The 144,179-nt window shown below is 41.5% G+C and overlaps 1 protein-coding gene across 2 annotated transcripts; it reads right to left on the bottom strand.

Moving 5' to 3' along the window:
• Positions 1 to 672: 672 nt before the first annotated feature.
• On the bottom strand, positions 673 to 67,889 carry LPAR1 (lysophosphatidic acid receptor 1). Of its 2 annotated transcripts, none has more exons than XM_058044467.1 (4): positions 67,834 to 67,889; positions 43,471 to 43,641; positions 31,595 to 32,342; positions 673 to 1,701 (listed from the first exon to the last, which is right to left on the bottom strand). In XM_058044467.1, exons 2-4 carry the CDS (start codon positions 43,528 to 43,530, stop codon positions 1,400 to 1,402), a joined length of 1,110 nt encoding a protein of 369 aa, XP_057900450.1. In that variant the 5' UTR covers positions 43,531 to 43,641; positions 67,834 to 67,889; the 3' UTR covers positions 673 to 1,399. The 2 variants fall into 2 exon arrangements, with proteins under 2 accessions (XP_057900450.1, XP_057900451.1); XM_058044468.1 differs by lacking the exon at positions 67,834 to 67,889 and adding an exon at positions 67,271 to 67,365.
• Positions 67,890 to 144,179: the final 76,290 nt, after the last annotated feature.

Raw genomic sequence — 144,179 nt, forward strand, 5'->3', positions numbered from 1 at the left:
CTGTTGATATATTTTACATTGTTAGGATAACACAGAGTTTCCTGGAAAGAGGTCCCAAGTTTTTTATCAGCAAGATTCCACCTTTGCTGACATGTACCCTTCTTGATGAGTTTTGTTTACTATCAGTGATTCTTGGTAACTGATATTCACATGAGTGACATTTCTCTTCAAAACAGTCTCATATGGAAAAAACCCACCTGTTAGCTTAGGTACTTATAACAGTGTACATGTGTAGCTATTATCTGTAATATGGTCCAGTCATTTGGATTGGATGACTATCTTATAAAGTGTTGACTTCACAACACAAAATTGTGCCTTGGTTCTTAGTAGCCCACTGCTTTTGAAATGAAGGAGGCATCATTTGAATGGTACCCTACAAATACTTCTCAGTGCAAAAATGCCGAAGGTGTTTTGTTTTCAGTTATAGGAAAGGTTCCATAAAAACATACCTTTTCTTTTTTGCCATTAAAAATTCATATGCTTTTTGCCATGAACAAGAAAAGCATTCCAAGAATATGCCATAAATACAACTTTTGCAATCTACCAACCTGACTGTAGCCCTTTAAGAGCCTTAGGGATGTATCCTACTTTAAGAACTTATCCATAAAAAACTTGGTACCCCTTACATATTACAAATTTCATACTGTACTTCAAAGAAGAACCTTATATACATTGTGACTAAAGTACTGTTTATTTCATAATCTAAACAAACACTGGAATACAGTCTATGTTTTTCTACTTTCCGGCAGACTTTACAAAGAGATTTTTTTTTCATAATTGAAACAATCTGCATACACACAGAACATGCATTCTCTAACACCAATAATGAAGGTAAGAAGAGTCAGTTTCCCTCATCTTCCTGTTGCCTGTGTTAGAAAAAAATACTTTTCTTTTTACTGTAGTTATGACAGTGTGGTTAAGGATACAAAGACTAGAGCACAGTTTTACTCCCTGCACAGAAAATGTTCATCACAAGCATGCTGATGGTGATACATATTACATGTCTATTAAATGATAGGCATATTTTTATCCCCTTTACTCCCTTTTTAAAAATACTAAGTGGCTACATGTAAATGCAGTGAAGCAGGTATAAGCTTAATTAATCAGAGTTGATTCAGACTGGCACCAAGATGCAGCAAAGTCCAACAAAGTCTCAGCAAGGCTTTCTGTGGATCACTGATGGCCTCTTCTGCAAAGCAACCATGTTCTAATTTTTCAAAGCAGAAATCAAAGGCTTTGCAGCACGGCCAATCCTGTGGGCAGGGCAGTCTGCGCCGGTCTGCCAGGCCCCCTGGAAAAGATGCACTTGTAGCCCATTAGTGTTTGAGAAAACGTGAGTGGGTTACCTTCCCCGGGGCCACGCCTGCTGCTCTGTGTGGGCCAGGGGCTGGCCGTGGTGTCACACCACGGAGTGGTCGTTGCTGTGCACGCCAGCCAGGATGGTGTGGTTCAGGGACGAGGCCGAGCGGTCCGAGCCCTCGGTGGGGCCGTTGGCGCTCTCGCTGCGCTGGCAGCACAGGATCTGCTTGAACGTCGCGCTCATCTCCTTGTCCCGGTAGGAGTAGATGATGGGGTTCATGGCAGAGTTGAACTCTGCCAGGAGCAGGAAGAATTTTTCATAGGCCAGGACATTGCACTGGGGACAGCAAACGTCGAGGAGCAGCAAGACTAATCCTGGGGTCCAGCAGATTATGAAAGCACCTAGAAAGAGAAAGAATGGACAAAACACAAAGTCTACAAATATACTAATATACCATTACTTGTCAAAATTCCACAAGAACCATCCAGACAGAAGCAGCAATGGTTAATTTTCTCTTTCAGGATCATTGTTCCCACACTCTCTTTTCACTGACCCAATGAGAGGGATGCCTTTCAAAGATCTGTAAATGGTTATGGGCAGCACATCAAAAGAGCAAGACACGCCCCTAAGCCCCAGTCCCAGCCCCCCCACCATCTGAAACTCTGCTTGGCAAATACATTTACATTTAAAGTTGATAATGAGGAACATTTTTTCCCTTCAGCTAGAGACCTCTGACTAATCAATCTCTTGATCAGAAGAAACAATACTGCAATTTACTTCTCAAACTAATAACAACAAAGAAAACCTTTCTGTGAGTGCTGAAAAAGAAAAAGAGAAAGAAAAAGAGTGGTGCAGGCAGCAATTCTCAAGAAAAAGAAAGCCTGGTTCTTGTTAACCCATTTCAGCCCCATTATGTAATGGAAAGTCCTAAACACACATCCTTCTTGCACTGAAATGCCGTCCTTCAACGGATCTACTTCTTTTCTTAGGGGTCTATTCAATCAAAATTCAGAGGCTCATCAGGCTTCAATAGTGTCAAAGCCACAGAGTCTTACACAGATTAAAATGCTTCCCCCCTCCTTTCTCTGTTTTCCAAAGCTCTGAGGAGAACAAAGCCCAGAACAAAATTCAGAGCTCAATGCAGAAATTAAGTCAAATGCTTTGTATTTTATTGGGAGTACTGAATTAAAGGAAGATTGTAACTCCTTGCAGGAGTTACAGGAGGTTAGAGAGGCTTTAAATGTAAGCTCTGCTGGGGAAGCCCTTACACACCAGTCATGTCAGAACAAAGACAGGGCTCCTGAGATTTTCCAGGCTGCTTTACTGAGGTGGAAACCAAAATCTTATCAACACTGAGCAGGATTAGCACGGGCAGCAGCAATAAGGACTTCCCAGCACTACGCTGAGAGCGCTGTTTTCAAACTGGTTCTCCCATCACTGTGGTATTTATTTGTTTATATACTGCTCCTGTTTTTATTACAGTGATGGCCTCTTGCAGCACTAGCACCTAAGTCAATTCCCACACCAGGGAGACTTTGCCATGCCTCCAAGAAGGTGCCAGCAATTTCCAGCTTGCGCAGTGACAACTGTAAACTGTGCAGTTTGGACAGCAAACCCAGGTAGATCAAATAGAAGAAGATTTTCCAAAGGGTCTGCAAGCCTACAATACACACCAGGGGACAGACACAGGAAATCACACACACAGGCTTTTTACACACCAAAAAGCATCCCTAAACTGAGTTTGCTTGCAACTAATGGTGCCACTCAATGCCTATCGCTTTGCTGACCAACAGTGCTCGTCAATGGAAAGAAGCTGGGGGATGAATTGCCAGTTGCCAGGTCAAAGCATCGAGCTCTCTCACCAAATGACTTTTTTAGGGTCCCTGGCAGCAATTTGACAGCATGGAGATGAAACTCTCCCAAGCTGAGGTGGCATCAAACACATGAACCCGCTTCATAGCTTTTGTCTTTTTGCAGCTCTTTTGGATTCCAGCAGTCCTAGAAAAGAGTACTTGAAACCCATGCAAAGGACTAGAGGCTTTTGTCCCTTCCTTTTACCTGTTGCCATAAGAGTAGAAAACTGCATTTCTTTATTTGCAGCATTGTCCATGCTGATAGAATCTGCCCCCTGCACAGAAAAGCTCTGCTGAGCTGCTTTTTGCAGAAACAAAGTCATTAATTCAAATTCAACAACTCACTGTTGAAATTGTGCATGTTCTGTTCAGCCTCCTAGCTAGTAAGGCAGCAGTGCACTTTGTTTTAGCTTAAGCATGTATTTTCTTCTCTATAGGCTGCCTTGGGAGAACAGCATCAGAGATGGGAACACTGCGAGTCATGGGATCTACAGTGAAGGACAAAAGACAATGACAGCATCCTCAGAAGGCCTGTAGCAGAAAAGTGCTATGTGGAAACAATGGAGCTAGCAGGAAAGCTCTCATAGCATTGTTCAAAGTTGCAATTGAAGGCTTCCAATTTTCCATTTTTTTTTAATCTGTTGCTAAGGAATAACGGAACGTTCTGTTGGCATAATTTTTGATATGTTAGAAACAGCCACAAAGAGCTCTATGGTGAGGCAGATAGGAATTTTCTCCTGAGAAAGTCTCAAAGTCATCCAGAAAAATCCACATGCACTGCACTGCACTGAACACTTGTCTCAGATGGAGTTCCTGAGCCTCTCTGGACTCCTCAGTATCTCAGGTCTGATAACCTATGTGCTGAGGCTTGACTGGCTGCACTCAGGAAAAAGTGGACTGTGGTTGAGCAACCAACTAACTGCTCTGTGCAGCTCAGGCTACACTGAAAAATGATAAAAACAAAAGTTGCCTTCCCACCCAGCTCTGGAAGGAAGTCACCATTGTGCAAGTTGTCACCCTTCTGCTCCTAGCAAAACATTCCCCCCATGCTAATGGCTCTGGCAGCTTATGAAGTGCTTGTAAATGGTTACACAAAAATGCCTCAGCTTTGCTCATTTTATTTAACTGTTGGTACACTGGAAAATACTGAGAAGCATCACTCAGGTAAGGATATGTTTGAACTAGGTACAGAGGAAAACATAAATCTCAGACTCTTAATACCTCAGATTTAGGAAACTTCATCTGGTTAAACATAGAATTCTTTTTCTGCAAGGAAAACAAGGATAGATTTTTTTTTCCCCTCTTACTTAGAATATTTGTTGAAGTAAACTGGAAGTGAAATTAAATTCTTCACCTCCCAGAAATCTGTTGTGAATTGACTTCACCAAGAATGAGGATCTAAAAATACCACATTTAATAAAACAGAGACATCCAAAAGCTTCCTGCTGCCATATACTGGAAAGCCTTAAGCATACACCGAAATACTGATGTTTTTCTGCTCAGAATCAGAACTGAGAGCAGTCTGAAGTACAGTATTAGTAATTTCCAGGTGCATCTTTACATTTTACAAACTTGGTCAAACCTAAATTACAATAACATACAAAGCAGATGTGTTGCATTCAGTTACTTGAACCTTTGTGGATATGCCAGAGTCGTACCAAATTTATGTCTTTGGCACTAGGAGAGCCCAACACATTTGAAAAAAGCTGCAGACTTTATGTCTTTGGGTGGCTGAAGAGCACTGTTCCCTCGACAGAGAGCACCTTGCGATATTACCTCCAGCCCTGGCAGTCCTTCAAAGGTGATGGCACTGCAAGAAGCTAAATGAGCTCTTCAGTTGCAGCAGAAGGAACTTTCCCATGGAGCACGGCTAAGGTCTGTCCTGTGGGTCAGGCCACTGAGGGCTGGGTGAAGAAGGAATGCCAATCAGGCTGAATGCCCATCAGAGGTGAATGGCTAGCCATTAGACAGGAAAGCTTGAGGCAACCAGAAAAATAGCACATCTTAAAAGATTGAAGGGTCCCTATGGACTGAGAAGCATGTTTTACAGCAGGAATGAGTTACAAAAAAGCACTTATCTAATTTTCTGCTGAGGTGTGATACCTCTTGTCACAATAAGAAATGAAAGTCTGACTCCTTGTGCATTGTCTGTCTTGCAGAGCTGTGGTAGAAGTCCACTGGAGGCTTTCCAGTGTCTGTGATATGACTACATCTCATCTGTCTTGAGCCCTTGTCTGGTGCATCAGCACAGATTATGTTTCCATGGTAGCTGGATGTTGGAAACTCTTGGGTAAATGAGAAAAGGCCTCACAGCAAGGTTTGATTGCAAGACACTAGAAACTATTGTAGGCAGTAGGCATATGAAACCAGCCATGATAAATCACACAAAAATCAGTGAGAGCAAGAACAAAAGAGAAAACAACTCCAAAAACCAGCAGCAGAAAACAAATAAGCTACAAAAGAATAAACACTGATGAGCTAGTCACTCATTACTAGGATACCAGACTGGATGGCTACTCATGAAGCTTCTTGTGTTAGCAGGCAAAGTGTTTCCTAAGCAGCACTCTTTTTTCTTTTTTTTTTTTTTTTTTGTCTTTTGCCTTGGAGAGCCTATGTCTGTGTTTATTCTATGAACATTTGTTTTCCTCTAACTCAAAAAAGCAAAATAAAAGAAGCACTTCTGCTTCTGCCAAGTCGTACACTGCTGTCTTTCAGAGGATCCAGAGGGATGTAGCTCTTGTCAATGCACACCTATTCTGAAACACCCTTCTTCTCTGCCTTAACCACACTGTGTCCCTTTCATGTGCTCTCTTCCATTCATCTTGTGTGTTAACCCTTGTGTGATATCTGGCATGGGCTCACACTCACCCTGCAAATTCCTCAGTCTATGTGGAGAGGAAAAATGTTGAAAGGGCCTCTTTTAGGGAGTGAGAGAAGAAAAAAAAAATCTCTCCTGTATTTGCAGTTTTTTAAGGATTACAGGAATAGGATACGGAACTAGCATATCAAAGACAGAAAAGCAGAAAAGATGCATTCCAGCTGAACTGCAGGAACGTTTATAATCTGCTGCTGTTGCATGTCTACTCTTGTCCATCTGCTGTCCTCTCCAAATCCCCTCCTGCCCTCAGAGTGGTACTGGTGGCAGGCAGCTGCACCCCCTCTTCCTCTGGGACTACAGTGACTGAGAGAGGAAAGGGCATTGAACGTCGCTGTTATCACTGTTACCACAGCTACCAGCAGGGAGAAGAGTCCTTCTGCACTTGGTGCAGGCTAAATGCAATTCTCTCAGAGAATGATTTGTTTTAATTAACAAAACCATAGCCAAAAAGGGCTGCAGAAGTGCCTGGCATTTTCGACATTCTGATTTAATCCCACCCTCATCAGGGAAAGCCACTTGCTATGCTAGCTGAGGTGCAAGCTCATCAGCTGCAACACAACTGCACTTCTTCATGTCCTAGCCATCTGTAAACTGTATTAATAGTCCTTCTTATCACACTGAGCATTGTTTTGTGCACGGCTTGAACAGAGATGAGTACTGCAAGTATGCAATAGTGCCTATTTACAGCTGTGTACTGTTTTCCCCTGACACAAACATGACAGCATGAAATCTAAAATGAATGAATGACCATAGATGCCAAAGATCACAAAGAGCATTTATCATGCTCTAAACATACAGAGTGTAGATGCGATTCTTCTAATTCTAGTCTGAGCTAATTTTTCCCACTTTTGACACAACACTATTACAATATATGCTAATAGCTCTTGGTAGATGAAAACACTGTCGTTGTTTTTTGTATTTTTTGCTGGAAATATTAACATAGAGGTAATGTTTGCTTTGACCCATGGAATTTTCATGTGAAGAGATAAAATGTGACTACCACATTTTGACCAGATTACTAGATTTAATTGTTTGCTAAACTTGAAAAATTCTAAAGAACTTGATATATGAAAGGCTTGCCTCTCGATCCACAGACTCCAAAAGACTTGAGAAGGATGACAGTGAAGGAAAGTCCTTGAAAAATACCCCTGGTGGGAGAGAGCTGCCTACAGGGTAGAGGTAAGGATGGCCATGCTGAAAAAGGTGCTATCAGAACAGCTTCATTTATTGAAGGTGTCTTTATTTAAGAAAGCTGTATGAATTATGAAAGAGTGAGAGATTCATAGCACACTCCTGCAGTTTTTGACTGATTGTAAAATGCTGCCTTCTCTGACGTGCCTCTGGGAGACTTTAACACTATGGGTGCCTTTGTGTTTCAAGCCAAACCTTCATCTTGTGAGGCTGTGTGTGAAAGAAAGAGGAAACATCTCCAGAAAGAAAGATGTAAAACAGTGTAAAACAGGAAATGAGAAACAATGCAAACTTAAAAAAAATCTACATTAATATTCATGCAACGCTATCTACATATACTTTCCTAAGATGATTTGAAGCAAAAGGATGTGAGCACATAAGAGATAATACACAACTAGAGACCATATGAAAGAGGCTGTGTGATACAAGTTACTATCTTGTCTTTCATGACAGTATATATGCCCCATCCCTAGGGATCTGTGCTCTAGTCTCCTGGGAGCTGAGCTGCTCTAAATGTGCAAGTTATAGATAAAACCCTATCCTCAGCCATATCAAATATCTTAACTCTGCATGAATTCTGTAACTGTCAGGTTTGGGAGATTTTTCCATCTACTGTACCCACGCTTTGTAAAGAGATTTTAGAATAAACTGGTTAAGCTAGTATTGCATCAGATCCCTGATTCCCTACTTCTCCACAGCTACATGCACATGCACAGTCCAACCCCTTACTGAATCTTGTTTTGGGAATTTCAGCTAGCAGGTTTGACCAGACTTTGTACAAAACAATGGCAGGATTGTGTAGGAATAGAGAAATCATGTCTTGCTCAAAAATGTGTTTCCTCTTCTCAGCAGGAATTCAGAATGTGTCTGCTTCAAACATTTGTTCTCACCTTTGAAGGTGCACAGAATTTTTGGTGTTTAAGGCATGGCTATCTTTGTCAACAAACCATCCCTTCTCTGAAGAACCCATCTGCTTCCACCTTCACACATTTGTCTGGTTTAAAACATGTTAATGACTTAACATGAAAGCAGCCTTGGGGCTCTGCCTGTGCTCTGGCTGAGCTGGGAGGACCAGCAAGCCTCGAACCCAAAGAGTTAAATCCTGTGTATATTACCATCACCTCTTTCTGGGCCTTAATATGTAGTATTTCACGTGTGTCTTTTCATCTATCCAGTCCTCATCACCTTATTTCATTTCAGAAAAAATAAAGTAAAAAACTCTTTCTAGGGGGACACACCATCTTGACTACCAATGATATTTCTGCTGGCACCTAGACTCCTTTGCTACAGGCTGGCCTCTGCTCTACCTGCTCTCTTCCAGCACTCACATCATCACATTTCCCCTATTGAAAAAGACATAAATACCTTGGTGAAATCTTTAGGTCAAAGTCTTTCTTTTAAACCAGACACACTTTGGCACTTAAACCTGCTACACAAAGGGTTAACTGAAGAAACATCTGACCTAATATGGTGCTACAGCATTAGCCAATAATCCCTCTGGCATCACTGGCTGCATGGCCACCATCTCTGAGCAGCATGGAGATACACAGACACAAAATGCCTGTGGTCAGTAGGGCTGCATCTACATTGATCATACCTTCCCTTACTCAGAGTGAGCCAACATCTTTCATCTTCTCTCCCTGCTTCACTTTGCAAATCCAGACCAGAGGTGATGAAGAGCAGCTTTCCCCTCAGCCAGACTCCCAAGTGGCAGCTGTGGGGATGTTTGTGACCTTGCTCTCTGCAGCACCTTGTGCTTACTGCCCCGAGTGCTCACTGGCACGTGCTGGAGGCAGGGTAGGCTGACATTCAGACTCCTGGCTTTCCTTCTGGAGATCCTATCTGCTGCATGGCTTCCCACCTGGACACCACCAGGTGGTCCTTCCACAGAGCCTGGCACCAGATGCGGATGTTTCCCATCCCGCACGGTCCCCAGGCACTGTGGTATCCCTGTAGCATCTGCAGCTTTGACAGAGTCAAACAGCAAAAAGACAGAAAAGACTGGTGAGGACCAATAACTAAAATAAAACTAACTGAAGAGAAAATGAAACTTAGCAGTAGCAACCCACCAGAAGTGATCTGCTTATTTCATGGGTACTTGCTAAGCTCTAGCCCAGGTTAACACCTGATGTAATTCCTCACCAGATGCTTGCAGTCTTGCAAGTGGGTGTACTGGTTTGTGGCCAGCTGATCCAGCTGCCCTCAAGTATTCCACAGCTGACATCTCCGAAGGAGAACTCCAGTGCTAAAGCAAATGGAGGAGACCAGGAGGGTTTCTCAATTGACATCTGCAAACCAAAGGTGTTTGAATAGCCCTCTTTTAGAACGCACTTGTAATGGTTTTAAACAACAAATTGCACAGAGGAATGTGCAAAACGTATTCTAAAAATAAAAGCTTAATCCTGCTGTGATTTATCTGTATCCATTTGAATCCCTCAACACAAGAAAAATGGAATTTGCTCCTGACCTAATAACTGCAGGAGAGAGATGGTGCACTGTCCCTCTTAAAAGGGAGAAACTAAGGCTTTTATCTATAGAAAGCATTTTAGACAAAAACAGGAAGTCATTAAATGCCAGTGGTCAGCATTTCAACTGATTTCTAAATCCATAAAGATATGTGAAGCTCATGTCTGAATAAAAGCTTGGCTGTTGCCTAAGCAATCTGATTATTTATCTCTGTGTAAAGAAAAACAGTAGTCCTCATGGAGTTTCTCTGTTGCCAAAAAACCTGACACACAGAGGAAATTTTGGTGTCTCTTTCAATTTTCTGGTGTTCTAGACAAGTCTTTATGCTCGAACTTGAAAACAAATACTCCTACAGTCCCAAATCAGTGCTGGTAGCTTGGCTGGAAAATGAACACGTAAGCCCAGCTGATAACAGGCTCCTGGTACTGGTCTCCCTAGATTGCAGGAAAAAGAAAAGCAGGCAAGAGATATCTGGGGAAAGCTAGAAGCAAGAATCATAGAATCCCAGAAAGACCTGGGTTGGAAAGGCCCTTAAACATCCAATTCGAACCTCCCACCATGAGAAGGGATGCCACACATTTCATCAAGTTGCTCAGAGCCCTGTCCACAACCCCTTCCAGTGATGGGACAGTCACAATTTCTCTGGGCAAACTTTCCAGTGCCTCATCACCCTTATAGTAAAGAATTTAGTCCTAATTTCTAATCTTGATCTACTTTTCCATTTAAAGCCATTTCCGCTTGTTCTATCACTCCATGCTCTTGTAAAAAGTCCCTTTTCAGTGTTCTTGAAGGCCCCTTTCTGGCACTGAGAGCTGCTATAGGCTCTTCCCAGAGCCTTTTCTTCTTCAGGCTGAACAAACCCAATGCTCTCAGCCTGCTCCAGCCCTCTGATCATCTTGGCTCTTCTCTGAATTTGCTCTAATGGGTCCAATAAACAACCTTTAGCTCATACCTGGCGACCTGTTTCCACCCCCTAGTCCAAACTCGGTTAGGATTCTCTTTAGGGGCCCTGATTGCTCATAGGAATGACTTGGGACTTCAGGTGGGGGTCACCAGGTCTCCTGAAAGATGAAGATGCTTCTGCAGAAGTGAAGGCTCACTGCAAGAGGTGGTGCGAGGCCAGGGCAGGACAGCTGGCACATGCAAGCAGGGCTCGCAGACTGGACTCTCCTCTGCCTGCTTCTGCAGGGTACATTTAGTGTGCTAGGGACTTACTTGGGTGTTTCACTGCTGTTTTAGCAGCTGCAGTTTCCAATCACAGAAAAATAATTCACAGCCATGTTGAAAAAGCCCTGTTCTGCCCACTTTTCCTACAGAAATCCATATAACTTCTGTGGTACTCTGCTACATAGTCAGAATGCTATGCTCAAACAATACAGCATATTTAGCAGATATCAAACAACTTTGCTATGTGAGATTGTTTAATTGTATTTTCCTTTGTTGTTAAGGACATTAAGTGTTACTGGTATTATGTTTGGATAAGCTCCAGTTGCAACACAAGATTCCAAATGAAGCCTGGGTGGATGCAATTTAATATGTAAAGGACTGCCTTGATTCTTACATAAGATTAAACTAATAATATTAGAAGAAAAACATTAGCCTCTGTTGGTTCCCTTAATAGGAATAAAACTATTTTATTTAACATGCTAATACTGGACTCTGAGTAGGAGAAAGTGTTACCAAGTGTTACCAGCTCTACCTCAACTGCAAGAAAACTGTGTGTGCTTTTAATTTATATAGCCATACTAACATTTATCTGATTATAGCTATCTGGTTAAGCTGTGGTAGACATCCTTTGAGAGAACTGCATTAAGATCAGTCACACAAAGTGATTTTAAGAAGCAGAATCCATGCTGACAGCTGTGCTTTTCAGAAAACGAAGAGCACAAGCTCCAAATTGAAATGGGCAACAGGGTAAGCCCCTAAGGATAAGGGAATGCCACTCTCGGATAAACCTGCTCGGGAAAATCTGACTGCCTTTGGACAAGTTAGAAAAGCCTTTCTAGTCCTCACCTGAATATAACAAATCAAGCTACTGCCTTAAAGCAAAAGCAGCCTTGGACAGACTGCACATGAATGGCACTATCACCTGAGTTGTCTGCACACCTCACCATCCAACTGTGTTAAGGTAATGCAGACATTATTCAGGCTATCAGGCCATCAAGGAGGCACCTACAAATGGCACTGCTAAAACAGAGGGGAGCAGACAGATGTGGCATTGCATATCACAGGAGAAGCACTGAGTAGAGAACCTGCGTTTTGATTGTGGGAAGTATATACTTACAGATTGTCAAAAGGGTAAATTCTAGGTTTTGGCACTTAATTCTACATGTACCTGTTAAAAATTATCTAGATGAGGCTGGTATCTAGGGCAGAAAATATAGGTTTTGTTCTGCATTTCCACACTGTGAAGATGAGACATTGTTTAAAGGGATGCAGCTACCTTTTGGCCCTCACAGATTTCTCTGGATTCCCCATTAGGATGCTTGCTGTCTTGCTGCATAATTTCAGTGTGGTAACAACAGTATTTTCCATACTTCAAATGAGAAATTCAGTGAATAGGACTGGAAATGTTTAATTGCTGATGGATTCCAGGGGCAGCTTCTCTGATGCTTCTCTAATAATTTACCATATCAGAATCTAGATTGATTTAAGATTTTCAGACAAATATAGAAGAGAGCTCTAATAAAACCTAGTCTCTCTTTCATGTCATATCATCAAGAATCACACTCCCATGCATTATCTGGGGGGAAAAAGGTTTATCTTCAGCTAGCTCCTTCTCTCAGCAGAACACACTGGTGTAAAACCCTGAGTGTGTGGCTACACCCTCATGACGACAAATGAGGGCATCCCAGTCTCATCCACTTAGAGGATTAGTCACTAAAACTGCTCCTGGGTTAGACAAGGGATGTGCCTTCTCCCTACTCCTTCTCCCTTCCCCCTACAACTAAGCTTCCCCAAAATCACGGCATTTGTTGGAGAAGTGAGCTTGATTTGGCTTACAGAACAGATCATTGTGTTTCCATTGGCTTATAGGAACAGTCTTCTACCTTTGGCAGTCTGCTCTCCTGTTCTAAATTTAACCTCTGCTAAGAAAAGTATGGCACCTAAAAGTACCCAAGAGTAGTGCTTGGACTGTGCTAGCACCACATCCTTGGTTGCTTGGCTTAAAGATTGCCATATAAATAGCCTCTGAAACCACAAAAAAGCACACTATCGTGCTTTTTTGAAGGTTACTCAGTCTGCGTATTTCTGAGGATGTGACTCCTTTGACCTCTGGCAGACAGTTTGCTCCAGTGTCCCTATAAAAGACTGTAGGTTTTGGCTATATATAACAGGGGACAACAATGATGAAGTTTAAAAAAAAGAGGTGCTAAGTCTCTTAACTTTCAGTTCCCTTACTCCTACCCTCTTATGAAAGAGCAATTGAATAGCAACAGAAAAGTGAAATAACTTGTCTGTGCCAAAAGTGGGCTGACTCCCAGCCACCTTCATCTCTTTCAGGGGTGTTCATGAGAAGTGCCAGACAAAGGTCATTTAGATCCAGCCCCTCTCTACCATGAGAGGTGAAAGCAGAGGTGTTAACACTGGTGCTTTCTCTGCAGCATGCCTTCCTTGCTGCTTGGCTTTGTCCTGGGTTTTCTGCTGCTGGGCACGAGCAGGAGCTCCCACTGAACTCTTGGCCTCTCTAATGAGGCTGTCAAAGACAACAGTAATCATTCTCTTCTGTCACCTGTCTTCAGCCCAAGGGCAATGCAAACTTGTTTCTCACAGTGACACAGAGAAGAGATGCTGCTGCCAAGGCAGAGCTCATGGCTGTGCTCACACAGGGGCTGCTCCCCGCGGATCTGCCAGTGAATGGGCTGCTTCTGCAGGGCAAGAACTTGAAATCTCTTCCCTTTTAGCACTCTGTTTGCCATGGACTTCAGTCCTCAAGCGATGAGGGATTTATACGCCATCCAAAGTAAAATCTTTGCCAGCTGAAAATTAAACAATCCAGAATTTTTCAAAACAGAAAAGACAGTTTAAACAACTCTTTAAGATGCAGACCAAGCTGATCTGGTAAAAAAGCAGATCACCATTATGTACAGTAGGGGTAGAACTCTACTTTTAAAAATAACCGCTAATAACAGTTCCATCAGATGTGGCAGATAATGACATACAATGCAGATCACACCATGGCTGCTAGAGACAGAAAATACTTGTGAAAGCATTTGCTTCACACTTGGAATGCCTGAGACTTCATGCAGACAGTGATGAAGCATCCAGAAAGCAAGCCTAATACGTTCTGTCTCATCTGATGGCCCTTACAGCTGTCTAATCCCCTCCGGCTGATCCTGTGCCATCCCCAGGCATGTCTGTGGAGCATTCTGCCCTGACCCTCCGTGTGAACAGGCTCTAGGTGCAGGGCTGGGATGTTGGCTCCAAGGGAGAGGACAGCATACAAGCAGGGAGTCAGCCATCAAAGACACTGCAACTCCACTAACTCCCACAAGCAATTGCAAAAACAAACAACTGCAATCACCACAGCTGCACTGAAAGCTAGCCTCTGAAAGGAAAACAAAAGGCTCCTCCACACTCTGTGGAAACCCACAAGAAGTTTTGGCATAGTTATCAGTCCTCAAAAGAAGGTCTTAGTATGCATAGGCTATCTACTGTATTGTGCCCTGCTTTAAACAACACAGTGGATGCAGGATTGTGAAATAGAAAACCGAACTAGCACACGTCAGTTGTTGTTGCCTGATGGAAGAAGTAGTAAAGGACCAAGACTGCTACCAAACCACAAAGACCATTTCCACTTGCATTACATTCAGCAGCTGCACATTCAGCTGCAGCCCACCTAAGGGGCTGAGGAGGCAGTAAACTGACAGAGTAGCAGAAGGGGTGAAACAGGATCTAAAAGCATTTTGAGAGGATCAAAAAAAAGACACCTCCTCAAATCCCTGCTCCCAGCTTTTGTATTGCTCCATGTTAAAAAAAAAGCACCACACCAAGCAGAAAGGCTGTGCCCACCAGCACTGCTCAATATTACCAGCACATGTCAGATTATTTTGGGACAGACATGCTGATATATGAATCTGAAAGACTTCTCCAGGATTGTGGTTTTTTATTTTGTTTTAGCAGATACTTGTAGGCTTGTGCCTAAAGTAAACAGGAAACTGCATGAGATAAAATGAGACCTTCCAGGCAAAAAGGCCCTCCACTGAGGAATTTTTGGGTTTAAAATAAAAAAGATAAACAAGCAATTAGTACATTGAAAGAAAATCGCTTGCAAAATCCTTCTATTCAGCAAATTAATTGCTTCTAAGAAGTACCTCTGCTGTTCTAAATGAAATACAAAGCTTTTTTCCTTTTTCAGAAAAGATTAAAACTCTCCTTACTACTCAGCAATGCACTGAAGGGCACCACTCAGGGATGACTTTATTTTCTTTTAAAATGTTTTAACAATGGAATATTCAAGCAACACTGAGGTAAACTCCCACAAAGCAGCAGTGTGTATGGAAGATGCATAAAGAAAAAGCCCTGAGGCAAACTCAGATCAGCTTTTGCTGGACTTCATTTGTAGTTCCTGGTGATACTTGCTGGCTTCTCCTCATTTTTCTACAGAGTTCAGAGCAGCGGCCACACCAAAGTCAGGCTAGCTAAATGAGAGACAAATGCAAGGCAGAGGGGCCATTTCAGTGCTGTAGGAAAAGCCCATGCTTCCAGCTCCTTCTTATAAACTTTATAGCCTGGAGATTGATCACAGCTGTGCCTTAAATAATGAGCTAAACCAAACACCACTGCAAGCTTTTAATCTGCTGGGCTCTAACTGTTCTGCAAGCTACAAGGGGAGAAAAGGAGCAGGGATTTCTTTGTCCCTGGTGTTTTCTAGGAGAGAAAAGCAACAAGGAATGAGCCCACTTATTTGCCCTTCAAAAGAATGAGCACTCAGTTTCCTTAGGCATCCTGTGACATCACAAGCATTTTACTGTCATTGGTGTTCTTGCTGTTGTATGCTATCCAAACCCTGATATTGTAATCCTGCTCATTAATTATCTACGAGCATGAGAATACATAGCCATGAACAGTCTGACCTACTGCAAATTTGTTGATTTCACATTATTTCCAGTACATATTTTTCTGAAAACAAGCACTCACTAATTATATTTTTCTTTGTGTGTTCTCTTGTCTTTAATTGAATTTATTAGAGAAGGCTCATTCAAGTTTCACCACCTTGAAGTCCCTTAAGAATGCAGCATCAGTGGCTAAGTTACAGGTACGGGGCAAGTAACATGGTCTGTGCAGGACAGTTTTCACTCCCTGACACTTTAATCCACTTTTTGTGGGGCTCATGTGTGAAGCTGGCTGAGCACTCTGCAAAGCCTGCAGTGTTGGGATGCCACAGGAGTCTCTTGGGTTGGTGAGTTCCATGCCCCAGTGCACAAGAAATCATCCCGGTTACAGTCCAGCCACCCTTCCCCCTTACTGACACGGCTTTTAGGTGAACTTTGCTCTCATCCCACCTGACCCATGGCTGGAGAAGCTTGCATCAGTTCCTGAACTATGGGGTTTTGTAAAACCCGAGGCACGTGTGCTTGGGGAAGGGAATGAATGAGAATGGAGATAAGCAGTACCCAGAAGAGAGACCCCTCTTACCCTCCCCAAACACGAGAGTTTTGTTCCAGTAAGTTATAAACACTGTTACTGTCTCAAATGGTACTGGATCTCATCTTTTCTCTGTGGGCCACGGTAGGTCCCTACAGATTAAAACCGCAACTGTTGAAATCCACCTTTTGGATGTTCACTGGCTGTGATGTGTTCCATGTTTATGCAATTATGGCAGCATGTTTCTGCAGATACGGCTGTATGTTTCATTCATAGAAGAAACAAACAAAAAACCAACAAAAAAGGCACCTGTAACTGACCCACAGCCTCCATCTCTTCATTATTCTGCATGACAGACTAATTCCCATATCCATAAGGGTTACTTTGTGCAGGAGTTCAGGGCTGATGGGAAACGGCTGAACGCAGAGATCTCGCAAGGCTCAGTTGTGGCTGTAAAACACTGCTGCTAGCTGTGAAGTCTGAGCTTGAATGTTGCTGCAATGCAAGCTTTTTTCAGTAGAAAATTCACATGTTCAGAGTAGACACAGTGCACAGGCAAGAGCAAAATCATCAATAAGTAAAGAAATGAGTTGGTTAGCTGATTGCATTGTCAGGAGGCTTTGAGATAAGCAGTGAGATGATCATATCACAGGGGTCACCGTCTGAGTACTGTCTATGAGCACAGAGAAAGGGAGAGGCAGAGGTGGCAATGCCAGCAAGAACAATGCATATCACTGCAACAGACACATGTAAAAGTTTATGGACACAACAAAAACTCAGTCTTTTCCAGAGAAATGTTGTGTTGAGATGTGTCAGCCAGATGGAAAGAGACACACCCAAGAGTTATTTTATGGCAGAAGAGAGCCATTTCTAACTTGCCACATCTCCATCTTTATTTCTAGCCGTCCTTTCTCAACGTATCCAGGCATGGTCAATGGGCTGTACATATCTCCTCACCCACAGAAGCACCTATTGGGTCAGACTCAGCTGTACTAAGTGTTATACTAAGGGGAATTTCAGAAATCTAGCTTATGGTGTCATCACATTTCTAGCACACGTACTCATCTCACAACTAAATGCATTTTTTGTCACCTGCATTATTTGTATGATAAGCATTCAAGCATGCTTTCACAGAGAGTGTATTGATTATGAGCAATCCAAGAAGAATTCGCATCTCTGTTGCTCATGAAATGAAACTGTTTTGTACCTGGTGGTGAGTGCTATTGAATGCCACCAGACCTTTTTGTTCTGGCTGTGAGGGCTCACTGGGCATGACTAGGCTTACAGTTGCATGATATTGTTCTACCCGTGAGTCTGTAATAGGAGTAGTGCTTATAGGACATTGCTGGATTTAGAGTGCTGCGTTGCCTCTGCATTTCTGTTACTTAGTATGGACTTGTCTATGACCCAGAATCCAGGCCCAGCCACCACCAGCCCCTTTGACATCTGAGGACCAGCTGGAACACAAGGGCGTTTATTTCCCTGTTAAATTTCTTTACTCTCCATGTGTCAGAAAGGTTTGCCTTACTCTTAATGTGACAGCAGCATAGAGGTGTCTTTATCAGCTCTTGAGTGCTTTGAACTCCAAGCAAGTCCTGGAGCCAGAAGACACTGCCATGAAGAGGGCAGCTGTGGTCACAGCAATAAGGGGTCTCCTGGAAAACCCTCATACCAAGGGCACAAACTGCAATGTGCCTACACACCCTTTAATCAAAAAGGGTGAAAATATTCTAACACAAGTCCTCTATCTAAATTAAAGAACAATTCATACATGAACTGAGCTACTGAATCATTGAATATTTCCAGATATTTCTCTTACTGATACCTCTCATGTTGGTTCATCAAATTTCCAAACAGTTATTACTGCTAGCCTAATAACTGTTTTCACAGGTCTTAAAAAAGCTGGTAATGTGCCTGGTGTTTCCAATAACTCTGTGTTTCATTTTTCTGAGGCGTGAGAAATAGAGGTGTTTAAACAACAACAAAAAATACACTACCCATCTTCTAAGTATGTGGACTTCTCTCGTTTTTTTGAAAGCGGTCAGTCTGTGTCACAGAAGTGGAGGATATTGTTTCAAGATGTGGCAACAAACATCTCTTACTATCACAGATGTCAGCACACACAGAAGCCCTACCATAACACGCTGCTGCAAAATGCTGCCTTCAAAATTGCCTACATGCAGATATTTAGTCAATTCTATCAGGGTACTAGAGGCTGTGCACTGTACTAACAGTACTTCCTGTTAAAAAAAATCCAACTTAACTCTTTACAACAGAAGCCTTCTGCTTGGGCTGGCATTTTTACTTGTGCTTTCTGCTTTCTTACACACATCTGAGGAAACGCTCAGTGAAACTGCTGCATCTGTTAGACATTTATCTCTTCTGTTTGAACACAACTGCAGCAAAAAAGAGGCAGTGAACTTAAATTTCAAATGAAAAGCATGTCAAGCTTCTCTAATAAGGGCAAATATAACATTTTCTTTGTTATTTTGGGGAAAATCTGCACTCAACAGTGCAATATGCAATGAAGACATCCCGTAAGAGACACGTGGCAAGATTCCCTCTACTGTAGGAGTCAAGGGTAATTCTTGGTAGTCTCTGGATGCAGGAGACACTCTGCAAACTTTGGGGAGAAAGGTGAATTGCTTTAAAGTGAAGTGCATAAAGTACAAAGCTTATGAACACTTTGTGGACAAGGTTTTAATGTGTTTCATCACTGGTTTCAAGGTCAAGGCAAGGTTTGAAATCTGGTTCGTGTCCCTGCTAAGATTTCAACAGTACACGTGGAGAAATCCATGTGTTTATACAGACAAATGCAGAACTTGCGCTTCAGCCATCTCTCTCAGCTCATTTTAAATGCAGGAGATTTTGGAATTTGAGGCACTGTTGTAGGCACTGCATGCTAGAAAATTGCTGTGTCTCTGGGTGTACGTGCCTCCCAGGTGCAATTTCCTTATGAATCAAACCTTAACTGGCCATTATTTCTGGGCAATCTACTTTTTGAATTACTGATGATCAATGAAGCCCTGGACTTAGGAACTGAAAGTACAAGGCAACTACAAAAATGAAATGAAATAAAATGAAATGAAAAAATAAAACAAAAATAAATAATAAAGAATAAAAATAAAGAATAATAAAACAAAACAAAATAAAATAAATAAAATAAAATAAAATAAAATAAAATAAAATAAAATAAAATAAAATAAAATAAAATAAAATAAAATAAAATAAAATAAAATAAAATAAAATAAAATAAAATAAAATAAAATAGTATATTTTTGATGTTGAGTTTCCCAGGGCACTGAGGAGAAGTTATAGCCCTGGAATGTCATGTGTCCTCTACACCTTTAACCAGAGGATGTGTCTCAGCCCCAGCTGGTTTCTCCAAACTCCTGTGGGATGCAGAGGGAGCTAGCTAAGAAAAAAACCCAAACCTTATACCTCCAAAATCTCAGCAGCAGTAGTAAATTGACTTGTGCCTGGCCAGTGGCCAAAGACAGCAGGCTCTTTTGCATCCTGGTGCCCCCCTTTCTTGGATCAGCACAGTCAGGGAAGCTGGGAAGCAAATGGCGGCCTACCCAGCAGACAAAGTGCTCAGGACTCCTCCCACTGAGGCACTTCTCTCCTACAGTCAGAGACATAAATCAGTCAGAGCCTAAATGGTGAACTGCCTGGGTAAAAATGGAACAGATGGGCCTGCCGTTTCACAACCTGGTTCCAATAATTCAGGAAAGAAACACATTTGTTCTTTCTTCTAAGGGTAAATCTCTATATATGGGATATTTATGCCTATGATAGTGGTTTGCAGGAAGGTGGCTATAATTTGTTTTCTGGAAATAGGTCTGGAATTGCTTTTCTATGCCATGCCACAAGGCAGGACAGTCTGGCAGCCCAGTCCAGCTCAGAGGCATGAGATATGGGGCACCAGTGCTCCAGGACAGGGTGGTCTCTACTGTGAAGGCCCCAGAACATCCTTTGACAGCTCCAGCTCCCACAAACTACCCTGGCAGTAATGCTGGCTGTCAGAGGTGCTGCTCCTGCCTGCCAGCCAAACAGGGCCAAGGCACCTCTGAGAAATAAAGAGAGCAGAAGAGATGGGAACAGACGGAAAGGTGAGGCAGGAGGGTGAAGAATAATAAAAAAATAAATAAAAGGAAAATCTCATGGGAAACCGCATCAATCAGTACTGTGTTCACTGGAATGTGCTTAAAAGCTAGTATTTCTGGAGTGCATATGGCTTTATACACATCTCTCACTTTGCTTGCTGGGGCCAGGCCAGTGTAGCTGAACACCTTCTGCTTTATCACAGGACTACACATGGTGAGTGCAGCACTCAGGTATTTAGTGGCTGTATTGGCTGAAAGTTCTTCTAAAGAATGCTACATTACTTATTTCAAGCTAAGTACTTTGCTTACTTAAATTGATCCCTCCTCCCCATAGAGTGAACCAAGCCAAGCTTTTCTGCTGGAAAGACAGAAAACTACACAACTCATCTTGTGCAGAACTCAGGCTAAATAGGCAAGGATCAGATGCAGATCACGCTCAGTGAAGGACCATTTTCAGCCCCCATGGTTTACAGGGGCATTACAGTCTATTAACCAATATGCATTCACTTCACCTTTTCTTTCTGTGTGTGTGGGTAACAATAATAGGAAAGAAGTTAAGCTACAACATACTCAGATATAACACTCCTTGCTGAAGGAGGGTGAATACAAAATGCAACTGGAAGGCCAGATGTGTTCACAAGGCTGAGTATCAGACAGCAAGCAGGCTGCTAGCAATGATCTCTGGGCACCCTGCACCTTTAGAGCTATGTCCCCCAACATGGCATCTCTCCATTTTCAATTTTAGTCTACAGAAAAAGTAGCAACCATTTTACAAAACCACAATAGATTTACACAGTATTTTTTTACTCTCTATATACTGAACTTTTGCTTAGAAAATTCATCTATAAATTACTCCTTGTACTTTTCCAGAAAACTAAAAAATGAGCACCTTAAAGCAACATAAAACAAGGGAAGATGAGAATTATCAATGCCATATGTTAGAGCAAGTTCTTTCTAAGGTTATATCAATACCAGAAGATGTGAAACAGTTCCCTTAAAACTGCTTTTAGAAGAACGAGAAAGGTACTGAATCCAGGAGAGCTTGGCAGCTTTTCCTCCTTTTAACAGCTAAATCCCCTCCCTTTTCTTCAGGAGATGACTTCTTTAATGAAGGAAGGTATTTCAAAAATCTTAACTGTTCTCGCATATCTATGGTTATATTAACAAACTTGTAATCAGATACCAAGGACTTTATTAAAACAGAAAGACCCAGGCAGATAGCTCTTACTCAAACACAAAAATGGCAACAGAATTACTCTCTCACTTCTTCACTTCTCTCAAACATGTCTCAACCTTTTTTCTTTATAGTAACCTCACAGTCTTTTAATGCCAACATCAAGGAATTAATTACTTCAACCTCTGCAGCACACAAGAGGCTACTCTCCCACCAGCAGCAGATGGCCACCCTCATGGCAGATAAGTCTGGGGCAGTTTTACAGACCAAGTTCTCACTTTCCCAGTCGCAAAACTCTACATCACCCTATCCACAAACTTCAAAGCACTCATCCCTGTTCAAATTCCTCCTGTTTGCTAGTGGGTTTGCTAGCGCAGACTGATGGACAACACCAGAGCATGCAAATTAAATACCTCAGATTTACAAATGATGTCATAGCTTCCAAAGTCTCATCACCTTCCATACAAACTCTGAGCCCTTGCTGTCCTCTAGGCATTGATGGGAGAGGATATGTGTCCAGCAGTGGACTTGTCACGCTACACAAGCAGCACACTTGGACATAATATCAGCATTTGTCCAATGGATAGAGGAAAATGAACTTCAGAGACATTATCTTATGCTGAGGAAAGTAGAAGTGTGACACAAAGTTTTCCCAAACAAGAACTACAGAAAGGATGGGGATCTTCTGCTGCGATTGTTGCTTCCAGCTTTAAAGAAGGGTATCAGATGTGTAAGTGTTTGAGAGAAACTTATGGTGGACCAGCTGGGAAAAAAAAAAAAAAGGAAAAACCCTAAAAATATCTTTGAAAGAAAAAAAAGAAAGTAAAAGTAGTCCATCAATGAGCTCAGTGACAGTATCCCCATGAGTAAGAAACATGCAAAGACGAAGCTGTTCTGCTGCCACCAGAAGAACTCAGAATCATATCTTCCTTCCATATTCAGATTCTAAATATCTTTATTTTAAAAAATTGCAGAAACTAAGCCTTTTTGATAAACATTTTTTATGCTGAGGCTAGAAGGATAGAACCATGGCTGCTGTCTGAAAGCTATCAATCACTGCTGACCATTTCCCGCTGCACTGACTGGCTGCTGTACCTCAAATGTCTCAGCAAGTTTTGTCAGCAGCAGTAACTCTGTAATTTGATGTTAAGAGCCATAGTTTCACTGAAACTATAAAGGAAAAAGTAATATTGAAAATTGAAATTGAAATTTGATATTGAAAATTGTTTTTCTTCTGTTTTCAGAGATAATCCCATAAAAAAACAAGCCTAGAATACTTAATCATACTGCTCATGTGCAATGAAGCAATGCAGAAGGAGGACCACTGCTTCTCTTCCACAAAACAGTCTGTTGTTGTCGGTGCTTTCTTTCCACTGGTGGAAACAAACAAGAGTTCAGTGCCTCATTGAATGCAGTTTTACAATGAGACTATTTAACGGCTGGCATTTTTGTTCACAAAATTTCTGAAGCTGAGGTCTAGCTGTAAATTTGACTTAGCACTTGGGTGGTGTGCTGAAACACGGGAAAGACAAATGGTATCACAAAGGTGGAAACAGAAGCCAGTGGGTGGACAAGGACCTTACCCCACACCTTCAGACTGCAAATGCTTTCCTTTAGGAGTTGCCAAAGATGTATCAGTTTTAGCTGAGGGGGCAAAGGGTCCATGAACAAAATAAGCAAAACATTTAGAAGCAATTTTTCCACGCAACCATGTGCTTTCTAGAGGACAAAAATGTTACTTTGTGAGCAGCCATTTTTTAAAAGTACTATTGTTGCCTCTTCTAAAGAAAGGATGGGTTGCCATCTTCTCTTCCAAAAAATTAAAAATTCTCAGATTTTGAGAGATCAGCAGGACTTGGCCATGTGCTGTCATTTCACTGTAAGCCTTCTTGTACATGCTGATTTTCAAAATTTCTTCTTGGTAACAATTTCTGACCTGGGCATTCAGCAAAGTTTACCAAGGCCTCTGTTTTAGGGCAAATGTCCCACAAAACATGCCCATCTGCATTGTTTTGCAGAAGCCCTGGTTGATGACTGCTTACTCATGGATGGAGCACTGCTAAGTGGAGTCTGATATCAGAGCAAGATAAGTTACCAATTAATTTTTGATTTTGGTGTGGATTTTCAGTAAGTGAATATCACTCCTTAGTCAGCATTTTGTTATTTTACCTGGATCCAAGTGAAAATCTTGGATTCTACTTTTCAAGGTCAAGGTGTGATTTCCAAATCATATTATCAAATTAAAGGAAAATACAAATAAATTCTCAAGGCCTGTTGAGAAATATCCCTACTTTTGCCATTGCAATTAATTTTTAGAAGCTTCTTACAAAAGGTCAAAACCTATGCAAGCAAGAAGAATCAGTTTCTCATTTATAATTTTTTTAAAATCAAAATGTGAAGTGTAAGAACTACTTAAGGCTTACTCCTTTCTGGCGATCCCTGGAAAAATGAAGAGATCTTTCATCTGCCCTTTAAATTTATTTTTTATCTGAAAAAGTAATAAATTATACTGAAGTCAGGGGAAAGAGTTTTGTTAAACAAGGCCTCATTTTCATCATACTTAAAGGAATGTATTTACTAGAGACATTTTTCCCTCTCAAGAATAAAATAAAATAAAACCACATTCCTGTCTTGGGAAATGATGGAGGGTCCTCAAAGTGCATTTTCAAAGGGTTTTGAATGAAAATAAATAATTCTGATTCTTAGCTGAAGGGGGAAAAAAGGAGAAAACTTCTAAATGGATTCTCCAGGGTGAAGCATTGAATGCTGTAGGGATACCTGGAATACTTTAGAGAAAAGACATTTTCCAGGGATGTATCAGTTTTAACTGTGAGAGGCAGTGAAGAAATTGATTTTACAGTGAGACTTCCTACACATCCAGCCATCCTCTGGGTCCAGTGAAAGTTGCCTGGACAGAAGGCATCAGTAACTTCTGCTTCATCAAGTGGAGCTTGCACGGGCTTGTTTTGGAAAAGAAAGCTACTTATGAAGTTTATCACACAAACAAACTGACCTCACTCTAATTTCCAGATCCTGTGCTTCCTTATTATTTTTGTTTTCAGCATTCTCACCAGCGAACCAGTAACTGGTGAAGGAAGAGTTTGGCTTGGGAATACTAGAAAAAATTCAAGAAGATCCACCAGAATTCATTTGCTGGACTATAAATGACAATAAAAATGATTAGTGACTGAGATTTTGAGACAGAGCACACATAGTACTGCTTCTACCAGCAGCATGAAATATATCAAGCAATCAAGAAAAATCCTACAAAGGGTGTTAAATTTAAAACACACTACAATCACTGTGTAATCACATCCATATTTTACATAAATCCTTGGCAAGTTTTCATGCCTCCACTATTTTAACTGGAAAAAGAAAACCTAACGGATTTTTAACAATTCTTTGTGAAAATTTGTCTTCCTGTTAGAAAAGAGTGCTACACCTGTCTAATATAGTGATCAAGAGGTATTTATCAAGAAAACAGAAAACAGATATTTACATTTACAAACATAAAAATATTAGTACACATATGAATCACCAACTAAAAGTTAAAGTTCTTGTTATCAAATCACAATGATTTCACAATTAAACCTTCTAACAAATATGAACGAATACATTTTATTCCCCTTCATCTACTGGCAAATTGTAAGTACACTGTTACTTAAGTCAATACCAAAATGTCATTAAGATGCACAGGGGAAATAAAAAAAATACAACAACAAAACCAAAAAGATTCACAGTAAGTGGAAATGGCAAGGCCTGGAAACCACAGATTCTCTAAACTGCATGTTTTTTCCCTCAAGGAGGTTTTGAGCAGCAATCAGAACTACTCCTAAGGCCAGAGGGAGAAGAGGAAGAAGACAGAGAGGAGGGAAAAATCCAAGTAATCCAAAATCCAGTAGTATAGGTAAGGTGTGCTAAAATAATAATTTTAATAAAGATTTCACTTTTTCATGCAAATATTTGATGATACAGCTTGAGAGTACTGCTGTCACACTGCATCTCTGAAAGCATGTTACAAACCTTTGCTCTCCATACTATGAAACAAGATTTTATCCTGTAAACTTATGAGCTCTCCATTTAGGCTACAGTCATCGGCAACAATTTCCCAGATTACTTGACTGTAGCGTTAAATTCACAGTATATGCACATTTAAAATATACTGATCTAAAAACACTGGGAATGCACATAACTGCAACCTCTATGCTAGAACAGAAAGTCATTGATGCTCAGACTTGTACTGCCTGCACCAACTACAGAGTTTATTGCCCTGTTTTTCTGTCAGGATTAAATCAATACACAAGTGACATTTCTGTGGCGCAGGGGTCAGGCAGGGTTGGTGACTCTGAACTGGCCCCCTGTGCAGACCACAGGGTAACACAGTATTTATGGCTTCACATTGCACCAGTTCCACACAAGAAGCTGTGAAAAATGCTGCTCTCATCTGAACTTCAGCATGATGTTACGGCCCAGCCCAACTCTCTGTAAAAAATGTATTAATTACAAGGAAAAACACTTGACTGGATGCTGCTCTTCTCCCCACGAGGCCACTGCTACCTTGTGGAAGGACATCTCCCAGCTGAGACAGCATCCTCAATTTCAGTCATCTCAGGAAAAATGCTGCTGCAAAGCTCATCTCTGCCAACAGCAGCAGGACTCCTCAAGGAGGAGGTAAATAGGTGAAGTTGTCTTCTTACAGTCACTGGGCTCAGAGTTAAACCCTGGCTTCTCCAAAAGATCATCGTATAAGCTGCACTGTGTAAGAGGGGTGATGCTTCCTGCGGCCCACAGGATTAGTGTTCCACAGGCGGGAAGGTCTGTCAAAACTTGAGAGATGCCATAGCCAAGCTCTGTCTAGACATGATCATCTTCATCTCAGTCCAGGACCACAGCCTTGGTAACTGATGAAATGTATTTCATATTGTTCAAGCCTTAAGGCCAACAAAGATAAACCATTCCAGTTAATTACTTGACTGAGGCTGCATGAGGGATATGGAAATAAAGACATGCCTCTGTCAAGACACCATGTGCTTTGCTGTCAGTCAGGTTGTAGCATTATTTCATAGTCTTTTTATATTTTACTGATAATCAAGTGCTTTTAGTGCATGAGAAGGAAAAGGAAGTGAAGATGCAGACTGCATGTCAAAACAACCATTCAGAAAAGTTAAAGTTATCAATAATGTACTTTATTTTCTTCAATGGTGTAGCTACAGCATATGTGAACACTCATGTGCATTAACAGTTTTCTTTTTTTGCTGTTTTCCACTCCCATTTGGCACCTAGATGTGAAAAAAAAGCTAGAAAAGTTAAAAAATAAGTCTCATGCAATTCATAACTGCTGTAGAGAGGGCAGGAAAAAAGCTGTTGCTGAGCAGTTCTACCCTTCCAGATGTTTATACTGAACTTCCAGATGTTTTTCTTACATTTAGTTCTTCATTATAATAAGTAAAAGACCATCTTCAAACACTGTGAGACTCCTTTAAATCAAAATTTATACAAACTCAGAGTTTATACAAAAAAAAAAAAAACTTCAGCTTTTTTATCTGTGCCCACATTAATGTCCCAATTACAGAGTAAACCACATTTCTGCAAACAATGGAGATGATTCTACAGACAGGAAAGTCCTAAGTGTCTTTTTACTTCCCAGGAACATGAAGGGTAAACAATTCTGATTTCATTGTTTGGTCTCCCTACATCCTGGGGGCTAGCTGTGGTTCTTGGCTCAACAGGCATGCCTAATTTTGGCCAAACAACATTGAGAGCTCACCCAACATAGAAAGTTAATCCTCAGGATTAGTAAAATACAAATAAGGATTGTTGGTATCATGCTTATTTGAAATTCAGTTATAAACCCTCAGTATCACAATCTCACAGTCTAAATTCTAAATAGAAATGAATGCCCAAAGATGCATGTGGAGGTATATGGCAGAGTTATCCACACTGTAAAAATGAGAGGTGACAAATTAGGATGGATATTTAATCAGCATTTAGGCAGGAGAAATAAAGACTAACTTTTCAACAGCAACATTCTAAGCCAGTACTTCTCTAGAAGTATGCACCTGAAAATTTCTGAAAGACTCTAGCCTTTCATGAGTGATTCCAAGCCAGGGAAATCCAGACCAGAGCTAGTTTATCTAGGCCTGGGCTCTGAAATCCTTAATTTGGTGCTTTCACTATTTCTTAAAACAATAGTTAGATATTGTCATCCATTTTGGGCCAAACTGGCCCAGACAAATGCTTTCAGAGTCTAACTATGATCCCCAGCAGAAAAACAGCTGAGCTTTGTCTTTAAATGTAACATGAGAAAAAGTGGAGAACAGAAGAGAGGATGCCAAGTTTCAGCTGATGTATCTGCTCAGTTTCTGCCTGTTCCCTGATCGCTCATTTAAAGGGAACACATGGTGGTGGTGAAAGGCAAAGTGTCACTGAGCTGCAAGCCAAACCAGACATGATTTTATGGCTGTGTGCAGTACACAGATCAGTTCTTCCTTAGTTCCAATGCAAAGAAAAGGCATGGTTTAGAGAAAGAGCTTTATGTTCCTTGTTACTTTTGAAAGATTTCAAAAGCAGCCTTGTTAAAAGAAAAAAGGGCTCAGCTATGAAATCACTTCCTTCTGTTTAAACTATTTCACTCAAGGAAAAAAACAAGAGGGCATGGAGAAAAAGAAAAAAAACAAATCTGTTCTCTGCTTTTGACTTGTTCCTAGGACTCAGCATCCCACCCGCTCTGTGGGATGACGCAGTGTGCCAGATCCCGACCGCTCCAGTCGGTGCGTCAGGCGGCCATAGCCCTCCCCACACAATCACCCTCTTGTCAGAGGCAGCTGGCACCCTCCCTGCACATGCTGACAGCATCGCTGCCTGGAGGACTGCACCCCTTTGGGGCAGCTCTCCTCCTCTTGGAGCAAGGCAGCAAGGCATGAGGAGGCCAGGCCGTGTTAGGCAGCTAACAAACAAGAAGCTCTTGTGTTATTCCCTCCCCCTCCTGCCTCCAAACACAGTGAGAATGCAGACAGGGCAAAAGATGCTCTTCTGCTTGCAGCAGCAGCAGCATGGCTGTGCCTGGGAGTACAGCCAGCAGGACAACTCCAGGACACCCGTTTATGGAAGTTTAAAAGTCAAATGAACAGTTCACTGCTGCCCTTTTCACAATGGGGTTACTTACAGCCGAGCAGCTGTAATTTTAACAAAGATTCTAAAATGAGGAATGGTTTGCCTCCCTCTGCCAATGCTCACAGGTTTACCCAGAGCCCCAGTTCTGTTTTCCTTTCAATCCCAGGGCACCCTCCCTCTCCTCCAAAATTAATTGTCTTCTCCTGTGTAAAGCAGGCTGACACAAACCAGCTCCCTTCCCCACTCAGCTGTGGGGAAGGAGAGGAGGGAGAAGCATCTTCAGAATAAACTACTCTCCTTCTCAGCTTCACTTCCTGCAGAAAGTTAGTTTCTGCCTCAAACCTCATTGCTCAATGTATTGTTGAGCAATGTATTATTACTCTGATCTGCACCATTAAAGAAGGCAGGGATTCTTTTCCTGCATGTTTTTGAGGTTCACCGATGTAGAAAAAGCCAGATAACATGAGATAAATGTTCAGCAAATTGCTCCATGCAGACTAGCACACTCACCTTTTCTGTCCTTCCTAAAGCTCCAGTAGATAAACGTGAAGCACTACCTTTTCAAGAAGGCACTCAGAAAGTATGACCCTTGAAATTAAATCTGCTGCCTAAGAAAACTTTAAGCCAGACTTACAAGTAGACTGCAAACACTGATAGAGCATCACCACACCTGCCTGATCAACATGTTGACCACACTGTTTGCTCAAGAGATACCTGCTGATATCTGCGATATCTGTTGCCCAGAAGTCCTTTGAAGTGATGCTTAGCTTTTCTTCTTTAGAACCACAAAACAATCCTCCCCTGAAGTGCAAATTCAGCAATATGGGATGATACTCCCAGCTGATGGCAACTAATGAAAATTTCTCATGGTGTACATAGCAGTCTGGTAACACCCTGATGCACAAATATTTAACTCCCTCAAAGTCTCTGTGGTTACCCCAAAGCCTAACTCTTGACTTCAGTCTATTCTTTATTTATTTACTTCTTAAATTAAAAGAATTTACACAGCAAACCCACAGCTGTTTCCCAACCATCTTTATCTTGCAACTGTGTCTCCCAGGTGGTAAGGAGGTGAAAGCACTGCTGCTTCTTTACACTACAGGACTATGACTGACCTCCTCTAGCTTTCCTCTAGAAACCACATTGCTTAGGGAAAAAACCAAACCCCAAACCCTTTGCAAAAGATACCAAGGTGGGAGATGCAAAAATGATAAAGAGAGTCTATGAGCACTTTTGTTTCCTTTGAACAGATTTAATAAAATAGTAAGTTATTTAATAAAATAATAAGTTATTTAATAAAATAATAAGTCTAGTACCATACATGCTTGGGATTAGCTGACATTTGCTATTTATTCAGTGAATGTTTATTGCTACAACTCCACATTGCATTGATAGAAGTGCCTACTATTTTCCATCCACTGTTTTTAGTAGGTGTTTTTGGAGTCTTTTGCCTTAATTTTTTTTTTAGGTCGGGCCAGTCTTTCACCTCATAGGAAATACTGTATGAACAATAATGTCTTCAGGAAGGAAAACAAAGAGCTGTTCCCTAAAAGAGGACTGCAAAACCCAAATTTTCTTGGTATTCTTAACCTCATCTTTTTTTCTTCCAGGAGAATCGTGGAGATGGGAAAGGACAGATTTTTGAACCACCAGGAAGTCAGGAGAGGTTTCACCAACCACTACAGTCTCCCTTGGAAAACTCATATATAAGTTCCTTCCTTGAAGAGAAGAGCAGGACATGACAGAATACATCTTATCAATGGTTTAGCAGGTTAGTTAACTGCATAATTCATGTTCTGGTTGGAAAGCAAATTACTAGGTCAAAGTACAACATGTAAATTCTTAACCTAAAAAGTGAGTTGACACAGTGACTCACACCCAATCTCTGCCACCATTCTGCTAGTTGTGATAGAAAGATCAAGTCACAGCATAGACCTACGGGAACCATAATGTCAAGGAGAGAAATGAGGCTAAGTTTTGGGCTTTGTAGACTGCATAACAATTGCATTTATGAACTGTTAGGGCAACCATCTGATGCAACAGGCTACTGGGATACTGGGAGACACATGTACTGTACTGGGAGACCTAATGGGTGAGAAAACATACTGGGCAAGGACACAACCTGCACCATCACTATCATCTGCAGAAACAAAGAAGGGAACAAACAGCAAAGAAGATCAGCAGGAAATGGTACTCGGCCTTTAGGCTGTGCTTCTGCATAAGGAAACTGGGAGCCCCAGACAAAACCCTAGTAAAACTATACGCAAAATTACAATAACCTCCTGAATCCAAAATGTGTTATGGTATTTCCCTCATGCCAAACACTGAAGGCTACGCACCTCCTGAGCAGTGTGCTGAACACCAGTATCTCACATGCTACCTTCCTGTATTAGCAAATGCACCAAACACTATAGGACTGGGTACATGCAGTCCTGCTTAACACACAATCTTTTTGTGAATAGCCTGAGGCTTCTGAGGTGTTCTCCATATACTGGAATTTCACATGAATGCACACAACACCTTTTTTGGTGGCAGAAAGGAGACGACAGATACTTCAGTGGAATACCAAGCCTTCCCTGTACTATTTTAAGTTGGAAGCCATTTGGCATCTTCAAAGGCAAAAGGACAAACATTATGTAATAGGTTGCTACAAAAGATTGTAAACACGTGTTGCTGCAAAAAACCACCACATTACATTTTCATTGGTTTCATGTTACAGGGCTGAGTGACCACGTCACATCAACTTCCATAAATAAGCTCGATAGTCCCAGTGGTCACAGTAGTGAACTCTGGGTGCTCTTATTGTCTGCACCTCTTCCAGTGTCTTCCAAATTCTGCTGACCCCCAGGAGCTGAGCATGCATTACTGAAATCACCTGATAAGAAACAGAGCAGGGAGAACAGGGTGGGCAAAGTAGGCACTTACCAAGCACAATGACCACAGTCTTCAGGAGGCTCATCATGGTGTCCCGATTCCTGCGGGGTCCAGAACTGTGCCTGGACATTCTCATAGTCCTTTGGCGAACGTACCCAAAGATGTGAGCATATAGGACCACCATGACCACAAAAGTGACCAGGTTGAAAATAGCCCAGAAGACCAGGTAGGAGTCACTATAGAGCGGTGCCATGTTGGAGCAGTGGGTGATATCACAAATGCAGTTCCATCCGACACTCGGGATGGCCCCCATGACGATGGCCATAGTCCAGATAACAACAATGACAACGACCACCCGGCGGTTGCTCATCCGAGTGTGCAGCTGCATTCGGAAGACCGTAATGTGCCGCTCAATGGCAATGGCCAACAAGTTGGCCACAGAGGCTGTCAGACTGGTATCAATGAGACCCTGACGGAGAAGCCAGGTGCTTACAGTCAGTCTTCTAGTGTTGGGTCCTGTGTTGAACATTAAGTAAAAGTAGGCCAGCCCTGCAAAAAAGTCCGCAGCAGCTAAGTTGGCCATTAAGTAATAAATAGGAAAGTGGAACCGGCGATTGACATAAATAGCCACCATAACCAAGAGGTTGGCCAGCATTATGAAGATGCAGACGGTAATCCCCAGTCCCATTACAAGCTTGCTGACAGTGTTCCATTCAGTGGCTAGATATTTTCCACTTCGGTTATAAAAGAAGGCAATGGTTTCATTGTAGTAGCACTGTGGTTCACTCATGGCTGTGGACTGAAAAAAGAGAGAAAAAAAAGAGAGAGAAAAAAAATCCAGAATGACATCAGAACTGAAAACATATGATTGCCTTCATGGCTAAGACATACACAAAGAGAGGGGAGGGGGACAGGAAAGGAACATGCTTCAGAACAAATTAATTGTTTCAGACCAAATGGTATTCCACAACTCACAAACAATTGCTCTGAGGAATCTAGTAACAGCAACCAGATTAGAAACAACCAGAAATGGTTCCATCTGCTCAGGGAGCCAGCATGATTTCTGATGTAGTTATAAACTGCATAGAAAAAGAGCTTCTGGCCAAGCAGTTCTGCTGAGAGATTCAGTTAAAGGCATGAAATTCATAATTAAGAAAAATTAACTCTGCTAGACACCTTATTTATGTTATCAGTGTACAGAACTGTTGTTTGATTGTAGTGGAAGACTACTTCTTCGAAGAGGAGGAAATGTGCATTACGTTCCCAAGCAGGTTTTAACTCATTCCATTTTCCATCATGGGTATTCCTTCTTGTCCCATCTTAAAATGTGGGAAGAACACCCTAGATAATGATTGTCAGTATGTTCTGAGACCGTGAATTATAAGGGATAATGTATGTCCGTAAAAAGTGCTTTTTATGAACAATAAAGGAAGCATGACATAGCATTTCTATAAGCACCAGCCATGTTTCTAGAAATGGTTTGAAATACACAATGCTTTTAAATATAACTCACCAGAAGTGACTTATTCCAATTTGAAATAGGAGTAAGTCAAGAAATAAGAAAAGAAATATTTGGCTTAACTAGTGTTAAAAGCATCCACCCTTATTTCCTGCAATAACTATTGTCATGGCTATGTCAGAGAACAGATGATTAATTTTTTTTTTGCAGAGTACTCTGCTGAGAACAGCTAGGGGGGCAACAAACCAGCCCATGTTCCACTAGAATGTGGAAGTTTTGGGTAAAACTGTTGGCTTATAAGAAAATGTCTAAGGAGTTTCCTTTTTCAGTTCCATTTAATTACTCAAGGTGCAATTCCCAAAAGGCAAACCTTAGGAAAAGCAACCCCTCTGAATAAAATCTGGTTTCTTGTTTAGCATGGGTAAACAACAAATATGTAAAAATAATAATTAAAAAAAAATCAAACCAAGAAACACATGTCAAAAAAGTCTTTTTCTATATAAGATCTGCCTTTGCCTCTCTGCTTTTATTGTTCTGGAACTCTATCGACTAAACTTGAATTTTTACAAAAATAGAACCAGTTTTAATAATGCAGGTAAGAAGCCAAATCAAGGAACAGATCAACAACACTAAAAGATGGCAATTTCTTCCCATTAAAACATACAAAGTGAACCATAGGTTTTGGACAGCTCCAGTTACTCTGCAGGAAGTCCTAGAGCCAGCCTAACCTTCTTGTTGAAAACAAAAACATACAGAATTGGGAAACAGAATTCATAGCTTGACTCAAGTGAAAATAGTATCTGATAAAGATCTCCTTAGAATTACCCCAAACTGTTTCTGTTTCTTTTCATTTCTACATTTGTCAATGCAATTAAGCCAATTCCGATAAAGCAATATACAAAACTTTCCATCTATATCCCAAACGGACTACATGATGTTTAAATTTATGTTAAAGAAAAAGGTCTTTTAAGAAAGATTTTACCTCCAGCCTAAACATTGACCAGAAACATTTGCAGTCCCAGGATAATAAAAAGTTAGAGTAAATAGTATTTCTCAGCAGAGTGAATATAATGCTTTTATTGCTCCTCTAGGATACATCAACCCTTGGGTTTGAAGCCTTTTAGCATTAATTACTTTAGAAATTTTGAAAGTTCTCATGTAGGATCTGTTGCATATAAAAAAAAATTATTATAAGGGATGTTTAACAAAAGGAGACCTAGGTACAAGACATCTGGCTTTAATTCTTTGGTTAAAGACCTTGTAGTAATAACAGGTCAAGTATAAGAACCCTTGAGGGAGAGAGGAAGTCATATGAATTAATTAGTGGCCCATATAAAAGCTTGCCAACATCTGCATTAATTATGTAATGCACAGGATTTTTAGTCTCTGTAGGAATATCTGGATGCAGGATCTAGTGGATACTTGTGATCTTGAATAAATTCTCTTTGCCTGTGTATTTGTCACTCTGTTTTTTTCTTTCAGATGTCTGCTGCCCACATGTAATGATCCCTGCTTCACTGTTGCTCCTATGGAAAGAGGCGTGCTACACCTGGAAAAACATGAATTTTTAATTCAGAAATTTAAAATGTGGCCAGTATTATGCTTTTTATTTTCTTTTTCCTTCGTTTTTTCCTTGTAGTTTTGTTTGCACATGGGCTTAAAATGTGAATTATTCCCTGATTGTGCAATGTTCTCCCCTACCTTTTAGTTTGAAATCTGAAACAAAGTATGACAAAAAATATGACTTAATCATGAAATGCCAAGCCAAGGTGGAATGAACATACACACATAAGGGTATGTAAAATGCTACAGAGCCAGACTTGTTCCATTTAAGACTATGACAGCACTTGAGCAATCTCAGAGAAGTTAGCATGAGGCTCACTTGCTGCTTCTCTCATTTGGAAGACAGAAAAACAAAATGCTGTGTTCATGTAAGGGATTTTGGAGAAGCTTTGTTTTTAAGGCATTCTAATCTAAAACCTAGGATCTCCTGTAAAAGTAATCTTTTTGTGCCCTCCACACCCCCCATCTTCCCAGGGGGAAGAAGAGAAGAAGATGAGACAGTTTGCTGGCAAAAATTCCAGCAGAGGACTTCCAGATTATCAGCTTTCTTGGATGCCACTGTATATCTTAAAGGAAGGTTTTGACCTCTCAGGTCACAAACATAAAAATCCCAAGGCACACATTTAACTGGGATACTGACTAGAAAGGCTCAAGCAGGAGAGAAATGCACTGTATCCCTCAGTACTCAAAGTGTTAACATACCACAAAGGCATATCCAAGCAGGCAGACCCCATCCCCTCTCCTGCCCCTGCAGGAAAAGGGGCAGGGAAGTTTATATTTTAATTTCCTGAAGTTTCACTCAGTGTGTTTCACTGCCTGTGTAAGCCAGATGTGTGGTGCCCGGAGATTTACCTCATCCATTCAGTATATCTCAACAGAAGTTTAAAACAAACCGAGCTGCAAATTGCCCATGTTAACTAAACCTCTAGGATGAATCTGTGTGGAAGAAGTAAACATTGAGTTATAAACCAACAAGACAGATAAAGAAAAATAGAGTAAAAGCAGGCTAAAAGCAAAGTCTCCTCTCGCTGTATGAAGACGACCCAAGACACATTTGTCCCAAATCAAAGAAGAAGAAAATCACAAGTACATGGAATTCAATTTTTTAATATCATGAGACACAGTTATAATCACAGCACAGTGCTCACAAACCAGGAAATTTGGCACCAGGAATTAATAAATAAAAGTCACTCTTCTTCAGCAATGGGTCATTCAATTCACCTTGGCACTGGCCTTTTCAGGCACTATTTGCCTGGTTGTCTCCTCTCCTCTGGTTATATGGGATCACACCATAGGGGTGCCAGTGGCAACACTGGGAAGAAGAGCCCATGTAAGCTTTCCCATGTGTTGTGCCTGATTCATCTTGCTGCTGTGCCACCTCTGCATCACACCCTGAAGAACAGGATGAGGATTTGGATCCACAATATCCACAATCCTGACCACTGGATGTCCCTGGGAGAGCAGCCCATTACTACCTGCCCGTCCTGGCGCAGAGACAGCAGTGGAGAGCACACAGCCTGCCTGGAGCAACAGGGGAGAGGGGATCTCTGCATCCTGCCAGCTCACCCAGTGAGGGCTGCTCACCTGGTAAGGAGTGTGTATGGAGACATGCTTGGGGTGGGAAACAAACATCAAAAAGTTTTCAAATACCATTGACTGATCCTGCCTAAACAAAGCATTAATTAGCATGGGGTGCCTGAGGGGAAGATGATCAGTTTACAAACCCCTCTGCAATCTCAGAGTTTGAGAGTTCCTTGATTCACAAAACAAAAAAAGGCAGGTTACTCTCTCCCCACCCCCAGTACCCATGGGTGCACCTATTTCTTGTCGAGAGAAGCAGAGTGGAACATTCTTAGAATACTAATGTCTGACTTTTACAGCACTTTTCAAACTTGTAAGCCACAAATAAAGAATCCATATCCAGGAAATCTCTTAAAAATATCTTAACCCTAGACTCTCCAAACACACTCTGCTCCTCTCCTTATTGTCGTTTGCTGAATTCTGAACCCAGAACACAGAGGAGATGAAAAACAAATTTTCTAATATTGTTGTGGTAAACTAAGATTAAAAAACCATTATAACTCTCTTATATCTTTGCTTTTTGAGCAGCAGTGAATGGAAATCAGTACCCCTGCTTTCAGCTTATGTAAATATCTTAAGGTTATCAACATACTGAAAGGGGTCAAGCTGCAAAACCTCAGCGAACTACCAACTTCAAAATCCCCAAAGAAGGGTATAAATTAGGAATATGTTTAAAATAAGGATAAGCAAGTAAGTATAGGCATAATTGAATCAATATGTAAATACTTCATCAACCCACAACTGCTAAGCATGGGGTTTATGAAAGTAAAGTTGCAACAGATGAGGAAAAAAATCCAATTTGCAGAAACAGTTGTCCATTACCTAATGAAAAACATAGACTACTTTTCAAACTGCAGAACATGAAAGAAAAGCTTTAAAATAAGGCAGAAAAGATGTGTTTCCTTCAAAGATAAAAGTAGAAGTAAAAAAAAAAAAACAACATGAAGTCACAAGACAAGGGTCCTGATTCATTATAGCCCTATGCACAGACATATTTTTCATCTGCACAATGGAAGTAGGAAACCCTATCACCAACACAGAATGGCTCCTCCTCTTCAGAACTGCATTTCCCAAAGTAACCATACAACAGACTTAAAGATAAATCTGTATAATAAGATGGGGTGGGTCTGTCACAGCAGGTTACTTCATTTCACTAGATTCATTTTGGCATTCACAAAGGTGACAAGAGAGGAGCAAATTAACCTCTCTCTTAATCTCTAAAGGGGATCCCTTTGATGCTATAAAAACATCCTAAAGCATAAAGTTACTTAAGGATTGTGTGGCAACAGCTAGGGCATTCAGTAATTTTTAGGATGCTTTCGTAGCAGACTGTATTACTACAGACTCTCAGAGTTTGTCAAGCTGACAACTACTCGAAATTGAACTGAGAATTTCTCTGTGTCTTACAGTTTATACCTGAAAAATGCAGCTTAACATTCTAGGCACTCAGTGTATTAAAGAGACCCAGCCCTCAGCAACAGTGAGAAAACAGGCAGTTTTACTCTTGGAAGGTATAATTCACAAGTGACAGAGATCCCATTGATGAACTAGGATTATACAGATTGGCTAAAAAACCAGTGAGGTTGTTGACCTTCCAAAATTCTGCAAGTAAAAGGAGATTTAAGAAATTAAAAGCTAGAATTAATTAACAAGAACTGAAAAAGAAAAGAGTGGCCTCATCCATCCACAACTTAGCCAGCAATTCACACACTGTTGTATTACTGCTCCTTTTCCGCAGAACCAGAATTTTCATTTTAATGAGCTGTGTTCCTCCCAAGTACATAAATGTTCATAGAGAGTTTTTCAGTAGAGGAGGAAATGAAGACTGTTTGAATCAGGGCATAGTTCTACATCATCACACCCTCACTTACATTCCTAGAATGGCTTATATATGTTGATTACTAAGGATTTATTTTTTTCTCTGCCAGCCCTTATCTGTCTTCCCAGCTTAAAGGGAGATCCTCACTGTAATGTGGAGATACTTGCAAAAAAAAAAAAGTTGGCTGAAGGTAGAGCATAAAAAAATAATTGGGTGCAGGTAGGGCATATTGAGCCCAAATTGGGCACTTAAGTCCAAATGCTCCAAAGTACAGAAAGGGCTTCTGCAAAGCTCTTAAAATTTCTTTTCCTTTGGGGTAACTTTCATGACAAGCTAAGCGTCACAAAAACTAGCCAAACATGGGCACAGGCTCAACACTTCGTGGCTTTGTGGGAGACACAGGAAGACAATTATATTCAATCATCTCATTTAGTGACTGAAATATTCCACCTCTTATGCCTTCACAAAATGTCTTTGCCATGGTGCTGATTGGGCTGCTCCACTTTTTGCCCAGCTCACCCCCTGCTGCCCTGTTGCAAACAGCTGTGTGTCCCTGAATGCTGCTGTGAGGATGAGTGCAGTGCAGGACAGACCTTTATCAGAGACCCCCACCTTGGGACCGATTTTCTGGAGAGAGGTGCAGCACAGAGTCCTATCTGAGCACTGCGACAGCCACAGTGAAAGCAGTTGGAGGGGAAAAATGTCTGCACCTATAACATCCCAAATGAGTTTTCATGCATAAATCATTTCATTATTTACAATGTGCATCCTTTAAACCCAGTTAGTAAACCAAGCTGGGAGTTAATTATTGGCTACAGCAGCTCAAAGACAGCAATTTTATGCTGAAAAAATACTGTGGGCTACACTGGGGCTGCTTCTACCTCCAGGGCACACCTTCCATCACTCCTCACCGAGCAAACCAGCAAAGTGAACACTTGGGAAGGTTTAACCTATAAGCAAAATGCTAGCAAATTTCATTTTGGGACTGGAAATAGAGATTTACAGATGGAAATAATAAGACTGTTCTGTGTTTACAATACAGTAAAGTAAAACAATTACATTTATTTAATGAAATATATGTTAGACAATATGAGTTTCTTTTGCTTTGATATATTGAGATATTTGTGAAATATATAAACAGAATATAGAAAAATCTTTGTCTCAAAACTTTAGAAACAATGGGGTCTCTATAACTAACTTGCACACACTTTACTGAGCAGTTGCCTTTAAGGCAGTACTGGTCTACTTTAAACAAAATGGAGATGCATTTTGAACCTCCAGTAATCTCATCTAGTAAAATAATTTTTGAAAAAGGTGTACTGGTATTTTAGTTTTTCTTATGATGTCTGTAACTGGATGGATATACAGCTAATCACAAATTGTTTCTTCCAGCCCCACCATTTCCTTTTGTTCTGCTGTTTGCTGTATTTACCACCACAAGAGGTCTGTTTTGGTAACAAGGCTAATTTGTTTATTCAGCTCAAGGGGGACAAAAAAATCCACACACTTGTTGACTGCAGAAACTTGGGCACCAAATCCAAAATGCAAATTTTGTTGCACTTCTTTGGGGAAAGCTCACGGCAGACAGTTCTCGAGCACATTATGAGAAGGATAACCATTCTGTGGCAATGATAGCTTAAATCCCTTTCACCCCAGTTCAAACAAAATGAGGAGAAAATAGAGATGTTGTGTTCAATGGCACCGAGTGGGAGAAGTGGTTTTGGGCTCTGGCCATGAAAGGCCATTCTAATAGAAACTGCTCTGGATTTCTCTTTGGAACAGCTGCAGGGCAGTTATTTAAGGCAGTACTCATTTGCTTCTAGTATTTGGCTGGTAGGATCCACTGCTGGCAAAAGCAAAGAGAGAATGATGAATTTTTGTTGTTTTCTTGTTTTAAGCATTTCTGAGGCACTGTCGGAAGTCCTTGGTTCATTAAGTAACTGGAGCTCAAATCATTACTTCTTCAAAGCTTTTACTGCAGAATTCATCTCATGCCATTCACAATGAGAGAAAATACTAATTACTTCAGAGAATACTTTAATCAGTATGGGCCACCACTTGTGATGTTTCTTTTTTTTGCAAACAGCAAAGCCCTCTGAGATGCTAAATAATTCTTACAGAATTATTTAACTTTGTTTAAAGCATTATCAGACTAGTCAGATTTCTATGAGATCATTTTACTTATCCATATTTGAGGTATGAAGTCCTAACACGTATAAAAATATCTCCAAATTAAAAATCATAAATTTCTGTTACATTTTATTTCTCTTTAAGAACAGAACAGCTTATCTAATCAGAAATCACAATAGACTGTGATTTATTGTGATTAATTTGAGATCATTTTGCCTTACAATGACATCCTGTGGCAAAAACCTCAAAGCATATATGGGAAATTTTTTGTTTCATTGACTTCTTTGACATTTTGTGAATGCTGTCCCCTAACTATTTTCTGTTTCAGATCACAGCTATGGACAGGTAAACTGCCTTGAAACTTTACTTATCCTTCACTTTTACACATGACCAGGATGCCTCTGCTCTCACTCACCATTTCTTGTGTCTGGTAAGAAGATTCTGGGGGTGGAAAAGAAGAGGGGGGATTTGAATAAATTAGTGTGGTGAGAGGGTATGAAGAAACATGACTGTGGCAAATACATTGCTTCAATAAAGGGTTGTAGAGCAGCACCAGAAGCAGGCCCTATGTTGACACACTAGCTGTAAGAATTATTTAAGACAATATTAGCAATTTCACATCTGGTACCCAGGAGTGACTTTCAAAATCTTTTATAAAATGTGAGCCTTTTGTTACCTGACTCAGAGGACACAAATCTTGGGAAAATGCCATTTGCCACTAAATTAACAGTAACTTCTCTTATCGTGGTGCCACAATGAGTAGCTCTAAGACTGAAGTCTGAGCAAAAATCTATCGGAAGGAGCTCTGGCTTAAAAAAAGGTCTTGCTGAGGTCTCTGAGATTCTCTCCCAGGGGAAACAAACTTGTTTGCCTGGTGGAGTTAAAGGACTGATCATAAGTAATGGAGTATTTTTTACTGCAATGTGTAAACATGTATGCCTATACATATATAGGTATGAAAAATAGGTAGTATTTCCTTCGAGTCTAAATTGACCAAATGTGAAGGAAGCCAACTATGCTGGCAATGTCAAAGGAAAGTTTAAAGACAAGGATTAAAAAAAAAATAGAAAATGAAAAGTAAAGTCGCAAAACTCTTCTTTTGCAACTAAGATGCTGTCTAGCTCATGCAAAAGGCATGCAAGGTTATTTCCAAGTTTAAAAAAATCCTTCCTTAAAACACTAGTCTCTAAATTACTTCTGCAGCACACCATGGCATCTCCTCAATTTCAAAACGCAAAATAATGTCCTCTGGGGGGGGAAAAAAAATTAGTCGATGTTGTTTTCTAAACTGTATCCAAAAATTCATTCCAAACATGAAAGGCAAAAGCTGCCCAGGCAGCAAGTATAAAAAGTGCTTTACTTCAATATTTGATCTAGTAATTGTCTCTTTACATATGTATCTCACTATGTCCTTGTGTGTTAAAAAGGTCTTCCTTACTCTCAGAAACATATAGATGGCTCCCAGCAGATTGTCTGGAGATGCTTGAATATGTTTATATATGATTGAAGACTTTTATATACTGTCATATCCACAATGATTTACTGAAATCTTTGGGAATTCATACATTGTCTTCTTGTACAGACACCAATTTTGAGCCTACTTTTGCAACATAAGGATGAGGGAATGGTACTTCTTCTACCACAATCTCCTACACTGAGATACCAGTCTTTCCTCTGCTTCTTGTTGTCATTTATTTTTGCCTCCCAAGTCAAACCTCATTGAAGCAGAGTTCCTAAACCTTGAGTGTGGAGAGAGTCCTCTCTATTACTAATCAATGAACCTATTTATTTCTAGTCTTTGGCCTAGTGATCTAAGTCCTGGCAGATTTATTCAGTGAAAACTCTCTGTAGACCCAGGATATGTGCATTTATACAACACAACAGAAAGGTGACCATGCTGATCATCAAGTCCCTTACAAGTGATAGTTTCCCTTCTGCTCATTCTTACACTACAGCTGCTCTTATTCTCCTCTTGAGAAGGCATTTGTCTTGAACAACAATCCTTAGATACACGCAAATATGAAACATGCTGCAATCGAGCAAACTACATGAGTGAAATCTCCTTGGAATAGAGGGTGGTGGCTGGGTTCCCAAAATGGTGAGGGCTGGCAAAATGACTACATTGTGCCACTGCCATAAACGCACCAAAGCAAGACCTGCATATTCACCATGGCAGAGGCAACAACTGTCTGGCTGTAAGCATGCCCTGTAAACCATTGCCACTCCTTGGAATGCCATCTCAGGCCTTGAGGGACAGATTTTATAGTGACATGGTACACCAGAGGGAATCGAATCAGACAATGGGACTCATTTCCAAAACCTCAGAAAGTCTTGGGCAAAGAAACACAGCATTGAATGGATTTATCACATTCCTTATAGCCCAGGAGCCTCTGGGAAGGTTCAGAGGTATAATGAAGACCACATTAAGAACATTAGGGAATTGGGCATGGAAGCACTGGGATGCAAATTTAGCAGAAGCCACTTGGCTGGTAAACACTAGGGGATCTGCTAGAAAATCCCTTCACACTGTGGGAGAAGATACAGTCCCTGCAATACACAGGGAAGTGGCTGGGGAACTCAGTGTGGGTTTCTCCTCCCACTAAAGCAAACACATTTGTGGGATTGTCTTTGCCCAAGGACCTCGGTGTATCTGGTGGGTAATGTCTTGGTGGGTAGCGTGGACAGACAGGGTGTGTGCTTCAAGGAGATTTAATCCTGGTGGAGAAAACATTCTGTGGTGTAAGTTGTATGTTGCAGGAAGTAAAGTAGCAGGAGTGACATGAACTGATGAAGAATTAATTTTGTGAGGAGCAAGGAGAATGCAATGACAACCCAGGCCAGGATGGTGTTGGTGTTCAATGATCAAGTATACCATTGGGTCCTGTCCTGACCACTCATCCCGATGCACTGGAGATCTGGAGGGATGCATCAGTGCTGCACTTTGCACTGATAACTGGAAAGGTGCTGATAACACACCGCTGTTTTGGCTATTGCTGAGCAGCACTGGCACAGCACCAGTGCTGTCTCTCCAACATTCCTCCCACCATCAAGGGGGCTGGGGGTGAGCAAGATCCTGGGAGGGGACACAACCAGGCCAGCTGACCCAAACTGACCAAAGCCATATCCCATGGCACATGGTATCAGCTCAGATATAAAAGCTACAAATAGCACTATAACACAGCAATGTCATGTCTCAAAGTATAACAACAGTCTTAATAAGTGATGAGTGTCTTTAATATAGTATTTCCAGAAAAGTCCCCCGAATACCCAAAATAAGAGAGGAGAGAAAGATAGGATTCAATGAGGAAATAAAAAAAGAGTTAAATAAAAAATAAAAAATCAGTTCACCTGCTAGTTTCATCTTGGTGTACTCACCTCAATCACCTCAGGTTGGGACATCATGGACGATGGCACTAAATCGGTGGGGACATCCATGGTAGCTCAAAATGCCCCTGCTGCTCTCCTTGCCTGTTCCTCTGCACCAGCAAGCTTTTGGTAGGAACACAGAAGCCCTTCCTCAGACTCTAGTCATATTGATATTTACTCCTAAAAGTAAAGAAAAAAACCCTGTTGAGAATAACAAGAGAACTGGGTAGGCAGTCAACACCCAAGATCTTGGGCTGCTGCAAAACCAGTCCCAGTTTGTACAGCCCCACTTGCTGACATGACCACTCACAATAGATTTTCAGAGGTCTCAATAGGTATACTGGAATTTGATCCAGAACAGGAAAAAAATTCACTTCACAACACAAACTAGACTCACACATACTGAAATCAGCAAGAAGGCAGATGCACAGACTTCTTTTCTTTTGCAAGGAAATATGGTTACTACAGAACATTGTAACTGTGTTGACTTTTTTTCCCCCACAACAAAACGAAAAAAGAAATCCCCACAAAAGAGTACTCATATAATTCAGGAGACATTTATTCCCTCAGTTAAGTGATCACATGAACTTTTCTTCTTTGTTAAGGAAAACAGCTTACATATTATGACTTAAAAATGTGACAGACTTTTTTCCCAGGTAGTCGCAGATTTGCAGTACATGAATATACCAAACTGTAAAATCTGCTCAGCTGATTTAACAGAATGAACTTATCTCCACAGCTATCATGTTTATCAAGGTCAGTCTAACTTCCATATATATGTTCTTTTCTTTTTCTACTCTTGTGTGCACAGAAAACAAACTAACAAAGAGGTGGAGGGGGAAAGCCCTGTAAATGTCCAAGATAATTCCATAAAAAATTATTACAGTAAAGTAAAAAATTAAAGTAGACTAGGACAACTGCTGGCTTTTTCACTTAGTGAGACCAGACATATACAACACAAGCCACAAATTAGTCACCACAGAAAGGATTTTGGAGAGAAACATATTCCTGTCTTCATCTGTCACTTCCTATTCTGCAAGCCATGGCAGAAATCTACTCATGCAAAGTGTAATCACCATCCAATAAACATACCAAAAATTACTCCAAACTTCTGTGGTATTTTTCAAACTGAAGACATGCTATAGTTACACAGACAATGCCAGTAACTTTCCTGGCCATAAGCTCATTTTTTCAAAGGCAACACTTACCAAGCCAAGAAAGAACAGATAAGTGCTGTAGGAAAGTTATGCTCCACATGCTTTTCTGATTCAGTTATGTCTTTGTTTTTGGTCTTGTTAATTTAAAGTCAGCCTTTGCACGCCACTGTGGAAATTATTCCTCCTTCTTAAAAAGCATCATCTTGAAATGCCTGCTTCACATTTCAACACATCCCCACATGCCTTACGTCACATGTAGCTGTCTCATCTTCCAAGCTCTAGGATCACTTTTTCCATCTTTATATAGCTTTCCAGTGACCCCTATTCTTTCCTACTCAGTTCTGGCTAGTAACCTTTCATTCTTTCCACTCCCTGCTCCAAATTTCTTCTCCTATACTCATGGGGAGGGCAGAAAATGGAGCTGCAGCATCTCTCCAAGATAGTCTCCACAAAGTAAAAGAACAAACACAACCTTCAGGCTTCCCGTTTTATTTTAAAAATGAAAAGTGAACTAATTTTATGAAATTCACTAAGTTTTCTATGGACAGATGAGGGAAACAGCATCAGCTTCTTAGGGAAGCTTCTGCAACTTGACAGTAAAGTTCTATCAACAGGCTGAAATCCTCAACCAACATATCTCATCAATGTGAACTGTTACAACTGTAACTTAAATATGGTCTCAGAAGAAATTTTTTCCGTTCTTCTCATGGCATGCTTAAAAGCAGCAGTTTCAGTGCACCTACTTTACAACAATCATTGTTAGTTTCTTTTAAAATTTTTCTCTTAATTCTGAAATGCTGCCACTTTTGGATAATGAAGCAGGGGAAATAATTACAGTTAAAGTTGACTTTAGAGAAAAATGTCAGAACCAAAACCAAAGGTACGCTTAGAATCCTGTCTGTCAAACAAAAAGGAGAGAAAACAAACTTTTTTACTATGGAGCACCATAAAGAAAAAGAAGTGAAAAACTAAGAAAAGAAATTTCTGAAGTCTGTTCAGCTCATAGTGTAAAGCACTAATTGATCCCAGATGGTTAGGTTCTGTAAATTCATCAAAGAAAATAAAACATTTGAACACCATGTAGAAAAGGTGAGAAAGTAAGAAAAAGATCTCACACAAGTGTCACACTTCCAGATGTCCCATCTGAATTTTTGCCATCTGAAAGTATTCATTTGGCAGCCTTCACTAAACAATCCTGCTTGCAATTAATTCATTCAGCTCACAAATAAATACATCACCCCACCATGGCAGCCTTACCAGTCACAAGGACAAGTGAATGCCATCGAGGGCAGGGCAACAGCAATGACTTGTCCTGCCTCTCGTTTCATTTTACTACTTGTTGAAGTGATAGGTAGGACAACGGGTGTTTTTCTGCTGTCTCAAGTTGAGATAAGATCAATTTACTGGGAACAGCAGTGAGATAAGAATACAAACAGTAACAGCAACAATGTTAATAACCTAAGTATACATAGAGAAGGTGATATACATGCAGACGTGCTCAAAAACCAACCTGGTGCCATGCTGCCCCTAAGATGATGAGCCATGCACAGACTGTCTGTTTTTCCTCCTGACTGCAAGCCTCTCCTTTTTCTTGGAAGCAAGATTCCCTTACTTCCAGCCCCCTTTGGGCCACAGAACAACCACCTGGGCATGCCCACACTGCTCCAGGCTCTGACCCCTCCCAGCAACTGTGAGAAAATTAACTCTGTCCTGGCCAAAAATCAAGCACTATCCACTCCTTATTCTATGCCATCTGCATCACGTCCCAGTGTTACACCTTCCAACCTTACACACGTTCATCCACAGATACACACAAACACAGGTATCAATTCCATAGTCAGGGGCTGTCCCTCCAAGATGTTTATTGTGTTCATTTAGTCCCTGACTGTGGGCTCTGTGAGGAGCTCACAGCTGCTGTATCTGGAGCATCCATACCCATTGTCCTTGGTAGTTATGGCATGTAGAGGCAGTGTCATTCTGCAACCAACATCACAGTCTCTTCTCACCCAAAAAGCAAATACTTTTGAGGTACACACCATGTTTCCCCATCCCTCTGCATTATCTGCCAAGTACACTCAGTTCTTGAACAAAAACAATCCATGGATGGGTTTGCCTTTTCTTGAGGCAGCATTAATCCAAATTGTCTTCCCTTACACATTTCTCATATGCACCACAGCAACTTTATCCCCTTCCACAGTATGTGGAGGTTTGGATTGCGCAGGGCCAACTCAAACAGTAGAGCCTCCAATATAAGAGCCTCTAGTGTCAACTAACCAGGTGGCCTTCTCTAAATGTAGATGCCAATGTTTGAATGATGCCAATGTCCCACTCACTACCCATTGCTTTCAATGTGTTTTTTGGCAGTCCATGGCACTGCTCAAATTTCACAGAGACTGGTGCATGATAGGGAGGGACTATGATAAACCCACTCAATCCTGTGCTCTCTGGGCCAGCTGTCTGTTTTTGAAATGGCTCCTGTTGTCGCAATCCGTTCACTGGGGGGGGTTACCGTGCCTCCAGAGGACCTGCTTTTCTAGGCCCAGGATGGTGTTTGAGGCAGTAGCATGAGGCACAGGGAAGGTTTCCAACCATCCAGTGGTGGCTTCCACCATAGTCAGCACGTAGCGCTTGCCCTGGTGTGTCTGGGGCAGTGTGATGTAGTCAATCTGCCAGGCCTCCCCATACTTGTACTTGGACCACCGCGCACCGTACCACAGGGGCTTCACTCGCTTGGCCTGCTTGATGGCAGCACACGTCTCACAGTCATGGATAACTTGGGAGGTACTGCCATGGTTAGATCCACCCCTAGGTCACAAGCCCAACTGTGTGTTGCATCTCTCCTCTGATGATCTGAAGCATTAAGGGCCCACTGAGGAAGAAGCAATTCTTGTTGCCAGTCCAGATCCACCTGAGACACTTCAGCCTTAGCAGTTCATCCACCTGTCTGCTGTTTCAATGCTCTTCACAAGCCTGACTCTTGGGTGCATGTGCATCTACAGCACACACTTTTACAGCAACTCCTCTACACAGGCAAAGGTGTCTTGCTAAAATTCAGAAGCCCAGATGTGTTTCCCTCTGTGCCAACTGTCTTTTTTCCATTGTTCCAGCCGTTCCCACAGAGCATTTGCCACCATCCATGAGTCAGTGCAGAGATAAAGCGCTGGCCACTTCTCTCATTCAGTGATATCCAAAGCCAGCTGGACAGCTTTAAGCCCTGCAACCTGACTTGATCCAAGTTTTTCATCAACAGCTTCGCAGCTTGCCATACAGGAATCCATAGAGTAGCTTTTCATTTTTAACACACCCGTAAGATATGGCACAAACTGTCAGTAAAGACAGAGTAACAGTTTACCATTTTCAGGTAGCGGACAATATAGTAAGGTCTCCTCAGTACATCACCACTACCTCCTCCTCCACTTCTGATGATAATCTGAAATTTTTGCTTTTGTAGCAGTCCATTATTACTTCTAGTGATTTAGATTACCTAGTTGATCTTGCTGTGTGATCAAGCGCACTCCACTTATTCCATGTGGCATCAGTGGTATGAAGTGTGGAAGGGACTTCCCTTTTTAACATCCAGCCCAGCACTGGGCAGCCAGCTTGCCAGGAGGAGCTTTACTTTGGTGCCAATCACTTCTGAAGCATATTGATCCCTCCCATAAGCTGCCAGATATGCTTTTTCAGCCAGGTTGTAGGATGCCTCAGATCCTTTGTATTGCTGACTTCAGAATCCCACAGGTTCTGAGTCCTTGAGTCTCTCCAGGTACTTGCAAGAGATTCCAGGATGGTCCATTCTCCCTGGCTGCAGTGTAGAGTACACTTTTTACATCCCATCTCATCCTGTCTGGCCCAAGGGCTACTGCATGAACGAACGATCTGTTGTTTAATTTGACAACGTCCATCTTGTCATTTTACTTCTAAAAACTGAATTTCCTGGGCAGATCCCTTGAGCTTACTTCACCAAACCATGATACCACAAGCCAAACTAATTTGTTTTGAATATATTTAATGAAGGTAGCTCAGTGTGTGCAGATTGCAAGCCAAGCTACCTGCATTTAGTGTATTCTTCAGTGGAAGTGGTTATGATCTGTACAATTTCCTCCTAATTCTGCCTTCTCTCTCTTCCATGGGATATTGTATACGCAGCTGAGGAAAACCCCCTGCACTCTGTTCAGTACTTAAAAGAGCTGCAAAAAGGTAATAGCCGTGATTCAGTATTGGGCAAAAGAAGCAGAAAAGAAATAAAAGAGATTTCCAGACAGATGGTGAAGCCCATTGTTGTACGCTTGCCCTAAAGTTCTTTTGAACAACAGTGAGCAACTTTTTTCCATTTAATGAGACTCCCTACCATCTCCCCATCACTTTCTGATGTCTGAGCAAAGAGACTATGGTTTCTCTTGCCTCAGCAGATGCACTAACAGTTTGGAAGCTAGCACAAAATTAACGGTCCCCACCAAATTTTGCTGACAGGGTGTGCTTGAATACACACATTTTACAGAGCAAATTCTGCATAGTGGTATTAGCCTGGCTCTACTACCCGACACCCCTCTCCAGAGGGCAGGATAAAGAGTGTCATCACATCCAGTATCTATTACCATGGCAATAAGTACTGAAATAGATCTAGTATATGGCATTGATTAAGCATTTTCAATAGTGGTGACTGCAACAATCAGCACACCTTCAGACCAATTACTGTCTTAGGTTACAATGCAAAATGTAACCCAAAGTATGTATTCTATCACCATTTTCATAAGCTGTTAAAACCAGCTGGGGGAGTGCTCTTTATCTCTTCCATGACTCATCCCTGATAGCTCTCTGAGGGATATCTTCTGCAAATGGAACATCAAGGTCTCACTGCATGACTCATACATTACATCATCCCTTTGTGAGACGCTCCACCCAGAGGGAGGAACCAAGCATTCCTACCTGGATATAATCTGAGGATTGGAACACCAGAGCATCTACCACTGGATTCCCAGAGTTCAAGAGCTCCACAACCAGCACTGGAGCAGGACCAGACTTTACTACAGGACCACCACTTCAACAGAGCCACATCCACCATTTAACTGGACAACTATTACCACCCTGACCAACAGGGTGTCAGGTTGTATTCTGACTCTGTCAGTTTAAGCCAGTGTTTTCTGCCTTTATTTCAATTTTCCTATTAAATTTGGAATCTCTCAGTGGTTCACCATCAAACTGCTACAACTACCAACAAAATGCACAAGTTACACCTGTTCTTACAGCACATTCAATGCCTCCATCATCCCAGTGAAGACCGGTTCTACAAATATGTCCACCCCCAAGCCTTCCTGTCTGCTGTTTCTAATCACTGGCCAGACTGCTTGAAAAAACTACAGAGCTATAGCTTCTCACCCAGTTGGAAGCTCTTCATAAGAATGAATAAATTCACTGTGAAAATGGATTTGTGAAGTATTGCTGAGGGGTTGTGGAAGTCTGGAAGGGGAGTTCCAAAAACAAGGGACAAGCTCACCACATTTCCTGCACTGGGCTGCACCATAGACCTCCCTGGAAACAGTCCCTGCCAGTAAAGCCAGACATTTCTTGAGTCTAACTTCACTCTCTAGAAAAATAGAATGGAATTTTCTAACATATGCAAAAGTTCAGACAAAACAATAGGAAATCTCTACCTTGTAAACACTGAAATAAAAACCAAACCAAACCAAAACTGATAGTAAAACGTACCTGACTCTGCCATTTTCCAGCATCAAAAGTGGGATACTTTTGGTATTAATTACAAAAAGTTACAAAATTAACAAAAATTACAATAAACCCGAAGAAATTTGCCAGATTTTTAAGTTTAAGACTAAAGATCAGACTGAAGTTACAACAAAACTGAGCTTATTTGTTCACTTTTGCAGAAGAAACTGAGATACTCACAGGAAACAAGGTGAATTTTTCATGCTGCTGTTGGACTAGCATGCTATATAGGGGCAAAAGCTCTTACATGTGCACCAAAGACAGGCAATAACTACACAGAATAAAAGATGCTTATATAAATAATACCTCATCCCCAAAACACAGTGCATATATTTACCAAAATCACAACTAGAAATAAATTTATATCTAGAAATATTTTTCCATCAAATCCCTGTCTCTGTGGAGGAATCCCCTAGGAACCCAGTAATTTCTTTGCAGTTGTCAATAGTTCATTCACTTTGACATTAAATCTAAATTCCTTGCAGATATTGTTTAAGAGATCAGAATTTTCTCTTGCAATCTGAGAATGTGAATCCAACAGCATCAATGTCTATCCAAGCCTTCTGCTACTTCTACTTCTGCTCACAGAATTCCTGCTGTTGATGAAGCATTGTACTTTTTGAGCACAAACATACCCAGAGCAATTATTAAAAATTGCCATTTTCCAACTGACACAATAAATACTCAACACAGAAACTGCCTAAACAAAATAACATTAAGGCTTAAAAGGGAGGGAGGGAGAGGGAAGAAGACCTGCAACAAGAATAATATGGTGTTTTGAGTGTTTCACTGTCATAAAAAAAAATGTGGTGTGTGGGACTTTTTTGTTTGGTTTGGTTTTTTCTTGGTTGTTTTTTTTTTTGTTTTTTTTTTTTTTGTTTTTTTTTTTTTTGTGTATGAGTGTGTGGTTTTGTAGGATTCTTTTTCTTTGTTTTCAGCACTCTCAGCACTCAGGACTTTGACAATCAGAAAAACAGGACAAAAATCTCTCCCAATTACAGACCAAACCTAATCACTGAACATGTCAAAACGCTGACACCATTGCTGCCCCTTCAGAACGACAGTGTCCTAAACAATTGTCTTGGAAGTAATTCTGTGATACAACAAAGAATCAAGGATTTTATTACTGCTATGTTTCCATATAAATAATGCATCTACTTTTGTGTGGCATGACGCCTGCTTTGATTGCAATTTGTCACCCAAAGTATACATTAATCTTAACATTAAGTGCAACCACCTCTTTAGCCATGAACACCATTAAAAGCAGACCAGCAGCATGTTTAGCTGTCTCTCAGCTTGCAGATTGCTTCACTGAAACAGCATCAGCTGGCTAGAGCACTCAGCTTTTATTTAAGCAAACCAAGACAACACCTTGGAAAATTTAACTTCAAGATGCCCAGGTACCTGAAAAGCACCTGACAAAAAAACCCCAAACCGAAACGTATATGAGAGCTCACTTAAAGATCAAACTAAAATGCAGAAGTCCCAAAGTGCATTACTAACCAGAAAAAAAGAAAACAAGAAACTCATGTTTCCTATCTTCTCTTCTATCTTCCACCAAATCACACCTGTACACCTCAAAGACTTTTAGACTTTTTAAAAGCTGCTGCAGGGATGCTTGCAACTTCTTGATGCTCAAAGAGATTTCCAGTTTCCATTACCTCAGTTTTACTTCCAAAATACAGCTGTTAGCCTTTCTTAGGTAAGGAAAAAAAGATGAAGAGTTCAGTAGTGATTAGAGGCTAGAAATTTATTTCTATACAAATTTTAAAGACTGCCCTTAGATTCAGTGCACTCTTCCACAACACAAGATTACACACAGGCTCTCAAATTGAATCCATTTGCATTCACAGTGCAGGCTGTGCTTCAAACAAGAAAAAAATAATTACGTCATTCAAACCTTTTTGAATAGAAGCTCTGTGGCTAATCTGGGGAAGAACATTGTTCTGGCTTCAATAATACAAGGACTACAAGATTGCTCCTAAGGCTTCCCGTGACAGAATAGAGCCTGCAAGTTCAGCAAACTTGTCCCAGGTGGAGCCTCCTTAACCAAGCTAGTTTCATGAACTCTGTAGAGGGAATGTGGTCTGAAACCGTCCTCTTTCTCCACACTAAGATTAGGGAGATGAACTATCACCTTAACAATTTATCATGCACTGAATTAATTTACAACAATAAAATAGTATCATCATGCAGTTGCACTCCCTCAGAGAGATCATCTGCTGTCACAAAGAACGTGGTTCAGCAAAGGAACCTTCACAGTGACCCCACCAGGGCAAGGTTAGAGAGCCTGCCCTCATCCCCAAATTAAAGCAGAAGAGCAATCTGAATATATAGAAGGACAGAAACCCCTCTCCCCAGATTTGCAATGAAAATAACCAAACAAACCAGTAGATGGAACAATATCCTCAAGCCTTTACCTAGCAGGGTAATCTTTTCCATATGCCACTCTAATTTGCCTCATGCCCCTTCTGAGGATGACAAAAGCAGACTGACCACAGTCACGACAGGGGTTCCACCAAAGGGCAGACAGCTCAAGAGTCTGTAATTAAACTACACACGCCTACCCTTCTCCTCTATGTGCTCTGAGGTCCCGCCCCAGAAAGGACCTCCAGATGATCTCTAGTGAGTAGATTATTCCCAAAATTACAAGATGTGAATTCTTTCAGGAATTGTTTTTGTCTTTGTATTGTGTATTTTGTTATTTTGGGGTTTTTGGAGGGAAAAGAAAACATCACATTTTATGAAGTGACAGAAAGAATCCTTTGAAAGGACAAACCCATAGGATATGACATTGTAACATGTGAAGTCATGAACACATTCACCCTAAGTCATGGCAGTTATGATACAAACTGGATTCACATCATCAGCAGGCTAATCCACCAAGTTTTTCTGCATACTGATGAAGAGAAATTAACCAAAATAAAGGAAAAGAGACAATAGAAAATTAGGAGTGTAATATCTCAACTTTTTTTTTTTGCTAGAACTGTCATGACTGTGCTCTCAAAAACTGACTCATACTCCTTTTCATTGCTGAACACAGCAGGGACTCCTTTTTCTCTGCTGCAGATTGAGGCACTTATTCTCATCTGCAGTCAGACAAAACTTTCACTTATTTTATGAAGTTGTCCTTTTCCAGAATCCTTTCCGTACTTCCCTGACCTAGGTCAGTTTGCACCATTCTGTGCAATTCTCTCACTTGCTAAACCTCCTTTCCTGATTATTTCCATATTGTATCTATTCCACACCCATCTCTTGGGGAGCATTTTGTTGCTGTTTTTTCAACCCAGAATGATATCTCATCTTCTACTGAAGCCTTGTACTTCTCTGAAAAGCAGAACTTTGTGAGAACTCAAAAATAGTCCTGCATGGCTTCCTCAGTTTTCTCATTTTCCTGCAGTTTGCCCTTTAAAGCCAACACATCAGTCTGCCTTCCCATTACTGTCCAGCATCCCTAGAACTACTTCAGTCATTATCTAGCTTCTACTAATGACTTCCATAAGTGTTTGCTCGTTAGGAATTGCTTAGAGATGGTTGTTCCTTTGCCACTCATTAAGGCTGGAGAACTGCTTCCCATTCTCTGGGGGAAAAGTAAGCATCTGCCTTAATGCAAGGGATGCTGGCTGGTAGATGCACATCTCTTGGGAATTATTAGGAGCTTCTTCAACACAATGAACAGGTCAGTGTAAAAATAATCACACCGAACACACAGACATACAAAAACTGCTTTAAAACATCTCTGCTAGCCACAGCACCATCTTCAAGAAATGAAGAAGCAGCTCCACAGTGTTTTTGTAATTGGTAAATACCAGAAGAGGAAGATATTCCTGAAAGTGAATTTTTAATTTTTGCGTTTCAAGTAAAAGAGACTTAAAGAACTAGGAAGATTCCAGAGTAATAATTCATGCAATCATCTGATTTCAACATTATCTCACTACTTTAAACTTCCAGAATCACAAGAAAATAAAGAGGAAAAATACAGCTAGACACCACCTCCAGGAGCCTGCTTAGGCTTATGAAAACAAGCCACTACAATATGGATGGTCTCTCACAGCACAACCACAATGAAGTTGCTGTCATGTGACTGTATTTTCAAAACATACACTTTCATCATACTGACATATATAGTATCAAGTACTCCTAAAAGAAGTAATTTCAAAACAGTTTCTGAAATTCTTTTGAAATTGTTTATTTCTGCTGACAGACATGAAATTTGAACTAGTTAACAAAGAGGCAGAAAAGTTCAAAGTAACCATAGATAGCTCATAATTTAAGATACATTATTAACTGTTGCCAGCACTGGGTGCACATGTGTGTATAAAAGAAAGTATGGTGCATGCTTTTGTCCTCTTCTGTCTCTTCTGTTATTAGAAAGAAAAAAAAAATAAAAAGAGAGAGAGAAAAAGAGTGACAGAGCAAGGAGATGCTCATTAAAATTATTCTGAGCACTGGATTTGCAAGGGTAGTGGACAGAATTTATCTCCAAATACATTCTCATTATTATTTTGCTTATTAATTAATATAATTAAAGAAGATAACAGTGGACAAAGGCTTTTGTATCAGCTTTATTAATGACATAGCCACAGGGATAGAGTGCACCCTCAGCAAATTTGCAGATAGATACCATCCAGAGGGATCCGGAAAAGTTTGAGAAGTGGGGTCATGGGGATCTCATGAGGTTTAACAAGACCAAGAACAGGTGCTGCACCTGGGTCAGGACACTCCCAGTATCAGCTATCAGCACAGGCTGGGGGATGAATGGATGGAGAGCAGCCCTGTGAGCAGGACTGGGGGTGCTGGTGGGTGAGAGGCTGGGCATGACCCAGCCATGGGCACTGCCAGCCCAGAGAGCCAAACGTGTCCTGGGCTGCATCCAGAGCAGTGTGGGCAGCAGGGCAGGGAGGGGATTCTGTTCCACCTGGAACCTGCATCCAGCTCGGGGGTCCCAGCACAGGAAGGACATGGACCTGATAGACTGTCCAGAGGAGATGTTGCAAGGGATGGAGCACCTCTCCTGCCGGAAAAGGCTGAGGGAATTGGGATTGTTCAGCTGGGAAAACAGAAGGCTGCAGGATGACCTGTTTGCAGCCTACAAGGACCTGAAGAGAGTCTTCAAGAAAGACAGAGGGACTTTTTACAAGAGCATGTAGAGACAAGAGGAGAGGGAATGGATTCCAACTGAAAGAGAGTAGTCATATATTTAGGTCATATATTAGGAAGAAATCCTCTTCTGTGAGGGTAGTGAGACACTGGTGCAGGCTGCACATAGAAGCTGTGGATTCCCCATCCCTGGAAGTGTTTAAGGTCAGGATGGATGGGGCTTTGAGCAACTTGGTCTAGGGAAAGTGCCCCTGTCCATAGCAAGGGGCATGGAACTAGATGATCTTTAAGGTCCCTTCCAAGCCATTGTATGATTATGATTCTAGCTATACCAGAAATCAGAATACTTTTCTCCAAACTATTACTTCTCAGCAGAAAAAGCACAAGAACTTAATCTCCTAAAAAACTTACAAAAAGAATTTTAATATTTGTTTCCAAGAAGAAATAACAAATTCAACACTTCCATGGACCAGCAACAGAGACTCCATTTGTAAACTCCACCTTTTGTTTTAAACTCAGAAAAGTAGCAGAAGGCTGGCACTCTTCTGAAACAAGTTTGTATTTAAACATTCAGGCAATATCCTTTTGCTAGGTAAAAAAAACCATCTGGATGATAACAAAGTGTCACAATTCTCTAAGCAGCTTTGAGGGGGGCCAGCCTTAAAACAAATACTTCCTTTTTACCCCATATCCACAAAACAGATGTTCAATCTTCAGGCAGAATAAACCACCACAAAATACAATAATCTGGAAATGCTGAAGCCAAGGAAGTTCACAATTAAGCATGCCAAACCTCAAATCCCAAATTACAAAGGCACCACCTCAGTATAGATCTACATGTGCCATGACCAATGATACACAAACAGGAGTTTAATTTAGTTTATCTGAAATAGAAATCTGCCAACTATTCCCCTCTCTCACAACAATACATTAGAGACTCTAAGGCAATAGCTTAACATGGTTCAGGCCACCACCAGTGCAGACACAGGAACTATTTATCAACCCCTCAAACCAGAAATAACAGTCATGCTCCTTCAGAAATATTTATGCAACATCTGCATTGGTTCAACTGACTGTTCTCCAGATACTTTACGCAGTGCTGTATTTTGCAAAGTTAACCTGAAAGAAATTTGAAAGAGCTTAGATTTAACAATAAGAAAGAATTATCTTAATGGCAGGATTTAAATTCCCTATTCTCATGTCACTGCTCTTTCCCAAGGCCACAAACAAACTTATCTGATGGACAGCAATGACCCAGAAATAAGATCTTACCTTTGATCTTGTCAAAATGGAGGGGGAGCAAACCCAGTAGCTCAAGACAACAAAAATCCTGCTTTTGACAAATGAAAGGGAATTACTTCTTGTCCATTATGCAAATATCTGGTGTGCTCAGAACAATACACCCAGGATTTGTGAATCCCTGCTGTAAAATTGGGACTGGTTACTAATTTCTTGGCAGAGGTCGACAGGGCTTCCTAGTCCCCACAGTCTGCATCATGGTCCCTGCTGCTTACAGTACACCAACTCAACTGGTTGGACTTTTTGTGGAATAGTTTTTATGGATGATCAAGAAGTAACAGACTTCACAAAATACCCTGGGAGCAGCAGCAGGCTCTGTCAGGGATGCTTAGTAGAGAACTGCAGCAGAGTACTGGGTTTTAGCCTTGGGTAGCTTACGCTGATGATTCCATGAATACAAGATTTATAAATGTAAAGCACAACTGAAATATGCCCTGAAGGGAGAGATATGAAGAAAACACCAAGACTTCATCACCTTTCCTCTGACCCTTCCCCTTTCAATTATCAAGTGAAGTTTAAAGCAACTTAGGCTTCTGGCTATCTGAACAAGCAGGTAAATACAGAGGATTAGCTCACAGCTTGACTAATTCACTTTAAGAATTGACTTGGATTAGCTCTGAGTTTTGTTTAGCAGACAGGCTCTTAGTGCTTGCAAGAGGTCACATGAATTAAGTAGGCTGTTGTAAATTCACACCATACTTGAGTGATTATTCTGCTTCTCTAAGTCCTCAGTATATACAATGCCCAACACAAACAACAAATATTCAATCAGAGTATTTGGGAGATGCCATGAATTCAAGTGAAAACAGAAAGCCAGGAGGCAGAATGGAGTTGTTGTAAAAACAGAAAAAACCCAAAAAATCCTATCTTCTGACACATATGATGACCGAAAGGTTAGTGCCCGAGCACTACCTAGTCCGTCTCACCACTTTTTAGATAAACTCATTTTGCAGCTCTGTTAAAGAGTAAGAAAGGCAAAAACCCCAGTCCTATTGGACAAAAGCACAACTGAATATCTATGGATTATTCTTAATGAAAAAAGAAACTAAGAACTAACTAGTAGTTTGCCTCCAGCTCTTCCCTTGGATCTTGGTCCACATTAGCATGGGTACAAACTTTGAACACACACACTTCAAAGCCTCCTTCAGACAGTTTTGTAACAAAAGCATAAGCCATAAAGCATTACTTGGGAACCACTAAGACTTTTTTTGTGACCACACAAATAAACTAAGAAGTTCAAGGGATCCAGGCCACAAAAGGAGAACATACTGAAACCCACCCACAAACCAGACTTTTTAGGCATGCCACAATTGCACACACCAGCTGTGTCCATGACACCAAAGCCTGAGGCCCATGCACAGCTACTCTCATCCCTGACACACTTAGTCATGCTGGGTCTGATTTTCAGCCTCCCACTACTGAGTGGCCTCTCTTTGGTCAGCCAGCCTCATACTCCCCTCTCAGGAGATCCCGCCTGGAGTGCTGCATCCAGCTCTGGATCTCTGGGCAGAAGAAAGAGCAAGTTCAGAGAGGGCCATAGAAATTATGAGAAGGCTGAAGCACCTCTCCTATGAAGACATGCTGAGAGACTGGGGTTGTTCAGCCTGGAGAAGTCAAGGTTCTTATAGCACCTTCCAGTACCTAAAGAGGGCTCATAAAAAAAGCTGGAAAAAGGCAAGGGTATGTAGTGATAGGACAGGGGATAATTGTCCAAGAAAGAGGATATGTAAAAATTAATATTAGGAATAAATTATTTCGTTTGAGAGTAATGAGACACGGGAACAGGCTGCCCATAGAAGCTGTGGATACCTCAATCCCTGGAACTGTTCAAGGTTATGCTGCACAGCTCTTTGAGCAACCTGGTCTCGTGGAAAGTGTTCCTATCTGTGGCAGGGGCCTGGGACCTACCTGACCCTTAAGGTCCCTTCCAACCCAAATCCTGCTATAATTCTATACCAAAAAGCACTATGGCATGCTGGCAGTACAGTGTTTTGGAGTAACCCAACACCTACTACTTGGTCAGCTGCTGCCTTCAGTCTTGCAGCAGCCTTCTTCCAAGAATACTCCACTTAACCCAACGGGCAACACTGCCAGGTGAGAAGGAAGAATAAAGCACCCTAACTTACCAAATCCTCAAAATTTCCCACTGCAGCAATACTGGCACTCCCCTCTAGTGGAGACACAGCTTATCCAAGCAGGAGATGACACTTGCAGGGTCTTGGGAAGAAAGCTAATCAAACCACAGGAGGAACAGTCAGAGGAGTACACAGAGCACAGAACGACTACTGGTGCAATCGCAAGAGGCAGATGCACGGCGAGCGCACGTTCGGGTTTCCTACCAAGAAATGTTAACTCATCTTAGGAGCTCCAAGAAAACTCAGTATTTCCCCCCCACCCCCTTTCTCACGTGGAGCACAAAGGAGCACAGTGTGGCTTCTTTGCCAAAGCTCTTCCTGCACTTTTGTGCCACTCTTCTGAGGGAAAAAGTAACTGTTTTCACACAAAAATTACACCAAAGATCCCCACAGAGATCCCTTCCTAATATTCATAGCATATTAGGAACAATTTAGAATGAAGAACTGAAAAAGCTGTAAGCAAGTCTCAGAACTTGGTCATAAAAATCTGTGCAACTGATGGCAAGAAACTTTGTGGAAGAGATGCTGGGGATGGAAATATGCACGACCGTGGCATAAACCTTTGCTCAGGCATATTATTTTTAAGGCATTTACGTTTTCTAAAATCTTATAATTCCCTCCTGTCATCAGATTGTCATCAGCTCGCACATCTCCCACTGAATTTTTTTCCTCTAGGCTGAACCTCCTAGGATGCTTTTGCATGTGAAACTTAAGCAATCCAAGGCAGGAAACAGAAACACACTGTACTTCTTGGAGAAGCAGGCATTAACCTATGCTATTCCTATCAACTGTTTGCAAAATTGAATAATTCTAAAGACCCATTTTTAGTCCATTCATTAATACCAGGATTGTTCTGATTATAGTAATACCCTGAAGTCTCAGTCAGTTTCCAGTCCCACTAGCATGGACTTATGAAATAGGACACTGTAACTACTGTAAACATGAAGCTAAAAGACTAGGGGTGGAAATACTAATTCAGAAAAGACTTCTTTTGTTTGCAAGGCTTCTGTACAGGGAAATACACTGCTCTGAGGTAAAGTTTTCAGCAGTTCCATCAAAATATTTAGGAGAAGCAAAACAATTCTGAAATGTTGTTAGCTCTCAAAGCCCTATGCAAAAACCATGCCCAGGGTAGCCCAAAGATACCTGGCTCATTTCCACAGAATTGGCCTCCACATATGACACATCTTTGGGTGGGACAGAAGGGAAGAGGAAAGACAGAAAGACCAACAAACTCAACAGACATTTATAATATAGACATTTCAAGTACAAGTCACATTCAAGATGATACTCCTTGAATGCTGGGTACCTATCCACACATCCATTTCCCTGAAGTTGTTTGTCCTGCTGCAGTATCTCAGGAAAACAATTTGGGAATTACATTTCCTTGGCAAGAAGAATGAAGGGGCAATGACCTATTGGTGCATTGGACTTGTGTCTACAGGAATGTAACAACAAACAGGGAGACAAAAGTGGATAGAAACAGCTGAAAATCCCAATGAATTCTTCACTGAAAGCCCAGGCTTTGCTCCTCTACCAAATCTAATGCTGATGTGGATGGTTAACGTATGCTCAAACACCACTCCTAGTACATCCCAGTGTCACTGAGGCACGCAGGACATCATGCTCTAACTAGTCGGCTGGTTCATCCTGACAAGACAGAAATTCCTGTGGACATTCTAGATGGATGCAGGAAATGTTCAGGTTATTCTCTTGTACTAATAATTTGCCAGTACAACATACAACACTTTAGCAGGGCTGTGTACACATTTGCAAAGACATCTTCCAAGTGCAATAGTCACTGACATGCAACAGAGTAGTAATACAGACCTTGCTGCACTTTACCCTCCTTTGGGATTGACAAGCTGATCATTATCAGTCTGAATTTATGCTTCTGTATCTAACATTCCCCTCCCAATTTCCCAAGTGCTTTTTACTTCAATAATTAGTTTTATATATTCAAAGTTAGCATGCAAATACAGAAACATGCTATGAAGTTTACTCCTATAAGCACAACCTTAGGCAAGGTAGCCAACTTCCCCTTTACATCCTACATTACAGCGTCACAACCACATGAAACCCCTTCCACTGCAACTCACAAGAGGACTGTGCATATCTTGTAAAATATGATCTAGGCACTACAATCACTGAAATACTGATCCAGTCCCTAAGACAATCACTGAAAACACATCAATCACAACAGACATTGAAACAACAACTCAATTATGCACAAAAGCACACAATTGACTCACATTAGCTGGAGTATCAATGAAAGAGATCGGAAGTGTCCGGAGTCAGGCACACATACACACTGCCACCCTTTGCAACTTCATATTTGGTTACAAGTAACTGTGAAAATAGCAACACAACCACGAAACCTTGAAAGCTCCAGGCTCCAGAAGTGACACCACTGTTGCAGTAAGAGATTGTTAAAAAATACACAGTAGCCACAAGAAAACAGATCCCACCGAGAGAGTCAGTGAACACCAAACATAGACACACAAACAAAAAAAAACCTGCCCACAATAATGACCACCACAATCCCTCCCAGTGCAAGGCAACATCTAGGGGCAAGGTGACCTTTTCCTGCCACTGCCATTGGCTTCAGGTACTGACCTGCACTCCTCCCCGAGGCCTCCTGCCACCAGCCATCCCTCTGGCAGCAGCTGGTGCCACTGACAATTTGCTTGTCCTTGATCCAAAGCAGCAGGAAGGCAGGGGTGCTCAGCACCCCCTGGGCTTCTGTGCTGTGAGCTGAAGGGACTGTGAATGCTGCACTGGTGGCACCCCCAGAGCCTTCCACCCCTCCTTCAGCCCTTCCACCTCACCTGACACCAGCAACGCTGATTCAGGATTGAGCAGCAAACAAACTTGAGTTTTCTTTTGCGCAAGCACCCTGGCTGTGTGCGGCGTGACACCCACCCTGACACCCACATCCTGGCTGGGCGAGGCACGCTGTCCTTCTCACACTGCAGCCCTGCAATGCCCCCCAGCTCCCTTGCTCTGTCACCAGCAGCAGCTGAAGGCTTCAGGGCATTGTTTGGCAGATCCGACAACCACAGCAGGTCAGAAACAGACTGCACTATCAAAGACTAAACACTTAATGAAATCCAGGAGCTACAGTCTCTTTATCAAAACCCCTTCACAGTAGACAAAACAACACTTGGCACACTCAAAAGCTGTGTAGCTATGAAAGCTTGAGAGTTTATCAGCCTTTCTCTTTTCCTACAAACACCAACCTGAAGTATAACCACCTTAAAAACAGGTGTGACCTGTACAGCATCTCTCTTCTCTGCTTGGATTCCAGCAAGTCTTTGCTAGAGCTCACGTTCAGCTCGCTGCTATTAAAAAAACACCCACTTAATCAAAGAAGATACAAATTTCTCTATGCTGTAAACATTCAATACTCATCCAACATTCATTGCTGTAGCCAACTTCTTCTTAATAAAACATGGATGCTACTTTAGCTATATTTTGGGTGAGGAGGGTGAAAACAATCCTCCTCAAATGGCAAAAATATTTCTAAGGAAAACTTCTGCTCCCATAAATAATGTACCAGCACCATTTCATATCTGCCACACACACCCTAAAAAGATGGGGAGGAGGGAGGGAAAGGGGCTTGCAATGAAAAACAGTATGCATTTCCTTTGCCAGATTTTTACCCCTCTCACAATCTCCAGCATTCTGTACAGAAAGATCTTGCCTTTGATGTCAATCCAATGCTTTCAGGCTTGCTCCTGCAAGCACTGCAATATGCAATACATTTTCTAGCTGCAAAGAAATGGATGTATTGCATTTAGTGCCTGTTAAATCCATCCTACTCCAAAGGTCACTGTGGCATGTAAATTCCTACAGAAAAGCCAGAATGATCTGTAATATGGCAACATGAGGCTCACACTGAACTGAGCATTATCATACGTGACTATCAAACTCACAGACATTTTTTTCAGCAGTTTCAAAAACCCACTTCAGGAGGTGTTTTCCTCTTAGTCACACTAAGAAGCAAAACCACAAAGATACTACTGGTCTCTCATATTTATCACCTTTGTATTTTTAATTTTAAAAAGAAAATAAGAGGACCTCTGAATTTTATCTAGAGTATATCACATGGAAGCCAAAAAAAAAAAAAAAAGGCAGTTCCAATTCCTCTCAAGTTAAGTAAGTCTAAAATAAAGGTAATTCAGTTGGCACAAAAACCTACATATAGTTATCTGCATTACAGTATCTGCACTCCCAAAATACTTTTCCTTCTAAAAGAGATCCAGTCTCCCCACTTCTGCAACTTCTTGTGCCACTGATCCACACTGCCTGCCATCATTTCAGCAGCAGACCACATTGCAGTGCATGAGTGGGAGACAGTAAGGCACACCCCTTTGCTCCTGTTTCCCCAGCAGCCAGGCCATTATCCATCAAAGAGCACAAATCTTCAAGGCACTTGGAAAGCAAAACACTCTGCACACACCCCAGGCCAGAACCCTGTCCAGGCTATTTATCCTGGGAGTGGCCTGAGGAGGAGGGATGTGGTTCCCCCTCTCCGGCTGTGCTGCTGGCAGGGGCAGGCATGCCTTACCCAGACTCCTTGAACCACAGCAGCCCTGCAAGTCTGTGGCTGCTTTGGCCTGCCACAAGCAAAGGGAGAAGATTCACTTTCTTTTTCAGAAGAAATATATCTTTACTTCTGCGGAAAAGGCACCAGTGCTCTCCTCTTTAAGTGCACTAACCTAACTGCCTACAGTACCTGGGTCAAGAAGGACCCAGATCCAGTAGGAAATCAGGACAGGACTGAAAAAAAAAAACATGATCCACAAACCATTCCAGGCTGTGCCTATCCGGAAATTCTGGACACTTTGCACTAATTCAAGCTAGGCTATTGTTCCTCTGAGGAGAAATACAATGCCTTAACCGCCTCAAAGCTGTTTGTCAAGAGCTTATAAGAGATATGCCATGGTCACAGAGTTGCCATGTGAGATGGGGACACACATATACTACCCAAACCAGCACCAGCACATAGGGTCTTTTCTTTTCTGGTTGCTCAATGTTGTACAAATACAAACAGTATTTCAACAATTAGAGACACCAGTCATTTAAAAATGAAAATGGACCCTAGAATGCAACCTTCATCCAAGCAATTACCAAGATTTTGCAAGCCAGGTGTGCTGTTAATCAGCTTGAGAGTACAGAAAGCCTGTCAGGCAGTCAAGAAACACCAGGGGAGGTGAGAAGGAGAGGTCTGGCTACACAAAGACAGGCCCTTCTCAGAATTCTCCCCTACTTTCGACAAAAATCAAACCAAGGTACCAGACATTCAGATGTTCACCATCACATATATTAATACATCCATGAAAGTGCAAGAATGTCCAGGCAATGCTTCTACATGTTAAAAAAACTAAGCTTGAAATATAAATGGAGAAAACCAAAATTCAAGTTCCCTGACATGTAAGTAGAACACAAGCTCTCACTTCCTTGACAGAACCTTCTTCTGCCCTGGGAATACTTTTATATTTCTGTCAAAGCAACCCATCAGCCTTGCACCAGATCCAAAGTAATTCAGCGCCAATACAGATTTTGCCATTGACATTTATGGGCCATGGATGAAACCTTAAGCTTCTGCTTTAGCTATGAAGAAAAGCACATGGGAGAAAACATGAAGTGTGTAAGTTTAGCCCTCATGTAGCACTCCTCAGCAGTGCCACATCTCTACGGTACCGTCTTGTGACATCTGGAAAAGTCAAAAACACATCAGATGCTACACAACCCCTGCCAGCTGAAGCCACTACTGCCTCAAGTCCCTCATGATCAAACATTTCTGGAGGGCAGTGTTCTCCCTTCAAATTATCAAAACTCCTAAGGCAACAAATGAGGACCATACCTAAACTGAAAGTAATCTTAAAGAAAAGGACATGGGAAGACGGAAAAAGAAAAGACATACTTTATTTTCTCAAAAGTTGGTTTTCTTTTCACCCTACTAAACGGATAGAAAAAATAATACAGCCCATTGTGAAAGATGAAGTAGTGAAATGCACAACATAAAAAGAACTAATCCAGTAACTAAAGATGCTGGAAGGATCAAATATTGATTGCTCTATTCCTCTTTCAGTAAAACAGTTGTATGCATCTTTCCCTTGGAATTATGTGTAGCAGGAGCTCGTCAAATATCCCATTTAGATGGATTTAAGCTGAATTTAAGCATCCCTTAAATTGCATGCACTTTTCTTTCTGAAAGGGAGGAAATTGCCCTTGTGTAGCAAATTCTAGTTTTGTGAGGGAAATAGCAATGAAAAGGACAACTGCCACACAGTACTGGTTACCACTCTCAAATTCTTCCACATATCCTTGAGCATTACCAAGACCGTAAGTCATGGCCTGTGAAGGGTTCCCCACTCAGCCCTGATGGCAAAAGAGCTGCATTCTATTTTCTCTGCATCCAAATGATACAAAAAGCCAGATACACAGCAACAGTGCTCAGTAAGTGCTGGCAGGTCACCACCTAGAGGTGCTCAAAGCCAGCTCTTCTGACATCTGGAGAAGGCAGCTCACCTCTGAGAGTGCTCAAAGTGCTGGGTATTCAAAGGGAATATTCCTTTGGTGGTCTCCCAAAGGGATAAAGTAAAGTACTCAGAAGAATTACTTGCCTTTTAATTTAAACCTCTGAATATGAGACAGAGCAAGCTCAGTATGGACAAGCCACTGCGAAACAGCAAACCATTCATTAATGTGTTATAAAGAGCTCATCACAGTGATATCAAAGTGAATCTCATGCAAGTACAAAGCAGAGCAAAACACTTTCTTCATCAGCCTCTCCTGGATTCCCCAAATAGTTTAACTGTGTAACACTATAAGACTAAGTTAAAGTCAGATTTTTATTTTTCCCATTTTTAAGCAGAGAAGGAATTATATTTTAGCTACAATCTTCCAGAGCTACTGATGAAAACCACATGACCATAAAGTATTTTTGCTCACAGTGATAAGACTGTCTGTTACTCACACGTGGAGTTCACATATTAAAGCTGGGTACGCAGTGTAGCATTACTTTAATTTTGCATTTTCCATGTGGTTCGTCTCAAAAGCTGTTTAACCTTTTGACCCTCAATATTTGTTTTGAAGAGCAAAGGAAGAGAAAGCAGACACCAGCCAATGTTTTCCCCTCTTCAACCAGCACCGCTACTGCTAAGTTCTCAGAACAAGGTTTATAGCAGCCAAGGGTCTAACTACTGCAATCTGTAATAAGGAGTGATAGAGACAGCACCACACTGATCATGCAGCAGCGCTTCCCAGTATTCCTAAGTAACATTTCCTTAGTTATTTGCCGTAGAAAAAGGAAAACAATCACCTTTCATGAACAACTGCACAGGATGAGACAGCGTCAAGCTACTCTGGAGCAGAACAGCATTTAATTTTGTGTGGTTAATATTTAATAAAAACAACAGTAAAACACAGGCCTATCAAGTTGCTTTCTAAGTCCGAGCCCATATCAGTTAAGGAAAAACACGCGGCACGCCTATAGCCAGTAATAGCAAGCTGCAGGGCAGAGCTTCACTTACGCCTGTGCACACACATTATTGCTTCAGTCCACTGCTGAAATTGCCAGAAATATTATTTTAGTGCTGCCGTATAGTCCATCCTCACACAAGAGTAACAGGCTGCACGGCACTCAGCCCCGGCCGCCAAATTGAAACATGACTCCCAGACCTGAAAGTGATTCATTTTAGACCAAATGGTACAACGCTGCAAACCTGAACTAGCATGCAAAAACTTTCTTTGAAAAGATAAGAGTTGCAGCAGTTCTTAGCAGCGAAAACGTTGCTGCTAAAACAATTTTTCTAAGTATTGCTAAAACAATTCCCCCACACTTCGAGAAAACAAGTTGCCTACAGGGTCTCCCCAAGTTATTTTGCCTTGAAACTTCAAAAAAACCCCAAGCAAACAAAAAGCCAACTAAACAGCAAACAACAACAATTAAGAAAAATACGCACAGAAAACCAACCCAAACCTGGAGCAAATAAGGATGGGGGGGAAAAAAAGAAGAAAGGGGGGATTTAGGCAGCTTCTAACATTCACAGACAACTGAATCTGTGAAGGTGTGAGTTTGTTTCACAGAGATATCACCGAGAAAATGAAATTTAGACATTCCAACGTTTCTGTGATAATGAAAACTTTGCACATATTTCCATAGGAAGTAGTTTTTTGGTATCGTTCCCACTGTGGAGCTATTTTAAAAGAACATAGGAAAAGAAGTGAGAGGAAAAAACTTGGTCCCTCTGGTTCCACCTCTGTCTTCTCACTTCAGTTTGCTAACGGCTTTTGTCCTCCGGCTTCCCTCCTGCTCCCCCCCGCTCCCTGTCTTTATCTAATAAATCACACCCTTGTGCTTGTCATTCATCTTCTCCCGTCCTTTACCTTTGTAAACATCATGGATACACCGACACTGCTCCCATCGGACTTGAGCAGGCTCTTCGTCCGAAGGACTGAAGTCAGGAGAGAGAGGTGGCAACCATTTTTTATCTAGGACTTTTTCCACTGCCTTAGTTTGGTACAAATAAATCCAAAGAGATTTCGGGGTGGAAGGGGTGACGAAAGGAAAAAAAAAGGAAAAAAGAAAAATATGAGGGCAGCCCCTAAGTGAGTCCTGTTAGTGCTCCTTAATCAAACAAGTGCCCATCACTTATTCCACGCCAGCCCCGGAGACGTCAGCCCAGCAGGAACAGCAGCCTGACCCGACGCCTCGAACTCACTGGAGCCCATCCCGGAGGAGCCCTTCGCCGCAGAGCAGCGCGACAGCCGCGCCGCGGGACGGGAGCGGGTTCGGAAACACGAGCGAAACAGCCAAAGGGAGCAGGCGAGGAGCGCCGTGGGCACGGAGCGCTGGGGGAATGGCAAGGGGCGCCTTTCCGCGGGCGAGAACGGCGGGACCCCCGCCCCGCTCCGCCCCGGGCCCGCCGCGCTGCGCTGGCTGCGCTTACCTGCGGGGGCTGCGCGGGCGCGGCTGGAGGGAGCGCGGCGCCGCCGCCGCCGGCGCGCACAGAGGGAGGCAGGCAGGCAGGGAGGAGGGGAGAGAAGGAGGGAGGAATGAGGGGTGGGACGGGGAGGGACGGGACAGAGCAGAGGAGAGCGGAGAGGGACGGGGAGGGACGGGACAGAGCAGAGGAGAGCGGAGCGGAGAAGGACGGGACAGAGCAGAGCGGAGAGGGACGGGACGGGACAGGACGGGGAGGGGAGAGGACGGGGAGGAGAGGGGAGGGGACGGGACGGGACGGGACGGGACGAGCTGGGCTCCCTCCGCCCCCGCTCCGCCTGCGCGCCTCCGCGGGCGGGGCCCAGGTGTGCCCGCCCCGCCCCGCCCCGCTCGGCCCGGCCCGGCCCGGCCCGGCCCGCGGACCCCACGCGTGCCCGGCCCGCGCACTCGCCCCGTGCCAGAGCCCGGCCGGCCGCGGAGGCTGCCTCGGGCACGGGCGGTGGAATGCAGGTGTTTCTGGAACAGCCACAGTTCTCATCCTGTGAAACTTTCGCGTCTCCTGCCGATGTGGGCAAGAGGCGTTTGGGAGCCCCAGTCACAGGAACAGTCAATTTACAGGTTCACCGAGCACTCGTCCTTGGAAAGGGACAGGGTTGCACAACAGATACTTTTCCAGATTAGAACTATTTTATTATACAAAACCAGGTTCAAATTGCTTCTTCTTCCTCACCTCCTGCCCTCCATAAGTTTTTAGTGTGCAATAGCCAGATTTCATTGGATTTATTCATTCTAGAGGCCACTTTTGCATGTACTTGCATCGAGTGAAAAGGCATATGTTGCACAACACTTGGAGTTCAGTAGCTGAAATGGCTGAGCATTTCTAACCCCTGTAGTGAGATTTCTAGGAGGTTACCTACAGCTATGCAAGCCGTCAGTGCCTCCAGCAGCACAAAAGCCAAGACATGGAGCACCAAGACCACTAAAAGCGCTCGTATTTCTTAAGGAACCAGAAAGCAGCAGCGACAATTCTCTGATGTTTGCTTGTGTGGCATCCACAAAGTGATGACACTATCTGCTATTGCTACTGGCAATATCTGCTGCACCACAGGTATGGTTATGAACAAAGGTTTTGGCACCAGTGAGAGCAGGTCTCTTGCTGTCATGGCTGGTGAGATGCTTTCTCTTTAGGAAGTTGTCACCGCACAGAGCTTGTTTTTGTACTCAGCATTGTAACTTTGCTCTGAAACCAGACTTGAACATGCTGAAAAGTTTTGTTAAGTACTCTGCAGGCTATTAACTTTGGAAAGTGCTAGATTTCCTCTTCCACCTGTTCAAAGCAAGCTACCAAGTGTTTGCAAGAGGTGACCAAAAAGCATGTTCTATTACAAGCTCTAATAGATGGTTTAGCCTCTATACACCAATTATGGTGACAGATCTCAGTAGTTTTCTCACCTATGCACAGGCCACATCCAGGCTAGACAACTCCAGTCATGAAACAACGTGCTTAAACTGCATGTGTCGTCTCCTGATGGCAGAAAAGGGATGACATACATGAGTCACTGATTAGAAAGCTGGTCTTCAGAATGCAGAATTAATTATTCCAGTCTTGTGGCAGTGTATCTGCTGTAGCTTCATTATAAACCAGATTTACTCATCTTTTTGGGACACAAACTGGCTGTACATGTCTACAGAATCTGTCCTGTCCTCAGCCAGTTGCCCAGATACCACTATAAGAGCTAAGATTAACTTGAAAGCAATCAAAGCTTCAAGCAAAGGGTGATCTGACAAGATTTACATCTCTGTGGGTGGGACTTACAACCTCAGGCATGCAGGAGTGTTTTTCAGTAGGACAGTACTTGCTGCTAAGAGCTAAAGAGCTACTACATCTGCACACTGGAAATCACCACTGCCTAGGATCCCTGTGGTTACTCAAAAAGTGCTGGTTAGGATGTCCTCTGCAGCAACTCTAGCTACTGACCCCTGAAAGAAAATAGCAGAGAATAGCATCCTCAGCTCATGGGAAAATGAGCATGAGATGGAATTTCATGAAGGTAAAACGATTGCAAACATTTTATAGAAAACTATTTTTGAGTTCAGTTCCAGTGAACTGATGTAGTTAAAGGAGCAATGTTTTTTCAGTTAGTTTGTTTTCTGTTAGTGACTTCAGGCATGCTCGCTCAGCCCTGAAACATTGACTTGTCGTTTATTCAAGGATAATACCATTAATTCTCAGTCAGCCACTCTTGGTCTGAATAGAAGATATAGGGAATATTCAGTAAATCTTACAAACAGGCGAATATTGAAGGTCCAGGGAAGATCACGTGGTCTGACGTTTAATGAATGTAACTGCTATGAGACTTGGCTGCGTTGCTCTGTGGTCTGAGACGTGTTTATGTAATCACACACAGATGTACTGAATTGCATTAGATAGGGAAGTAGTTTTCACATCCTTCAGTCTGGAAAAACTTCTGTTTCGAGAACAAACCATGTAAGTTCCATGTGCTTAATTTAGTGAATTGATTCAAATCATAACTATGCTTAACATGTGCAGATATTGATATACTTATATTTCATTCTCAGCATTCATAAAGTTTCAATTGAGTGGCTGCAAGATTAGTCATACAAACCCAGAAAAGTTAAACATCTAATTCCTCTTCGGTCTGGGCTTGGAAAGTACCTCTGGTGGTTTTAATTTAAAAAAAATTCTAGGAATTTACACTTGAGATGTCTCTTCACTCTGTCACTTCTCTATGCTGCGTACTCTGGTGTGGGTAGCAGTGGATAATTTCATTTTGGATTGGAAATTTTCAGTGCAATTTTCAGTGCTTTGAACGAAATATTTGATGACATCACTACTAATTCCTGTGGAAAAAAATGGCACGCTTCAGCTTTATCTGAGATAGGAATAACTAGAGAATTGAACAGTATAGTCACTTTTTATTGATCAGCTTTTGTTTCTTAGAATCCCACCATTTGTGGGAGTCCCAGACTGCTAAAGCATGTGTACATTACAAAGAACAGCTCCAACAATTCACAAAGAATAAAGCACTCTCTGGAGTTTGACTTTTTGCTCATTTGTTATGTACATACTCTCTGAAGCCCAATGCTCACATGCTGGGGGTCTCTGTTCAGAACAGGATGCAGAGGAAATAACATTACCTACAGCTAGAAAACTGAGCAAATGACATTACCTACAGTTAGAAAACATGCTGTTTTCCAGAGAAACATCAGATACATCAGAAGTCTCGCAGAAAGAAAGCATTCCTATCCATAAAGCTATGTCATCTTTGTTCTGTGGCAGTGCTTCTGCCTTGGTTCAGTCTCCTCGGAGCTCCTGCTATGATGCAACAGCAGTGCATGACATTCTGTGAGCCACAAACTCCTCTAAAACCTCAGTCTCAAGGCAAAAGAGCAGCTTTTTCCATGGAAACTCTGTCTCTCCCCAGTTCAGCCTCCTGTTGTCTGGACCTGAGGATATCCTAATCCTTCTGAAGAGTAGCAGATTGCTGAAAAGTGAATGTGACCATAGTGCTCCTGGAAGCCAAGCTTTGGCTCTTCATGGCTTTCTGCTCATGCAGCCCCTAACAGCAGGATTGCAAGGGCGGGATTGAAGGAAAAATGGATGCCCATAGGTGCCTGAGCATGTTGAGGATTAGGAATATAGCCACAAAAGCAGAGGAGGTGGTTGCCTTTAGATGACTGGACTAGGGTTTGCAAGATGCTTCGGGTAGTTATGGCCAGAGATGCAAAGGAGTTCAGTGCATTAGTGACTGATCCAGTAACAACTCATAAAGAACCATAACCCTCTGTGTTACTGTCAGGAGTCTTATGTGCCATGAGATGCATCAAGGAGAGCTGATGGCTGTGTGAAGCACATGGGGTTTGTCTGGGGCGTGCACAGGGGTGCCAGGAGGCTCCTGGAGGGGAGGCCAGGAAGCTTTGGTTGTGGTTCCACTGTGGTGAGGGAGGCGAGACACTGAGGAAGAGCTCTCGCTTTGTGGTGAGCACAGGCTGAGGGATGGCTGCAGGCTCCAGGGAGGGAAGCTGGGGGAGGCTGGGCAGGCATCTCCCATGGGATGGCTGCAGCACTGAACGCTTCCACGTCTCCTCCAGCTCTATGGAGCACCTGTGTTGGAGCCTGGGGCTGGGTCACCACTGCTGTTTCAGAGGAGCTCGGCATTTATGCTGCCCGAACACTGCTACTCATTCAGCCTTCTGTTTCCAGGCTGTTGAAAAACCTTTGTTTGTAGGGTGTTAAGGGATGACCAGATAATGAATGTTCTGATTTGTCTTTTCATCAAGCACAAAATGGCTGAAATCCCTCTTCTAATAAGGGGGAAATGAGACATGGGGAAAACAAGGAAAGCTTTACCTTCAGCAAGTGCAGCAGCAGTTGTTGGGTCCATTGCTCCAGCGCCTGTCCTTTTGGCTATAACTGCAAGGTCCAATGAATATAAAATCCTGCTCCAACAGTGATCCTTAGTCAATAGACAGCATCTAAAATCCATAATTTATCCTGTCTGTGCCCTTTCATTTTGAACTGGATGATATTTTTACACCAATAAATTGAGTGCCATGCCTCTGTACAAAGTACTATATAACTTTGCACACCGGTTTGGTCTGGTTAAATGCCAGGTCTTACATGGAGCTCCTGGAATGAGTCCAGCAGAGGACAGCAAAGGGGCTGGAACATCTCTTGTACATGGAAATGATGAGGGAGCTGGGCCTGTTCAGCCTCAAGGACTGACAACTGAGAGGGGACCTCTTCAACATCTATAAATATCTGAAGGGACAGTGCCAAGAGGAGGGAGCCAGGCTCTTCTTGGTGGTGCCAGTAGTACCAAGGACTAGGACAAGAGGCAATGTACAGTAACTGTTGCTCAGGAATTTCCACCTGAATATGAAGAAGAATTTCTTTACTCTGTAGGCGACTGAGAACTGGAACAAGCTGCTCAGAGAGGTTGTGGACTCTCCCTCACTGGAGATATTCAAGAAGTGTCTTGACACAATCCCATGCTATGTGCTCTGGGATGAGCCTCCTTGAGCAGAGAGGTTGCACCACATGACCTGCTGTGGTTCTTTCCAATCTTACCCATTCTGGGATTCTGTGGGCTTTGAAAAGCTGCTGGAGCTATCATTTGAAAAAGTAAATAATGCCAAGTGAAAAACTCAGTGCTACATTAGATTTTTTCCTTCAAGAGACAGTATTTCTTACTAGTGTCTTAATGTTTTTATTTTTACTGAAATAATAATTGACCCCTTCTGTCTTTTCTAGAGCTTCAGCAGCAGAAGTCACTAAAAGTTTTCCAAGAGCTGCCATGTCCACAATGACATTGGTAACACACACACAAACTCAAAGGGGAAATAGTGTGGAACTGAAGATTTAACTGACCAAAACTGAACAAAATCCTCCAAAACCCAGCCTTTCCAAAACACAGGATAGGACCTGTAATACTAGCTGAACATTAAAGAATTTGGGTATATTTAGTTAATGAAAGCTCTTGCTGGAAGGTAAGATTGGGTCATTTATGTCTGCACAATAGCAGCCCCAGTGTAGAACATATGAATACCAGATGGCTGGAACTGTTCCATTAATGAACTGATGCATTCATTGTTCTGAATTTGATTTTGTAGCTTTTTGCTTATAATGATTTGATCGCACCACCATTAAAAACCTTCAATAACCTCAGAATTCCTCAGAATGCAAAAGAGGAGATGCCTCTGTCCCCACTTTCCACTGACCTGCAGGTGTGCAACACCTCTGTCAGTCAAGCTGATGAATACATTTCATGCTGTTTTTCTTAGTTCTTCAATTTAAATAATGTATGCAGGATCCATGCACAATATATTCTTTCTTCCAAGGCACAGGAAAATGCATTCCAGGTGACACTCCATTACAGTCAACAGAGTTATCCTGTGATGGATATGTAGGACAAAAGAAAATCATAGCTGTAGGTATGTAAGGAGAAATTCCAGATATGTGCAAATACAGGAACAATGTCAGGCACTATGAGATACACTTTTCCTCCCGAGCAGATGCCTCCTTATTAAACATAATTCCTATTGCAATAATCTTTCCGGTCTCCAAGCTTAATTAATGAACAGTCTAGGAGCCCACTTGATGTGTATGTTACCATGGGAAGTTTAATTTTTCTGGCTTACACAGCTCCTCTGTAAGCTTTCCCTCTGCTTCAATACTCTACTCCAACACTGGCTCTATCTTCACTGTGGCTCTGCCAACACTTTTTTTGTCACAAAAAGGCCTGGTGTAGTTAGGTGACGAACACATTTCTATCCTTTGTGGCTCATCACTGATCCTCATGTCTGAACAGACCAAAAGGGATAAAGAAAAAAAAAAATTGAGAATATTAGAATTTAGCAGTGACTAAAGGATTTCTGTCAGAGCAGGGCTTTTGCTATACACCTGTCTTTGAGAGGCTGGAAAGACTCCAATCCCTAGTATCAGAAGTGACCCCAACTCTCTCATTTTACTTCCATTTCAATTCATTTGTGGTTGCACTTATTAAGAAAGCTAAAATTAGAGTAAAATGAATAAAATCCCAAAAAATAATGAAGAACTAACAGGAGGGAAAAAATGCAAGTAGACAAGTGGGGATGCAGACTGGTCACAAGACCCTTGGAGGCAAGTTCTTCTCTTCCCTGGGGCTCCTCTGCTTCCCTAGCTCCTCCAAACCCCTGATGGTGTTGGTAGAGATTAGTTATCTCTGATACTGCTTTTTGGGGCAGGGCCACAGCAAGAAAGAAGCAGAGGTCAGGTGGCAGGGGGAAATTCTCATGTCAACCCTCCCTAGCATGAAGGCAGGAGACAGGGATACCAGATAATAGAGCCAGAAGCCTATTTTTGAGGGCACTCCATTTCTCTAAGAAGAACATGCCAGGTTTTTCCTGAGATGCTCTGTGAGGTTTGCTTCTCCTGAACTAAAGGACAGGAAATTATCTCCAGCTATAAGAATGGTATTCACACCATCTTATTACTTGTTCCACAGACACTGTTAGGGTTATCTAACACCCATCCTGTAGGTGTTGGCACACAAGGAAGCTGCAGGACACCCTTCTGTGTCTTTCTGGAATAGGGGGGGAGGACGCTCTGGGGCACCGCAGATGGAAAGAGATATGTAGGCTTGGATTCTGTTCCCCACCTAGAGAGATCAAGCCAGGATGATCAAGATATCTGAAGGTTTTTCTCAGCTCCCCAGGAGCAAAGCCCGTGTAATCCAGCTGCTGCAGCCTTAGGGGTGCTCTGGTGGCTGGCTGCCACCGCACTGCTTTCCCAATCACGCTGGTGCTGTGCACTCGGTGAAATGCCCCTGCTCTGCCTCACCAGCACAGAGGGAAATCTGGGGTCAGTCCAGCCTTGTTAGTTAATAATTGAAGGCCTGGTTGCCTGCTACTCCCTTTGCCATTTAGGGCTGAATCACTGCTTGTGTTTACAATCCCACGTGTAGTATTTGCAGCATTTGTTTGCAATCGTTCTTGTAGTTCTTTTGTGTTTCTTTCACCAGGCAGGCAGAGTAAGGGCTTCAATGGAAAACAAGTAGAAAGCCATTTGTTTAATGCCAGCGAAGTAGGGGGACAGAGTCCCTGACCTCATCAACTAAAGCCACTTTAAACCTGATGGAAGTCTAACCCCATATTTTCAAAAGATGAGCGCACCTTTCTTGGTGGCACATCTATTTTTTGACCAGCTGACAGATTTTGTCTGGCTTGGGCTGTGATTTCCCAAGATTTCTAGATGCACAGCTCTCCTTTCTTTCAGTAGGAAAAAGGTGTTCAAAGTGCATGGTAATTTCCATAGTAACTCTTCAGAGACATACTTGCCCTGATGGTGACCTCCTCAGCACTGGGAGAAACAAAAAATAGCTCCAGCACTGTGCCATAAAACAAACCTGGGGCCTCATCAGATTTTGGGTTTTAATTTTTCCCTTCAAGAGCCTCTCAAGCAGCACAGAACAAAGAGTCACCCAGGAGGGGCAGGGAGGAGGCTCAGGAGGGCATACAGCCTGTGAGGACCCTCTACTGATGCAGTGAAGTCAGGAATGAGAGAAGCAAAAGTAAAGGAACAAAAACCAAGTGCCCTGAGTCATCACCCACATGTCAGAAGGGGCTGAGTGTAACAAAGGGAGTGAAAAGGGAGGAGGAGAGATGTCAGGCATAGAGCTATGTTCCTCTATGTGTTCGTTTATTTATTTCTCAGCGCACAGCTGGTAACTAACAGTTTGTTAATTGGCAATAGAGTATATTGGTTCAAATTTCCTGTCACAGAACTGGGGTTTTTAGACCATGACAGAAATAAGCTGTTTGGTAGGCAGAAGAATATGGGTGGCTGATACCTATAGTTTTGTTCATGGTAGTAATGGCTATCAGGTTGTTCAGGATTAGCAATATTTGATTTCAAGTCCTTGCTCTAACATGGCTTAAGATCTTCAAGCCAAGAGCATGTATATATTTTTATAGAAAACATGTTTTATCAGTCATCAGTTTTGCACACAAGGGATGAGTAGCCAAGGCAACCTCTGTGGCAGCTATTGCACTTGTGGTCGGACTTAATTACTTTTCCCTGAGCCTTCAAGTACACAAGTACGTAATATATTGAGTGAAAAAGGCCAGCCTGATTGTGCATCAGTCTGAGCAAGAAACATCCTGCCTTCCAGAAAGTAATAACTGTGTCAAAATGGAAGGGAAAAAAGTGTGCTGCATTACAGGAACGAGGCACTGACCTTTGCAGAGGTTAACAGGCAACATACCAAATGGAGATTTTTTTGTTCATTAGGAGGAAACATGAGAGGATAATTAGAAACAGGCCATGCTGTATGGTTTTACCCACTGCTACTATTCAACAGAATAGAATAGACAAAGGTATCACTAGTTTTGGGATTGAATTAACAACCAGAAAGTTAACAGTGAGTGATTAAAATGGACATTAATTTTTTTCCTCATAGGAGTGAGGAGACAAACTTATAATTGAATATTTGAGCTTAACATCAGCAGAATAATGGTAATTTTTATGAAGATGTTTAAAAAATTATTTTATAATTATTTTATAATTAATGAAGAACATGCACCATTTGAATAATTGTTCTGTGCATGCAACAACCAAATGCAATAGGAAATCTTCAATATACCACCTGAGACTGATCTCTTCAAATTGTTCTGGAACCTGTCCACAGAAGATTCTGGGCCAAAATTCAGTCTCCAAATCATAAGCTGTGCAAGAAGTCTGAAAACAAAGACATTTTCTTTCTTTGAGGTAGGTGCATGTGCCCTGTGTAGGTTAATGGGTACTGCATTTGCCCTACAGGGAAGTGGATTAAAACCCCACATTATTAAATTGCTCAACCAGAAATTTGGTCAGTAGTAGTTACAAAGATATATTGAAATTTGGAGTTTTTCCTTCTCAGCAAAACCTCTCAAAAAAAAAGTTGCAAAATGTTGAGGTTGAGCGGGAAGAAATGGGTCAGGGTGCAAGCTTGTTTGTCTCTATATTCTGGGAGCCTTACTGCTGAACTGCACACACTTGTGGCCACTTTCTTGAGCTGTGTAACATCGAGGCTTCCCAAATCTGCCCTGTTCAGACTGCTGTCTGTTGCACTTGCTCTAATTGGGAAGAACTGATTAAGCCATGGATTCGACCCAATCTCTTGGTCAAAGAAATTATTCCTGACTCAGGTGGAGTAAGGCTTGAATCCCTGAAAAAGCAATATCACTGTGCCTCTTTCCATTTGGCTGGCATCTATTGGACAAGATTCATAGCCTGAAAAAATAAGCACAAAAAAAGCAGAAATAATCCTTCTTTTCAGAAAAAATCCCCCAGGTACCATTTTGAGTCACTGATCCATCATGCCAGAAATGATCTTACTTTCTGACACATAGTAAAAAATGCTTGTCTTTGAAAATTGCAATGACAAAAAAGAAGATTTCCCTTTATTTGACTGCAAGGAATCTATCTTTTTTTTCTTTACGGAGTGTTTGAGGACGAGGAGCAGCTGGATGAGTCCAGTGAAATCCACTTCTCTGGGCTCTTCCTAGACAAGGGTGAACACTCTTGCATGGTAGTGAATCTTCTTGTGACTCTGATAAGGTAAGCTTATATGATTCTGTAAGCACTGAATAAGAGAAGTTACCTATTGTGTGAGAGATTGGAAAAATCTGGATGCAAAATGATTTAAAAAAATATTTTTGAGAGGACTGGCATTGTGTACATTCTCTAAATTTTGAATAACAATCTGTACAATGTGCTAAGTAAGCCTTTTGAGTACCGTGGCTTATTATGCCTTCCTGAACTTTGGGAGAATAGCTTTTAAATTTGTCACATTAAAGAATATATTCTCAGACAAACTGTTCTGGACCCTATTATTGTCTTTTTCCTTTTTGAATTGTTACCCATTCTTTGTGCCTAGTATGATTCAGCCAAGCTTTTACCTACTGCAGTAAGTGAAAGTTTACTTTTTTTGGAGAGGTAGTACCTAATAAGAAGAAGACCATGAAGTCCTTCACACAGCCACATGCATAACTTGTATGAACTCCAGAAATCAGTAACTACCACAAAGTACAGAGGTCATGTAGGCAATGATGAGTTAATGTTTGGGCTCAAAACCACGGTCTTAGTGTCAGTAAAGGGCCAATGTAATTTAAGGGGCTTTTATATGAAAGTGTCCACACCACTGTCTGTATGCCTAGGTAGCTTGGCCCGTGACTCCCCTTAGTACCTGAAAGGAGTGTGACAGGAAAATATCCCTCATATTCAAAATAGGAATACAGCCTTGTATTTTAGCACATTCACAGGAAGCCTGAAGCTGTGTGCTCCTTGTGACTCAGGACTGGTGGTTTCCAGATGCTCTTTTGGTCAGTCATTCAAGCGAGGACTGCGCACAGTGCTGCTCCTCAAATTGCAAACCTCCTCACACTGCCCATTCAGCAGAACAAATACTCGTGCTCCCTGGGATGAAGCCTGAGAATAAAAGGCAGCAGGACTTCCCTGTTCTGCTCCCTACTGAGTCAGGAGCTTGGGCTTTGTTACGCCAAAAATTTATTGGCTTTACATTGCTGGATGTACAAAATACTCTCTGAGTACAAGAAAGAGGTTATCTCTCATCGTAAATATGCTGCCTGTGCAGAGCAGGAAAAGCTCCTTTCAGCATCCTTGGCATGATGAGAACACACCTCTCTGTCTGTACCATCCCATTCTAGTTTCTACTCTGCCTCCAAGAGTCTACCAAGAACAGTGAATCTGCTTCTCTTCTACCCACATATGGATTTTATCTGGAGGAGGATTATCTTCAGGTGGATAGTGAATGGCTGCCTGTAAAAAAAAAAAATCTGTTCCCTAAGAAGTCACCATCCTTAGAAACTCTCATCCACATGGAGTAGTGGAGGTTAGGTTGAAGGGAGGAGAAGGCTGGCATGTGCAGCTCTGGGACCCATCTGTAAACTGGGCACCTGCTGCAGTCCTGAACAGCTCCCAGGATTTTTGGAGCATGCCAGGGTCAGAGCTTTCAAGAAGGCAGTCCCTCAGAATATGGAATAAAGAGGGGGGCCTTGAAAACTCTGAAATTAGTAACTCCAGTCAAAAAATACATATTCTCATTTCAAATGTTCCATTTAAATGCATCAATGCAAAACTTGGTCAAAGTAACTCTAGGGATTTGTAAACTCCTTAAGGCAGAAACCAGGCTTTGACAGTCTCCAGAAGAGTGAAACATCAGTTTAAGTGGAACCCACAAGTACTATAGTTTAAAGCAAACAACAAAAATGCAGTTGGTGCATGGCCACTCCATACATATTTAGCTGTTGGAAGCATGTGACTCCTGGCTTGGAGTTTTAAATAACATAAAAAGTACATTGGCATAGAGTACCACCTCTTCTACACACTCTTACTGACACAGACATTGTCCTGGTCTCAGTCTGTGCCGCCCACTTCCAGCTCTGTGCAAACTGCCATAATGACAAAAGGGACATGAACTGGAGCTCCTCGATGACACCACAGCCACCAGACTGCCCTGCTCTGCCAGCTGGCAGTGGAAATGCCAGGCCTGACTCTCAGCGATGCAGAACACAGGACATGTGGTGCAGGGACACAGAACATGGGGGAAAAACAGGGGCCTCCATGACAAAGGGCATCCAATCTCCAAGAGCAAAACAAATCCTGTGCTGCGATTTTAAAATGATCATGTCACAGCTTGGAGCCACTCTGTAGAAGCTCCACCCACCACTGTGCAATGGCAGACTTAGTGGCTCACAGGTGGCAGAACTATAAAAAGCCAGGAAACCATCAAATAAGCACAGCTGTGACCCATAAAGTTCCCCTTCCACCGTGCAGCAAATCTGAAACCAGGCTAACTCTGAACATTCCTCCTCCTCTGGTCCATGAAGCACTTGACATATGGATAGCTTGGTGCTGGGGACAACACCAAAGATGCAAACTTGGCTATCAAACCCTCTTCTAACTCCACCACTGCCAGTGTGCTGCTGCCATTAAGGAAAACGGTGTTAAGGAGATGCCTTTTGTTGAATCACATGGAGTAAAAAGACTGGGTATAGAGCAGAAATGTTGGAAGGCTGTGTAATGTTCTGAGACTCTAGAGCAAAAATTTATTAAAAAGCAAGAAAACTGAAGTTGGCAAAACCAAATGTATGGCATCATAATAATAATAATAATAAATAGTAAAATGCCTTTTGTCTTCAATATTGTCTCATATGTTTTATTGTTTCGTTTTGCAAACAACATTATCAGTCAAAATTTCCGTTTAGTCCAAGAATTGTGGTACTCTCCAGTCATCTATATGCTACAGCAGTGTGGGGGCAAAACAGATAACTTGTGCTTTTTAAAAAAAAAAAAAAGTTTAGACCATACCTGAAGACCTCACTTAAGATGAATGTTTTAAAAGCAAGCATATTTCTCTTTCATTTTTTTTTAAGCTGGAGTCATTGGTAATGCCATAAATCTCTCCTGCCAGCAGTAAAAGACTTGTTTTGCCCTATAGGCATGACTGATTTTAGATTTCATGTTAAGATTTGATCAATACATGGTTTGTGTACCTGAACATTTCAGTGAGAAGAGGTAGGCTGCCTTTCAAGGGCTGAGGTAACTGCTGGAAGCAGAAATGTACCTGCCAAAGGACACACATTCCTCCTTCTCATTTGGGTCTTTTCCTTTCAAAGTGCACTGACCTCCTTTATCTGCATCTACTTCAATTGCCAGTCAGTTTACTAAGAAAGAGACTTCTAAGCTAGGTCTAATAAACACCTCTGTCATACTGAATATCTCTTGTAATAAAAGTCCTCCAGTGCTGTTTACAGACAATACCACCTTCTTGTGTCTTTGAGAGGTGTGCTCTGACAAGAGCCACTAGTACTGACCTTGGGAGAAGGGATCATTTATCAGTAGGAGTGGGGGAGCCATAGCTATAAACACGTAAACAAGACCAAACCATAGCAGTGTTAAAAGGCTTGTGTCTATGTTGAAAAAAACAAAAACCCAAACCCAAACCTAACAAGAATTACACATCTCTGCTCTTTTGTTTAATCTTAGACTGAGTAGCTCTTGCCTTGTGCTGTTAGTGAGCAAGAGTGAGCATGAAAGCTCCTGTGAGTCATGGCTGCTAAAGTGCTTGTGTTTCTTGCTCACCTGCTTGATTACCCTTCACTGCATCTTAGTCCTATGCTGGTGCATCTGGAAACTCTTCTACTGCAGCAGAATCTCTCCTGCCTCTGAGGCTCCACCCGAGGGGATCAGGACTGTATTGTGCCAGATATGAACAGATATTCACACTTTCTAAAGCTTTCACTCTAAATAAGCAGCGAGTGGGAGACAGGGAAGAGGTGCATTGTCCATTAAGGAATGAGAGATATAGTGATTTGCTCAAATCTGTCCATGTAATTGCTGTCAGAGCTAGCAATTGAAAACTTGGGGAGCTCCCAAGTGCCAGAAAGAAGAAACTAGACTTGTCCAAAATTTTCCCAGCTCTGATTACAGAAAATAAAAATTGCTTTAAAAATAAACTCAAAGATTTTTATGATTTATATGTATCAAAACATGCACCAATAAAACCCCTCCTTTCTCAAATGCAGATTCTGTGTACAGACACACACGAAGAAGAAGTCAGAGTTTAAGTGGGTGAAGTTTGGTTTACTGATCTGAAACTGTGCCTGTTTACATATGGCTGAATTAGAGGTATTATGTCTTTGACAACGTACTTCATTAATATTTTTGTACAAATGCATCTACACCGTAATCTCCAATGGCTGTCTATTACCCTGTTTTTCACTTGTTTAAACTTTTCACCTTCCTGCTGAGTTCCTAATGGAACTGTTCCCTAATGCTCTGCTTCTGGGATAGTGTTTTTGGTATTTTTTTTTTTTTTAAGTTTGTGAAGATTGTCCAGCACTTCGAGCAAAATCTTTAGTAATAAATATATAACACTAGGACCGATCCCTTTGCTCTTCCTCATTCTGAGGTTCCTGCTTTGATTTCAAGAAAGGAATCAGCTGAGCAAGACTGTGCTGAGCAAGACATTACTCAGTACAAAAAACATTGGCAGGAAGACCCACAAAGCAGAAACAGAACTCCTTTCCTTCAGCCAGAAGTCATCCTAATTTCTGTGACGAAGAAGAAGATGTTGCACTTTTGTTCCTACAGTCACAGTAAGAGGAACAGTCCGTTCTCAGAAATACATGATTTTATTTTGAGGAGTGTTGCATGGTAGAGAGCTGAGCTAACACTGCAGCTAGGCTCCTGCAAAGAAAAATCACATAATGGAAAATGCAGAGTAGATGCAGTAATATAAGGCAGAACATGTACTGGAAAAGAAAGACAGTGCTGCAAGAAGCTCCTTCTTTACTGAGGAATGGATTGAGAGAAAGGAGAAAAGGCACACTGGAAGAATAATTGACATTATCCAGATACAGCAGATATCAAGCTGTATGTGGAACAACTGGATATTGATCTAGTGAGCAAGAACTGGAGAAACAGAGAGATGTGGAGGACTTCTCAGGAAAGAAAAAACCACAAGGAAAAGTCTTGCAAAGCTCACTGGAAAACTCCAGGTGGGGGAGTGAGGTGCCTGAGGAAGCAGACAGAGCAGGCAAATGCAAAGCAAAAGAAGTAAGTGAAGAAGTAATGATTGAAGCAGAAACTACAGTGAAGTGGGTAAATGCAGAGCCTTCTCCCAAGTGACGATCTGCAAGAGAAGAAATGGGTGAACTGAAAGCAAAGGTGCAAAACATCCTCAGATTTGGGTAGAACAACACATGAAAACAAAATAAAATAAAAGACATGGGACTTCCAAACAGAGTTCGTTCCACCTTAATACAATTTCCAGTGAAATGTGGGAACTTAGCCAAGATATCATTAATATCACTCTAATAGAAGTGTCAGCAATACAAGCTGCATTGAGAAGATGAAAAACAACAGAGCAGCAGTCAAAAAAGTTGTAGCACTAATGCTAAGGATATGTGACATCCACAACTTAAAAGAAACTATGCCAGAGCTCAGCAATGATGCCTGAGGGAAAAAAAGAGATCCCTCCAACATACTGAAAACACAAAATTATTGTCAAAATGCTCCAAACTGGGATTGCAAGAACCATGATGTCTGGAAACAAGTCGTGAACTGTATCTAATCTGAAAAGTTTTCTGCAAATGGTGCACTCCATGAAGTAAAAGGAGCAATGGATGGAAAGTTTTGTGAATAGTTTGGATATAGGCTTAGCCTTGTACAGACTAGATACATCCACTTAGCCCAATTTAGATATACAAAACAAATCACTGGTCTTCAAAGCTTCCAAAATAGCTTGAAGAAATCTTTGCTATTGGCTCTTTTGTCCTAGAGAAGCTTGCCTGCTGTCATGGATGGACAGTGTCAGTGTGCACTGACAATACTAATCCTGTGTAAGTATAGAAACTGCCTCTACACTTTTGACAGCACAAATGTCCCAGGTACAGCTCATTGCCACGTTGTGTCACAGTGCCCAACTTCTCAGGAGTGGTCGTAAAAGAAGGGCAAGGTCACAGAATCATTAAGGTGGGAAAAGATCGCTAAAATCATCCCGCTGTAAAGATAGAACCACCATCACGTTCACCACTCAACCATGTCCTCAAGCACCATTACCACACATTTTTTAAACATTTCCAGGGATGATGACTTCACCATTTTCCTGGGCAACCTGATGCCTTGCAACTCTTTCAGTGAAGAAATTTTTCCTAATACCCATTCTAAATGTGGTGCAACTTGAAGCCATTTCCTCTTGCACTGTCACTTGTTACCTGGGAGAAGAGACCAACCCTCACCTGGTGATGTGGTCCATTCAGGTGGATGTAGAGGGTGATAAGGTCTCCTTCAAGCATCTTTTTCTCCAAGTCAAACAGCCCCAGCTCCCCCAGCTGCTTCTCATCAGACCTGTGCTCCAGACCCTTTCCCATCTCCATTGCTCTTCTCTGGACACACTCCAGCACCTCAGTGTCTTTCCAGTAGTGAGGGGCCCAAAACTGGTGACAAGACTTAAGGTGTGATCTCACTGGTGTCAATTACACAGGGACAGTCACTGCCCTGTTCCTGCTGGCCACACTGTTCCTGGTGCAGGCCAGGATGCCCTTGTCCTTCTTGGCCTCCTGGGCACACTGCTGGCTCACGTTCAGCTGGATGCCAACTAGGAGCCCCTGGTCGTTCTCTGCTGAGCCACTTTCCAGCCACCCTGTCCCCAGTCTGTAGCACTGTAGGGGGTTGTTGTGACCCAAGACCAGGACTTGGCACTCGGCCTTGTTGAACTCATTCATTCAGCTGGTGTCAGCAGCCCGTGCTTGCATGGCTGCCTGTGTGCATGCATTCCACATAGATGTTTCTTTGGTAAGATATATGCAAAACTAACCACCCTAAAATTGCCAGTGTTTCTGGCCAAGTGATGGAAGGCAGATGTTATGCCATGGCTGTGACCTGTGATCATACCTTTTTCATGTGGTCAGCATCTAGTAGTTTCTTGAAGGGGTCCTCATGCATCCTCAAGTTGTCTGAGCTACACATGTGCAGAGCTAAGATCCTGAATGCTTTCGAGGGCCTCTGGGAGAAGCTAAAGGGCAGACATCCATCAGAATAACACATGCAAACTACTTCTTCAGGTCCTCTTCTTATCTATGTACCTGACAGTAGCCTGAATATATTTATCTTGTGGCAGCAGCACCCATCAATTTACTGTCACTGTGGGGAATCCTGTCACTCTTCCTCATTCACACGACAGACTCATTTTCTGGTTATAAAATAGTATCAGATCCAAGTAAGACTAAAATTGCAGCTATAGTTAGTTGACTATGTTGCCTGCATTCCTCTGCCAGAATCAATGGAAGAGTGCTTATTCTCCTGGAGGACACTGTCAGAAATGCACTTCCTGATTTCTTTGCCACAGGTCACTGACAGGTGAACTGCTATAACTTCATGATGGCTCCTAAGGCTCTCCTCCACTGACTTTCAGCCAGTGAGGCTATAGAGCACTCTTGTCATGGATGCAGCTCTTTTGTATCCATCCCACTCCTTTTCCCATCCATTTTGCAATGTGCATTTCTGAGCAGTTTTTTTTTTTTGTAAATTCACAGAACAGGTGAACGTGTGTAGGATGTGATGGTCAGTTTCTCATATTCATTTTGTGATCACTTCAGTGCACCAGGTCAGCTAACTGATTACTAACACACTAGTATTTCTAACAAGGTCCATAGTTTTGGAGAAAGGTTATCACAGCCCTTCCACTGGTGCTGCTTGACACTGGAGGTCTAAGTCAGTAGCAGGTTGAAATTCTTGCAGAGTTTGCAGGGTTTGACTCAAGGAAGTGAGAATTCACTGCCTCCTCTGATATGGACAGGAAACATTTACAGATGCTCCCAGCAGAGTCTTCAAAGGGTGAGGCAGGAAAACATGTGGTGAACATGTGGACTTCTGTGGGAGGTGGTTCTGCTTGATGGATATTTTTCCTCTGTCAGCTTGTAATACAGACAGCAGACCCTGAGGGAAAAATGGGGTCACACCTAGGACTGAAAGCTCTGCTTGTGCTGAAGCAACAGGCAGAGCTGCCATTGCAAGCATTTGTATTTCCAACACTTAAACACTGCCAAACCACCAATTGGCTTTAGTGGGACAAACACAGTATTGCAAGGAAAGGTGAGCACATTCTGTAATGGACATTTCCTCAGCCTTGAATCTTTTCATTTTGTGGAAGATTATCAGCAGAGAGAGAAAGAAAGGCAACTCCTCCTGCTTTGCTTCACTGCTTCACCAACTAATTATCACTTATACATTGCACTTGTATAACTGACTATCCCAAAATTAATTAAATCCTTCCAATCCTTAGAACTCCAAACAGCTGGGTTGCTGTATTTTGCCATTGTATTTAATCAGTCAGTAGCGGAAGGAAACTCTTGTTTAGAACAGAAAATAGTCTGAATTTTTCAGCCTCTGCTTGTATCTTCCAGAACCCAGATTCTTAAAGGAAAATCTCCTTATGGTTTGAAACCAGAATGCATATAAATAAGCCTTCCTCTTATTCTTCATTCAAATAACACCACAAGAGCCCCCTCTTTGTCACTCAGGGCCCTGCACTGAATATAATGTGTACACAGAGTAATTTTATGTCCTGGCTCATCCCATGAAGAAACAAGCCATTCCTTCCTTTCTGCCTCAATCTTCAGCCCAAAGAACCAAACTCTGGCTATTGCATGCATGCAGAACTGTTTCTGATGTACTGGCATGACCTCAGCAGCTTCTGCACAACAGATTTCCAAGGAAACTTTGTGCCACCAACGAATTAAAAGAGGATTCCAAGACACTAGGAAAATATGAAAACTGCTCATGTGCCTTAGCAATACTTTCTTTAGTTGATCAAAGACTGGGAAGGTTAGGAAGAGGCTGTCAGTTGTTAGCACAAAGAAGTTTTTCACTCAGTGGAATGCTGTATGTCCTTTATGACATAAGTAATTTTCCTTCAGCAAAGAAGTAATCTTTTTTTTCCTTTCATCAGCTAAGATGGTTAGTATCTTAAGAGCATGTGCATCAGCCAAAGTTTTCTCAGTATTCTCAGAACCAATAAGATGAAAACAAGCCCAAACTCTTTCATGCACAAAGAACTTAGAAATCTGTTGCTCTGGATATTGTTTGTCTCAATGATACAGCCACTTTGGTATTAATTTGATTGATTTAATGAACAAAGCAACAAAATCACAACATCACAAAATATGTTGGAATATATTCCAATATGAGTTGGAAGGGACCCACAAGGATCATCAGGCCCAACTCTTAGTCCTGCACAGCATCATCTCTAAGAATAACACATGTTCCTCACAGCACCTATTGGGCAGCAAAGTAGAAAAAAATAATTTAAGGTAGCTCCTTCTCAGTTACCCTGGGTGGCTTGTGAGTGCTGGACAGAATAAAAGCCAATGAAAAATAATAATTTTAACACTAAAGCATCCTGACATGAGCCTAAGTTCAGACCAGGAATACAGAAGGGAGGAATGTAGATGACATTCTTTCATGTTCCAGAGCAAAGACACATTCCAAGCAAGGAAAGGATGGGATAATCTCTGGATTAGAGATTCCTCAGTAAAGGATGTGATACTGTTCAAGAACTGTGATATTCCAACATTTTGCATCTGGTCAACAATATTTTTGATGTACTGGGAAAATAAGTCATGCATCCAAGTGCAACACAGGTCAAAGACTCTTACCACAGGAAAGGGTCATGGGTAAGAGTGAGCTCTGTGCCTTCAGCATGAATTATGAGCAGGTCAGAGGTAACAAGTGTAACAAATCACAGTTCCACAAATACTTTTCATGCCATTTAATGTCCTGCTGCTTCATCATTCCATGAGGACATGGAGCAGTTGCAAAGATGTGAATGCAGCAGGTTTCCATCTGACTTCAGCAGCGATTTGTATATGGTCTGGAGTAATCTGCAGCCTTAATACATTTGAGTTGTATTTGGAAAAGCAGTTAAATATCCAGATGCCTAACAGAATCTCTTAGTCTGTGCAATTGGGCTAGGACAAAACAAATCCTTCCTTATTGGGCTTTTCTATAAGACTAATTTGTCTGGAAGCACAAATTGTTCCTGTCTAAAGGAAACAATTCCCCTCTCTATCTTCCTATCCCCATCTTGAAGTCACTCAAAAATTAAAGAAAACTGTAGGAGAATTCCAGAATTTCAACATGGGAAGTTTCTGAGTAAATTTAGTTTCTTCTTCCTGTTAGAAGTCCAAATCCCCTTAGCTCCCTGTGTCCTCTTCATCCAATATTAATTTAAAGTCTTGCCCAGTCTGAGGTACCTTAGAACTGCAGCCTATATCTAAGAAATGCTTTAGAAAAAGAGTGCTGAGAAAACTGTTAGTATGGAAATAACAGCTTCAGTAATACTCACAATCCACAATTGAGCAGCTTCATGACTAATATATTCTAGACTATATCTCTGCTTCCCATTTAGTCCTAAAAGCTCATAGCCAGAGTTCCAGTCACATGGGATGCTTTTGTGAAAGAAAAAAGAAAAAAAAAAGGGTGGTAGTTTTTAGAAAATAAAAACATGTTCCATCCAAATTCTCTTCCCTGTGTGTATGGCACAAACCTTTTCAACAGAAATAGCTTCTACAGCAAAAAACCCCTTTTGTTGTTGTCTGGACTCAAGCGGATACTAGATGCAAACTGTAATGGTGGCTCTGCATAAAATTGGATATACAGCCCTTCCATTCTAATCCCTAGGTGGAAGTTTTCCCTCAGTATCAGAAAAAATTTACTCTGAAGATCCAATCCACATTTCCCATGTTAAGAGGGGAATAAACAACACTAACAAAAAAAATGTATTTTCTTTAATAAAGACATTAGTTATATAATAAGGATCAGCTTCAGTTGATAAAGAGTTAAAATTTTTCCTTTTGCTATGAGAGAAAAAAATGGGCTTCAGGAATAAGAAAAACCTGTGCTTTTAACCTACTGTGTCACATGGTAAAGAACATAATTGCTTGCAGAGTTATTGAGAGTATGTAAATCCTGTTGCAACAGAGCTTCCATGTCTTAGCTAAATATAAATGTAAGGTAACCTTTTGAAGTCACAGATTGGCAGAGAACAAACTAAGAGCAGTTTGCTCTGCAATTGCATGCAGACACATCATAGCCATCTCAATCATGTTTGCTTTGGAGTCGGAAGACAGCTTCAGGAAACATGAAGCAAACACTAGATCCAGCCTTTGGGGAATTTTGCCCTTTTTTTTTTTTATTATTAAGCTGTGTAGCTTTTTCTGCTACTGAGGATATACTTCACCAAGAGCAAGTTTTGTCTCCTCACTGAGGCAGACATTGCCATCCATCTGACTGCAGTACTGCTTTAAGATCTAGAGAGGTGGTGTAGGGAGTTCTTTATGGGGAGCACATAGTGTGCCCATTTGGTGCTCCACAGTACTCCATGGGAATAATCCATGTGTCCCAGATATGTTTTAAAAAGAGAGTTTTGTCACTTTGTGAAGTTTTACTTTCCTGGATTTCACATGGCAAACAGCTCATTCTCAGACATAAATTCACTGTCTTGGAAACTGCCACACCTTAACTTTTGTAGCTTTCTGAGAACTTCTTTGTTTTCTATAACTCAAATGGAAATGAAAATTTAAACATATGATACTAAAAAACAATTTACTCTTAATGTGCTTTGAGGACTAGTCAACAAAAGGAGTTTGGCATAGCTTTTTCTATAGATGACTTATACATTTCAGCCCAAACTTTTAACCTGTGATTCTGGCTTCCTGTGATATCTTTACTATTGCAATTCTGATTGTTCTTTAATGTATCTGGACTAACAGTAGACATAGACTCAGACATAACACAGTGATGTCTAATGAAATTTGTATTTCTGTCTTTTGGAAGCAGAATCTACTGTCATGGATTTGCTGCTTGCTCCTTATTGCTGCCATTGTTCTTTTAACATCAATCTAGTAAATTAAAAAATAAATCTTAAGCTAAGTATTGCATGAATCGAAGTGGTATCCTGTAGAATGAAGTTTCTACCTCTTCTACTCAAAAGATTGTCTTCAGGGTAATCCCAGACGTAATACAGACTAGGACAAGGATTCATTGAGAGCAGCCCTGTGAAGAAACATTTGGGGATTCTTGTGGGTGAGAGGGTGGGCATGAGCCAGCCATGGGCACTCCCAGCCCAGAGAGCCAAACGTGTCCTGGGCTGCATCCAGAGCAGCGTGGGCAGCAGGGCAGGGAGGGGATTCTGCCCCTCTGCTCTGCTCTGGGGAGAGCCCACCTGGAACCTGCATCCAGCTCTGGGCTCCCAGCACACGGAGGACATGGAACTGCTGGAGTGAGCTCAGCGGAGGTCACCAAGGTGAGTAGAGAGAGGAGGACCTCTGCTATGAGGAGAGACTCAGAGGGTCAGTGATGTTTAGTCTGGAGATGAGAAGGCTCCAGGAAGACCTTATAGCACCTTCCAGTACTTAAAGGGGGCAATAAAACACAGGGAGAGGGGCTTTTACAAGGGTAGAGAGGGTTGGGACAGAGCAGAATACAATGAATTCATGAATGAATATCCCCTTACTACAGCGTCACTGAACAGAACCTTTATCTTAACCCTTACTTGATTGAAAAACTGGAGAGGACTGAGAAGTTTCTCAGAGACTCTAGAGGAAAAATCTACTGTCCTAAATTTTTTGAGGAGAGGAGTGGGAACTCCTCTTTTTTAGGGATGTTCCAGAGCACCTCCATATGCACTATAGAGCCAACTGACAGACTTGTCATTTGTCAATTTGCCCCAATCCCTTTTCAAAACTTTCCTGTAGTTTTCACTTGAGTAACCTTTCCATTTTTTAAATGCATTTTTTTCCTTTTGAAAGCTTTTTAACTCTTACAGTCTGTGAACAATGAAGGGTTTACTTTGCTTTGTTTTCTTTTGGAGCAAGGGTACAGATTTTACTTTGGCTTCTAACTCCTTATCTTTTAAAAGCTCTCTGCCTGGTCGTAAGATTTTCTCCCTCTCCACCCCCTGCCCCCTCCTTTTTCCTTTTTCTTACTTTTTCTTCCTTTTTCTTCCTTTTTTTTTTTTTTCTTCTCCTCTCCTCTCCTCTCCTCTCCTCTCCTCTCCTCTCCTCTCCTCTCCTCTCCTCTCCTCTCCTCTCCTCTCCTCTCCTCTCCTCTCCTCTCCTCTCCTCTCCTCTCCTCTCCTCTCCTCTCCTCTCCTCTCCTCTCCTCTCCTCTCCTCTCCTCTCCTCTCCTCTCCTCTCCTCTCCTCTCCTCTCCTCTCCTCTCCTCTCCTCTCCTCTCCTCTCCTCTCCTCTCCTCTCCTCTCCTCTCCTCTCCTCTCCTCTCCTCTCCTCTCCTCTCCTCTCCTCTCCTCTCCTCTCCTCTCCTCTCCTCTCCTCTCCTCTCCTCTCCTTTTTTTTTTTTCTTTTTTCTTTTCCTTGCCTTGCCTTTTCTGCTTTAAATATTACTATTTGCTTTACAGGTTGCTTCATTTTCTGCAGTTCCTCTCTTAAGATGATGCAGCTTTGTACTACATTTATTTGGCAGGCTCTCTTCTTCTATAAACTTAATGCTATACCTTTCAAATGGAGTTCTTATTCCAGTTCCTAATTTTGTTATGGTAGGACCTAAGATCTTGTTCTGTGAAATCTATTGACTGGATGCTGAGTGCTTCTTTCTGAACTCTCTTCCTAAATTTATGCTTTCTCTAGAGACAGAGATACAAAATCCTTAATTTTTCATTGCAAAATCTAATGCCTGCTCTTGTAAACTTAATGTGAATCTGCTTTGCAGTGGCATGCTTAATTTTGCTGTACAGCCCTGACCTTCACAACTTGCAAATTAATCTTAATTCCAGCCATAATTTAAGCAGTGACACTTTTGTTATTTCACTGATCAACCTAATTTTGGTTGTCCCAGAAATACTCCATTATTAATTCCTAAAGAATTGACTTTGAAACATCTTTACTGGAAAAGATAATTGGAGAACAGAACAGAATGATTACAGTTATTGAATACTAATATTTAATGAAAAAATAGCCAGGAAATATAATTTTACATACAAAAGGATTTGAAACTTAGTAATTAAATTCCTAGAAACTTCAAAATATGATGACAGATGACTATTCTATTTACCATTGCATCTTTTTCTGAAGGGGAAGAGGGGTCTCAGTGTACCCGCTGGTGAGAAGTTCAGCGTGCAGTGAATCTAAGGTCAGAAGAACATTTTTCCAGATGAGAGGAGGTTTTTCATTGTCTGATCATTATTATTATTGATTTGTGTTGTCAGAAGTGACTGTATTCATTAAGTTCCTCCTTTTTTTTTTTCCCTAGGAAGAATCTGTTTGTGTTTATCCCAGTTTTTGGTTTGTGCTAATCCTCACCAATATGGTTTTATTCTGTGGTCAGTTGAGTCGCTGGGCAGCTCTTGTTGTTGCTCTGTCACCAAGCCTCTGCCTACTGGGTGCTATCTACATAGCCCGTGGAAAAAAAATACCATTTTCTCCCTAAGAAACCTCATGGGTACAGTGCTCAGTGCATCTGAGGCCTCTTATCTAACTGAAGTCCAATTTTCACTGTACAGCTTCTACTACACTAAGCTGTAAATATATTGTTTATTTATAAACAATGCTCTTGTGTAGATAATACATACGTACAGCAGGTTTTCCTTCTTAATATCTTCAGGAATTAGTGTGTCCAAAACTACACTGGGATTTACTGCTGCCCCCTTGCTTTGACCCAATGCCATACTTTGGTGGCATTGTTCTCATGGGTGATGGCTGTTCCTGGTCTCCTCTTTGTGCTTCCACTGCTTCAGCACCTGACTATCTGGTGAGTTTATTCTCTTACATTATTATGAGACCCTGCACCGCTGTGTTAACTCCTGAGTTACTTTTCAATGGTTACAACAGAGATTTTTGCCAGTGCAAGTAATTGTTCTCTGTCTTCAAGATCTGTGTGCTTCCTGTCTTGGACAATTAAATTCTTTTGAATGGCTTTCAGAGATGGCCATTAGAAGGGACTCTGAGGGCCCCGTAGCTTTGTGATCAGGCACTGAGGAAGGATCATGTTGCAAAAGCAACTTCTCATAATTTTGTTGCTCTTTACCCAGTGCTTTCCTCTGGCAATCCACCATTAAAAACTGCACGACTTTGCAGGACCCAGGGGACCATTACCTGATACAAAGGAAAAGATATTCTCTGGATATCTTGATGATTGTGCCTTTATTTCTGGGTGTCCTTTGTATGGGAGTGCTGTGGCTAAAGTTGACAGTTTTGAGTGGTCAAAGCCGAAAGTGACTTTGTCTTTGGGTTTTTAGCAGTGGTTGGTGTTCAGATAATAAAGCAATTTAACATTTGAGACAGAATATTGTCTTCACTATAGCATTACCAATATGGCAAATAGAACACTGTTGAGTCAACCTCTGTTATCTTTTCCTGTTTGATATTCCATACTGATGGGCTCAGGGAGGCAGCTACCAGCTTGGTGCTGTGCTTTGCCAAATAATCCTTTGGAAGAACACAAGCTAGCAAACCCCTGACACTCTGTTGACTTTTCCAGTAGAGCTTCAGGAAGGTAAATTTGACTAGTTGTAAGTGAAAGTAACCCAGTACTTCCAGGAAGCCAATTCTCTGGCATCACTCGGGCACTTACTTGTTGCCTGCTGAATGGGGTTACTGGGAGTGGCCTGGGACTCCCCAGCTCTAGTGGACAAGTCACAGCATTCCTGGGAGCACAAGTATGCTTCTGAATGCACACAGATGTACCAGTGCGCACAAGGCAGCACATTCACAATCCACACGTTCAAACAAAACAAAAGCATAACCAAACTTCCCACAGGGATCCTCCCACTGGGTTACAGCTCTGAGTTAAGACATGACATCACATGCCAAAGAGTATGTTGCTGCTTTGTAATGTTCAAGTATATTTAAATACAAGTATTGTTCCCTGCTTTGTACAGACAGATATGACACTACACACTGCCTTTATCTAGGTAAGTTACAGCCATTCATCATTTATCCCTCTCAGACTTTACAAGGTAAGATTTCCCTTAGGATTTTAAACTTAGCTGACCTGTCTGAAGCACTGTGACCTCTCTCACTGCAGGGCCTGAGAGCTTTTATGCCTGTAATGTCACTCAACTCACAACCCCGCCTGCACTGGAGCAGCACAACTGCCCCTCTTGCACCAGCAAAAGTGGGAATGTTGGATGGTAATATCCCTGCCAGACAAGTCCACAAAGTAGGTACAATCTTCATGTCATCCTCTCTAGGTACTGCATGGAGATTCAGGACCTCCTCATAGAACAGAAAGCAGTGACCAACAGCATTAGGACAAGTTTTGCTGCAGTGGCCAACTTGGAGATGGGGTGGCATTTTGCGGAAAAAGCATCAAAGGGTTGATAGATAGTTCTTTTACTCTTCTTTCCAGGGACAAGGAGTAAAAGAAGGATAAAGAAAGGTATAACAGTGTGCTAGCAAGTCTTGTTTGGAGGATATAAAAGGAGATCTTTGGAATTCAAGACCAATAAAATCCTCTTATCCCTTGTTTGCTTGCATTTTTTTGCAGAACGCCAAACTACTGAGAGGATGTAGGAGCCACATGTCCTCCTGCTGAGTTCTTTTTCTGCCCTCACAGTTTCAAGATATTTTTCATAATAAAATTTAAGGACAATTAAATGTCTTTCCAAACAGCAAGATATCAGCCAGAGGCAAAGTTCCCTAGTGTCCAGCTCCAATGTGAGCTTTTAGACTGAGCCTTGCCTTCTCGCTGAAGCTCTCGGTTTCTCCAGTGTCAGATTTAAAAAAAAAAAAAAAAAAAAAAAAAAAAAAAAAAAAAAAGTTTTTTTTTTTTTTTAAGAGTGTTTAGTTGCTATCAAGAAAGTCATATCATATTTACACTATCAGATGTATCAGCCATGACTGAAAAACCAGAAAGTCCTACAGTGAGGGAGCTGACCAGTGCTTTCAACATGTTATTTAAAAATGGTATTTATTGGTTTTGTAGATTTCAGCTACATAGACAAAACACAGCCAGTTAAAAAAATAAAATTTAAAAAAGTCTGAAAAATGTCTCATGGGACTTAGATGCTTTCCCTTCTGTGCCTTGATTGTGGCTAACAGGACTAATTCACAAAGCATAAGGCATCCTTTCTGCTCTGGACATCAGGAGGTACACTAATGACAAACTATCCCTTGGGGGTTTTCTAGACCTTCAGACACTCTTCTGTAGTTGTTCTGCTAATGCAATAAGAATAATTTGTTCCTAATTGGGTCCTTTTAATGCTACTGACTTACTTTCTGCTTCTCTTCTGTCATTACTGTACTCAGAATCCTTCAAGTTTGCACTAGTAGGGCCACTTTCCTCAAGACATTTCTTTCTCACATGAAACATGAATACTATTTCAGCTGTCTCCTTCAGTATAATCATGGTGTTCCAATCCCATACCAACCCTAAAAGAACACCTGCTAAAATAAATATATATAATTAAACAAACAAACAAACAAAAAAACCCACCAAACAAAATATCCATCATATTACAGAATGAATACAAAAAATTATAGAATACAAAATAGAATAGAATACAAAAATATTAGAATAGAATACAAAAAATTATTAGAGGGGAAGGCAGCTTACATGTTTTTGTAATAAAATACCCCTTGTGGATGACTAGTCCAACATTTATCTTCCACTGGCTGTGCAGCGGAGGGGCACAAATTTACTCAGACAGGAAAAAATACATGAAGTTGCATGCATTGAGCATGAAACCATTCTGTGGTTGTTTTTGTCTATTCCATCAGGTGTTATTGTAGGTCCTGTATTGTGGCATTGGGGGCAGGGGTTATGCTCTGGGGTGCTTCAATGAGCTGGCCTGCAGAGCTGTTCTGTCTATTTATACTCTTGTAAATATCTCTCTGAAATGGTGCAGAGCTAGCTAAAATTAAAATCATATGTCTTTCCAGTTGTAGCCAGTCAATGAGGATAAAGGCATTCCTGTATCCCATTAGAAGATCCCTGTGGTATATCAGACATCTTGAGGTTGCTGTCATCAGGCCTGTCCCTACTAAAAATCACTGTAGCCCTGTAAAAAGCTCACTCTTACAACTGTCATTACTGCCATGCTAATTGCCTGAGGAGGCAGGCGCTCTCTTGCTCCTCCAACATGGAACAAAGGCTGTTCCCTTGCAAATAACCTCTGATGGAACACTCCCAGAGCCTGGCAGGCAGTCCTGCTCGAGTGGAGGCTGCCAGGGGTCCAGCCCTGCGTTCAGAAGAAAGCCTAAAGGGTGAAATACATCAGAAGTGGCACAGAAGCAAGAGGAGCAGGCAGCAGAACTTGTGTGGGTTTGGACAGACCAGTTTAACTATGCAGAATATTAAGCACATAAAACCTCATATATTAAACAAGAGGAAGGAAGTGGCGGAAGGAAGTGGCGGAAGGAAGGAAGTGGCGGAAGGAAGGAAGTGGCGGAAGGAAGCGGTGGAAGTGGTGGAAGTGGTGGAGGGAGGGAGGGAGGGAGGGAGGGAGACACATAATGTCATACAACTCCGTCCTTCAGCACCATTCCATGAAATTGGTAAATTTTCTCTGATTCTGTAAGACATTTCAAGTTTCCAAATGTGATAGCATCATCTGGTAAATCACCTGCCATCTCATTAGCTTACTGCCACTGGAGAACAAAAATGGCTTTTATTTGCAAAATGATGTATGACCAAGCAATTGCTTATGGTTATTTCAGGGCCACAGTGCATTTCCCCCACACAGAGCTGCATTGCAGCATGAGTCTTTGCACCACAAAAGGAAGTCTTGTGTATCTGAGACATCAACAGCTCAGCTCACATTAGGTATCAGTTCCTCTGCCAGTGAGGCTTTTTTCAGCTGCAGCCTTGGACCTTTGCTCTCAACTGTGCAGGCAGGCAGGCTAAACCAGGTAAGCCAATGCGGGCAAAGTGTTCTTCCACACTCACCTCTGACTATGGTTTTCCTGGTAAAATTGGAGGACACAGTCACTGAGATCTACAAGCCACTGATAAGGGTGGAGGGTGTGTGGTGTGAGTGAGCAGTGACTTCCCTGCCTCTCTTTCCAAACAGCAGCTGCCCCCAGAAACACATCTGCAAAGTATTTCAGAAGAGGCAGTTCTCAGCTTGAACACCAGTGCCAATCAAGCTTGTCAGGAATAAGCTTTTAGACATAGAAACAGAACTGAAGAAGAACCTCTCTCCCTGTTTTCCTTCCAAAATGTCTTGTTGAACCACAGTTTACAGGTGAGGATTGTGACTGCTGATCTGATACACAGTGACTGCATGAAAATAAGAAAAAACTATTGGAAAATATAAAGAAGTAAGAATTTTTATTGAAGGGTGTTTTATTCCTCATTTTAACTGAGGAACCCAGTTTATCATCTAGAACATGTTTTAGTGTTTTTTTTTTCTTTTTCTTCCTGTTTGAAGACCTTTTCTTACCTCAGCTGCTGAAGATATTCAGCTATTGGTTTTCTTCATCAGCCACCATTACCACAGGTGAAGAGACACAGTTAAGAATTTCACCAAATCAGTGTTGCAAAGCAAATGCAGAGGTTAATTTTTCATCTCATATTTTGCCAAGCCTAAACAAGAGAGTGCTCTTGTGAAATGAAGCCTGCAAGACTGAGATCACAGAGAAGGTAAAACCAAGAGCCACAGTGATTTTCTAGATTTTATGCAATATTAAGGATAACAACCAAACATTTAGAAAATTGTGATAATTTTTAGAAATATAATTTACTTACAGACTCGGGTTTTTTTGAGAGGATACAAGTTCTGTGTTACCTTTTGTGCATATTTTTAAATGAGATTAAAGAAGAAATATGTTTCAGGGAACAGAGTGAGAGAATTTCCTGCCTTGTGAGGATCTTGGGCCTCTCTGAGATCATCAGCAGTCCTCAGAGGTAGAAATAACACCTTCTGTGGGCCTTTTTTATTTTTCTGGTGCAAGAGTGACAGGGTCACCACCAGTAGGCAGGAGATGAAAGCAAGATATATGGGGAATGGTTCTCATGGGAAAAGGAAAGAAAGAAGAATGGCTTCGAAATACAGGTCATTCCTAATCTGCAGTTTCTCACATATGTATTTTAACTTTGCTTTCTGGAAGTATAGTTTGAATGAAAAAGGCTTGGGCCCCGGCAGTACTAGCTTTGCACAGACACTATTTTCTGAAATGTAACTCTCTCATTGTTTTCTGACTTGTTAGGATCTAGATGGTACAATACCATACTCCTGAAAGGAAGCATTCAACAGTATGCTATACAGACCATATAATGGCATTATGTCTAAGAACTTAAAAATACATTGCCTGTAAAAAGTGCCTAAAAAAAAATTAAAGGCTTTTCACTTCTCTGGAAACAAGGAACTCTACAGCTGAGAGAGACCTGAATGACAGGAATCAAGTTCATACTGCAATATGCTCAAAAGCTGGTGATGTTTGGATGAAGAACTTTTCAAGAGAGCACTGCTACTTCAGTGAATACTGAATTAAGCACCTCATGTGACACTAAACTCTCTCAAAATCTCCTCTGGATGCAAAATCTTGGGCTGGGTACATCTCTGCTGAGCATCTCTGGCAGAACCTGAGAATATCAAATTTGTGCCTGGTGAACCTCATGTTGATTTCTGCCCTCTACTGGGAGTGAATCCAGAGGCACTCACACAGTGACAGCAAACTGGAAATGTCATTGGTGATAGAAAACTATATCCTTGCACACACATATGGGTGATGCCACTTTTTTATGCTTTTGTGACAGCTGAACAGTTTAACCTGTTAAACTGCTACTTTGGATGATGATACAGGAACTGAAATAGCTGTAGAATTGTAGGTACAAAAGGCACTGCACTTTTGCAAATGCAGTGAGGATTTTAAGATTTGAAGAATAAAAAAACCAAAACATCACATTGTGTAATTTTTACATTCAGTAAAGCAGTACCAATTTGCTTCTTTAGGCCCTAAATAAGTGGTGTGGCAGTCACACATGGGTCACAGAAGCAAATACCTATCCTTGCCTATTAGACTGACATTCAGGAGACAGCTATCACAGGCTTAGCCATGACTGCCAGATTTCTTCTAAGTTATGGCTACCATTTTATGGCTGTAGTGGCTTGTTGGTATGTTGTTCTGCTTGAAAGACAGTGGCTTGTTGGAGAGCTCTGGGAAAAAAGGGCAAGTAAGCATGTTCAGGAAAAAGTAATTGTGAGAATATAGGTGAAATTATGAATGACACGGTAAAGTTACATATGAATGAATGGAGCTATTACAAAGAGAAAAAATTTGTATCAAAGGACAAGAAAGCATTGTATGGTGCAATATGTTCTCATACTATAGTCAACTCAAGTGAGAATCTCAGTCCCTTTCAAGATTTCACTGACAACCCCTTCTCTTTGACCATTAAAGGGTTTTGCATTGAAGTCAACCTAAAGACTGGCAGCTGTAACTTCTGGTTCTTTCTCCCTCTTTGCTGTCCATGTCGAATGCTGGGCCAGTGTTGCTTGGAGGTATTTATATCTAAACAATTAAATCAATATAGAACCCCTGTAAATAAGAAGAATGTATTACTTCTAAACTTTCTAGTTCTCCTTTTACTGCTTGCAATAGCCCAGACAGGGCAGATGGGCCAAAACCCAGCCTCTGTGTTTGAGTCTTGCTTACATTCTGCTATTTTTTTCTTTCTTTCTGTGCCATCTCTACACATCAGCCTAAGGAAGCATCATACACAGAGCAAGGCTGGCATTCAAGAACAAGTATTCACTGCAAGGAAATGCTCCCAATGTAAGGAGCTGCTGAAAGAGCAAAGAGCTGTAATGCATTTTCCTATTAACTTCTAATGAACATCATGAGTATTTACATGTAGGAGGATGTGTCCTAATAAGCACGTTGTATGCTGCCAAACAGAAGAAAAAGGCAGAGGTTTTCATTTGAAAGTTTGAGTTAGTATTTTTTGGGCTTTATGGAACCTTAGGGATTTCCTGTTAATAACCATGTCCCGCCTTGAACAAGCTACAGGTTTTCCCCATTTTGTTAGCCTGCCTTTCATTCTTTGTGGCTCCTCAGACTTCTCCGTACCAGCCCTCGCAGATGTGAATTCTCTTGCAAGAACAGTGGAGAATTTCAAAGCAATTAGGTGTGTGGTTAACCTTTGGGAATCTTCACAACTGGTGTCACTTAACATTACTCTAAATAGCTTCAGGGTAATTAAGCCAGTACTTCTGTTTTTCTGGTTTTGCTTCTGCTGCTTGTAAGTTTAAAATCTTAATTGGAAGCTTTATGTTTTCTGAGCTGGTAGCAGAATACACATTCAAGCTAGTATATGTGAATGAGTGGGCTGGAGAGGTAGGCAGGGAAGCTGCTGAGATGGCTTGTGGAAAAACTTCAGGCCCAACAGAAACCCACAGCATACTTTCCAAAAGCAAAACCCCAATAAAACCTCACTGGATTCGTGGTCTGGTTTAATTTCTTCCCCTCCGAGCTTCATGAAGGCAGGGGAGCTGGTGACTCAGCCGATCGCGGCCTGCCGAGCCGCGCCGCGGCCCTGACGGGGAGGAGCCGGCTCTGAGTCACGCTCGGAGCTCCTCTACAGCACCAAGCTGTGCTTCAGGAGGAGCCCTGTGCATCTCAGCTCCGCTTCAAGTCTGTGTTCTCATCCTTTGCAGTTGTGTCAAATGCCTTTTATGAGCTGTAATTTTTACCCTGTTCCCAGGGAGGGAGGGAGGTGGCTGCATTACTACACCCGGGCTTCACCACCTCCAGTGAGTGCAAACGAGGGGTCAGCCACAGCTTGTGTAAAACACAAGGGTGTTTCTCTCTGTGCCCCATTTTAGGCCAAGGAGGGCGTGTGTGCACTTCACAGCCCTGTCCCAAACCTTTGGTCAGCAGCCAACCCCCTTCTCACCAAACTGCTGAACATTTCTAGTTTATGCTCCCCACGCTTCAGCTGCTGCTCCATATATTGACCCAACTTCTCAGCTTAACCCTGAGAAGGAGACACTGCCTTGTTTAACTTCAGCTTATTCCACTTTATCTAGAACAAGCACTGTCCTTGCCAGTTTTGTTTTTTTTATCTCTCCACTCTTCACCTCATCTCGAAAGGGACTGAAGAGGAATTAATTTCTAGCTGTGCAGGAAAAGAAAGAGAAAAGAGCAGAACAATTCACAGTGGAGCCAAGTATCAATTGAAAGATGACACTGCCTTTACTGAGCTGTCAATACAGATGACATGCTGCTCTTTTATGAAAGAATGGGGAAAGAGAAAGCATACCTCTATCAAAATGAGCAAACATATCTGCAATATCATGAATTTAACAGCATTTCACATTACAGTATAGAGAATGCTTTGCCCAAGATCTAGAAGATAAAGGGCTGAAGCAGAAGGAAATTGCCACTACTTCTGAAAAGACCACTACATTACTAATAGACTCCTAGGCAAAAGGTTCTTTATTGCACTGAGGTTAGAGGAAGTCCAGTCTTAAGAAGATGGGACTCAGACAGTGACTCAGGATACAGCAGTGTCATAAGAAAAGGGAGCTAGTGGAAGGGTGTATGCTGCTCATCAACAAGATGTGAGGCAGAACTGTAGAAAACTGCTGTGCACTTACACTTGTAATTTTGCCCTGAATAAATGTACAGCCTAATTCATTCTGATTTATACTGAGCTCTGCCTAACTCTCCTTTTTCAAGTTTTAAACCATGAAAATTCAGAGTATAGCTAGCCCTCATTTCAACAAGGTATTTCTCTCTACTTTTTTGTTAGGATCTACCCTAGCACAGAGGGTTCTTGGCTTAGGATTTACATGCCTAATGGGGAATTTACCGTCATTCAGAGCTCAGATTCCTAGCCTGAGGTGCAAGGCAACATGCAGGACTTGGAGTCATATCATTTCAGCCCAAACCTTTCCTTTCTGTTGTTAAACTGGGACCATCAGTCCTCACCTCTTTGCTGCTCTCAGTCTATTGTTCTACATGCTTTGTTGGTACCTCTGTCCTGCTTGGGTGCAGAGACATCTCTGTAGCACAGAAGTGAGGAATGTTCATTGTTTTTTATGCTGCAGTCAGCGTGCAGGTGCAGACAGACCCCAAAGGCCATGGCTTGACTGAGTGCGTGGGAGCCAGTGCATGGCTGTGCCACGCTAGCTCTGAGGCCACCCTTTCTTTGGGCAGGAATCCCTCCTACCTGTACAGGCAGATCTGTGTCTCTGCTTCCAAACAAACTTCCTTTCTGTAAGACAGCCCAGTTGCCAGAAAACCACACGTGGCCGTGGCTGAAATACCAAGAGTGTGATTCTGTCTCAGGGATTTGCTGCCTTCACGCTGTGCTCCAGCTGTGCTTTCATGGCAGATGACATCAGCAGCACTCCTCAAGACCAGCATATAATATTCTCAAAGCAAGGCAGAAAGTAATTAATTCCAAGTATTCCCTTAATCTCATAACACAGCTTGTATACGCCTTTACTTTTGCACATGCCGGAATCAAGTCTTCTTCTTTCTCCTCATCCTAAGTGGTCTTGAAGTAACTGACATTAAATAAACATGCGAAGTTGTATGTATTCCCTACAGATTGCATGATGTTTTTGCAATGTGGGTCTTATTAAGATCAAATGGACAAAGGGAATAGCAAACCTGGCATTGAGTAATAAAACAATCATGACAGTCCTTGTGCAAGCCTAAGCTTTTAGAGAAATTTACCACCAAATTCAAAAAATGTCCTTTTTTTCACAAGTGGAACTACACCACTTCATCGATTCACATGCTGACTGTCTCACACTGAATACAAACTAATAGGGGCACCTAAAAATCAGGAGACATCAGTCTCATCTCAGTCCTGCAGCTTTTGGTAAAAACTCTACAGAGTTGGTAAGAAATATTTTCAGAAAATTCAGCAATTCCTAGATCACATAATAAAAAAGAATCCCCACTGACACTACATGTCTTTAAGGGCTTGTTTTAGATCCAAATCCATTTTGAAAAGTTAAATATCTGACAAAGGTGTTATATCTGTTTTGACACAGTAAGAAATGGATTTGGTTAGATTGATGTAATGTCACCAGAATAACTCTGTGATACTATGATCCTGAGCTGACTGCCCATCATCACAAATGGTAAGTTTTTCACCTTTTCTCGAGTACTGTACACAGCTCTGAGCCCATCTCTGCTCATGAAGTTGTTTCTTGAACTTCACAGACTATGCATTGTTGCTGCCATTGCAGCCTTCATAATGATATGTAGCAGTGGGAAAAAGTGGCTAATAAATATACTCCAAAATTCAATTTGAAAATGAAAAGAAAAATAAGTATTTTATATTACTGTTGGGGTTTTTTTCTGTGTGTTTTTTTTCTATCAAATTGAGTTGTATTTCTCTTGTTTTTCCTCCGTCTCATGCAGCTGTTTGCTTGAGGCTACACTGAATGAACGAACATGAATGAAGCCCCAGGAAATGCCTTTTTACAAGGTTTCCACTGTTCACAGTGGTAAAAAAAAAAAAAAAAAAAAAAAAAAAAAAAAAAAAAAAAAAAAAAAAAAAAAGCTTAAAAATGTGAATAAAGCAATTGCTGCAGGGTTAGCAACAGTAAAATAAAGAGAAGGAGGGAAGTCACTACATAGTACCAAAAGTTGTTGAGGGTGTTTTCTTCTAATATAGGTGTCCTGAGGCTTTATTTCAGGATTTTGTGTTTTGGAATGGTGTCTGCTGCTGCAGGTTGGAGAGAGTGACGGTTGAAAGATCTGGGGAGACCAAAGGAACAGATCAACTGGCATCTGCTTTACTTGCCTTCTAGTGTCCCTGACTGTAGCCACTCAATTAAGAGAGTCCTTTGCATGAAGCCACTGATTCCCTTCCAGTACAGAAATGGCTGGCGGGCACCCATCCACATGAGCCTCTGTTAAGGGATGTGAGGCATGTGCTCCTGGCCTGTTGCACAATTTAATTAGTAATGGCGTAGTATTGGTGTAACCATTAGCACTTGGGGCCATGGTGGTGGTGTTGGACTGACATCATGCTGACACCACAACAGGTAACATGCCTTGATGGCAGTGACTTTTGCAAGAAAAATTATGTGATTGACAGCCTCAGCATCCAGCATTGGTCAGCAGTAATGAGGCACAGCTTCTTGGAAACTGTTGCAACTCTTGAATTCTTGGGGGGTTTTGGTTTTGTTGGTTTTTTTTATTCCTAGTTTTTTCATGATGGGCAGCATAATTTGCCAAGGACTTGTTCCATTTCCACCTCCGGTTGTGTGTACTCCCAGACTTTTCTTTGATCAGAATGCCATAAATGGCTTTGCTTGAGTAGGAAATTGAACACAGAGGAGTCTGATCCCACAACTGGTATCCGTACTTGCCAGAAAAGTAAAAGCAACCCCAGGAACACCAAAGACTTATGTGTGATGTAGTGCAGAAAGCCTCTCTCCTTTGCACTGGATTTACCAATACCCATGTAAAAAACCACTGTCAGATGTTTCACGTACAAGACAGCCCAAAATCACATCTCATACCCAGGTGGGTGGTGTAGCATCTGTTGGCTTTGTTAGGCTCATGCTCCAGCCCTGATGACAACCACCACCCCATTATCCATTTATGAAATGTTGCCTCCAAGAGGGTGATGAGCAAGTGGGAGCTGTGTCACCTGTGGATCTGGAAGTGACCCCTCTGCCAGTCACAAGGAAGCAGCAGCAATGGTCTAAACATCCAACATACGCAACACCACAAAGCATAGCAGGGATTCAAGTGGGTAATAGTATGGAAAATATGTTAAATATTTCTGGACTCTTAGGGTACAGTGAATGCCTGTCTAGGTTTAACACAATCTAAGGGGAAGACACTCCAAAATGAGTTACTATCCCTTTTATTTTTAACCATTCCCTTTTTTACCAATAAGGAGAGACCACTGTGATGACAAAAACTCCTACTTTCCCCAAACAAGAGGGAACAAGGACCAAACAAAAAGAAAAGCTGGAGTCCAAAACCAGGGAAATGCCCCCTCAGTCTCTCTGGTGCGGCTGTTGTCTGCCAGTCTCTTGTTGATGAACTGACAGAGAGGCTCTGGCGTCTGGAAGTCAGGAACAGAAGAACTCATCCAGTGTGCAGTTCCAGCCTCTCTGAGGCCTCTCCCTTGGCTGGCAGCGGTTCCGAGCTGCAGGTGTGCAGCAGGGGAATGGAATGGTCCCACCGAGCACCGAGGGACGCTGGCCTGGCCCCGAACAGCCCCAGCTCCTGGCTGTGGACAGGGATTGTGGAATCTGCCTGGTTCAGGAGTTCAGGACTGCGAAGTTCGGACTCTTGGGCTGCTGCTCGGAGATCTGCCTGAAGCAACCTGCTCGGGACCCAGGAGAAAAAACAGGCTTGTGCCTTGCACCATCCCAGCTTCCCGACAAGAACGAGAGATAAAGGCAAGAGAGCTCCTGCCTGAGCTACCCTGACCTTAAAAAAGGTCCTGGCATTTCCCTAGCGCCACAATTCCCTTTCCAGCCGACAGGCCTTAAAGAGACAGTAACGATTTTTGGAGTATGATGTAGCACCGAGACATATGGAATACATATGAATACATATGGAATATGTATTCCATATGAATACATACAGAATATTTTGAGTTATCCAGTGCAGTCCCAAATTTGATAAAGTATTCATTGCATTCAAAAGTTCAAGTGCAGAGCTAATTGATCTCCATGGGTTTATCATACTTCTACCCTTATACTATCTTTTTATTCCAAACCCATTATTTTATGAAACTCTTAAACGATTATTACACACATTGCATTATCTTATGTTCAGTCTTCCAGGATTGCAAACAAAGCCTAGGTTATGCTGTTTATTTAACTTCAGCTAGGTTTACATCCAGCTCCCTGGTTTTTTTTTTTTGGTTTGTTTTTTTTTTCTTTGCTGATGCTACTGGTTTTGGTTTTCCTTTCCCTGGAATCTTATTATTTTTAAATAAAAGAAATAGCTCAATGTATTTTTTTCTGAAATTGTGCAGACTATCTAAAGAATGCTAGAGTAGTTATTTTCATTCACTTCCTTCTAAAACTTCCATTGTAATTGGAAAATGCTTTAAACCACTTCTGAAGTTCCTGTCTAGTGCTTTCCCTTTTGAATATTTTACACTATTTATTTCATTGTTTCCTTCCTCAAGTGCTATCAGGCAGGCCTTTAAGTTAGAAGTTGCTGTAAATAAAATGTCTTGCTGTTTCTCCAGGTAGGAGAGTGTGTTAGCATGCTTGTCCTGCCCTTGTGCTGGGGCACACTTGCAGTACCAGCAAGTGCCCGAGGGATCTGCCATGGTGGCATGTGTCATAGAGCTGAGACCAGGCTGAAGACTTTTCCTCTGATTAACATACACATACGGTATCAAAATGCTTCTGGCGTAGATCATTTAGGTCAACAGACAATCCTCATATTTTCTCCAAAGAAAGAGACATGCTACAAGGAATCCCAGAAAATATATTGATACAGCCTGCATCAGTCAGCCTGACAGATATATTAAGTGATTTCAGTGGGCATTACTCATGTCTACTCTTCCATTTCTGGAAAATATCATGAACTCAGTAATTACATGTAAGCTATGTGTCAGCATCCCTTGGCACATTGGCCACTGTTTGCAATAACCCACTCCTGGCAGGTAAGCTTTGCAAGCTCCACGCCACTTCCATGTCATTGCCTATGGTTTCATCACTGGTTGCAGGCCAGCTATGGGCAGACCTCAGTGATAGAGAAAAGATACTTGGGCTATCTATAAACTGTTGTATTTGGTTTGATTCACTTCTTGCTTGGATTGCAGATAATATTTGCAGGCCTCTGCCCTTCTGTACCAGAATAATCTTCTGCCTTTTTCATACATATGAACTAATTGGTCCAAGGCATGTGCAGTTTTTTTCTCTCCATGCAAAACACACAAAGGCAACAGAGCGGTTCTAAAACATTGCAGAATTCATTTACAGAGTAATACCAATATGTGAAGTTTGGCTAAGTAAAAAATGCTAAAGAAAAAAAGCAGAGAAGATACAAAAATACCCTGTGTTTGAGCTGCCACAAAATCAAAAATGGATGAATACTTTTGCTGAAGTTCAGAAGCAGCATCTGAAGTGGATCAAACACAGACCTGTTGTTAGACACATAGCTCATGCTCTTTTCAAAGCATAAGTTGTTCCTTCCATTGCTGTGATGAAGAAACAATTAGGTAAGCTTGGTGGTTCCTTAACTTTCCCATGGAACTTTTTGCTTGTCTAAAGCTGAGTTTGCAGAGAATCTCAGAAATCCTGGCTAGGTGAGGGTTGTAAGGCTGAAGTAATTGCTGATTGTAATTTGCTGAAAATGCCAAGGACAGAAATTCTTGACGTTCCTAGCAGCATTCAGTTACATCATAATTCCTCATGACTATCTAGAAGTTTCCTGAGATTTCTGAACAAATATCATAACATTGAGGACTCTGATAATATCATATAATTTTAAAGAAATCTGCACACTAGTGGTTCTTCTTCATTAAAACATGGAATGTTTTATCCCCTTGTAGGGACAAAATGTAAGCTGCTAAAATAAAAAGGAGGCCACCATGGTGATTGAAGAGACCAGTCACTTTCACAGAGTGCCTGACAGGATGGAACCCAGCAACACTCCAACTCTGGAAAACCTCCTGATTTATGCTGTGGACATCTGCATACATTTCATGATGCTAACCAAAACTTCATTGCTTCAGAGTCAGACAAGCACCACTCCCAGCTCTGAGAGAGCCTGTAGGTTCCTAGTCTAGCCCTGACCAACAGTGATCCAACCTAGTGTTTGAGAGTTGCTTGAGGCTCATTGTACTCTCCTCTGTACAAACAAGACAATATTGGCTACAGCTCTCTCCTCTCTTGCTTTACTGCTGCAGCTCAGATTTCATCCACTCTCAGGTATTTCTTCCCCCCTCACCCAGATCCTACATCTCTCCCCAGCTTTTTGAGATGGGAGGTTTCAGCCCAACTAACTGCACCTTCACTCACTCTAAACATCCTGGCCCTTTGTGGCAGACCCTGCAAGTTCCAATGAGTCACTGGGGGAAAATGCAGTGGCGTTGCAGTTGCTTCCCTATAAAGCAATGAAACCACAATTTCCTTCCTACTGCCTCTCAAAGCCATTCCATCAGCTTTGCTAGGTCCCCTGTTCCACCTCTTAGGCAGGCTTCATGTCTGTTTTTGGATGAAAATTAAAATTATTTCTTCCCAGCTCATTAACACATGCACAAAATAACAGATGTTTGTATCATTTGTAACCTGTTTGAAAGTTTATGTGCAAATCCACCTTCTCTAAATTAAGCACTCTTAGTTGTCTGCAGGAGAAGCCAGGTAATATTTTTCAAACTTTCTTGTGGCTTTTGTTTGTCTCTGTCTTTCAGAAAGTGAGGAAGCACATTCCTGCCAAGGCTTCCTGAGCTTCAAGTAATTTAAGGGATTTGTGCCCCAGCTGAATCTATTTAGTTTGAAGTGTCTTCTTTCACTGTTAACACCTTCTAAACCTCTCCTGAAAATGCTTGCATATATAATCATTTAACTGCACTGACAGTGCAGTCACACAGGTTTGCTTTTATGGACAGGAAAAAAGTCATTGCAGTTTGCCAAACAGAGTTTAAATGCACTCACTCTTCACAGAAATAGGGCCACTAGACCTTGTAGATGTCCAGGAAAATAAAATGATGCAGTAGTTATAATGACAAATAGACAGTAAATATCACTGTCAAAGACATCCTTATCTCCAAAGGGATGTCTCTGGCTAGAAAAATTCAACTTTTGTGACCTCTCCCTTCTGCCTTTTTTGTAGGTAAGCAGCTGGTTCCAATTACCCTGCAGGAATGCCGACCCCGGGATGGTGCAGAAGTGAATGTGCAGTACAAAACCTGCAGCCTTAGTGAAGAAGAGAAAGGAGTGTCCTGCAAAAATCATTGAATAATAGTGACTAATGGCCCATTTCCTATGTACATGATCTATCTGGAGACACTATCTGATCAGCTCGTGCTGTTTCAGCTTCCCATCCGAAAAAATGTGTTCCAGAGTACAGAAGGCACTGGATTGACTCAGGGAGAATGTGTGCTACACCTCTATAGTCTTCCCCAATCTGTATTAAAAATATAAAAAAATTACATTCTTATCCACATCAGAAATGACTGCCTAGAGACGGAAATGAATCCCTTCTCTTTCTGTGTCCCCTCCCAGGCATTAAAAGTTCTATAACCTTGTTGACATTACCCTGTGCCACAGACACAAAATGTCTTTAATTATGGAAATGGAACATTAATTTCCACACATATTTAGCTTCTAGTCTGTTGTTTTGGTTTCAGACATATAGAGAAAGCTTGTGTGCCTGTCACCTGGTCTGTTTTTTGGTCAGTAGTGGATGTGTTTGTCTAATAAGAGGTGCCATCCCTCCCAGTAGACCTCGCACTGACGGCCATCAGTAAAGTCACACTGAGGTAACACATAGGTAACACATAGCATTACACATAGCACAGAGGTAAAACAACACAGAGGTAGCACGTAGCATAACACATAGCCACTTAGCAGCAGTGGCTCCAAGCACACACACACACAGTTATGTGAAAGACAGCTGGCTGGTGGGACATGCCACACGTGTTTAATATATGTGGGAATGTACTGAACAACCAGAAGGAAGAGTGTTAATTTTCTTTTGTCTTGCATGTAAAAATGAAGATCTTTCAGATGTAAGGTACATTATGAATGGTTTGTTTGAATTTGGAGAGGGAGGCTCTCCCATTCCACAAGAAGAGGAAAAGGGAATACTTATTCAAAACTGGATGAGTTTAAAAATTCCCTTTCATTTGAAAAATGGAAAAAATGTAATGGCTATTTTACATTACATGTTCATTTTCCCAGTATTATTTCTCATTTTCAGAACAGAAGTATATATGTACAAATTTTAATTACCTGCAGGCATAAAAACTGCCAAGTGATGCAGGAGAAAAAATAGCAGGAGAATTTGTAAGATAAGAAAATCAGGGGGAAAAAAAAATCTATCTTTGCAGGTGGTAAATAAGCTAAAAGATCATATATCAGCTAAAGAACAGGTGAGAAATCCTTTACAAAACTTTAATATTTTCCCTCTGGAAGATCCAAATGCCTTGGGAGGCTCCTGACAGCCTTCCCAGAGCATGGATCAGTTTGAGCTCTGCAAACACACCCACATCCAGCTCTCCCTTAGGAGGACATCAAAGGTCACACGCGAGCTTAGTAATGGACAGGCATATTTCATGCATTATCATTCTGCATTTTCAGAAAACCTGGCTTGGAAAGTCATGTGAGTCTCTCCAAAGACAGTTTTTCTGTTTTTGTAACCATCCTACTGAGACAATTGTAATTTGAATATGGCCCAGAGTCATAAATGTAGACTGTTTCTAGGAGAGGTACACAGTTCAACTAATTGGTTTCAGTGGGTTTCTCAGTGGTTCCCATGAACTACCCTGTAAAACAACTTAAGGGGAACACACCATCTCATTGGACTGCCAGATTTCTATTTTGAGCCATGGCATTTTATCAGCTGCCCAAGAATTTATGCAGTGTCAAACAAATGCTATCAGATCCAAGCAAGTGATGATCAGCTTTTCTCTGGATCAGTTTTGGGAGACCCTAAAGTTCATAACCATTCTCAGAATAATCCTCTGGGGACCAGAGAACAAACTTTAAATACAACCATTTCCTCCAATCTTATCCTAAAAGGGCTGCATTTTGTCTGGAGTGACTGCCTCTGACCAGTGTTTGAACATGAAAGGATGGCACAAGAGGTAGTTTCCAGCCTTTGTTACCTGCATGATATCCAAATTCACAGCAGTAATGAAGAGTTATTTTCTTTCAGACCCTGTACACTGTAAATCTCAAAATAGTAAGATATCACTGTTTGTCTGATCCTGTTCCTGTTCCTATTAGCAGAACTTTTATTACTGTTCACAGTGACAGCAAAATCTGTCTGGAAGTGTGCATATTTCAGATACACCTGGACTTACAAGATTTACTCCTAAGTATATCTTACTTTCTACACATAAACCTCCTGGCAGCAGGTTTGACCATCTTGCCATGGACAAGAGTGGCATGCTTCCTATTATTTCACAATGAAATAGCATTAAACATTTCTGTGTTCGTATGTGTGTACCTGCATATAGTCAGGTTTTTGTTCTGAGCAACAGCAAAGAAAAGACGTACGTGACAGTAAGACGTATAGACACAGATCTTCTGCCTTGTTAAGGTATTTTAGCTGTGTTCATGAGACTGTTTTAGTCTCATATAAGGTTTCTTGCACCAAAAATCTATTGCTGTATTTTAGTTACATATCCAGACTTTCAATATCACAAGACAGGAAACTACAAGGCAATCTGCAGAATCACTCCCAAGAAAGGTTATGCCTCATGTGGAACCCTTTGAATACTTACACAGCAGTTGTGCTTAATATCTGCAAGATATTATTCCACAATGACGTTTAAGGTCATATGTATTTTCATGCTTAGAAGCTAACTCTGTTATCAGATTTCTAAGAAATATATGAAGATTTCTTCCAGGCTCCTCCACTGTCAAAGAGCAAGTTCATGTCTATTATTTGATGGCACAGGGAGATAATCTCTGTTGTAGATACTGGAAATAATGGAAATACTCTCTTGAAAGAAAGAGTGGTAGTGGAATGGTCCATCCAACCAGAGGAGACTTTAAACACTTTCAGTAGTGAATGCCAAGGCTATCCAAAGCTCAGTGTTGCAGAACAGGAATTAAGTAGCAAGGAGTGTGTGATCCTGCCATGGTTGCTCACATCTGTGGCAGGGCCAGCGGAGCAGTCTGACAAATCAGGAGTGTAGCAAAGTATTGCAGGTGCACCGTGGCATTGCCAAGCTCCTTGCTCATCCCTCCGAAATCATGGAACTATAGAAGAGTTTGGATTGGAAGGGATGTTAAAGACCCTCTAGTTCCAACTTGCCTCAACACGTACAGGGACATCTCACACTGGATCAGGTTGCTCAAAGCCCCATCCAACCTGTTCTTGAACACTCCAGGGGATCCACAAGTGTTTTGAGCAACCTGTGCCAGTGCATTGAGCCCCTCACAGTAAGAATTTATTCTTGATATCTAATCTAAACTCACCTTCTTTCAGTTTAAAGCCATTACCCATATCCTATCTCTATGTTCCCTTGTTTAAAATCACTCTCCAGCTCTCTTGTAGGCTACATTTATATACTGGAAGGTGCTACATGGTCTCCCTGACGACTTCCCATGCTCCAGGCTGAAGAACTGCCATGCTCCTAGGTGTTTTCGTAGGAGAGGTGCTCCAGCCATCATCTTTGCAGCCCTCCTCTGAGCTCACTCCAGCAGGTCCATGTCCTCCCTGTGCTGTGACCCCAGAGCTGGATGCAGGTTCCAGGTGGGCTCTCCCCAGAGCGGAGCAGAGGGGCAGAATCCCCTCCCTGCCCTGCTGCCCACGCTGCTCTGGATGCGGCCCAGGACACGTTTGGCTCTCTGGGCTGTGAGTGCCCATTGTTGAATCATGTTGAATTTTTCATTCAGCAACAGCCCCAACCTCTTCTCTTCAGGACTGCTCTCAATCCCAGGAGAGCTAGAAGTGGGGGTAGGCTCAGCCCTGCCTGGCTTTTCCACCTAGACTTCTGCCTAGCAAAGGAATGCTATGAAATAATAATCAGTGAGAAAATGAAATATCTTGTATTATGCCTCCAGCCCCACCCATCAAATAATACAAGAATATTAGAGATACTGCTAGGAACACTGGCTCAAGTTCATCGCAGTGTAACTTTACCTCAAGCAACAGAGGCAGAGCTGCAGTAGCTGAAACGAGCTCATTATGTCCAAACCCCAGAGCTACTGATGTGTACAATGTGTCCTGCTGGATAGATCTCTCATGTCCTTACCTTATAAAAGAGCAAATGTATCTCGCTGTTTGACTGAAGGCCAAAATCATTAACGCTAATTAAAATGGCACTCACCGTAGACTATTCCTTCTCTGCACAGGCTGAAATGCCTGCTCAGCAGCAGCTTCATCTGACTGGGAGGAGCACTGGCCATGTTTCTCTGCGAGGAGCAAAATTAAATTGATGGGTCTGTTTTATCTCTTTATTGGATAATGCCAATGTAGGTTTGCACGTGCATTGGGAGCCAAGCAAGACCTTAATTTTTCCTACAGCTGAATCTGTCATCCAAATTACCAAAACATCTTCTCAAATTTCAGATGAATTCTGCCCCTGGTTGTGATCTGGCCCAGGTTCATATGAAGCAGCCAGTTCTGGCTCTCCAGAGCATGCTCATGATGGAGACCTTGTCAGCATGCTCCCTCTCTGGTCCCAGCAATGAGAGTGCAGAACAACAGAAAGGCAGGATAAATCACTTGTGACCTCACTGGTTTCTGTCTGATATTCCCGTTCCATTTATGTTGCAGCAGACACAGCAGATGGGCAGAAAAGGGGAAAGACTGTAGTGCAGTGCAACAGGCACACATCTGACAGTGCTAAGGTTCTGGACTGCTGCTCTTGAAAGTAATTATGTGATGCTGTTCACAGTCTGCACAGAGACAGCAGAGCAAAGCAGGCTGGGGCTTTTACTGACTGCTCTTGGGTGCGAAAAACAGCCCTGGTCCTGCTGCCCAGACCCAATGCTCCCACCATACTTCTAGCCTCACAGTCTCTTGGTGCAGGATGACAGCAACTATAAGGGACAGCAAAAGTTTTATTTTTTGCAGTTTTTCTCTTGGGTTAATTCATTACTTCCCTACTGGAATTTACAAATTCCAGTGAAATCTAAATCTGTGCACAGGGATGACAATGCTGCTACCCTTTTGAGGGCATTCCTCCACCACAAAGTAAATCACTTCTGAGCCAGGCGTGGCTCAGAATAACTTCTGATTTGTCTCATTCTTCCCTTTTGTCCTGTATAAGGCACTTTCCTACTTTGCCAGCAGTTCTCATAGCTAGATTGCTTGGATTTGCCCACTTATCAGGGTAAATCTCCTGTTATCAGGGGCAAAAAATCTTTGCTTTTTAACAAAAATATTCCAAGACCACCTTTTTTTGCAAGCTTTCATACCCTGGCTTCTCTTTAAGACTCTCCTGCCTCAGGGAATTCATAATTCCTGAAGCTTTCTTTGCCCACTGAACCTGACACAGTTTTCCCAAAAGCCAGACAGATCCCTGAGCTCAAAAAGGATGTGCAGTTCATGGAAAGGATGAGGTACTGTATGTCTGAATGTCAGTAGTGGCCAGTTTGACGTATGATTTGTGTAGATGTTTATCTACTCCCTGATCCCAGTGCTCAGTTCATGTTCAGCCCAGAAGATGATTTTGCTGCACAAAACCAATATTCTGTAAAAAAAATTAGAATTGTCTTTCCACATGCATCTTAGCTAGAAAAGAATTAAACATGGTAAGAAACATCAGCTTGTGTTGGACATTAAATGTCATGGTGAAGAACAGTACATCAGTATACGAAAAAAGTGTCACACGATACTAACTTCATTTTTACTTCTTGACACCACAGGTTTTTGGATTTTCTTTTTTCCATTACCTCCCTTTCCCCCCATTTTTGTTGTTGCAGTTCTTGCTGTTGTTGTTGTTAATTTTGTCATGGATGGAGCTTTAAAAAATCCATTGTGACGGCTGGAAAATCCTGGTTTTGGCAAACCCAGTGGCTTGACAGGGCAACACACACGTGACCCAATTTTAGCGACAGCTTTGTATCTCTTGTTTAATGGCTTGCAAATGAGTGCACATGAAGAAAAACAGAAGCCAGTGGAGTATGAGTAATCCAGCTGGGAATGCGCTTTGTTCCGGGGATGCAGAGAATGCCTGCTCACAGCATGCATCACCCATGCTGGCAGCCAGCAGCGAGGGACGCCCCCGCCGAGGGAGCACGAAAGCTCCTTGTCGCATGGGGCCCCGGGAAGGACTCACTGGTGGTGTTGGACAGAAATGAGAGCAAGGAACACAAGGAGCACAACTTCCCTCTCATCTCCTGCACATCTTCTTGACATGCATCTGATGAGTTTGGCTTTTTGAGATGGTTTTTTTTTCTCCTGGAGGATTTTGACTGCTTTTTCCCCCTTGAGGATTTAAAATGCTTTTTTCAAATTTTACAGAAACAGTAGTGACATTTCACCCATCCTGGTTCTCATGTATCCACCCTGAAGTTTAGGACTTGTCTCAGTGCAATAGAAGCCAGCCTTCATATCAGAGTTAGGGTTCAGTCTATGAGAAATAGGAGGTTAATGAAGGATAAAACAGATGAATTTGAGATCTTGCACATACATAGAATTTGATATGTGTTTTGTTTTTTCAAGCTTCCAGGTTTCATGTCTAAATGTAGGCTGAGAAATATGTTCTCCCTGCTAGAAATCCCCAAATATTCTTACCTGTACAGTACACCACCTGCTTTCTAAAGAAAACATTGTTTGCGCATTAGGTGTATTAACTTTTAAACTTAGATTTTCCAGGTATTATTAGACTGTGGAAGAAACAACAAGAAACGTAGACTGGCTTTCTGTTTTTCTGAAGTCATTATAATGCTAAAATATATTAATATCCTGGGGGCTGTTTCCAACAAGAGTGAATGCAATAGTTTAAACTTCCTGTCCTCCTTTGCTTTGAGACCCAGATAAGGGCTAGTCTTTCCATAGAGCATGAAGATGTTAAAGAAGAAAATCTGTGATTGATCACAACATGGGTTTCAGTTTTAAACTTGTCATTTATTGGAAAATCTTGGGTGGCGTGTCTAACCAGCATTCACTTTCAAGTACATTTCTGATAAGCAGAAATGGGGTGCACAGTGGGATATTATCCCCAACATTTGTTTCAAATCCTTTTTACTTCTGGTATCTTTTGTTTGTGCTAATTTAACCCTGATTTTCAGAATGTTGGACTGCTTATTTAAAGGCTCTAGTAACGAAAAGATGGTAAGTGGTCTGCAATGAGAATTTGAGGATTGATATCCAAAATTATCTTTGTCCTATTTCAGGCTTGAGATTCTCAGCTGTCTTGGGACTACAGCTGTATCTAGAGGTATTGTGAGAGTTATGTCTTGGTTTAAGACTGTGATAAACAAAAATCCCAAGTGTCATCATACCTAAAGGCCATTTAATTAGCCTAAAAGCTCCTTCAGCACTTGTCTTCCAGTGTTTTTACATATCAAATAATGATGGGTTAGTAACAACTAGGATCAGAATTCAAAGTAGCGTGTTATACTGGAGTCAGAAGCAGAGAATACATAATTCAACAGAATTGAGGAATAGTGCAGGAATTGTCCCCTTACTATTTTTAATCCATAAATATTTGGAGAATATTAAAATATTAAATATACTCCACTTCCAATCTGCATTAGGTGTGTGCCTCAGCAGAGCACAGGATCTTTCCTGCCAGGGCCACTAACACCGGGAAAGAATTGGGAAGAGCCATGGGACTAATGGAAGGGTGGTGGGTGCCCAGGGCTGAGCCTCAGAGTAGGAGAATGCAGCAAGAAAACATTGGCCACAGTTCAAACACTTTCCATAACCTGCTTGACCTTGACCTTTTGTGTTTTCTGATTTTGGCTTTTTTTGTAGTCTGTCACTGTCTCGCTTTTCCTAGCAGAGTATCACCAATAATCTAGGACAAAGCCTCAACCACACCACAAACCCAAGAGATAAAAATATGCAGCAAGCTACACAAGGCCCTAACTTAGGATACTGTCCTATTCTTAGACTTTTCCTTCTATGTTTTTTCTCCCACCCGGATCTTCCACCTTAATCACAGCCCTTGTTTTAGCAACAGTTTTATGTTTGGTCTGGCGTGACAGTGTTCACAGGAGTCTTTTGTTGAAGGAAGAGACGGAGATCTGACTCCATATTTCAGAAGGCTTGATTTATTATTTTATTATACATATTACATTAAAACTATACTAAAAGAATAGAAGAAAAAGTTTCATCAGAAGGCTAGCTAAGCTAAGAATAGAAAGGAAAGAATGATAACAAAGGTTTGCGGCTCGGGCTCTGTCTCCAAGCCAGCTGGGCTGTGATTGGCCATTGATTACAAACAACCACATGAGACCAATCACAGATGCACCTGATGCATCCCACAGCAGCAGATAATCATTGTTTACATTTTGTTCCTGAGGCCTCTCAGCTTCTCAGGGGGAAAAATCCTAAGGAAAGGATTTTTCATAAAAAGATGTCTGTGACAGTCTGGTGATCTCTGTGAAACCCAAACCTCAATATCATCCTGAGTTGAGGAATTTTAGTTAGTGAAACTCTAGTTCAGTGACATTAAAGCAGAACTCAACACTTCCTCAATGGTTTCTTCCTTCAAATACCACAATACCACAATTCCAACACGCGGAATACTCTAAATATGAGGCTTATGTCATAGATATGTATGAACTTCAGAGCAAAATGTCTTGGGCATAATGGTGATACTAACTTCCCACATACCTAGGGACCTATTTTAAATTTCTTCCAATTATCTACCTAAACCAGTGTCAGTGACACCTGACACTTGTCCAAGTCATGAAATGTCCAAGGCATGAAATCCAGAATTAAAAGTAATTTTGGGGCCAAGTGACTACCAGCAGTTCTAAACAAGATTATCTGTCAATTTCAAATGCCTTCTTTGCTCCAAGTGTCCCTTTCTTGACACTAATCCCATTATAAACATGGAAGAAAAAGCTAACTGGGTGATTGTTCTAAACACATCTGTCTTCCCAGTTAATCAATTTTATGAAGTCCAAATTCTAATTATAATCCCCCAGACATAGCTTACAGACCACTAAAAGTGGAAGATCTAAAAGCATCCCTGTAACTGATGCATATTTCTTTGTGGGTCCCTTTGGAAACTTGTCCTGAACATCTTCATCAGAGGTGACCACTCAGCTCTAGCTGGCTAAACCACATTAGGATGCTTGGCCATTGTACTAGAACACCACCAATTTTTTGAATCAGAAAATATGGACCCAGGCTGATGGCAGGTCTCAGCACAGCACAGCTGATCTGTCCTGAATTCCCCAATCTCACTGTACCTCTAGTTTTTCCTCATCTCCCTGACTTCTAAAAATAGTGCCAGACACTTGTTGCTTTGTGAAGCCCAAAATGTTAATGCATTCCAATCTGCTTTCAGGTCCTTCCTTCCTTCCCCTGTAGCCCAGCCATGTTTTCCATCCTGATCACTCCTCAGAGTTACAACCAGTTTTATTCTTAATGCTGTATCTCTGAAGCCTCTGAAACTATGATCTTACCATTCCCGATTAGCACAAAGGAAAGAAAAATTTAGAATGCCTGTGAACATTACCCGTTGTTCCTTTGCCTCCTTGAAACCCTAATGCTGATCCTAATGTTATACCCTTATAACAGCTGTAGCCCACCATCACCCTACATGCACCCTAAAGACATGTCTGTTTCTCTGAGAAATATTATGTGACTACAAGGTTAGTCTCATAATATTGTAACATCTGAGAGGCCCATATTTAAAAGAGCTCAGCAGTGTATTTTTGATCAATTGTTTAGTGTAGGAATCAATTGTTTTCCCATGCTTGTGCCTTAATTTCTCTCACTTAGTACCTTTCTTTTCATGCGGCTGGTACTCTGTGTAGGATAACCTTGCTCATGTTACTATGTAAAACACTTAGGTAAACCACGATACTCTTGGTGGGTGCTTCCTTATAGTACAGGAACTTGCACAACAGGAAAGAGGATAGGGAATGCTGAGGCATTCTGTGCATCCAGGTAGAACAAAAAGAAAACTCTAATGTGCAGTAAGCTGCGCATTAGGAAGGTAGGAAATGCAGAATCATGAATTGCCCTTAGGTGGATATCACCAGAGAGGGAAATCTGGAGAGGTCCAGCACTGATTTCTGGCTTGCTGGTTATAGCCAAGGGCTCCCTGGGGACCTGTGACTCTGAGAACAAAGATTTTGGCATATGGCTTTACCATGATGAAACAGGCCACAACTCAAAAGGATTGGAAGTACATAAGAAGTGTTATTTCTGTAATGCATCTGGTAACTTAAAATGACAAAAATTGAGATGCTAAATATATTTTTAGACTTATCATAAGATTAAATAAAAAGGCCTTCTCAAATTTTCAACAAAACACTTAAAGAAGGATATCACATTGAACTTTATTAATAGAGTTCTACAGCCTTTGCTGAGAAAAAGATGGGAAATAGTTTAAAATTTAAGGAGATCAGAAGGATTGACTTTGGAACAATTGTTCCAGTAAGACACTTATTTTCTCTAAAGTGCTAAAATATTTTGATTGATCCCATCCAGCTACCTGCAGTACCCACTTAAAGCTTTTGTGAATTTCACACAGGGCTCTTCATGGAAAAAAAAAAATGAATAAATGCTTATGATGGATGCTAAAAAAGGTGGTCATCGAGAGTTTCACATCAGGCACCAGAGAGATGATGTAGACCAGTCACAGGAAATCTCTTTCAAATGTTCTTTCCCCAAGGACAGAAGAAAAATTGCTTCCTTTTCCTATGCCCTTGTCATCCAGAGGTCAGGGAGAAATTCTAATGAAAGGAAAGCACCCCTGGTTTGCTTGCACTTAGCTTGGTCATGTTTGGATTTGGGCTATGCAGTATGTCTTCTCTAAGCTCAGTGCTAGAAAGTTCTCAGTATTGTCTGCACTGTAACACAAGCTTTTGCTTAAACAGACTGCTCATTGTGAAGAGTAATTTACGGAATATTTATACAGTTTCACTTATTCATCAGTGAGCTACAGTACACCGACTGCTCTTAGCCACAGTAAAAAGTGCATGACGTTATCTCATGGCTGCTAAAAAATATAACATTTTAATAGCAACATTGCTCAAAGAAGAGTTTCAATCATGACTGATTTTTTTATTATTCTTTGGAGGTTGTCTTCTAAATCAAGTTCAGGGGAAAAGGATGGTTTGCAGTTTACATTTGGAAAAGATGAGCTGAAACTCAAAGAAAAATTTACCAAATCTATAATGTTTTGAGAACAAATACATAGGAAATTTCATTCTGTACCAGAAAGATGTCCTGTTGTGAGCTTCTACATAGGCTTGTTTGATAAAGTGTCCATCTCTGAAGGGTTTCAATGGCAGAAAGAGACAGAAGCACCTCTGTGTTTTTGGTCTTCATTCTTTACTTTAGTTTATCAAAGTCTAAGCTCATCCTTTGGCAGTTTTTTTCCCTTCTCTTACTGGTCTCATCATCAGGGTGACATCACTGTGCCCACTCAGCCATTTCAGGCAGATGAAGACAGAAGACAAGATTGCTCTGAGACACAGCACTTCTTTTGAGCACCTAGGTGCATCAGCTCCTGAGTGAAAACTCCTGAGTGAAAACCTTCTTGTTTCTAGTTGAGCTGATAAGACATCCCAGATCCATTTTGTAAAAGTCAAATCTGGATGAAGACTGGATTTTAAATAATTATGTTGTTTGGGTAAATTGTAATTCAAAATATTTATTGAAGCCTTGTTTATCTTATTCTGTGCTGTGTTTATACACATGTACTCCATGAAGCTTCAGATGGCCAGTTACAGAAAATGTTCATGTCAAAAGCTGCTGGATTTTCCCTGCTCCTTCCTTGTAACATTGTACTTGTTTTGTGCTATTTGGTGCAGCCAATGGATGCACCGTACTACAAAAAGACACTGTTCTTTCAGCTTTGGAAGGAAATGTTGTCATTGACAGCTTAGAGATATACACCTAGAGATAGCACATTTCCTAAAACAAACATCCAGCTAACTTATACACTGCTGTCATTTCAGTTAAGTACTTTATGAGGCAGACATCTGGTCCTCACTGGGTGCCTCTGCATAAGCTCTTTTTTCAGGGGTATGAAGCAGTCTCAAAGCTGTTTGCAAAGACTGCAGAGCAAAGCCTTGTCTTCTCCATCTGGGATGAGAAAAGCACTCATGAACTGAGGTTCTGTTCCTTGATTTTGTACAATACAACCCACAGGGGCTTCTCTGAGACAATCCATACATACCTTTCTTATTTAGATTACTATACTCTCCAAGTAATACCATGCAAAAAAAGAACAGGAAAACCTATCGGTAAGGGTTTTATTCAGGAATGGAAACTTTTTTTCTAATGATCCCCCGAGTGGATTTCATGTGAGTGACCTTTCAGTGTTTTCAAGACAGAAACTAACAATGATAAGGACAACAGACGTACCCCTCCAAATTCACTGAAAGAACTGTTTTGATTCAAAACACTTAGGCTGCATTTATAAACCACTTACTGGGGCCTGATTTCCGTTGCTTTGATGTCAATCTGCTTAGTTTGAAACTCAATGTAAATCAAGTCCTCTTTCAACCCCAGGAAACATGGGGAAGGTGCCAACAGTGAGAAGCTCTTTGTGGGCTTGTTGGGAAGAGCAGATCCTAGACCAGAATGTGTAAAGAACTGGCCTTTGCAACTGCCCTCGGGCGAGCCTTAGCTGTAGCCTCCTAAATTTAAATGGCCTTCAACAAACAGAGCACTGTGAGGGCTGAACTAAGTACCAGGATGCTCTTATCCAGGCTGCAGGTGTTTCACTGAGGAATTGTGCATGGCCAAGGAACATGTTTGCCTTGAACAATTGCAATAAGCAGCTGTTCTGCATCCTGACTGTGAACTGTCCCGTGGGATGTGAAACATGGAAGGAAAAGGGGCCAGCTGAGTGACACAATTTTCAGGGAAGCCAGTCCATGGGAACAGAGCTCCAAATTTTGAATAGAGAAGAGGTGTAGAGGAACATTAAACATATTGAAAGATTGGTTAAACATCTTAGCTACATGTTGGCCGGGACTAGCTTCTCCATTAATATTTCATGTCATTCTGAAATGATTACATGAAAGGGAAATGCATCCAAAATGGAGAGAAATCTGAACATTCCCAGAAAATCTAGGTTTTCTAGATTTAGAAAACTCATGGTGTTTTAGGGAGCTTGATTTCATAACGGAACATGAAATCCTCTAACCTCAGGAAAGCAAACAAGACTGTGGGATGAGCAGTCCTTGAGAATAGTGTCTCAGACCAACATGACAACCAGAAAGCCTTGCAGGGAGGCCATACCTACCCAGATTCTCTGATGTGCAGTCAGCCTGAGGGAAGACTATTTGTTTCTCCTACATTGTATTCCATGTGTGGGAAATACAGCAGTGCTCTTTTCCCAAGTAGACAGGTTTAAGCTGGGATATGTGCTTGTTATCATGACAGTATCATGCTGTCATTAGAACATCTTCAACAAACAGCTCTTCTGGTGTCTTGTAGATAAGAATGCAGATGAAAACCAAAGGAGTAATTTTGCCACTTCTGTTTTTTCTTTGCTTGAATGCATTCTGGTTGATTATGCCTTCAGTAGGGCATAAACCATTTACGTCTCCACATCCACAGAGGCACAAGAAAAGCTAACTCTCTTACTAAAGTAAAATTTTTTTGCTATTAAGCTCTTGCTGATGGCATGAAAGTACTTAACATTTTACGTTTTAATGACTATGTTCAGACCCCAGCCCCCCTGGCAGTAATGTTTGCCAGGTTTGTCCCTACTGTGGGAGCCCAAGATCATCCATCACATTGCAGCAATTTCCACTCCATCCACAACCCTGATCAAAAGCCCAGGGCAGTGACCACAGCCGTGACCCCATCCTCTTAAATATGAATTATGGTCTTTGTTGCCATGCCTCAGATTTTCAGTGCATACCCAATGGCAGATAATTGCCTTTCAGCATGTTGGGAACTTTTTACAAGTAAACATAACAGCCAGAAATGGATTCCTCAGTAAACCGCACCACTTTTTCCTTCACCTATCCTCTTCATAAGCTTATGCGTTTGGGTGTACAAAGGACACCATTCCAGGCCATTAGGTGACTCATGATTACATTTAGTCCAGACATTAAGGAAATGAAAGCTTTTGCAGGCATTATATAAGTTGCTTTAATATTTGCAAATATTCCTGTGTCAATAACAGATACTGTAACTATGTCAGTTATTTATTAACTACAGACTAATGTATTACCTATCCTATGTAAAAACTACAGCCTATAAACCATAGATAAATTGATAACAGTTAACTTTGGACCAATATATGAATGATATTACAAATTATCTATTATATTATATATATATATATTTCTGTCTAATCAGATATGCTGGACAGATAGCCCATCAATGAGTTTTGTATTTAAATTCCATAAAAACTCTCACAAGCTACTGCATTTAAAATTGTCCTCTAGCATGCACCAGCAAAATTAAAAAATAATAAAGAATAGCTCCAACCACAACAAACCAATCCCCTGCATCTATTATAAATTTCAAATCCCATGCCTGTGTACATAGATACATGAAAAACCTCTCTAGCACTCCTGCACAAACTCTACCCCCAGTAATAAGCCAATTTAAAGCCTGTAGCTGATCCAGGTGCAATCTCCTTTTACCAGATGTGAGCTCCAATCAAATGCATTTAGCATTTTGACAGTGCTTGATATTTCACACTTGTGATGTTGAGTGTGGGTGACCTTATTTTAAGACTCAGGGTGCCCATTTCCATGTGGAGAGCACCAGCAACATCTGTGGGTGAAATATTGTGAGAATAAAGTGACTTAGGTAAAGAAGTTTGACCTTTTCAGGAAATGGCACTGAGAGAGGTAATACTGGAGGACCAAGAGAGAGTGAGGTCATTGGTGCCAAAAGCACAGCATTTTATCCTGATTGATGTAATCTTGCTGTTTTGCAGTTTTTCCTGTTGGTTCCCATTTGTGTTTCTTATTTCTTACTTCCATTGTTGTCTCTTAAACATGATTTTTACTGTGTACCTCATTCATCATTGCTCACTGTGTGGATCTAGCACACTCGAGGACCCTGGCTCCATACAAATAATCCCTACCTGCAGCAGCAACATGCTGCTGCAAAATGCTGCCAAACCCCACAAAATCAGTGTCAGGTTCTCACTGCAATACACATTGCTGTGATTTCTTTCCTGATTGCAGAAGGAAGTACAGGACAATCATACTGTCAGCATCCCTGGTCTCCCTGTGCAGTCCCACTGTAAACTATAACATTGATGAGGATGTCTATGAATTATTGTTAGATAGAAGAAAAAAAAAAAGCCTCACAGATGAATGCAAATCCTGCAACAAACAAAGATTTTGCACTTCCAGGTATTTTTCAACACTCCTCTGACTATTCTTAAGTTGAAAAGTGTTTTTTTTCCAGGTTTTCAAACAGTACTGCTGTCACATTGTGGTGACAGCTTCTGAACAAACTTCTGAAATGGTAATTCATTAACGCTTCCAGCACAGCTCACTAATGACTGAGGAGCTCTGAAGCAAAAATATTTTTTTTTCCTTTTTATGGCTACATTGTTTGCCAAACCTATATTCCCAAATGGGTATTTAAGTGTACTTCAACCAGACAAAGTCCCAAGAAACACATACTCCACTTCCTGACATGCTCTGAATGGCTTTCAGTTCTGTATTTTTGTACAAATACACCTAGTGGCTAAATTAGAGGGTATGAGCTGCAGCAAATTACGTAGCCTGTTTAGACTGTTTGGACTCACAGGCCAGCTCCCCATAGTTAAGGGAAGGTTTGCTTTGAAACAATTCCAGGTTTTGTCTCCTTGGTCCGAATTTCCTTTATCAAGCGTCCCTTTCACCTTTCTATTTATGCCTCCCTCTTCCCTTCCAGCACCTCAGCAGCACCTCTTACATTGCTGGAGGAAGCATAGAACCATTTGAAAAAAATGTAAAATAAAAAAAGGCAGCCAGCTGCTTTCCTGTTCTGCTTTCTCCCTTTGTACTCCAGCCCTCTCCATCACCCTCCTGACAAGGTGCAATTTCGTTCTTTTCTCTGCAGGTCTGTTTCTGCTGCAGCCTGTTGTAGCCTGGCAGCTCAGTGCAGGTGTGTGCACGGGGCATCTACATCAGGTTTGCATTTGCAGGGGGCTCTGACCTGGGCTGCTGCATTGGGCTGCTCCGTGTCACCATCAGAGCCCTGAGCACATCAGGCGGGGCAGGCAGCGAGGAGGGACCAGGGGAGACGTGCAGGCTCTCTGTTCCACTCCAGACTCGTGCTGCAATCACAGCTGCACACACAGCCTGCTGCAGGTCTCTGGGTGAGTCCCTTTGCAGCAGTGTCTCCTCTGCTCGCTCACCAGCACGCCACTGGGGAGGACTGGGGAGCTGTCAGTCCTCTCTGTGTTCACAGCAAACATGGAACTGCTGGCTTTTCTGAACGCCCAGCAAGAAGTTGCACAGCAGAAGTACAGAAAATGGCACTAGGAGTCCAAATTTTAGAACTACATACTGGACATTATATGGTATTGTTATTAGAGGATGCAGTAAAAATACCTGTCTTAAATGGTTGTTAGGTTGACTTTAGCAAAAATGCAGGTTCCTTTAAAACCCCCAAACCAAAAACCAGTAATGTGCAGTCTTCATAGCCCATTTTTTTTAAATATTTTCACCATGACCTAATGTAGAATAAAAACATACAAATAAATATATTTATGCATATTGTAACAATGGGAACTTCTCTTGAAACAGCAGGCAAAAACCTCAGTCTCACTGGGCTTTGAGACTGAGGTAAATTTTAAGACACTTTGGTTTTGCAGGTTTTCTATGCCAGAGCACTAAATGCAGTTAGAATTGTTCAAAGACAATTTTCAGTGTAGTTTTCTCCTATCACTGTGGGTGCCTGTGGTCCAAACCAGTTGCATGGTTATTTAAAGCAGCCCTAAGACATCTCAAAGTCCCATTGTACAGAGAAATTTAAAAATCAGAGGCAAGAAGAAAAATAATGAAATTTTGGCAGAATTAGTTTTTATTGCATTCTCTTGTGGTCAGCAGAAGAACCTTTTCTCTCTGTCTTCTGTCAAATTGCAAAGCAAGGAGGCTTGAGCAGAGACATCAAGCTCAAACTGTGGCAGTCCAGCAATTGCGTGGAAGAATGAAACAAAATATAAACAAAAAAGAATAATTGACCGTCAAACATAAAGTTATGATCTTGAAAACCATATGATGGAAATCTAGAAGGAATCTGAGAAACAAAATGTGGTCAATGAATGTTAGTGGTGGGAATTAATTTTGTCAAAACAGAAAGTAACAGCCCTGTTCCAAATCTATCTACCGGGACTGAAATGAGCAGTGGCAGCAGCAGAGTCTACACTTTACCAAATGTGAAAGGCACCTTGGTCATTACAAAGAATCAAGGTGTGAAATTAGCAAAAGGGTCCTAGGAATGTTCCTAACACAATAGATGTGCACTCATGCTTGTTAATAATGGGGTTTCCACAAGATGACTGCCAAATGGTAGCACTTCACAGCTTGCTGCCAGCTCCACACCCACAAATCCGCCTGCTGCACATCTAAATGCTACCATCCACTGAGCTTCAAAATCACAGGAACCAGCGGGATGGAGTGTGAGTGGTACCAGCTGCACCTACTAAAGGGTTGCAGCAGAAAAAAAAAAGTTGAGAAATTAATGATACAAAAAGCTTACTGCAAGTATTTTGTTAGCCCTGTATCTGCAGCCGCGGCTCTTTCTTGAAAGTTAACGTCTTCCTCCCGAGAGCAGACATTTTCATTACAATTATTATTTTTATTTTATTTCAATAATTATAGTGTTCTTATATCAATAATTAAACTGTTCTTGTCTCAATCCACAGGTTTTGCCTTTCTGATTCTGCTCTGCATCCCCCAGCTGCAGCTGGCTCTAGTGACTGCATGGCACATAATTGCCTGCTAGGGTTAAACATCTACACTAGCAGATGAAATTACTTTGCAATTACTTTTTAATGGCAGCCTCCTAAACTGGCAGTGATGAAAGTTCATTTTCCACTGCTTTCATAAGCATAGAGGTAGCTTTGCCATGTCATGGTGACCTTTTCAAATACTTCACCCACTGTTTGTACTTTTTTCACCACTATTTGAAAAATGAAACTTCGCTGCCTTGAGCTTGCAGACTTCTATCAAACCAAACTCTCTGATCACCTTGAAAATTACCATGGCAGGAAGATCTTGTTAGGCGAAACATGGTATTTTGCTTCACAGAATATTGTATCCTTCCTATGGCGACTAATAGCCAGACAAGACTGTCCAGAAGACTTGTAAATCCTGCTTGTGGGAAGAGCACATTTCAAAACACTCATACTTTTCTCAAGGGCAGCAAACTACACTACATATGTGTCTAATGGGATTACATAAAACCTAGTGGGTTTAGATCAGGTGAGGAAGATTATGGGGCAGCAAGAAATCTGGCTTGAGGAAACTACAACCAGTTTGGGAAATTGACATCCTGATGGGCCTGAGAGATACATGGGAGAGACACTGGGAGTGTTGACATTCCCAGGTTGCTGCTCCAGGAGACTTGGAGTGGGTTGGTAGGGGGGCTACACAGCTGTGCATCCCACTTCTGCACATCTGGGCAGGGGGATGCGAAGGGCCCTTACTTCTTTGAAGCTGACTTAAATTATAAACATGTGCTTCTGTGCTTCTTTTTCCATGAGCGAGCACAGGTCAGAATAAAACATGGGGGAGAGGACAGCGAAAGGAGAGAGGGCTCCCTCCCTGTTTTCATTGTTTACTCCCATCCCTCTCCTTCCAGGTTTTCAATGCTCTTCCCTCACTTTCCAAGATAAGTGTATTTAGAAAAAGCAGCAAGTAGAACAAAGATAAAAGCAGATTTTTCTTAAAAAAAAAAAAAAAAAAAAAAAAAAAGAGAGAGAGAAATGAAAGGTTACAGTGTCTTTTCTAAAACTGGAAAAAGGAATGTTTTCCTGAATTTGAAGTGCTTTCATAAGACAAAGAGTTTTGGCAAAGCTACATTTCTCAAAAATGCTTTTGGACAAAAAGCTTTCATAAACTTTACTGGAAACACAAACTCCCAACACCCATAGCTAACATGACCTGTACCAAGGGAACCAAACTAGAGGAATTAGGAATGAGCTGGACTCAGAGGAGGACTCCTAGCAAAACTTGCAACAGCCCCCTAAAATCAGAGAGGACCCTGTGGGAGAAGGCTGCTGATGTGTGCTTTGGCATGCAGCCACAGGACCTGCCAGCAGCAGCGTCTCCCTGGAAATGGGAGTGCACTGCACCTGCCTGCTCTTCTCTCTGCTGTGGAGTAATTGGGTAATCATTGGCTGTTCTGCAAGCAACAGAAGAGCATGAAGAGGTCCTGAATATTTCTGTTCTTTTAGTTGTGGATAAAGCCTGCACTCTAGTGGATTGTCTCTATAGGAAAATGTAATCCATTTATTTACTTGTGGACTGTAAAGACTGAATTTCCAGAAATGCTGGACTCTGTTCTAGCTTCACTTCTTGAGGACTGTGAAGACAGCAAAGTCAAGCAGAAAAGTGCTTTAAGACAGTCTTATCCTCACTACAAACTCAGGTTCTCAGAGAACTTCAGAAATGTGGTGGTTTTTTGCTGTGCAGTTTGAAGTTCTTTTCTGGTAAATAACACACTGAAGTAGCAAGGCTCTCTCTTTGAGGGTCTGTTTTGAAACCAAGAACATTAATGTAACCCTTTTTGTTGACTTCACAAGGCTTTGGAACAAGTTCTACACCACTCACTTGTGAAAGATTCATGCCTATACTTACTGGTAAACATGTTTAGTTTCAAAAGCACTGGAGATACGAGGAAGTAAACATACTCTTTGTTTTTGACTTATCCCTACTCCCTGTGCCAAATCTGGGCTTAAAACATTTACTAATACAATAGGGATCTGGAGATAGTCAAAGAGAATTTGTTTTAAAATCTGAGTGGTTGAGGAACATTTGTTATACTGTCTCCTCATATTGCTGCCTAAAACGACAATGTTAATGTTAAACATGAATAAGGGTAAACAAGAGCCAAGTGTTGTACTATTAAGTATAATAAGTAATATTTCTCTGTATGTATTTATTTTTTGTGCAAAAGGGTGAAGTAACAATACTGTTTCCATACTGCTCAAATCTCACAGGTAGAGGTAAAGCCAGTTCAATCTTCCAATATTTCAACCCTGGCACAACTGAAAGACATGACGAGAAATGGATATCTTTGTTTGTTTCAGCGCACCTGATCACATTCCCTCTGTGCATGACAGGAACAGTTAGATGACTGCTTCTGTCCCCCAGCAGCTTTAAAGGCTGTCATCCATTCTCATCTGAATGAAAGAGAATCCAGCCCTCCATTTCAGCTGGTTTGGTGGAAAGAGGCAGCCTGTGGAAACAAAATAACTATACTCATGCCTTCTTTAAGGGAAAGGAGCAGCTCAGTTTGCCCTCTAAAGTGGCCCCTCAGACAGAGGGGACCCCTCCCCATCAGTGAATAGCGGTTCTGGGTATCCATATATTTGCAAAAACTAAGCAGAGGTCATGTTCTATTTTTCAAGGGCTCTTTCTTACCTGGAGTGATAGGGCTTATGCTTAGATTTAGGCTTCCCTGAAGACAGGTTATGGACACTGCTTGTGTTTCATGTCGGTGCTAGCATTCCATTCAGCATGAGCTGCACGGTAGTTCTGATAGCATTTAGGCATAAAGTCAAAATGTGCAAAGTGGAAATCACCTGAAAGGGAAGGAACTGGCAATTAGTACCAGTGCTTATGAGCCGCTTCCTTCACACTGCTTCAAACTGAGATTCTGCACCTGATAACAGCAGAGAGTTAAAACTTGCGACAAGTTTGACATGACCAGAAGTACCAATATTAAAAATCAGGTCAACATGAGTTGCTGGAGATCATGCCAGGCAACGTGTCCTTCTGTGTCAGCTGGGCATTCCTTTATGGCATTCAAGGTTTTGAATTTGGAAGATCTCTGATGTTACATATCTCATATAGTTAACTACAGAATATAGTCAATAGTGTAAAATATTCTGTTTTTTCTATGGGTCAAAGGCTTTCGGAAATTTACATTTGAGGTGTGCCCATCTAGCTTTATGACATTTAAAGAGCTGAATTGTAAAAACTCTACTAATTAGGATGATCAGATAGATAGCTTTTAATTTATATTTGACAGATCTCTACCAACAGTTAATACTCCCAAAACTAGAGCACCTACTGATGAAAAAAGGGAATTGTAGCAGAAATGGAAATGAAGGCAGCATTTAATGGATGAGATGATGCTCTGGCTACTTACGTCATTGTCATACTAAATACATCAGTCTATCTTTCTTAATGAACTGGTTTTCTCCCATTTAGCAGAATTTGAAAGTTTGTTTGTTTTTGTAACCCAGCCTCTCAAGTATTAATTTTCTTCTAGCTCTATGGAACATCAGAATCATTCTGGTGACAAATGCTACCACAGTCACCACAGGGAGTCAGGAATTCAAGGAGTGAAGTTTGGGAGTAATGTGCTTATATCTGTCTCAGTGCAATTTGTGATTGCTTTACGCAAAGCCAGCCATTGCTTACAGTACATCAGCTACAGAAACAGGAGTTAGAGGCACAGGCAGGTCAGTGTAAAAGAGAGACTGTGTTGTAAACTAGAAGGGCTGACACCACTGAAAGTCATGCTACAGGTTCTCACCTGATAACAGATTCAGCTATCACTATGTACTTTCTCATTCTGCCAGGCTCCATCAAGTAAATGTAACTGTTTAAGGAAGACTCTAAGACTTTTTAACCCATATTACCATTTTGATAATTGGTTCAAAACAGGTAAAAAGAGATAAATTTTCCAAAGCCAGAAATTTTCCCTTTCCTTTTCCTTTTCCTTTTCCTTTTCCTTTTCCTTTTCCTTTTCCTTTTCCTTTTCCTTTTCCTTTTCCTTTTCCTTTTCCTTTTCCTTTTCCTTTTCCTTTTCCTTTTCCTTTTCCTTTCCCTTTCCCTTTCCCTTTCCCTTTCCCTTTCCCTTTCCCTTTCCCTCCTGCCACGCAACTCCATCCTACAGTCAAATGACTCACACTTGGTGTACATGGGGTCCTTAAAATGCATTGCTGTGGTGCAGGTAGACTTCAGGTGTGTGGACAAGCTCACCTTTGTCCTCATTCCTCTAATATTGTTTGGTAACACCATTTTGATAATGTTTGTTTGTTTGATAATGCCATAAATCTTCCACTGGGTAATGACTCCCCATTAGAATCCAGCAAGTTTCACAGTGCTGTTCTCAAGGATCCCTTGTCTAACCTACAGAATCTTCAAAGGGGATACTCCTCCAAGCGCTCCTGGAGGCTGGATGCCATCCAGCTCTGGAGATGGCTCAGTATTTTGTTGAGCAGGAGAAGCTCCAGGGTGCTGGCTGCTGCCGACACGAGGCTGGCGCGTTTTGCGCGGTGATGGAGATGGGATGGGGACGTGCTGTGGCAGCTTGGTGAGGCTGTCTGGGAGCTCTGCTCCAGCACGGGGCAAGGCTGGAGCAAGGCAGGGCTGAGCACCGAGTGCTGGGACTGCAAACAGGGGCAAGCACTGGAGGAGGGTATGTCTGCTCTCCTCTTGCTCCCCTCCCCACCATCCCCTCCCTCCCTCGCTCCCTCCAGTCAGGCTGGAAGTTCCACCAGGGAACACTGATTGAACAATTACTTGCAGATGGGTATTTTCTGAAAGTACCATAGACAAGTTATATGTACAATTCTGGACAGACCCAGAGCTTTTAAAAAATTCTTACTTTTGTAGAAACCATAAAATTATTTTCTACCCTGCTCACATAAAAAAGAGCAAAATGAAGCCACTGACAAACCTTATTTTCAGTGTAAAGCAGTAAAATTTTTAACTTGAGTATTTAAATGTTGCAACAAAAACTTTGGTTGAGAGTTTTGGGGTTTTTTTTGTTGTTGTTTTAGGGGTTTTTTTTAGAAACACAAGAGCAGAAAGAAGTAAATTTAAGTCAACAGCTGTTTTCTCTCAGGAAAATCCATCAGAAATTTCGAGTCAGATTGTAGTGCTTATGGATGATACTATTCACAGAAGTAATGGGGTGGATTAAAAATTCTCATTAATGTAATTCCATATAATTGCACCCAAAAGATCAGGTGAAACCAGTGCTATCACCATACTATGGGAAGAGTTTGTGGATCTCTGAGTAATGTATTTTGAATTGTTTATATGCAGGCTTTAAACACCACAGGATATTCTCTCCCCAGACATGCAAACAATATGGTAAGGATCTTATGTCAGCTGGGACCCCAAGTATTTCTAAAATATATTATAAAATGTTATTATAATACAAAAAACAGGGAAAATTCCACACAGCTGGAAGGACATGTGCTGTAACTGTTGGAGAGTATCTCCAAGCAATTCCATCTGATGAGATATGACTGCTCATAAGGAACTTTTCCTGGACTCTTGTCGCGTAACATAATAATCAGCTACTTATTTTCCTGCATATAGGGAATGAAGTAGGAAGAGAGGACTGGAAAAACTGGTGTTTTGACATTTGTGACCTTTAGCCCCTTTTTTGTTGGTTTTGGAATTTATTATGCAGGGCATACAAACACACCACCACCACTCTTCTGACTTCTGTTCTAGCTGTCAAGATGCTTGTTTTAAGCGTGGGATAATTCCCTATCAATCTTTCTTTCCTTGGCAAATCTTGTCTCCTCTTCAAAGGTAATTTTTCCTTTTTTTTTCCTAAAGAGCAAGCATAAGACCTGTGCATGACTACTTGCCACTTCTTCAAATATAGCCTTTTGTGAGTCAGTACTTAAGCATCTAGTGGTTCTTCCCAGGGAGCAGTGACTCCTACAAACACGTGGTGGAGGGCAGGCCAGGTCACTTGTTTTTGGGGAAGAACTTGGTGCTGCTGATTACTTCACTAAAGACTGGTAGAGACTTCACAGGTACACATGGGAATATTGAAAAAGATTCTGGAGGTATCCAGGAATTTGTGAACATATGATGAAAGCAGTGTGTCCTGATGCTGCAGTGAAGCAAAATTCCTGTTCTTTAAGTGAGTGAGAAAAGGATGAGTGATCAGAGCCAGAGCTGAGCTCCCAAGTGATGCCTATAGCAGTGGTCTACAGGCAGGGCTTAAACCCTCATGCTTCTTGGATCAAACAATGAGCGGAGATAATTAAAAATATGACATTGTTGCTGTGACCATACTTTTTTTCTTTTTGTGCTGCTAGTTTCCTGTCCAGGAAGAAATGCCCAGTAAAGTTGCATGCAAGTTATATATGTGCAAGAATTGTTTATTTGCTGCAGTCAGGACCAACTGGAGAAAATCAGCAGCTCCCTAAGACAGCCCTGTACTTCCTCTGACTGCTTTCTGTGAGCTGCACACAAACCACAGTTTTCAGTGGAGGGGGGAGGAGGAGGAAGAGATAATCAGAAGCACATGTAGGCATTAACTAGAGATTTGCTGGACTTTTTTAAAGCAACTGGGAAGTTGCCTGGCCAGGGGAGAAAGATGAGAAAAAATAGGCCAGCATCACTGAAGCTTAAGGACTGTCTCTTTTCCTGCCCTCCTCCACTGCACTGCGGGGCAGTTTGCTACCAGGGCCCAGCCTGTGGCTTTATGAGGGGTATCGCTGAGGGAATGCTGTGCCACTTGTTTTTGGTGAAGAAGTCAACTCTGCTGATTGCCTCACAACAGTCTTGCAGAATGGTTTCCTACCCAGATTAGACTGGGTTTACACTTTCCTTTGTCTCACCACCTGTAAAAGTAGCCAAGGGCACTGGTTAATTTGTGAGAGACCAAGAGATTTAGTCACAGGGTGGCAACTGGGACAAACATCTTTTTCTGCCTTTGTCTTTAAATCTCATTTAGAAATAAAATCTCATGACAGGGATCATCTAGCACCGTGTGCTGACACACAGCTTAACACTGCATGACTTGGATTTCCACTGGGGATATGTGGTTTACACCTACAGTATAAACAATAACTGAAAATTTCTCTTATTACTTCCAGAGTCAAGCAATGACAAAGCAAGTCGTTCTTCTCCCAGCCCTGCGGATGAGAAAACACTTAGACAGCCACTGGTGATTGCTAATGAGACTGCTAAACACATCGGTCACCCTCTTTCAGGGGAGGTATTTGGTGACTTTGTTCACCAGTATTATTTAGATACCAGTCTCTTACGTATTTTGACACTAGTCATCAGCTAAAAGAGTATTTCTCCCAGTTCTCTTGGTTTTTAATCTAGAACATCTGTGTCTTCTTTCCTGAAATAGTTTGTCCTTTTTTTTGCCCCCTTAAAGTGAATTGATGAATGAAATGTCTGCTTTGTTCTTCAGTTTGGTTTGCTGCTGTCCAAAAGTTTTGCAGACACCTTAGCACACATAAAGTAAATAATTCCAGATTCTCTCATGGAAAAACACACATGCTGGCCCATGCACATGCACAAAAAATCATTACAATTCATTTTAACTGAGCAGAGTGTCTCGTCTTGGACTTCAGTTTCAACCACATGACCTGATGAACTGTAGATTACCTGAGTCAGACAGCTTGTCTGACCAACTGCAAATAATTTCCCCATTACTGAGAATGCCCTTGGGCCTTTGTATCTTCTCATAGAAAAAAGCCTGCTTCCATCTGCATGAAAATGTTGATTTTTGACAGATCTTTTCTTTGGAAATAGTTTAAAGAAAACTGGTGAATATTTAGAGCATCCTGCATTGCTCAGCTAGCAGTAGTACACTTCCAAAAGAGTCAAGCTGAAAGGTTTTGCCCCAAAACTTTGATTACAAAAAAAAACCATCTTGTATACTTTTCTCTGTTAAACTGAAGCCTAAGGCCAAAAGCAAATTTCAGTGGAAAACAGTCCTCTGCTAATTTGTTAAGGCTTTAGGGTCCTAACAAATGCTTTGAGATGTTCTTTTAGCTGATATCACAGGGGATAGGAGATTGCTCATGAAAACAAGAGGGGAAATGAGAGGCAAGGCAGTTGTGTGGTTCTTTTATTCTCCTGGCTGTCCTATCTTACTTTGGGAACTATCCTGGAATGCTCAAGAAATGCAGGGTTAAACAAAATTAATTAACTAATTAAAGCATTAACTAATGCTTTTCTTTCAACAAAAGGAGAAATCCTCCTTGCCTTTTCTCACCACTATCCAAACCTTGAGGAGGAATACCCTACCCCTATTAAATAAAGATATTTCCTTCTCTTATTTAATCTTTGTTTTTTACCTCATCAGGTAAATTTTCAAGGAACAACCTCTCCAGCAAATGAAATAGCACAAATCCTGAAAACATAAATTACTTTAATATTTGTGAGTCCTGATAAGATGGAGAGTAAGTAAAATTTTAACAAGATAACTAGTGTTTGGCTTTCCACTAATCCTTGAAGCACCTCCCTCTGGGATAGCTTTGGAATTAAAAATGCATTACTGCACATCTCATTAACACCACGTGCTTTCCCTCAGTCAAAAGAGCTTCTGTCCTACAGTCATCTTGGCATTGAAATCCAAGCTAGGCAGCTGTAGGAAAAGCAACCCATGGTTTTCCTTCTGTCTGCCCTCAATAGAAACTCTGAAAGTTCTGGAAAGAGAAAGATTTCAGCATCAGGTGGGACACAACAGGAGGTGGTTAGTTTCATGGGCTCACACATAACCAAGTACTGTTCACCTATTAAGATAAATATAAATAATTGGAACTAGTTTAATAGAGTTAAAGAACCACTTGCTACAAAAGACAGTTCAGAAATTCAATTCAGAAATTCAATTATTTTGAAGGTCAAACTGGAGAACATGATCGTCTTCATTGGTTTTCATGGGGCTTGATGAGCACTAGCAGTAGGTGAATAAATTTCTTTTGAAGAAAATTATGTTTTCCAGCATCAAGCCTACCTTGAAGACATAAAAAATGCATCTCACTGGTCCTTATAATTGATGTCTTCATCACATCCTGTAACCAAGTGTTACACTTCTAGTTTTATTACCATTTATCTTGCTAAACTAGCTAGTCCCTTGCTAATAACTAGCTAGTCCCTATAAATTACTAGTGCCCATTCAGGCCCTGGAAAAAACAGAGGAAATGCAAAAGATTTCATTGACACTGAAATTAGCAGAGGCATTCAAACTAGTGCACACTTAGGGCTCACTTCATAATTTCCTGCATGAAGTTGGAAAGGGTCCTGCAGACATGCTGTATTTCAATAATTCAAAGGTTCAGAAACTGATTCCCAGAGGCATCAGCTGCTTGTGTCTGAAGCAATAATAGCTGTGTACACAGCGTGCTGTGGGCAAGAGGGCATGTGTGCAGTGGGCTGTTCCCCATCCATCACAGATGCTGGATGCTCAGTAGGGTTTTGCCAAAGAAATACTGAAATCAGTTAATCCCTGAACTGACATGTGTATTTAAAAAATAAAAAATAGGAGCCAGAGCCCAAAAAAGATCCCGTTTGGTTTTTTTTTTGTTGTTTTTTTTTTTGTTTGTTTGTTTGTTTGTTTTTTTCAACCTGCACTACCTAGACTTTTCCATGCAGGCCTATTGCTGTTTGAATGTTTAACTAAAGGGAGCATCATACTCTGCATATCAAAATGTTTGCTGCAGCATTTGGTCAAGGTCTCAGCAGAAACCTTCCTAATTGCTAAGTATTTCCTGACAGATTCAAATAGCCATGATGGTGAGCATTTACAGAGCCCATTTTAGGCACGGCTCACCCCAGGCAGAGCAGCAGCACACTGTACCAGCCGGACGGGGTGCTAGTTCCTGCCAGACACAGTTACTGAGGCTCAGAACAAACTGCCTTCTGAACTCAGCAGAGTTCAAGCTCAAGTACTCTGAATGACAGGAAAGCATGACTCAGATGAAGTGTTCTTGTAAAATGTTGCTATGCCCAGCATTCCATATACAATTTGCGCACCACAAGAAACAAATACTCAAGAAAGCACTGGTGATTTGGCTAGAAGTGCTAGTAAGTGGAATACTTACATATTTCTAACTATTTTCCAAATGTTTCATATTTTTCAATGGAGAAAAACATAAACATTTCATGTACAAATCTCTATAAAGGCTGGCAATTTAGTAGTATAGCAGTGCCAATTTATTTGAGAAAATCTATTACACTATGCCAAGGTTAAGGACTTATGCGTGGAAAGCACAGTAGGTTTCTTGCAATATGTACTTATGTAGAAGTACTTATGTACTTCTAATCTTTCCATATCTCCTCAGCACCAACTCTGACGCTTGGGATTTGGTTATAAATCCAATCTACATGTGCTTCACCTATCGCATGATGCCTGTGCTCACCGGAACAGAGTGGTACTAATCGTGCTTCTGCTTTTATGAAAAGCATCAGCAGAAATAATTTTTGTCATCCAAAACTTCTTGACTGCCATGACAAAGGGTTGAAAAATCTAGATTAGGTTTCTGTGCTGTCAAGAGAAGTTTCAAGAGAATAATAAGTTCAATTCCAATGAGCTAGAGAGGTTATGAGGCAATTTTATCTATCTCAGATAGATTGAAAAAAACCAAAACCAATATACAATTTTTTCAGAGTAAGATATAATTCACACTTGTAAACATAACCTGTAGATTTTTATAAACATAACCTGTAGATTTTTATATGGCTGAAAAAGGTATTTGTATATATATATTTGCAGTGACATCAAAACGATCTCATATATAACTTATTTTGAGTATTTAACCACTTTTGATGAAATGTTTGCTTACGCATTAAATAGAATAGAAAAAAAAATTGCCAAAGCAACCACTTCACCACAGGAAAAATGTGTTATGATGGCAATTCTATGCTTGGTGTCCTGAGTTTGCAAATCTCCTTCAATGTTACTCTGATGACTTGTGTATATAAATACTTTTCTTTCTTTTGGTTTTCTGGAAGACGTTTGGAAAAAGACAGCCATGTGGAAGATGTATAAGACAGCTATGTTCTTGGAAAATCACATCTGTGAATTTGAAAACAAATGTGCCCATCAACAGAGAAGTTTTTAGAACAGGATCTTATTCATAGTTTTGCATAGTGTATTTCCTTTTATTATTGCTTAGGATTTTAATTGGATAACTTTGTACAGCTGCATAAAATCCAGCCATTGTTAGCTCTGGGTTGTTTTAGTTTTCTCAAATCTAACCTTGCTATGCATGCCTTATTCCTGAAAATAAATAAAACCCCAGATCTAAATAGTTGAAAACCCAAAGTCTGGTGTATGGCCCACAGGTAATTTGTAAAGATCAAGACCTATAAAAGTCTGTTCCCTTACTCAGGAAAGGGCCTCTCTGAGAGTGGGCAAAGCCTGACGCAACTTAGACAGGGGAAGTGTGTGCATGCCAAGGACCCTTAAGTCACTTCGTACTTCAAAGCTGTAACTTGAGATTCCCCAGTGACTTCGCAATAAATCAAATAAACCAGGCTGAGGCAGCAGGGGAGGCAGGACAGGCAAGTGAAAGAGATGGGGAAAAAGAAAGTGCTGTGAAAATGAAATGCTCTGGAAACAAAGTTGTCTGCAAAGGTGAAATTACAGCTGTTGGCTCCAAAAGAGCTTGCTTTCTTCACTCAAGCAATTGAACTGTGGCATCTTCAAATAGAGGTAACATTCAAGGAGCTTAAAAGCAATGCAAGTACTCCCTCACATATAATTTCTTCCCAGTCACACAGTTCTGAGAGTTTTGGTTTTTTTATTTTTGAAGTGATGCAAGCAGATGTCACAAAGGCACTAGCAACTTAGCTTTTTATTGGTAACATTCACCTCAGCCTGGATTTCCAGGAGTCCAACAACTGTCGCAGGAGGACACAGGAGAGGCTGACAGACTCATGGGAGTTGCGAAGACCATGGACCACTCTAACACAAGACCAGATCTCAGAGTCCTACCAAGAGGAGCACTGGGCTTGGATTTACAGATGACTGTTTCAAAATGCGACAGTTCATGCAAGGTCTGATATGATTTGCCAAACATGGCTTGTTAAAGAGACAAGCTAGATGCTCTGGATCAGCCATGTCAAGCAGGCCTATTCATCATGCATTCACCTTTCCCCTTAGTGAATCTCAGCCTATGCCTCCACATTGCTGTGGTGCCTTGAACATGAGGCTGTAATCGACAAAGCTGACCCATGTAAATCCACTTTGCTTTCTGAAAGCTGAACCCTGCAGACCATGCAAGGGAATAATTAGTTCAAGGGGAGCTAATTTTGCAGAGAGCAGCCCTGAAGGCTTGACTATTCTTTCCAACTGTAAGACTAGATGAAAAAGGGTTAGTAATTTTAAGTATAAATTAGTAAGGATGTTGTGGGGAGAGTCTGGGTGTCATAAATACTTCTCTCCTGAGTGCTAGGGAAAAGAAAAAAAATAATGAGTGGGTAGGCAATAAATTATTAAGCTATCGTTCAGGAAATCTAGACAGGGGAATTAAGATGGAAAGGAATAAAATTCTTAAGGATTTATTTTATTGACTAGTTTCCAACTTAGAATAAGGTTAGAACTTAACCCTTCATTTTGAGGCAATGATTATAGCTGGTTCTGATTGCTGATGTTTTTTATTAATCAACTTCATCTTCAATGATGTTATAAACCCTGGGAGGCCTGTATAGCACAGTGATGGCTAAAGAATACCAGTAGCACCTGATGAATGGCCAGAACCTCAGCATTACCTGCAGCTGCATAAGATGATTATTGCTGCATTGCACATGGGCAGTCCAAGCACACAGAGATGCAGGACCCAGGGCACTCGCAGTCACCAGGCCCTGTGAAGGATGGTGAGTGATACCATCAGAAAAAGTGAGCCCTGCCAGCCTGTGTGCTCGCCTCATTCCAAACTCTGGCCATAACACTTGCCCAAGAAAAATGGGCTTGTCTGGCTGCAGCCTGTGAGGTGCTGACCTAGGGCAGCTCAGAAGTCACTTGTACTTACACCAGATGTGTTGTCTTTTAGAGATCAAAGAAATTTTATGGGGTGAGAGGAGACCTTTTTCACTTCCTGCTAGCAAATGGCAGTGGCAATCCCCTCTCTAGACATGAACTGGAAAATCTGGAAACTATCCAGAGGGTTATAACAATCAGCCTTCAGGCCTTCCCATCTTTTCTGACCACAGCTGGTTGAAATATTGTTCAGTGAGAAGGAGTCCTGGACACTCAATTTTCATAATAGTGATCCTTCTACACTTCCTCTGATGTACATTCACTGTCAGATGACAATGCCACAATCATCAGTGCTTGCATATACATCTCCATGAACTAATACTGGTCTTGCTGGAGCTGCACCATCACTCCTTGCTTCTAAACTCAGTAACCAGGGTATTTTTCTGGAAGTGCCACAACCAACTGCTGGCAGAAATCCCAGGGTTATAATGAACACAGCCAATCAGTTGAGACTCTCACAGCTTTAACAAGAGCCAATCATGCCAGTCAATGCCCATTGCCTTTTCAGTACAGCTCACAGTCCTCCTCTGCCACCCCACTGTGCTAGCAGAAGGAAATTCAAACCACACCCTGAGCCTCTAGAGAACAATATCTGGCAAAGTAGTGAAAATCCATTTTTATAGGCTTAAAAAAAAAACCCCACCAGATTTTGTATTGAATTTATAAAGATGTACATCCTTTTTGCTGAGTGGCACTAAATGCAGGAACTCTCAGCAGAGGAAGGGAGGTGACAGTACCAGGCATTAACTTTTCAAACTTCTGCCTCAATATTCTTCCCATCTTATTTTTAGTGCCTTTAGTTCTCATATTTGTGTGTTCTCTTCCGCCTCCACCCCCTTTTCTTCTTTCCTTACAAGGGTGGCATATTCCTTTCTTCTTAAACGTTCAAATATTTAGAAATGCCAAGATGATTCAGGACTCCTTGGAAATTATTTTCTGAGAGTGCATGGGACAGTAGCTGCTAAACAGCCACTCTTGGTTGTAAAATTGGTCTGGGAGTTTTAAGTCAGTGATACCCATTTAGTGATGATTCTATGAAATCATATGCAAGAAAATAAGAAAACATGGAAAAATAATATTAATTTGCTAGTGATTTTGAAGGATTAAGTATTTTTGATAGTAATGTTTCACTGATTCACAGTGTCATTTTCTTAGGCTGCTGAGAGTAAAATTTTATTTGCCAAATCTACTTGCATCTCACTGGTTAAAGTTAAGCTGAAATTTACCAAATTAAAAAAATAAAAAGAACCACTGTCTAACGCTGAAAAGAGAATTTACAAATATTCTCAAAAATATCTTTCCCAAAAGAAAAAAGTAAAACATTGAGATTATTTCTTTCATACCAAGGAAGATAAACCATTGAAAAAACATCTGAGTCTTCATTTTTATTTTAAAGCCGAGTATAAATGTTAAAGACAATTCTTAGTCAGAGGAATTTATCATATTACAGCTGAATCAATGATGTATCAAAGTACCATGGAAGCATAGAAACCTAAATAATTTTCTAGAACAACATCTTCAGGCCTCTACTCATGTGCTTTTCGATCTAACTTAGATACTAGATACTAAAGAATTTTTGTGGAACCACACAGTTTTAAATTTATCTTGTCAATGGGGCGCTTTTAACTTCTGAAAAACCAAGAATCTAAAAGGTGAGGTGGCCCAAAGACCTTTAATGCCTTCCAACATCAGGGTCTGACTTAGAGGTGAGGATGGCCAGAACAGCTCCCATTGCTGCCTTAAAGACACCCAGCTGTCCCAGAGCAAACGCAGCTGCTCACGGAGCAGCTCTGCCATGCCTTGCAGGCCACCATACAAAGGTAAATCCACACTCCAAAGCCAGGTTTCCACTCTCTCCAAAGCTCCGTGCTGCCATGGCTACTCTGCATTAATAAGAAAATTAAAAAGTGGTTTTTAACTGCTGGGATTTCTACCCAATCCTAAATATCCACGTAGTTATATGCAGCTCTGGGGGTTCAAGATGGTAATAGAGTTGGTATCAGGTCTCAGCAAAGATTGACAACAGCTACCAGTTTAGTTCTGCTTTTCTGTCCCTTTGTCCACTTATTGCAAAAACAAATCAAAGCACCATGGCTCCCTCAATGAAAAAGTGCCTTTTTCAAAACCATTTCTGTGAATAAGCAAGCTCCTCAAAAAGTCTTTCAATGGGAAGTATACAATCATTCATTCTTACACTGGGCAATGACTTTGCTTTTAATCTTTGATCCTATTGTCCTCAGCTAATGAGAAACAACATTCTGTTTGGAAAGGCTGTAAAGGGTTTATGCCATTGTCTTGCCTTGCAAAGCCCCATAAAATTTTAAATCCTTAACCATCTAAAAAATGGTGACGTATGTATTCAGAACAAGTTTAATGCTGTTTTCTGTTTTAGTGATTGCTGTTTCCCTTTCCATTCCTCTACACAGCTTACTTTAAAAAGAATAGATCTGAGGGGCTTTTGTTTACACTCACACAAAATAACTTGAAAGAAAATATCACCATCATTTTAGGATATGAAAATAGGTCATGAACTCTCACTGATGATGACTGTCCTCAACAAAGTCCCAGGATCCCGAAGTCCTGGCCTAGGAAAACTGTGTTCTCTCCTTTACCTTGTCTTAAGCATTTCTGGGGTTTACTGACCCAGTAATTAAAAAGCAGCTTGTGAATCCTATCTGAGCTGGTGTGAAGGACTTCTGAAAAGATGACCGGCAATGAACAATCACCTGTGGCTGTCCTCCTTGCCAGAGTAGATTCTCCTTGTATGCAATCTTTGGGGAAAAAGAAAAGGAAATGGGAAGGGGAATGGGGAGGGGAAGGAGGAAAGGAGATGAGGGGAGGAGAAGGAAGGGCAGGGAAGGGAAAGACCTTCCTCCCCTTCTTCTTCATGGGCATCGATGACTGCAGTGTTTTTCCTCTCACAGATTCTCACTCCTCTCTTGTTTGACTGCAATACATGCATGCAATAACTTCTTTTTTCTTTTTAAATAGGTTATCACAGAGGTGTCATATGTTGCTTCTGCCTTGACCTTTCTGTCCCTCTGCTCTGAACTCCCCCAAAACAAACAAAAATCCTAAGCTCAATGTGGTCCCAGAACTCTCTAAGAGAAGGGTCTTACACTGTTGCACTTGGAACACGTACTAGAAGATGGAATATGTACTCTCCTTGAGGCACATAAGACCCCAGGAAAATAAATAAAGCACAAACAAACCCCCACCAAGTTAAAATAAAAAAACTTGACTTCAAGAATTCTTTTTGCTTGTAAGTTTATTGGGAAGTGCCTCAAATTTCTTCTCCTCAGCTACCATGTCCTGGGATAAAGTAGGTCAGGACAGAAATTCTCAAATGTTGTGTACTGGTTTTGTATAGCCAGATATTGGTAGCTGAGTGAGGGTTCCAGGGGTGGCTTCTCTAAGAAGATTCTACCAATATGGACCTGCCACTGACTAAGGCCAAGCCCATCAGTGACAGTGAGATCATCTTTGTGATAACGTAATTAAAAGTAAAACAAAATAATTAAATTATTGCACAGGAATATTTGCAGTCGGAGCAGAGTAGAGTGAGAGTATATGAGAGGAACCACTCTGCAGACATCCAGGTCAGTGGAGAAGGAGGATAGGAGGAGCTCTGGGCACCAGAGGTGAGATTCCTGTGCAGCCAGTGGTGAAGACCACTGTAAGCTGTGCTCCTGCAGCCCATGGAGCACCATGGTGGAGCAGAGATGCACCTGCAGCCCATGGAGGACGCCCTTCCAGAATAGATGGATGCCCCAGAGCAGGAGGATGTGGGTAAGGAAGGGTGGGCAATCACCACTTACACGCAGAGGCCTCACAGACAGGGTTACAATGCCCTGGTGCTGTCAGAGCAGTGCATTGTAGCCCCGTGACAACCCCTGCATTGCGAGCGTGTGTGCTGCGCACAAGCACCCTCCTCCAAACACAGAGAGATACAAAATATCAGCAAAGCAAAGAACAGTGCATCCACTGCGTGGAGGACTCCCTGGTGATGGTCCAGGAATGCCAGAGTTTGGGATTGCTGGAAAAGCTAACAGGGACATGAACGCCTTGAGTGTTATCTCTGACTAAGGGAGGGCAGTGCATTTGGTTCACAGAGGTTTTTGGTTTCATTTAAGAGCTCCTATAGAGCTGATAGGCTTGAAATTTCATGAGTATGATTTCAATGAAGTGAGGAGGGATGAAAACCTATGAAAAGAAGAAACAAAGGTTAATAGTTTTGGTTGTAGTCCATGAAGTTTTGGAGTTGAAGACAAGAAAGTTTTAAGAACTGTTATGCTTTATAATTACCTGAAGAATTTTAAACAAATGTGTACTCCTTGTTATATTTAAAACTATTACAGTCATTTTGCAGTGGAAAGGTTTTATTATTTGGTATTTTATTTCAGTTCAAAATTATCAATGCAGTGGGACAGTAACAATAAGAAATTCACACAAAGTAAAGACTGATGGACAAATGACATGACAAATGGAAATGTTATTAATATGCTATTAATATACATCAAATGCAAGAATAAATCTTCATTAATTTATTATACTGTAGAGAATGAAGAAATTGTGTAAAGTTCACTGCAACAGTATTAAATGTTGAGTGGGATATCTAGAGAAGAAAAAATGAAAATGTAGAAAAGGAAAATTTGG

The sequence above is a fragment of the Melospiza georgiana genome, chromosome Z (genome assembly GCF_028018845.1).
Source record: "Melospiza georgiana isolate bMelGeo1 chromosome Z, bMelGeo1.pri, whole genome shotgun sequence".
Classification (NCBI taxonomy): Eukaryota; Metazoa; Chordata; class Aves; order Passeriformes; family Passerellidae; genus Melospiza; species Melospiza georgiana.

What these genes read in the sequence shown, in the direction of transcription:
- LPAR1 (XM_058044467.1), bottom strand. Translation starts at nt 43,530, where the DNA reads ATGGATGTCCCCACCGATTTAGTGCCATCGTCCATGATGTCCCAACCT. An exon ending in CCCAACCTGAGGTGATTGAG is followed by an intron (nt 32,343 to 43,470) that starts GTGAGTACACCA and finishes CTCTTTTTTCAG; the next exon opens with TCCACAGCCATGAGTGAACC. An exon ending in GACTGTGGTCATTGTGCTTG is followed by an intron (nt 1,702 to 31,594) that starts GTAAGTGCCTAC and finishes TTCTCTTTCTAG; the next exon opens with GTGCTTTCATAATCTGCTGG.